The following is a 123,552-nucleotide window of genomic DNA, read 5'->3' as shown; positions in this document are numbered from 1 at the left end:
AGGTACGTTTCCTTCGATGTTACCTTGCTCTCATTGTAAAAGTACCTTTGCGGTCATTGAGCCAGAGACCGGTTAAAGCAAGAACATATCTGAGAAGCTGGTCACGGTATTCAGATGAGATGACAAACTTCAGATAATAAAGGATAGGCCTACTAAAATGTGAGTTGATTTTAAAAAAAAGACACAATAAAAGAACAATAGGAAAAAATGCTGACAGATTGATAAAATATCCTTGACTAAATGTCTATTAAATCTCTTGAAGCAAACTCCTTATTGTAAAATTCCTGACGAGGTGTGGACCATTATCTTGCGCTCTCTGCGTTGCACCTGTGTTCAGTGAGTGATTTTGGCTGTATTTAAACTGTCTGCAGGACAGCTCACTTGCACCTGCAGGTGGTTATACATCGTTAGAAACTGGGTGAATCGAGCCCTGAATGCTGTTTGGCTGACAGCCTTCGTATATCAGATCGTATACCACGCGTATGACAAAACATTTATTTTTACTGCTCTAATTACGTTGGTAACCAGTTTATAGTAGCAATATACCACAGGCTAAGGGCTGTACGCACGTTGCTTCGTGCATAAGAACAGCCCTTAGACGTGGTATGTTGGCCATATACCACACCCCCTCGAGACTTATGGCTTGAATATGTTTTGAATGAAAAGGTTGGACATTTCTCAAAATGGGTGTGTTAGAAAGGCAACTTGTGTATTCATTTCTTAACAACTAAGAGGAGAACAATTCAAATTAATTCACTCACCACTCTACAAAACTGAAGTTGTAATACAGTATCAGTCAAAAGTTTGGACACACCTACTCATACCAGGGTTTTTCTTTATTTTTACTATTTTCTACATTGTAGAATAATAGTGAAGACATCAATACTATGAAATAACACCTATGGAATCATGTAGTAACCAAACAAGTATTAAACAAATCAAAATATATTTTATATTTGAGATTCTTCAAAGTAGCCACCCATTGCCTTGATGACGGCTTTGCACACTCTTGGCATTCTCTCAACCAGCTTCACCTGTAACGTTTTTCCAACGGTCTTGAAGGAGGTCCCACATATGCTGAGCACTTGTTGGCTGCTTTTCCTTCACTCTGCGGTCCAACTGATCCCAAACCATCTCAATTGGGTTGAGGTCGGTGGATTGTGGAGGCCACGTCATCTGATGCAGCACATAGTCTGAACTATTACATTCATTTTCTTAATAAACGTAACTTTTTCTAACCCATATGACATTCAAACCGAGGGATTTTGATCCTCATTTTGACACAAAATCTAACCCAGTTTAAATTATTCCAATGCAGATTGTAGGCTTACATGATGGACTTGATTAACATTTCAGGATTGCCACATTTGATGCAATTTATTGGAGATAAGCGTTACATGTACGGTAGGCCTACAGCTGTTAGAATATTCTAGCCAGGTTTACAATACTAAATACATCCAGTTTCTGTTTACATACCTGTGTACAGGTTTATAAAATGGGACAGCTTAACGAGGCTTAGTGATACACACCTAAAAGATCACGTTAGTCTGTGAGGGAACTGAGGTCCTTTTCTTCCACTATTTGTATGAGTTTGTATGAGGGGTACAAGGAAATAGCTGTTCATAAGGCCAGTCCTGAGATGGGAAAAAGATAATTCTCCTATAACGTTCCTCGGTCTTGGAACGACCTGCAAAAGACCTTAAAACTGGAGGGTTGTTTTTAGTGTATTGTTCTCCTGTATGTTATTTTGTACTTTATATCAAATCAAATCAAATGTATTTATATAGCCCTTCTTACATCAGCTGATATCTCAAAGTGCTGTACAGAAACCCAGCCTAAAACCCCAAACAGCAAGCAATGCAGGTGTAGAAGCACAAAAGGGGTCCTATATGCTGAATACTTCCTGTTGACCTCTTGCCAGGTATCCCTCGCAAAAGAGGATTCTAAACTCAAGGGTCTTTTGGTTAAATAAATAATCAAATATGTGGTAAAAATGACTGCCGGAGAAAGGGGCAGTACACACAAACATTTGAAATATACTTGATTTTATTGACAAAAAGTGAGTCATCTATTGATTCGAGACAATTACCATATCATATGGCATAGTTCACTTTATGTACTTAGTCTACCTGTAAACTTGCACAGCACAACCAATTAAAATAATGTTTAAAATGATGTACATGGGTGCATTTCGACAAAAGGACGTTTATTTTTAGCACTCAAAGACCATACGTTGCACCACAGAACTAGAATGGGATTCTATCCTAAAAAAAACAGCAGGATAACTACAATACTTAAAACAGGCCTCTAATTTCTTATCATGTTACTTGGATACTGTCATCTCATCACAGGTTTGAGGCTGTAACCTTACAATCAATGAATGCAAGGCTACTCACTGTGTCAGGGAAGGTCATACTAGGTAAAACACAATAAGTGGTTAAAATTGTTTCCAGGTCACTTATTTTGCAGGTCATTTTGAATTATTGGGACTATCTGAACAATGGGGATTTAAAGTGATGGATCATTTCAGCCAGTAGTTTTGAAAGTGGAGCCCACGAACCAAAAGGGGTCCTCGTCCATTTCATAAAATACGTTACGCCCTGCAAAAAACTTGAATTCCCAGATCCATAAGAGAAGCCAGCTTAGTGAGGGTCTGTGGTATATTTACACATCTGTGGAGGAGGAGAGTGCTGTCCATTGTCATTCTATTGGGTTAAGGTCGCCATCTAGTGGACTAAGTAACACATATAACACACGACAAGTGACAAGTTGCGGTAAGATCTGTAAAAATGAATATCCGCCTATGTTAAGTTTATGTTCCCTTGTCTGTGTAATTCCTTTTTTGTATTTCCCCTTTTTCATAAATGCACTGTTTCAAAACGATCTGTGACACTGTTTACCTTCTTACTCATCGGGCCAGTTTCCCAGACAAATTATGCTCATTTTGGACTAGAATTGAGGATTTTCATTGAGAAGCCCCATTGAGAAGGCATTTTAGTCCAGGAAAGTATCTTCTCTGCAGTTGCAGACTAGCTGAGTAAGTTTAACTACCTGGTGTAAGAGTGATATAACGTCATGTAAAATGATCAGTACAACAAAAAGTCCCTTTGTGGTAGAGTGATTACAAACTCTGCCTTAAAACAGATATGTGACTGTACACATGCGGACTGTCTTGGCATGTATTAGAGGTGACTCCCTCTTAGCACAGGCCCCAGGACTGCTGTTGTCAAACCAGTCCGATATCATTCCTGCGTCAGGCACAGCACACAGTGCCCTGGGCCAAACAGCCTGCTGCCTATGTTTAACTAACACCCAATGATGGGAATGTTTGCTTTTTATCTCTCTCTACCTGCATACCAGCATTCAGGGTGCCAATGCAGCTTAAATCACTATACAGGCAAATGTATTTTTATTTAACTAGTCAAGTCAGTTAATAACAATTCTTATTTACAATGACGGCCTTCCCCAGCCAAACCCTAACGATGCTGGGCCAATTCTGCGCCGACCTATAGAACTCCCAATCAGATGTGATACAGCCTGGAATCGAACCAGGGTCTGTAGTGATGCCTCTAGCACTGAGATGCAGTGGCTTAAACCGCTGCGCCACTCGGGAGCCCAAATAATATGTTTCCGATCCACCACTTTTAGTGAGGGGGTAGCCGAAATGAGATTATACTGACTGTCAAATGGTTTTTGCAAATGGAAATCATAACATCAATGACAAATGTTTATTAGTCAAAGTCGTCGCCGTTTTTAATCTTGTCCTCATGCAGAAACCAAAAGGTGTGGCACCATACAACCACACCAGCTTTAGTTTAATGTAAAGGAACGTGACAACAGATTCAGAGAGAACTCTCAAGCCAACCAAATCAGAGAAAAGGGGATGGGGGACTCACCTGGAACATGTTACTCAAATTCCATAATCTTTCCCTCCTTTCTTATCAACTGAAAAAAATAATAACTTCATAATTTAGCATGACACCTAATATTTCGACTGACACTTCATGGTATACTGCATGAGATGAAATACTACAATGAAATAAGTCATGAATCTTTCTTCGTAGCCTACACATGAGGTTTCAGCTAGACATGGACAAACATTGACAAAATGGCACTTAATTGCAGAATAGTAGAAACAAGGTAAACAATGCATTATGTGTCAATGGTAATTGATAACCATAACGTTTGAAGGGGAAATAGCAGACTAGGGAGAACTAATAACTAATTTCACACATTTTGAGGCAACACTCAAAGGCTGGTTTAATTAGGTACAGAGGTGCTTGTCTGCCTTGACACATCCTATGCCTTTGACCACCCTTACCTGAAGATGTGCCCAAGGCCTATTAACTCAAGTTAAGAAAGACCTGTAAAAGGCATGAATTAAAGGAATGGCATTTGGAATGGCAAATTCCTTTGGTAAAAAAAAGATATTTTTGGTCTCGCCGTCAACAATACAAGCGCCATCCCCTTACAAAAACAGATTACAGTCAGAGTGAAGTATAACGCAAATACTGCGTCCAAAATACGTTTTTTTTACTGCAGCAATTTTGGTGTATAACTGCAGTACACTGCATGTATTCTGCAACTACTGCGTCAAAAAATAAAACCGCCACAGTCGACTGCAGTTACTGCACTTTCAAAACTCAATTGAAAAAGTGTCCGGGGTGACTGTTTTGAGTTGGCTGTCCTCTCCAATGATGAATGCGCGAAAGTTGCGCTGATTCAACTGGGCGTGTGTCTTTTCCCATGTCTCAACAAGGCATTGTTCTAGTTTCGGCACGGCTGCATTTACTTTCAATTCTCACGGAAGACAAGCCATACAATGAGTGACTGCTCTTCATAAACATTGTCGCTGCCTAGTTGACATTTACATGATTATTTAAACGGAACATTTGACCACACCGACGCCACGGCAGGTGAGTTAGCCCTACGCACACCTTGAACTCTCGGCATGTCCTATTGTATTCACTGCCGTACGTCGTGTTCCTTGACCATTTTCGTTCACTAGCCTGTGTATTCCTAGTGTTCTAATAGTAATTCCAAGTGTATGACTCTGATTTAAAAAGTTTAATCGGCACAGGTAAACCTTTTTGCGGGCCAACACCTGAATAACCTGTCACTAACCTACACATGACTGAAACAATGGCTCCTTCAAAAACGCTAAACTGTCGTAAAATCCTTAATATATGTAACTGGTATAGTCATTGCATTGGTAATGCCACATGGAATTACTTATTGCTTCAAGATAACGTTTATACCGTAGGCCTACATGTATTTGATAATCGCAATGAACCATGATATTGTTGTATTGCAAAGGTGGCAACCACAATGCATGATAAGGCATGCACTAATGATACAAATATCCACCTAGGACTGTAATAAATGTACAACTGTAGTTTACCTCTATCACAGAGTAATTTCCAAGTGTTACAAGTTGCCCACACAGCTAGAAACCTTGCCTGAGATGTGCCAAACAGATTTCAGTCATTGTTTCTGGTAGTGTGTGTAGCAGGTACGTCAACAGGTGTCAAGGCCTCCGTTTTTAAGTTGGAGATTGGAGACAAAGTCCTAATAACCTGACGAGTTTGAGTGTGATTGGGCCGGTTACCCGGACCCAGAATAAACCTAGTTCTAGACTAAAAAGCATTGTCAATGGAGAATGTTTTAACCCATGACTAGGCTTAATCTGTGTCTGGGAAATGGCCTTTACTGCGTTTAAGACTCATACATACTGTTGTAGCCAGGGGGCAGTGGTGTGTCTCAATCACATTTTTAAAAAACCTTGACAACATACCGTGTGCAGTCTCAGTGGGAGAATCTCAATTGCATACACTACACATCCTCTCCCCATCTCCTTCTCAAAACCCATTGGAGGGGTAAGGTGAGACGGACCTCTGTCTTCCTCATCCAATGGGTTTTGAGGAGCCGAGGAGAGAGGACGCGAGAAGTACACAATTGACATTCTCCCACAGACTGCCCACGGTAGGTTGTCAAGGGTTTGTTTCTCCCCCAGATGTTGCAACATGCAAGCAAACCATCAGTACAGGATCATCTCAATTGCGTACTCCTCGTGTCCTCTCCTCGCTTCCTTCTCAAAACCCATTGGGTTAGAAAGCCGGAGGTCCCTCCCCTCTGACCTTCTCTTCTAATGGGTTTTGATAAGGAGGTGAGGAGAGAGGACGCGAAGAGTACGCAATTGAGAAAATTCCAATGTCTGGTATGTTGGTGAACCAGCTCTACTGAAGCGCTCAACCCTCCTTCCTCATTAAACTCACAGGGAAGAGCTAAATGGGTGAATGTACTTTCCCTGATGACCGCAACCCAGCATGACTCACTTTTTTATATTTGATCAAATTGCTATGAACTCATCGCAAGGTTGCTCCTCTCAACGTTATCATGAAAACCAAATGAGTACGTAAATACAACTTGAAACAGATTTTAGGCTATTTGATTTGTTAATCTGGAGATGGACAATGATAGTTTTTAGCAAAAAATGTATTTTGCTGACAATTTGTTGTAGGATACTGCGGCAAAACATTAAGGACACCTGCGCTTTCCTTGACATAGATTGTGTGCCATTCAGAGGGTGAAATATTTAAGTGCCTTTGAACAGGGTATGGTAGTAGGCGTACCGGTTTGTGGCAAGAACTGCCACGCTGCTGGGGTTTTCCCCACACTCAACAGTTTCCTGTGTGTATCAAAAATGGTCCACCACCCAAAGAACATCCATCCAACTTGACCACTCTGGGAAGCATTTCAGTCAACATGGGCCAGCATTCCCGTGGCGCGCTTGACACCTTGTCGAGTTCACGCCCCGTAAAAAAATGTAGGCTGTTCTGAAGAAAAAAGGAGGGGGTGAAACTCAATATTAGGAAGATGTCCTTAATTTTTTGTGTACACTTTTCTTCTGCATTATCATGAACATTGAAGAAAAAAAAGTGAGCAAATTTCACCATTCAAACAAGGAAAAAATGTGCTCATTTTTTTTTGTCATTTCAATCCATAATGATTTGAGAACCATTTTACCTCCGTGCCCAACAAGACTTCGTATATGCAAACAGTCGCAGGCCTAACAGTGAAAACAGGTTACACTTGTAACCAACTGGAGATACTCATTTGGTACAGTTGCCTTGTAATGCAAATACTGATCAGGAGTCAAGCGTGTCATTACTGGTAAATATCTCGCAACAGCTTAGTTAGAACAAACACAAGTGTGAACAGAGATTACAATTAGACTAGGCCTACATAAAACGTGGCTTTGTAACATTTGCCACTTTCTTTTCACCTGGTCGGCGTCACGGGATTATGAGGGGCGCATTAAGCGGGGCACAACGTTGCGGAGTGTTCAGATAGCGTTATGTTATTTAGAGCAAACGGAATCTTTTATTCAACGTTTGCCTAGTGAACGTGACCGAGGTCTTAACGTGTAGGCTAGAAGATGGAATTGGCCTTGGATAGTACTGTGTGTTGGAGACAGCCTTCCTCTATTCCACAATGTGGTGCAGGCAAAACCAGGGCATCAACAGAATGTTGCAATAAGTGTATACATGTCCTCTCTCTACAGGTTAAGTGGGGAATCCCACCCAGACCAACCCATTTTCCCCTGACAAGAGACTGAAAATATGGAATGTAGCCTTAGAGAGTATGGTTGACTTTACACTGACATATGTCATACTTATGCGTTGATTGTCAACTCTCCTGCAATACGATTTTCCAGTCACGTCTCGTACAATATCTGTAACTCACTGAATAAATACTGTAAGCAAATTCCTAGGAGTCTGAATCTTGATTGATTCTTTTCGAGGGGAGGTACAGTAATAGCACCCACATGCGCCTCGAAATATTGAGGCTAGTTGGGGCCACACACAAACCATTCACTTGTGCGCCTTGCATCATGTTTTAGTCTTGATAGAAATGTGATATAGAACCCGGGCCTGGAGTTAGAATTACAAGTGACGCCACAGAATTGGACATGCAGATATTGTTTTGAAATGGTAAAAGCAAAACCTTTATTCAGTTCATGATACAAAACAATCTCAGTTACAGTAAGCGCCAAAACACGTCGTAGTCTTTCTGATTTGTAGACCGACCACATACAGGCCCTGGATCGCGAAACAGTTCAAACGTTACTCGATTTCAGTTCGTTTTGCACTCGCAGCATATAGCACAAATCGGTATACAGCAAAGCACCAATATGCACTCGCTATCGGTTCAGATAATGTACGTGTTGTAATTTGATATCCAATATGTCCACAAGGTATAATCAGACGAAAGGGTATATACACATCCCTTAGTTCTGGGAGTTTTACGCCGATCCTCCTCCACTGTCATGAACTTAAAGAGTAGAGATAGCCCCGTTTATCTACAAGTCCCTGACAATAATCATTCTTATGGCACAAATCTCATCCCAGAACATTTTACACCTCAACATGTCTTGATGCGTACAGAAGAGTCTCGGGGCAGATGAAACCAACTTGGGACAAAGCACGCCAACACCATCGGACTTGGATAAAGAAACTCAAGTCAATGGGGGGAAAATCTAAAATACGACAGGATCATAATTAAACATTGAATGGTTTTCAAACTGGGAACAGTGTCTGATTACTCTTTCCACCTGTGCAATAAACAATTATTAGAACATGTACGTGTCCCAAATGGCACACATTTCCCCCCCCCCCCAGAGCACTATGGGTCCTGGTCAAAAGTAGTGCACCACATAGGGAATAGGGTGCAATTTGGGAGGCGCTCTATATCCAAAAGTCCCTATAGTCTCCTGTAACCCCTTTGATACATGTATGACGTCTGATAAGTGTGTTCTCTATTCCCACTGCCCACTATTGTGATCTTTTATTTCAATATGAAAAGAAAATGACTCAACTGGCCACGGAGCAGTAAACCCTTCCACACAGCTGTTCGAGTCGATAGGTCCCTTTGAGTAGAATGAAATCCCGTTCTCACTTTCCCTGTTAATTCTGTGGATGACAAACTTCCCTCCACACTCTCATGCATGTCTACCCTGGGAATGTTTACTCATGTTACACACACACAGGAAGTGACACAACCCTCTCAGTCAGAGAGTGGTATGGGTGGGTGTGTGTGAGAGAGGGAGAGACAGAATGCATTTTATTATGGAATGTACAGAAAACAAGATTTTGCAACAGAAAATGTTTTGCAACAAAAATCAAGAGTTTCTATTTCTACGAATTCAGTTAGGTCCCTCCTTGTTTTGTCCCAAGTGAATATAGCCCTGCCAAGACCACAATTTTGTGTTTGGCACAGAGGTGCAATATATGCATTCAATTCTTACTGGTCCACTTGTCTTAGTTAGCGCTGAGAGCATGTAAACAGATGAGACTATCAAATACTGATGGAACATACAACCAAATATATTAGGGCAATATTTAAAACAGCATTTTGTTCATCCTCAAAACAAAATGGATGGAGTTCAGTGGCTTGGGCTCTTGTTGACTAACGGAGTATCAGAGTTTCGCAGAGAGGATAGAAATTCAGCCCACGAGAGAGAGCACAGTCAGTAAGCATGCACATAAAACACTTAACCGTGGCAGTATGTCCCATAAAACCCCACGTCCACCTCCCAAGTCTTTATTCCACTTGGGAAATGCACCAGCCCCTTAGAAAGACACAGGAAAAATACACGCAGATGGAAACAGCTTACAGCCAGCAACAAGTCAGAAGTCCACATACGATCACCATCCGCTTCTGGACTGGAAAGCATTAAAACACAAAGCCAAAGACCCAGCATCCTGATATAGTAGGTTCTCTTTTTTCCCCCTGTGAATAAAATGCTAAAAATGTGTCTTTCAAAAGGAGTATTATATGCAGCGCAGCACGTATGACTGGGCCTGTCATGTTGTTCATCCTAGGTGGATGGGAGAACTGGGAGTGCAAAAAGCTGCGCCGCCGACATTTTGCCTCAAACAAGCTTCCGCAGCCATCTTGGCTCAAAGACGTACAGTGGCGGCCATTTCGGCTCCAAATACAGGCACATCCCATAGACAGCGATAGATAGACGGAGATTGCACAGTTATACAGTATATCCAGCAAAGGCTTGATTCACCATGATGGGCATGATCCACAGACGGACGGAAACACCAGAAAACGACAACTACAGCAAAACAAACGATTTCATATCACCCCCCCCCCCATCTTCATCATCAACAGTTAAAAGCCAGCAGGAGGATAAATGTCACAAGGCATCTCCTTTGAGTCGTCTTGGCTGTTGCGCCAATTAAAAGAAGAGAAAAGGGAAAGATAAAAGCGTGTAGGTTTCAGCCGCATGCTTCCCGAACTCCCAGACCAACTGGACATGCTGGAGAATCGCACCGCCAACGACTAGGTGACATTGTCCCAAGGCTCTCGGTCAATAAAAAGTGATGGGAGTTTTTACAAATACAGCAACGACGAGTTAAAAAAAAAAAAAATAGGAACAACAAAGTCACGGATGGATAACTTAGGGAGCCTGGGTCACTGCCTGTAATAGGTACCTGGAAGAGACAAAGAAACAGCAGACATAAGCTTAGACTTTTTATTGCAACCACAACTGTGTGTGTGTGTGTGTGTGTACACGGTAGAGAATCCAAAACAGTGGGAGATCTCCATTCAGCGCATGTCAACAACGTGATATGCTGGACAGTTGGCTCCATTGGAAAGATGCTAAATCTGTACTAAAACGATCACGTGACGATTGGAGTCCTTATTGAACCAGTCTAACGCTGCACTCAATGTACACGCTGATCTAGTCAGGTAATGTAAGCTAAGGCCCAAAACACAGCCGGGGGCCTCCAGTAGCTGGACTGACCTTTGTAAGCAGCCTCAGGTCTGGCTGGAGTGCGGGAAGAGTAGTGGCTCTCTGAGTAGCTGTAGCTGGTCTCCACATTCTCATAGTCATGTGGAAGAGGTTGAAGAGGTCTGAGAGACGAGAGAGAAAGAACAAATCATGTTGTAAGGGCATTATATTGGTGTAAAAATAGTTTCTAATGTAACAAGGGGTGTATTAATGTTGTAATAATAATAATAATAATAGGTGTTGTAAGGGGTGGGGTAGATCAGCTTTAATAATATATATATATATATATATACACTGCTCAACAAAATAAAGGGAACACTAAAATAACACATCCTAGATCTGAATGAATGAAATAATCTTATTAAATACTTTTTTCTTTAGATAGTTGAATGTGCTGACAACAAAATCACACACAAATAATCAATGGAAATTCAATTTATCAACCCATGGAGGTCTGGATTTGGAGTCACACTCAAAATTAAAGTGGAAAACCACACTACAGGCTGATCCAACTTTGATGTAATGTCCTTAAAACAAGTCAAAATGAGGCTCAGTAGTGTGTGTGGCCTCCACGTGCCTGTATGGCCTCCCTACAACGCCTGGGCATGCTCCTGATGAGGTGACGGATGGTCTCCTGAGGGATCTCCTCCCAGACCTGGACTAAAGCATCCGCCAACTCCTGGACAGTCTGTGGTGCAACGTGGCGTTGGTGGATGGAGCGAGACATGATGTCCCAGATGTGCTCAATTGGATTCAGGTCTGGGGAACGGGCGGGCCAGTCCATAGCATCAATGCCTTCCTCTTGCAGGAACTGCTGACACACTCCAGCCACATGAGGTCTAGCATTGTTTTGCATTAGGAGGAACCCAGGGCCAACCGCACCAGCATATGGTCTCACAAGGGGTCTGAGGATCTCATCTCGGTACCTAATGGCAGTCAGGCTACCTCTGGCGAGTACAAAGAAATGCCACCCCACACCATGACTGACCCACCGTGTGGCCAGGGCAATATGTATATACATACACACAGTACCAGTCAATTTGGACACACCTACTCATTCAAGGGTTTTTCTTTATTTTTACTATTTTCTACATTGTAGAAGAATAGTGAAGAAATCAAAACTATGAAATAACACATATGGAATCATATATTAACCAAAAAAGTGTTCAACAAATCAAAATGTATTTTCAAGTTGTTTTAAGATTCTTCAAAGTAGCTACCCTTTGCCTTGATGACAGCTTTGCACACTCTTGGCATTCTCTCAACCAGCTTCATGAGGTAGTCACCTGGAATGCATTTCAATAAACAGGTGCGCCTTGTTAAAGTTAATTTGTGGAATAAATGCGTTTGAGCCAATCAGTTGTTGTGACAAGGTAGGTGTAGTATACAGAAGATAGCCCTATTTGGTAAAAGACCAAGTCCATATTATGGCAAGAAGAGCTCAAATAAGCAAAGAGAAACGACAGTCCATCATTACTTTAAAACATGAAGGTCAGTCAATATGTAAAATTCCAAAAACTGACATTTTCATAAAGTGCAGTCGCAAAAACCATCAAGCTCTATGATGAAACTGGCTCTCATGAAGACAGCCACAGGATAGGAAGACCCAGAGGAAAAGGATAAGTTCAGAGTAACCAGCCTCAGAAATTGCAGCCCAAATACATGCTCCAGAGTTCAAGTAACAGACACATCTCAACATCAAATTGTTCAGAGGAGAATGCGTGAAACGGGCCTTCATGGTCGAATAGCGGCAAAGAAACCACTACTAAAATGAAACCAATAAGAAGAAGAAACTTGCTCAGGCCAAGAAACACGAGCAATGGACATTAGATCAGTGGAAATCTGTCTTTGGTCTGATGAGTTTGCGCTTAGTGGGACTATCATTTGTTTTTCAACAGGACAATGACTCAAAACACACCTCCAGGTTGTGTAAGGGCTATTTAACCAAGGAGAGTGATGGAGTGCTGCATCGGATGACCTGGCCTCCACAATCACCCAACCTCAACCCAATTGAGATGGTTTGGGATGAGTAGGACCGCAGTTTAGGAAAAGCAGCCAACAAGTGCTCAGCATATGTGGGAACTCCTTCAAGACTGTTGGAAAAGTATTCCTCTGGTTGATTGATAGAATGAAAGTGTGCAAAGCTGTCAAAGTAAAGGGTGGCTACTTTGAAGAATCTAAAATCTACATAGTTTTGACATCTTCACTATTATTCTACAATGTAGAAAATAGTAAAAATAAAGAACCCTTGAATGAGTAAGCGTCCACACTTTTGACTTGCACTCTATCTATGCATGCATATATTTTTTGTAAACATATAAACTCCTTTTTCAGGACCCTGTCTTTCACAGATAATTCATAAAAATCAAAATAACTTCACAGATCTTCATTGTAAAGGGTTTAAACATGCTTGTTCAAAGACCCATAAACAATTAATGAACATGCACCTGTGGAATGGTCGTTAAGACACTAACAGCTTAGACGGTAGGCAATTAAGGTCACAGTTATGAAAACTTAGGATACTAAAGAGGCCTTTCTACTGACTCTGAAAAACACCAAAAGAAAGATGCCCAGAGTCCCTGCTCATCTACGTGAACGTGCCTTAGGCATGCTGCAAGGAGGCATGAGAACTGCAGATGTGGCCAGGGCAATAAATTGCAATGTCCGTACTGTGAGACGCCTAAGACAGCGCTATAGGGAGACAGGACGGACAGCTGATCGTCCTCGCAGTGGCAGACCACGTCTAACAACACCTGCACAGGATCCGTACATCACACCTGCGGGACAGGTACAGAATGGCAAAAACAACTGCCCGAGTTACACCAGGAACGCACAATCCCTCCATCAGTGCTCAGACAGTCCGCGAGAGGCTGGACTGAGGGTTTGTAGGCCTGTTGTAAGGCAGGTCCTCACCAGACAGGTCCTCACGAGACATCACCGACAACAACGTCGCCTAGGGGTACAAACCCACCGTCGCTGGACCAGACAGGACTGGCAAAAAGTGCTCTTCACTGACGAGTCGCGGTTTTGTCTCACCAGGTGTAATGTCGGATTCGCGTTTATCGTCAAAGGAATGAGCATTACACCGAGGCCTGTACTCTGGAGCGGGATCGATTTGGAGGTGGAGGGTCCGTCATGGTCTGGGGCAGTGTGTCACAGCATCATCGGACTGAGCTTGTTGTCATTGCAGGCAATCTCAACGCTGTGCGTTACAGGGAAGACATCCTCCTCCCTCATGTGGTACCCTTCCTGCAGGCTCATCCTGACATGACCCTCCAGCATGACAATGCCACCAGCCATACTGCTCGTTCTGTACGTGATTTCCTGCAAGACAGGAATGTCAGTGTTCTGCCATGGCCAGCGAAGAGCCTGGATCTCAATCCCATTGAGCACGTCTGGGACCTGTTGGATCGGAGGGTGAGGGCTAGGGCCAGGGCCATTCCCCCGAAAAATGTCTGGGAACTTGCAGGTGCCTTGGTAGACTAGTGGGGTAACATCTCACAGCAAGAACTGGCAAATCTGGTGCAGTCCATGAGGAGGAGATGCACTGCACTACTTAATGCAGCTGGTGGCCACACCAGATACTGACTGTTACTTTTGATTTTGACCCCCCTTTGTTCCGGGACACATTATTCCATTTCTGTTAGTCACATGTCTGTGGAACTTGTTCAGTTTGTCTCAGTTGTTGAATATTATGTTCAGACAAATATTTACACGTTAAGTTTTCTGAAAATAAACGCAGTTGACAGTGAGGACGTTTCTTCTTTTTTACTGTGTTTACACATATCGCTGCTACAACGTTGTAATAAGGTGTTCTACATTGTTGTAGCTAATAGAGTGAGACAAATACCTGGCAGGCTTTTGGTGGTTCCTGGGCCTCTGGTATTCCTCCTCTCGGGACCTGGGACGCACTACCTCCTCTGAGTTTGGCTGGAACACACATACAGGAAAACAGTATCTGTGGTCTGGAATCCATTATCAACAAGTTGACAAAAAACAGGCACCCTAAACTGTGCCAATACACCGTGGTTCTCTTACTACAGCACTCCTATGTCAAAACCAGATCATAATCAGCACAACAGTTAAAATGCATGCATCCATACATTACAGTATGGAACACATACCGTCTTGATGACTATCAAAATACTGTACATGTAGTGCTAAAGTCATAAAGTGTTATTAATCATAAAGTCATCTCGTCCAGAAAAAAAAAACGATGCGAAGAAGTCCAGTCACCTTGAAGTCTCCTCCCTCTGGCCGCCTCCTCTCTTCCGGCCTCATCCCCCTCTCTTCCGGCCTCATCCCCTGCTTCTCCTTCTCCCTGGACTTCTTGTACTCCTTCTTCTCCTGCTCCATCAGCAGCCGGGCTATCTCCTGACAGCACCAATACAACCTGGTTTACTATACAGCTCTAGTACAAAAACAGACGCACTCCTTGTCCCAATGAATTTGAGAGCGGTAACATTTCTCCAGCCCCATCCCTCAGCGGTTTAGCTAAACAAGTGGCTTGGTACCCACTGTTTTTCCAATCCCAGATTGAACTTTTCAGGCACATACTGTAGCGTTGCTTCATATGTTATCTAGCAGTATACACCGATAGGTGCTATAACCCATGATGTGGTGAAATGTGATAACCCCAGGTTAAAACTGACCAAAGAGAATAAATGGACCAGGGTTATCATTTATTTAACAAAGGCAAACCACTGTCACACTCAATAGCTGGCTTTTATTGATGAGCTGAAAGTCGATACTTCAGTGACCGTGAGAGACAGGGCAAGACAGTGAGAGTAAATGAGAGAGAGAGACAAACAGCCAAGAGAAAGTGAGCGAGAGAGAGAGAGATTTGGAGTGACACGTCAGTCTGTAAAGACAGAAGTTTCCAGACCGAGAGAAGCGGCCACATCCTTACCTCATCCTGAGCCACTTGGGCTGCGCGCTTGTCCATCTTGCTCGCCTGGAACCCGAAAAAGAAAAAAACCCAATTAGAAGCCAAGTTTGAGTCACACACCCCTCCTCGGTACTGAACATTATTATCCCTAGGCATCATCATGACAACATAGGAGGCGACTACTGATGTCTACTGAATGTAGACTCCGCTGTTCACACTGGTCAGGATATCGCCAATACATAGATTCTGTTGTTAAATTGACAAATGAACCCCCCAAAAAACACAGCACAATGACGCTGCTGTAACTAAATGCATGTAAAAAAATAAAAAATGGGGGTAACTGAATGACGAGAGGGAGTATTACAGTACGGTTGTGACATCGATGATCTCGTAATAAAAGGGTGTTTAAAAAAAACAAAAAAAAAAAAACAGTCCTCTCACCTTGACCTCCTCCTCCTGTAGTCTCCGGGCCACCTCCATGTCCAGGATCTCCTGCTCCCTCAGGTCCAGCTTGGCGATGCCCTGGGTGGCCTCGCCCAGCCCGTACTCCCCTCCTACCACCACTGCGCCGCGACCCCCCGGTCCTCCTTGCACGATACGACCTGCAGGGGGCGCCACATGCAAGTTAATACAGATGTATGTCGAGTTGATGATATAAAACCACAGTATCCCCAACTCTGATTCCTCCAGGGCTGTAGTGCAGTGTCTACTAGATTAAGTCAATGCCATTTTAATTTATGGTCCGAGACACTAGATAGGCGTTTGGGCAAATCGATGCCGGTACTTGGATCAGTTGTGGAGAGTAGGGCTATAAACACTGCACACCGGCGGAAGCCCTTGAGGACTAGAATTAGAAGGTTCATGACAGAAATGTAATGTATACAAGCTGACAAATAATGGAATCATGTGTTCTACACAGTACATTTCTATCTGGACCATCTGTCATGTTGCGTTTCCCGATGTAACTGGATCCATTGAGCTCAAATCACAACTAGATTCAGCCATCAACACCAGCAGCTGATTCACATCAGAGGTATTGTGAATCAGAGATTTTTATTGTGAACTACAGTGAAATCGTCACCATAAGGATAATCAGATACGGGAAGGAGTGAAACCCGCCACACCAAGGAGAGGAAGAAGATGATGAAGAGGAAGATAAGTGTATGATTAGTAATTATTGTGTTAGGGAGCCAAAACCATCCCCAGCAGCTCCCAGCAATGGGCCAATCAAGGCTGCACATGCACACACCACACACAGTTGACCATGGGCCCGGCGCTGCGCCGTACCTGGCTCCCTGGGAGCGGGGTGCGTGTAGGAGCGCTCCGTGCCCATGCTAGGCCCCTCCCCAGGGTCCCTGTAACCTCTCCTCTCCCCCCTCATCACGCCGGGCCTCCTTCTGGCCTCCTTCTCACACAGCTCACTGGGGCCAGAGTGGAGCCTGGCCACGGGCCCCCACTCCCCCTCATCCCCAGGGCCCTCCTCCCCACCAACAGTCCAGGCCCGGCTGTGGCTGCTGGGTATGGGCTCGTAATAGTCTTCATCAAGACCTCGCTCCCTGCTCTTGGTTCTCTCTCGGCGTCTGTCTTTTTCTCTGTGTTTGTCTCGGCTGTTCTCTTGGTCTTGCGATCGCTGCCCATGTCTCTGTCCATCTCGCGATCTCTCCTCGTGTCTCGGGGTGTTTCTCTCCCTCTCCTCGTCTCTCCTGAGTTCTCTTTGCCGGTCTTTCTCCCACTCCAGCTCTCTTTCTCTCTCCCAGGCCTCGTCTCTCTCCACAGGGTTGTGGGACTGCGGCCGGGCGGGCCTCTCCTTCCTCCTCACCACCCGCTCTCCCTCATCCCCTCTTTCCTCTCTGTGTCTCCTGGGCTCACGGCTGTCTGGGTCGAAGGTGGACTGGGACCCCTGGGGGTCTCGGCCCCTCTGGCCCCCCTTCCCTCTACTTCTACCCTCGGTGGGGTGATGGTAGTCTGGGTAACTGCCCCCATGTTTCCCCCTGCTATTGGAGAGGTGGTCCTCGGGGTATGGGTCTCCATGCTTGCCCCTACTACCCCCTCCCCTATTCTCTAAATGGTGCTCGAGGGATCTGGAACGCCCGCTGGTGCTAGGCTCCACAGAGTCATATAGGGGGTATCTGGTCCTGCTAGGCTCAAAAGAAACGTACTCGGGGGAGAGGTCGCGTCGTGAGCCCGGGGTAAGGGGATGCGACTCAGGGGAGTGGGAGTTCGAACCAGGTCGCCTGGGTTTGTCATCCAGGTCCAGAGGGGCTCGGATGGCTGGGTTGAGGGAGGGGATGAGGGGTCGATGTGGAAGGAAGACATGGATGGATGGAACAAGACAATGGCAGATGTGAGCAAAACTGGGTTTGTTAGTGAACACACAGGGTTAGTTAAGTCACAGCACCTGCATGTAAGGACAGCGAGGGTTCATCATGGACAATGTTTAAATGTTGAGCCATGGATATTTCGGCAAACTTAAGTTTGATAATGAAATGGGTGCCATTTTGGCTCCAAATATTCCCAGACAAATCGGATCCGAGTTAGAAACGCGGAGCGGGATGTTATTATCATGGGAAGTTTGAAGCCAACATGGAGGGCTAGTTAGCCGATCCCTGTACATCTATAGCAGAGCTAAAACAAAGCTACTGCTCCAAGTACCTCAGGCAGGGAGAAGGGATGACATGCGGGCATTCATGTTATGACAATCAGTGAGTGACATCCACGAGAAAGTAATGGAACAATATGGACATAGTATAGTAATACGGGGCATTTGTTCAGACAAACCTTTTGGAGTGTGTCGTACCGAAGAGATGCAAATCAATGGCTTCGTATTGAACTGTGGTCGGAGGCACTTGAAATTGAAGAGTCAAAACTATATATATTTTTTAAAAAGCTATAAAAATAATAAAATCAGCCGATTATTGGGGGGGGGGGGGGGGGTGGGTCATCTGATTTGAAAAAATATCTAAATCAAATTCATGCTTGGTTCATAGAACCAGTAGCCGCTAGATGAGGTCGTACCAAACAGATCGGTGTCTGTTTTCTTCCTACACGTGGCTATCTTTCGAACATTTAAGCTACAAAATATTAGAACCCCATCACTGAAATAGAAAGACTGTTTCCCCTCAGGCTGCGCAGGAGAGCACGGACAAGACCAGGCACAGAAATCAGACGGGGGGAGGGAAAAGAACATCAACGATGCTGTTCTTTTCTACACGGAATATCATACAAAATGATTGTCTGATGATCTTCTTCCCTTTCTGATGCATTTCAGTCACTTCAAACCATACTTCCTTCAGATTGAAAAACTGTCAAACGTACTGTCAGACTGATTTGTAATGGACAGTCATACACCCCCCCCCCCCCCAAATTAAAAAAGATTACATCACTTTTTATATGGTGGGGTTCGCCAGCCAAAAAAAGCCTGTCAGCTGAATGGAATGTCGGTCATCCTGCAGCTGTTTGGTGAAGCTAATATCGTCAATTGAAACAACTGTTTGTTTAACTTTTGAAATAAGAGCGAGGCGAGGTAATATAGAAACCTACGTTAACACATTTAAAGTTCTAATGTTTCCTTAAAATGACACTGAAGTGAAGTCATCGTTGAAAAAAGTTTCACCCTCAACCCGGGCTGCTCTCCAACGCTAGCTTGAGGATCTAGCCTGCTTTTCTGTCACAGTCATCTGCCGAAGATGTATTAGCCAACTAAGTCGGTACTGAGTATCCGGAAAGAGGTGAGCAATTGTCATGCTCTAAAACGCAACATTTTGGAAATTATTCTCCCTAGCCTATTTCTGTGGCTTAATTAAAAAAATGGAGGCAAAGCCTGGATCTCGCCTTCCTTCCTTCCTCTGTCTCCTCTCCCTCTCTTCCCACTTCTCTCCCCTCTCTTTCCAATGGCTTATCTGCGTAGAAGAGGCTGAGCATTAAACCAACCGTTTCTCTCCTGATTTGGAGGATTAAGACAAACACGGCAGCGCCCCCTCCTTTCCTCACTTCCTGAGAGGGGCAGCCAATCACACGACCCGCCAGAGATAAGACATGGCAGAGTGTGTGTGTGTGTGTGTGTATGGACATTTGAGATTTAAAATGCTCAGCCAGACAGCATGTACACACACAGGGGTAGTACTGTATGTGAGGCTTTCGTTCTTGGCCCATACTCGCAAAGCATCTCAGAGCAGGAGTGCTGATCTAGGATCAGGTCTCCCTCCTCTCCATGTAATCTTATTCATTGTAATCTAAAATCGGAAAAAAAGATCAGCACGGCAACTCTCAGACGGTTTGTGGATACACAAAAATGCCTTTCACTAGGAAAGTAGACAGCATAACATTCCTGACGGCAGTGACCTTCCCTTCAACCCTGTTCATGTCAACACAGAGACGGAGGGATAACCTGTGTGTGTGTGTGTGTGTGTCGTCCACACCTAACCTACATACTGCTCAACCTACCTACATGTAACCACAGCCTTAGCTTGTGTAGATTAGTACGAAATCCCTGACTATTCTCTCTCTTTTTTTTAAGAAAGTCACTTTGAAGAGAAGATTTAATCCAATCGTTAGGCGAAATAGAGAGCGGTCCTGGGCAAATATTCCTCCTCGTCTTCTGTCTGAATAAAAGGCGCTAGGTGGGGCTGGGCCTGCAGGAAACATCAGCCTACCGGGCCCCACTGTGAGCTGGGTTTTACGGGGCGTTGAAGAACATTAAAGAAACCAATTAAAAATACCCCCTGCACACACACACGGCCTGCTCATCAACACACACACACACAAACACACACACACACACACACACGTGCATCTAGCTGTGAGGCCTGAAAGAGCTTCCACCACTAAGGCCACCGTGAATAAGGTAAAATGCCCAAATCCCACCAACACTTCCCAATGAGACATTAAAATGATTAACGACAAATGTCACCCACTATGAAAAAAAAACCACTATGAAAGAAACATTAACTGCCAAAAAGACCCTTCAAGTTCCTTGTTTATTCTGACAGTAGGCAAGCTTCTAACTGTTTAAAATTGAGCCTTAAATCGCTGCAGTCAAAGCTGCTCTCGCAGCCCTGCAAAGCACCGTCTCAGCTCATTTTAAACAGCAAAACCAAGAGAGAGAGAAAGCGAGCGATGACAAACGACTCCTTTTTACCTCGGTACCCGCGCAGTACGCACCCTCAAGGTCAACTATGAAACAGCCCTCCTAAATCCTCCTCCTAAAAATCAACCCTACAGTAGTAACTCGCACACCTCTCCAAACACACCTCGTGCATCTCCATCCCTGACCAAGAACACACTCACTGTATGACCTTTCCAATCCACCCCTCGCCATAAATGACCCACCCTGACACACACGCACGTGTGAACGACTGCGTGTGCGCACGTACCCCAGCCACTCCTCCCCCCCCCAACCATATCCGTCCCTCCAACAACAGAGGAATAGAATCCTAGATCCCCGAGACAGACAGGGGGGCGCTCTACCCACCTCCTTTATCCTCGTAGTACTCCTCCTCAAAGTTGGCCTCGAGCTGCTTCTGTCGCTTCCTCTCCTCCTTCATCTCCTTCTCCTGCAGCTTACGAGCGATGGCCTGGAAAGGCGCGCGCGCACACAAATAAAATCAGACACCTTCAAAACTGCTGACACCTCGCTTGTTATTTTTGTCCTGGATTTCTCTCACAGTTGAGCTGCTTTTCACTGAGGATTACAATTGAAAGGAGAGGGGTTTTAAGAAGCAGCCTATGAGGAATCAGTAGTATGGCCCTGTACATGCACAGTGCCAGTCAGACCTGGATTAAAATACAGGCCTATTTGAAACGATGGGCAGGGTGACATTTTGGGACTATTCTATTGGTTCCATTGAACCAGGTAAGCTAAATCAAGCACATATTAAGTATTTCAAATGACTCAAAATAGTATTTGAACCCAGGTCGGGTGCCAATAGGGCAATAATGAGGTCGCCATTAGGCTTGACATGCTTTACTAACAGTAAAGTGGAATAAACAACTATAGGGTCTAACACCAGCAGTGGATTTGAATAGGCCAATCCGGTGACCCGCCTGTGGTGACCCGCCTGTGGTGACCCGTCGATACTACAGTAGTGGTAGGGTGGAGGAGGTACACCCATGTTGATTGGGTGCAGGTCGACGTTTCCCCTAGACCCTGATCTTGGGTCAGTTTAGCATTTTCCCCACTAACGGTTAATGGTTAGGATAGGGGAAAGCTGATCCTAGATCTGTACCTAGGGACACTTCACCCCAGAGCTGTTGAATGGGTGTGGTGTCACTTACCGCATCCTTCTCCTCCTGCTTGCGCTGCTGCTCCGCCTGTCGGACCAATTCCTCCTGTATCTCCTGGGCAATCTCATTGTCGCTGCGCTCACTAGGTAGGTGTGTGTGTGTGTGTGTGTGTGTGTGTGTGTGTGTGTGTGTGTGTGTGTGTGTGTGTGTGTGTGTGTGTGTCGGGGGTTAAGGAGACAAAACATTAGAAGCAAATACAGAACAGTCAACTACCCTAAAACCTGTACCCTGCCCAAAGTTCTTGTATGGATAGTAGTGCTATTTGTATCTTATCCACACTACCCCACTCCATAACACTAGTGGCAATAACAAGGGCTTTCACAGAACACAAGGACGCTAGTGCTTCTATATCTGCATTGCTTGCTATCTGGGGTTTTAGGCTGGGTTTCTGTATAAGCACTGACATTTGCGGATGTAAAACATTTTTAAAAAACAGCCTTTATAAAACAATTGATTTGATTGACTAATCAAGCGCGAACTCGATACCGTCTCTCCGTTTCAGTCTTCCTCCTTTCGGTCTGTTCAGGATTACGAAAGACAAGATTTATCCCGTGTAAATAAAGTTGTGATGAGACGTCCTATCACACTGTAGCGGCGACAGCTAGGCTAACACAGTCGGGCTGTGATAGTTGATGCGTTGAACATGTAGCCGTGTTGGCTCAGGGTGCCAGGGCAGACGACAACGGGTCAGAGATCAGGCAGACGGGACGTCTCGCTAGCGATCTGTCACGCATATGGCCTCCACTTCATTGACCTGCGTGCGTGTCGTCAACTGACCGATTCAGGAGCACAGCATCTGTGAGACTCCGGCTGATCATACCCGAGCTGACTGTGATTATTAGCGAGAATATGCCAGTATGCAAATCTGTAGGCTTTTTTCTTTTCTGTTTTATAATGCCTGCTCCCTTTGAAAAACTGTGGAGATTGCCAATAACAGTATGCGTGCATTACCAAAATTAACAGACTTCCATTTTTAATTTCAGAAAACGCCTCCTATTTGAATTTCGGGTAACCTGCTTGAAATGCACATATTGGAAATAGATGCTATGAATTACACTGCCACGGTGGCAGCCGGGCTGCGGGCCAAAGACAATGGTATTACCAGCACCTGTGGCGTGCTCTCCCCAGATCGCCCTCTCGAAGCCAGCAGGGACGTTGAAAGGCTATCCCCTCACACACCCACAGCTAGCCGTGTGGCTAAAGGAGCTAAGCGAGACAATAGGGCTGGGAATTGCCAGGGACTTCACTATACGATATTATTGCGATACTTAGATGCCGCTATGATATGTATTGCGATTCTATATGCATTGTGATTCGATGTTCCAAACATAATTGCTCACCATATGTCTGCTACAGGAGGGACAAGAGAGCCATGAGAACTCGTTTTGATTTGTTATGGAAATAAAAAGTGCTGACATCAAAATTGTCTCCCTGTTTAAAAAGAAGTAACTATGAAAGAAAAATACTAGTTTTGGTGCAGGTACAGCCAACTAGCGCAAAAAAAATATCATATGTAACTATCGATTTTTATCCCACATCACTACAAAACAGCCTACATGAAAAAAGTTGGGGGAGGGGGGAGAGAGAGAGAGGGACAGACAGACACACTGGGCAAGGGCAGAGAAGATGGCAGCAGGAGCTCCCAGCATGCCAAGCAGCATTATCCGGGCTGTATGGGCGGCAGAGCATCTGGCCTCTCTCTTGGGGGTGCTGCTCTGCTGCTAGCAAGAAAGGCTCACTTTGGAGCACAACTTTCACTGCGGCGTGAGCCAGCATATTTGGCGAAAAAAAACAAAAAAAGTGGAACACTTTCTTCCACATCTGACATTATGTGGCAGGGTGTTTGTTTAGCATAATGTAAACGGTGTGTATAATACACTATGTGTGACTCATACAGACCTGTGGCGTCTATGACTTTAGGGTTAATGTGTGGGTTAGATCATGGTTCTCTAGGAGTGTTTCTAGAACCTTCGGTTAGGTTAAGATGGCAGTAGTGAACTAAATGTTTGTGGATGTGAGTGTGTTTTCCTACATTTAAACACGGCAGCAGACATTTGGGTGTCATTGTCGTAGTAGAGTCTGTGGTAGAACGATAGAAAATTAAGCAATAAGGCCCAAGGGGGTGTGGGATATTTAACATTTACATTTTAGTCATTTAGCAGACGCTCTTATCCAGAGCGACTTACAGTAGTGAATACATACATTTTGTTTTTGTACCGGCCCCCCGTGGGAATCGAACCCACAACCCTGGCGTTGCACACACCATGCTGGCGTTGCAAACACCATGCTCTACCAACTGAGCCACAGCGAAGTGCTTTAAACAGTAAAGCACGAGGTGGTGTTGTATATGGCCAATATACCACAGCTAAGGGCTGTTCTTAGGAACAACGCAGTGGTGCTTGATTGCTATATAAACTGGTTACCAATGTAATTAGAGGTAAAAATAATATTTGATCACACTGGTGGTATGCGGTCTGATATACAGTGCATTAGGAAAGTTCAGACCCCTTCCCCTTTTCCACATTTTGTGACGTTACAGCCTTATTCTAAAATGGGTTAAAGAAAAACATTTCCTCATCAATCTACACACAATACCCCATAATGACAAAGTGCATTTTTTTATTGTTGAAATTTTAGGAAATGTATTAAAAATAAAAAACAGATACCTTATTTAAACAAATATTCAGACTCTTTGTTATGAGACTCGAAATTGAGCTCAGGGTGCATCCTGTTTCCATTGATCATCCTTGAGATGTTTCTACAACTTGACTGGAGTCCACCTGTGGTAAATTCAATTGATTGGACATGATTTGGAAAAACACACACCTGTCTATATCAGGTCTCACAGTTGACAGTGCATGTAGGGGCACAATTCAAGCCATGAGGTTAAAGGAATTGTCTGTAGACCTTAGGACATCCATCTCTGCAGCACTCCACCAATCAGGCCTCTATGGTAGAGTGGCCAGACAGAAGCCACTCCTCAGGAAAAAGGTACGACAGCCAACTTGGACTTTGCCAAAAGGCACCTAAAGGACTCTGACCATGAGAAACAAGATTCTCTGGTCTGATTAAACCAAGATTGAACTCTTTGGCCTGAATACCAAGCATAGAAGAAACATGGCACCATCCCTACGGTGAAGCATGGTGGTGGCAGCATCATACTGTGGGGATGTTTTTCAGCAGCAGGGACTAGAAGACTAGTCAGGATCGAGGGAAAGATGAACAGAGCAAAGTACAGCAAGATCTTTGACGAAAACCTGGTTCACCTTCCAACAGGACAACGACCCTAAGCACACAGCCAAGAAAATGCAGGTGTGGCTTCGGGACAAGTCTCAGAATGTCCTAGAATGGCCCAACCAGAGCCCAGACAAACCCGATCGAACATCTCTGGAGAGACCTGAAAATAGCTGTGCAGCGACGCTCCCCATCCAACCTGACAGAGCTTGAGGATCTGCAGAGATGAAAATACAAGTGTGCCAAGCGTCATACCCAAGAAGACTCGAGGCTGTAATCGCTGACAAAGGTGCTTCAATAAAGTACAGGTTCTGAATACTTATGTAAATGTGACCAGTTTTAATTTTTTTATATACATTTACAAAAAAATCTAAAAACCTGTTTTTGCTTTGTCATTAGATTGTGTGTAGATTGATGAGGGGGAAAAATGTAAGCCATTTTAGAATAATGCTGTAACGTAACAATGTGGAAAAAGTCAAAAGGTCTGAATATTTTCCGAATGCATGGTATACCACAGCTTTCAGCCAATCAGCATCCAAGACCCAAACTACCCGGTTTATAACAGTATCTGTGTCACTCACATGTCCCGGTGTTGTCTCTTGGCCTTGGCTTGGGCCCTCCGGTCCTCCTCCTCCTGCAGCTGCTTGGCCAACGCTACGTCCTGCTGCACCAGACGGCTCTTGTGGACGTTGGATGCCAAGTGGCTCTCGACTGCAAGGACAAAAATCAACAAACACCATGCTCAGAAGTAGTACACAATCAAGGCATGAACATCAATCGCTCTCACAAGCTGCCTCCCAAACAGCACCCTCTTAGGACTCTGGTCAAAAGTAGTGCACTATGTAGGGAGTAAGGTGCCATTTGAGACAGTCAGTTTATCTGGCCAAACCGCAACGCTGAGGAACAAGATGGACGACGTCAATCAGAACCCTCACGTTTGTTTTGGTGCCTTTTAAAACCGCAGGACTGGGACGCAAGTACTTGGAGTTGAGGGTGTTTATTTAGCAAAACAGTTTGAACATACATTTTGAAAAGCAGAATGGCTGTTTAGAGTTCATTCTGTGGGTGAGACGAGAGGGAAAAAACAAACGCGTTGGCCCTGAAGTTACAGGGCCTGACTCACTGAGCTTGGCTATGACGAACTTGCCCACTTTTGATCAACTTGATGAGGAGCTGCCAATTCCAAGGCTGAGTGGCTGCACGTGACGAGACAGGGCTGTGGACTCGAACAGGGCAGGCTCTAAATCCTCGTTGCCGACGCACTCCCAGCCCGAAACGCGTGAAGGAGTGTCGCTCACTCCCTTGCTACTCATTCAGCTCCACTGGACTGGCTATTCATCCGCTCGTAGGCTTCACGTGAAAAAGACCAAATCACGCCACTATTTACTAGAGGCTGCATGAAGTTGCTGCGGTGAGATGACAAGATGGGAAGCAGTGTATCACAGAGAAATAGACTGACATCGATTTTTAGGACAATGCTGATCGATTGTGTGGTGGGTTTACAGTGCCTCAATTTTTTTAGGGCAAACATACGACATCAGAGAACAAAATATATTGTGACGTTCAATGCAATTTTTTCCCCCCGGGGGAAAACTACAGTTTGCCGTTATCTTGAATTTCTAAAGAACACAGGATCAAAGTTTCTTGTTAACTCAACTTGAAAAAAGATATCCTCCTAATCAGTGGGCAACAATCTGGTCTAAGACACTACAACTAGCTTCAGTCTATACATAGCGTAGCCGGGGGAAATTAAGTTTCTGTATGGACTACTTCTACCAGTTCTCTGTGGCTGGCATCCAAGAGGACCAGACAGCATTGGACAATGACAAAGAAGGCATGGGACAGTGATGCTGGACAATGAAAAGGGGAGTAATTCAGAGGCATAACAAAGCTTAGTTTTATAGGACTAATGTGATGGAGAGAAATGTCAGGCCTAGCCAGCCCATCTGGCTTCTGCCTGGGTTAAGAGGCATGACGGATGCTTTTTGAACGCAGCCTATTTATTATCTCCACCCGAGGCCATTCATGTCTTTTGGTGCAGGACGGTTCTACCAGGGTTTTAAAGCAGTAGGCCCTATATCCTACCGTGACAGCCATGCACTCAGCAGTTATTCTGTTGAGTGAACCAAGCCTTGCGTGCAACAATCCCTCCTCGAGGCCTTCCGAGTCAAAATAACCCGTTATTTGAGTTCCTCTCGCAGCAAATGCAAATATGCCAAATGTTTTGGTTAAGCAGAGCTGGTCGTCAGGCAGTAGCCATCTGTTGGTTAGAGTGAGGATGACACTGTGCAATGTGGGGGACAGCCAGGCTGTGTAAGAGTAATTCCCAGTGACCTCCAGGACAAAGGCCATGCAGACTGACTGGCTGCTAAAACCAGAACTGGTGCTGTGGCAGAGGGGACCCGCTCTGTCATGACACACTATAGCAGTCTAGGGTAGAAGACTAATACAAGGACAGACCCAAACAGAACCCATAGGCTCTTCACATCGAGGTATGGATGGATAACGGATCTCCTATCATCCAGTGTAGAATTTCTCTTCCAAGATAAAGTTTGTGTTGAAAAGCCATGGATTTTTAGCAACTTTACAGATTGAAAGACATTCTGGCTAGAGTGCTACATTCTGTCCTCCTTGGGCACTGGGAAAGCAATTGGCTCCCAACTAAATAGTCAGAGGTCCAGACCCATAGATCTTACAATCTCCCTGGACTTTTCGTGTGAGTAGTTATGGCTGAGGGATAGAGCTGGGACGATAAACCAAAAATTATTGACACCAACCCAACAGATCACTCGTCGCAGGCATTTTGCTGATATCGTTCATTACAATAATCTATAGTCAAGAAATGTTAAGTTTGAAATTAAATAAAAGTTTGCTAATGTGTGTGATTGTTAAAACGGGACAATGGACGGCTACAACCATCGTCGTCGTAGTAGTTTAAACAGGGCCGGTCCTGGCCGTACTGTCACTCTAAGCAAGACCAAAAATTGCCTGCCCCTACAAAATGGCGTTGAAAAGACGTCTAAAATATGTATTTTTCCAGACGTTGAAGCTAGGTTCAATTTAGGTTCTGAACGAAAAAGGTGAAAATGCGTATTTTCTGGATGTTCAGAATACGTATTTTCTGGACGTTTTAATTAAGCTCATTTTCTGTTCTGAATGAAAGTTGAAAATATGTAATTTATAGATGTCCATGTTTGGGCCAAATCAAGGCTGGTCCAGACCGGACAAAACATGAACCAAAAATAATATGTCTATGACTGTTCCAGATTTGGTCTGGAAATCAAGGCTGGTCCCGATTGCACCAAAAAAATAAGGCCAGTCCAGATAAGACCCCAAAAGATGTCCAAAAAGGCATCAGCATCGGTCCGTGATTACTGAGGTATAGCCTACAGCAGGGATAGGCAACTCCAGTCCTCGGGGGCCGGAGTGGTGTCACTTTTCCCCAGATGTGTTAGCTGGGGCAAATATGTGACACCAATCAGGCCCGAGAGGGCTGGAGTTGCCCTACAGTGTCGCCTGAAATGTAATTTTAGGAATGCCCATCTGTGGTAGGCGTACCATTTGTATTTTTTTTTTTAAACACACACACACACACACACACACACAACTACCGATCCGGACAAAAAAAAAAAAAAAACATTGCCTACGGACCATGCTTACTGGGGTGTAGACTACCTTGTCAGCCTGTTATGGAATTTCATGAATGCCCATCCATATTAAGCCCACTGTTTGTAAAACAGGCCGTTGTAAATGGCTTTATTAGTCCTGATCCCTGTGACTAATCAATTTGGCGGAATGTCAGCTACCCAACTTCATCAGGAGTTATCCTGTGCCTATTTGTAATGCGTTCGTTTACATAGCGGAAAATGCAGAAGTATTTTCTTTTTCGCTATGATCAGCTTATAAAACATCTACAGATAAACTGATCATGACAATTTAGCCCACGGGATGAAACGCATGGACAGCAGTTTTGAGTAGCCTGGCTGTCCATTCCATATTGTCCATTTTACTTTGACCTGTCCTGTTTTTAGGATATGTTGCTTTGTTAACAGGACAGCTCATTTTTTGTTGTTGATTGAGCACCATTTAGGTTAGGCTATTTGATCTGAGAAACCTGCATGACGTAAAAAGTGTCCGTCTCATTACATTGTCATACATTTTATGTCCAGCCTGTAGAGGCTACAGAAAAGGCCACATACTCTTTCTACCATATACTATATCTGCTACCATGTACTATATCTGCGGCCGACTAATCCTGCCTAATGAGCGGGCCGGCCAGGAGTTTAAACGATATGTTTTCAACTGAGGTGCACATTGTTATAAACTTATCGTTCTATTTATCGTTATCAATTCAGGCAATTTATCACAATATGGATTTGTCTATATTTCCCAGCTCTACTCTGAGGGATACGAGGGCTGTAATCCCTGGCCATCTGGGGGATAATGTTTATTTGTGTAAGTAAATAGGAAGTAGTAGTTATGTCTGGCCTGGACTTTAATCTATTCTGGGAAGGGTGACTTTTTGACCTCGGGGCCTAAGGAATACTGGGAGGCAGCCAATGACAGTGCTTACAGTACGATAGAAACCTAGGCTTTGAGAGAAACTGTGTGAAAAGGGGCGTCACCGAAAGATAAACGACACATTCACAACCTAATTATGATTAGACACACACGGACAAGTACACACCCACGGGCAGACACAAAGAAACCGAAATGGCAAAGATGACACATTCATCGAAAAATCACAAACACGCAGGCAAGAATTTGCCTAATCCAGAGACAAACACCACAGACACAGGTTTCTCAGGACAAATTGTAGAACCTATGAGATTCAGATTGTTTAATAGTCACATGTACAGGGTTGCAGGTGTGATTGCAGGGTAGAGTGAAAATCTTAGGCTTCAAGCTCCAACATGCAGGACTAAGTGAAATATAATAATGAAAATGATAATAAAAACAAATATAAAATAGCACTATATACAGTGCATTCGGAAAGTATTCAGACCCCTTGACTTTTTCTACATTGTTACGTTACAGCCTTACTATAAAATGGATTAAAATCCGCCCCCCAATCTACACACAATACCCCATAATGACCAAGTGAAAACAGGTTTTTAGAAATGTTTGCAAATTTATAAAACCGAAATAATTTATTTACATCAGTATTCAGACCCTTTGATATGAGACTCGAAATTGAGGTCAGGTGCATCCTGTTTCCATTGATCGTCCTTGAGATGTTTCTAGAACTTGGAGTCCACCTGTGGTAAATTCAATTGATTGGACGTGATTTGGAAAGGCACACACCTGTCTATACGAGGTCCCACAGTTGACAGTGCATTTCAGAGCAGAAACCAAGCAATGAGGTCGAAAGAACTGTCCGTAGAGCTCCGAGACAGGATTGTGTCGAGGAACAGATCTGGGGAAGGGTACCAAAAAATGTCTGCAGCATTGAAGGTCCCCAAGAACACAGTGGCCATTACTCTTAAAATGGAAGAAGTTTGGAACCACCAAGACTCTTCCTAGAGCTGGCTGCCTGGCCAAACTGAGCAATCGGAGGAGAAGAGTCTTTGTTAAGGAGGTGACCAAGAACACTATGGTCACTGACAGAGCTGGGAGACTAGTCAGGATTGAGGCAAAGATGAACGGAGCAAAGTACAGAGAGATCCTTGATGAAAACCTGCTCCAGAGTGCGCAGGACCTCAGACTGGAGCGAAGGTTCACCTTCCAACGGGGCAACAACCCTAAGCACACAGCCAACACAATGCAGGAGTGGCTTTGGGACAAGTCTCAATGTCCTCAAGTGGCCCAGCCAGAGCCCGGACTTGAACCCGATCTAGTATCTCTAGAGAAACCTGAAAATAGCTGTGCAGGGACGCTCCCCATACAACCTGACAGAGCTTGAGAGGATCTGCAGAGAAGAATGGGAGAAACTCCCCAAATACAGGTGTGCCAAGCTTGTAGCGTCATACCAAAGAAGACTCGAGGAGCAGGAGAAAGAATGTCCATAGGGGGAGTAGAGGTGGGGATGGGGGGGGGGGTGCAGCAGGAGAAAGAATGTCCATAGGGGGAGTAGAGGTGGGGGGGTGCAGCAGGAGAAAGAATGTCCATAGGGGGAGTAGAGGTGGGGATGGGGGGGGGTGTGCAGCAGGAGAAAGAATGTCCATAGGGGGAATAGCAGGTAAAATAGGTGAGAGTTGACGGTGTGTGTGTGTGTTTTGGGGGGAGGGGTGGGATGTCCGTGGTGGGGGAATGTCCATAGGGGGAGTAGCAGGGGGAGAAGGTTAGCCCAATGATCTGAGGGTAGAAACTATTGGCCAGTCTTTCAGTTTTTGCCATGATGCTCCTGCACTGTCCGCATCGGAGTGATAGAAGCGGATGAGACGTTCCCCCCCCGACGATATCACAATCCCTGCTAATCTGATTGTGCTGGCCTAACGTCCACCCAGACTAGACTGTGTTGTTCTACAGTAGATGGGCATTAATGTGATCCAGACACAGTGTGCAAACATCAAGCCCGCTAACACCCACCAAAGCCCCAAAGTGCTATTGTTGTGGTTGCAGCCTAGCAGGAGTCCTGCAGTCCTGCCTAGCCTGCTGGGTGAAGCACACTCAGTGGCTAGGCTTGTGTTTTATGGCTGCTTACTGCCTGCTTCCACTGACGCTGCAGTTTACGCTGTCAGACGTGACAGATTTTCTGAGGGAAAACTCTTGTGGATTCATTTAGACCTTTCTAAATATTTGGAAAAATGTTCGATAGTCTGTATTCTCGTAAAGAAGACAAAAAATGGGAGCTTGGAATACTTTATATAAAATATGCTGCAAAAGGAAGCTCAAAGTGCTTTTTCTAGACCGGAGGGGCCGTTTGCATGAAATAGTTGCGGCTATTATGGACAATATATTGCAAATGGCTTTGACGTAAATGAGACTTCAATGTGCATGAAGCCGACTGTCTGCATCCAGACTTAAAGTAAAATAATGCCCTGAACAGATCCCAGCCCAAAACACTCAGCCTTTACTTGACACATTCGAAAATAGGGGTCTGTTCTCTGTTGCACTGAGAGCGCTGCTTTGGGACAAGCTGAAACCATAAAGGGATGGGAGGGAGAAGCGGATGTCCAGGTCAGCCTGAAATGTAGTGGTAGTATACTTACTTTCCTGCTCCTGGAGGTTATGGGCCAGGCAGTGGTCCTCCAGCACAGCAAAGTCTCGACACACTGTAGACAGAGAGACAGGAAGACATGGTTAGGGAGCTCTTCTGAAGGTTTAAAAATCAGTCAACTTAAAAAAAAAAAAAAATACGTTTGTAGTGAAAATAGACAATACATTCCTGCTGCAAAAAAAGTTATTGTTTTGCGATACAGCTGAAGGACTTAAGGAAAAACGCACCAAAGGGCATTTTGAAAAACTGTTTTTGGTGACGTTGTGTGACACAGAACAGTGTTCTGTGTTACGAGACATTGTGCCCGCCTACACATGATGTTCTACTACAACAAGCACTGAACAGTCGCCCCAGTCAAGGGCAGGACACTTGAACAGAGCACGCAAAGACTAAACAAGCTCCCACAGTTTAACCTTAAGCTAATCGGATGGAGGCTATTGTGACTAAACTACAGCATCAGATGGAGCAGTGGCAAGGCCATTGGAGTGATCACACAACACCCACTGAGAGGAAGTCCATGTCTGCTTTGTGGTCAAAAAGGATGGTTGCGGCACTACGAGCCTTATCTGCCTGATGTCTGTTCAGAGCTAAAAAAAAAAAAGACAGAAGAAGAAGCTAAACTAGACCGTCTCAAGCAGGGCCCCTGAAAGACAAGTGGTCTGTAAATAAAGAGAACAGAGAACAGCATGAACTATAACTGTGGTTGAGCAAGCGGCGGCACCAAGATTTTGGTTTGAGTCAACAACAGCTTAGCTCATTTTGAAATATGCTCCGCACATCCCTTTTCTGGGCCGTATAGCCTAAGCTTGCTGTGGTAAATCAACGTATTTAAAAAATATATATATATATTTTTTTTTACAATACATCAAAATACAGAAAAACGCACGGGAAAACCAGTAACAACTTATCAAATCTTCTAAGAACATGAAAGTCACCAGTAGCGAGACGCTAATAGGCTCACCTCCAATGCACAGCAGCATGGCAAAGTCAAAAGTGTCTGCTATGCTGAACCTTCCTAGATGTCACTCAGTCAGAATAGCAATGCTCTTTATTGGCAGTATCTGGCATACATTGAGCCACTTCCGCACAAGCTTTTGCTGAGGACACGCAAACAGTTTAATGAGCTTATGGGGAAGAGGAGGGAAGCAGCAGCTTCCAAACAAATAGTCAGCGGAAAGGTTAACAAAAAAAAAAATTCGGACCGTCAGACTGAGGCAAAGCAGTTGTGAAACGGCAAAGTGCTACAGTTTAAGGCAAATCAGATCGAGAACAAGAAGAATCACAGGGGTAGAAATGACAGAGAGAGTGGAACTAATGGAGGAAATCTGGGGCTGCGTCCCGAATTGCACCGTACTCCCTATATAATGCACTACTTTTATATATATGTTCGTATTATTTTTTTAAAACAGGGCCCATAGGGCTCTGGTCAATAGTAGTACACTAGGTAGGAAGACGATCAACTAGATTCAGCTGCAGGACGATTTTTTTTTCTTGAGCCGATGGTCAGGGGACCGGAACATATTTACAAGTAATTTGTAGACTGCAAATTGACCCAAACATACAGTGCCTTCGGGAAGTATTCTGACCCCTTGACTTTTTCCACATTGTTACATTACTGCCTTATTCTAAAACTGATTAAGAAAAATAATAAGAATCCCTCAATCTACACACAATACCCCATAATGACAAAGCACAAAGTTTAGAAATGTTTGCTAATTTATTAATCACTTTTATATAAGTATTCGGTACTTTGGTGAAGCACCTTTAGCAGCGCAAAGTCTTCTTGGGTATGACGCGACAAGCTTGGCACACCTGTATTTGGGGAGTTTCTCCCATTCTGCTCTGCAGATCCTCTCAAGCATCTGTCAGATTGGATGGGGAGCTTCGCTACACAGCTATTTTCAGGTCTCTCCAGAGATGTTCGATCGGGTTCAAGTCCGGGCTCTGGCTGGACCACAAGGACATTCTGAGACTTGTCCCAAAGCCACTCCTGCGTTGTCTTGGCTGTGTGCTTAGTGTCGCTGTCCTGTTGGATGAACCTTTGCCCCAGTCTGAGGTCCTGAGTGCTCTGGAGCAGGTTTTCATCAAGGATCGCTGTACTTTGCTCCGTTCATCTTTCCCTCGATCCTGACTAGTATCCCAGTCGCTGCCACTGAAAAACATCCCCACAGCATGATGCTGCCACCACCATGCTTCACTGTAGGGATGGTGCCAGGTTTCCTCCAGATGTGACGCTTGGCATTCAGGCCAACCAGTTCAATCTTGGTTTCATTAGACCAGATAATCTCGTTTCTCATGGTCAGAGTCCTTTAGGTGCCTTTGGGCAAACTCCAAGCGGGCTGTCATGTGCCTTTTATTGAGGAGTGGCTTCCGTCTGGCCACTACCATAAGGCCTAATTGGTGGAGTGCTGCAGAGATGGGCGTCGTTCTGGAAGGTTCTCCCATCTCCAGAGGAACTCTGGAGCTCTGTCAGAATGACAATAAAAGGCACATCACCTCCCTGACCAAGGTCCTTCTCCACCGATTGCTCAGTTTGGCTCTAGGAAGAGTCTTGGTGTTTCCAAACTTCTTCCATTTAAGAATGAAAAAGGCCACTGTATTCTCGGGGACCTCCAATGTTGCAAACATTTTTTAAGTACCCTTCCCCAGATCTGTGCCTCGACAAAATCCTGTCTCGGAGCTCTACGAACAATTCCTTCAACCCTCACGGCTTGGTTTTCGCTCTGACATGCGTATAGCGCTCATAGCCTATAGCACGCTAACACCCCTGGGAATTAGCGAATTAGCTGCTCGAGCATCAAAAGGACAGTTGGAAAGAAGGAGATGTAGAAATGTTATTTAAAAAAACAGACTATGATAGCAAAACAATTGCTTATAAATCATTAGTAAACACTCCCGTTATTAGGTCAAGTTTATCTACGTGAAAAGAAAGGTCTACATTCATTTTAGGATAAAAAAATATTTTAAATGGTTTTGACGGCTATTTTACATTGTCATGACGGTCTTCATCCATAACCGTCAGTTACACGGTTATTCAATTACCGTCACAGCCCTATTAAAATTACTTGGAGCTGATTTTCTGGTTTAAGTCTTATGTCCAACATAGCATTTAAGGGAGGGGACAAATAAAATTCTGCACACGGGCCGCCAGTTGAGGAACCCTGATGTAGGGAATAATAGGGCCCCATTTGAGACACATCCTAAATGTCTGACAGATGGATGTGTTTGGGAGACATGCATAGTTAGCATATTTTTCCCTTGTGCATGACTTGAACAAGAATTTAACTAACAGTCCTCATGCAAGTTAGCAGTAATGCAGATATGATATTCATATGATTACCATCATTATTTTAATCATTGAGTGGGGGGGAATCAGACAGATTACGTAGGCTAACCTTAATCCCGAAAAGTCTGTCCTAGCAAACAAACAAACAAACCATAATAGGCATTAGGCCTACTGAACGGCCAATTAACTACAGGGAACAACGTTCTAATCACTTTCATACACCTGTGTGCACCAGCCATCGCAATCAGTTGACATTCAACAAGCAAATGATGACTCAAAACAGACATGCTAATATCTTTTTGCATTTAACTCCATGAGTCCAATAGACCTGTACAGAGCCTTGCTACCGTAGGGTCTGTTTTGATCTAGAACATTCTCAGGGTGAGCACAGCAAAATGTTTGCTGAGGAACACTCACATGTGTTTCATAAGCTGGGTAAACTGTACTTAAGCCCCTTCTGTTTATCTGTGGTGGACATCTTTTCTCCCTGCACTGTGACTATGTTACAGGATACAAGTAAGCTGTGATTAGAAATGTGTAATTAACCATGTCCCCCATCTGCTACTGGCAGTGGGTGGCTGACGTCTAGCCTAATTTTATCACCAGATCATCAGATGTTTTCTACACCGAAATGTGCAGAAGTTGCACATCTAGCAGCACAGGCCTAGTTTTGAAAGCAACTGTGTGGGCTAACTGAGGATGTAAATAAATTCTTATTTTCCCCGTGAATATGAATCCTTGTCATTTCTAAACCGAGAGATTAACGAATGGCTGGAACCATCGCCGATGATCATAATGAATCACTTGGATGGTGCTATGGAGACAGCCGCAGAGCAGTGGAACGGCACGTTCTCCCATCATGCACTTTTCTAGACCAGCATCTCAAATATTCCATGGAGTTGGATTGGAGCAGCTGTTTCGCACACGCAGGAAGAGTTGGTTACACTTCTCCGATCCGATTGAAAGCATACAGAGGAACAGGAAACGTGCGTGAGATATCCAAACCGGGATCTGTCCAGTGTCCACACATATATCAACAGCTGTAACGTACTATTGTTTTAGGGAAGAGGTGCTTTCTGATTTCTCCACCACTCAATTTCTGAATAACATTTAGGCCATTTTGAGGAAACATTGATTGTGAGGAAAGGGACATTTGTTTGGGATTGTTTTGCACACTGACATGGAATATTTCTGTCAACACACCACTATTAAAATAAATGTTTTGCTCCATGAAGTAATTCAACAATGTGTATGCTGCCATCTTGTCTAGGCTAGTGTTTACCTGGGACCTTCGGACGTCCCTACCCTAAAACCTAACCCAGTGGTATTCAAAGTCGGGGTCATGAGCTCGAGAAGGGTTGCGGGGGAACAAAAAAAAATTAAGAGAACAGATTGTATGAGACAACATACAACATTTGAGAAAGACTTTAAAAAATATATATTATGAATAAATGTATTTACTGGCTTCTTTTCATTAAAAAAAAGGGGTCCCCAGAAATTCTGGTAGAAAACAAAATGGGGCCCTCGCTGAAAAAGTTTGAATAGCACTGCCCTAACCCTCAACCATAATCCTTTTTTAAAAATTTAAAAATGTCAACTTCAACAGATGTGATGTCAGAGTTGGGATGTCCCAAGGATCCCATTTAGACATGTCCATCTTCTCCATCTCAAATCTTCTTATTGACAGACAGGTGGGATTTAGGTATATATACACAGTACCAGTCAAAAGTTTGGACACACCTACTCATTCAAGGGTTTTTCTTTATTTTTTTATATTTTTCTACATTGTAGAATAATAGTGAACACATTAAAACTATGAAATAACACCTATCGAATCATGTAGTAACCAAAAAGTGTTTAACAAATCAAAATATATTTTAGATTTTTCAAAGTAGCCACCCTTCGCCTTGATGACAGCTTTGCGCACTCTTGGCATTCTCTCAACCAGCCTCACCTGGAATGTTTTTACAACAGTCTTGGAGTTCCCACATATGCTGAACACTTGTTCACTGCTTTTCCTTCACTCTGCGGTCCAACTCATCCCAAACCATCTCAATTGGGTTGAGGTCAGGTGATTGTGGAGGCCAGGTCATCTGATGCAGCACTCCACTCTCCTTGGTCAAATAGCCCTTACACAGCCTGGAAGTGTGTTGGGTCATTGTCCTGTTGAAAAACAAATGATAGTCCCACTAAGCGCAAACCAGATGGGATGGCGTATTGCTGTAGAATGCTGTGGTAGCCATGCTGGTTAAGTATGCCTTTAATTCTAAATAAAATCACTGAGTGTCACCATCAAAGCACCCCCACACCTCCTCCTCCATGCTTCATGGTGGGAAATACACATGCAGAGATCATCCGTTCACCTACTCTGCGTCTCACAAAGACACGGCGGTTGGAACCAAAAATATCAAATTTGGAATCATCAGACAAAAGGACAGATTTCCACCTGCCTAATGTCCATTCATTGCTCACATTTCTTGGCCCAAGCAAGTCTCTTCTTATTGGTGTCCTTTAGTAGTGGTTTCTTTGCAGCATTTTGACCATGAAGGCCTGATTCACGTCTCCTCTGAACAGTTGATGTTGAGATGTGTCTGTTACTTGACCCCTGAAGCATTTATTTGGGCTGCAATTTCTGATGCTGGTAACTCTAATGAACTTATCCTCTGCAGTAGAGGTAACTCTGGGTCTTCCTTTCCTGTGGCGGTCCTCATGAGAGCCAGTTTCATCATAGCGCTTGACGGTGTTTGCAACTGCACTTGAAGAAACTTTGTAATGGTGAGAGGTTAGCATGTCTGGGGGGGGTATGATATTTGTGGGTCTGTAACTTTCGCACTCATTATTCATGATTAATTAACTCAGAATTATCATGGTAGCATCCACATTAATGTAGAAGTGTTTAGAAACATTCTATTCTTAGACTCCAAAATTATAATACATTATTTACCATTCATTTCTACTGGGCACAAAATAATCTGAAACAACTAAAACAAACACAAATTCATCCACCAAGTTTGTAGTCACAAGCTTAATGTAGTCATTGCGTGCTAGGAATATGTGACCAAATACTTAACTTGTTTATACATGTGTGAATTTGTCCCAATACTTTTGGTCCCCTAAAAATCGGTTCATCCGATATGGATGAAAATACACTCAAATTAAAGCCGAGTCTGCACTTTAACTTCACAGTCCTTGTATCATTTAAAATCCAAAGTGCTGGAGTACAGAGCCACAACAAAAATAATGTGTCACCGTCCAAAAACTGAGCTCACATTCACACAGTTTATTAGGTACACCCATCTGGTACCGGGTCGGACCCCCCTTTGCCTCCAGAACAGCTACAGATATGCTGTAATGTTCAAACGTTGCTCAATAGGTATCAAGGGACCTAACGTGTGCCAGGAAAACATTCCCCACACGTTGACACCACACAGGATGGGGCCATGGACTCACGCTGCTTACTCTACTTCCTGACTCTGCCATTAGCATGACGCAACAGGAACTGGAATTCGTCAGACCAGGCAATGTTTTTCCACTCCTCAATTGTCCAGTGTTGGTGATAGCGGGCCCACTGGAGCTGCTTGTTTTTAGCTGATAGGAGTGGAACCTCGTGTGGTTGTCTGCTGCAACAGCCCAACCGTGACAAGGACAAACAAGTTATGCGTTCCAAGATGCTGTTCTGCACCCCACTGTTGTACTGCGAGTTATTTGCCTGTGTGGCCCACCTGTTATTTGCCTGTGTGGCCCACCTCATTTTGCACATTCTAACGTTCAACCGAACAGTAACTGAATGCCTCGATGCCTGCTTTATATAGCAAGCCACGGCCACTCGACTTACGGTCTGTAGGAGCAAACCATTTGTGTAAACTGGCCACTGAGTGTATATCAATGTAGAGCTAATGTAACCGTGATTGACCACACACTGCAGCACAGTAGGTGGCGGCATGTACCTTAAACATTTGTTTGCGGACAGCCACCATAGAAGAAAAAAAAGACAAAGGTGGGTCCACCCCAAACGCTGCATGTCATGATGACACTCATCTATCTACTCTAGATCAATGAGAGAATATTTGAAATAGATAAGAGGACACATTGTTGTATTTGCTACTTAACGGAGAGAAGAAAATCTCGATTAAAAAAAGTAAAATAAATCTATATTTTATTAACAGAACATTTTCGAAATTCAAACGAACCACCTGCAACTGGACATATGCATTTTAGAAGATACGTGTTTGGCCAAATCGTGAATGAAGACACTATCGCCAAGTTAATAAGGTTGGTCGAAAATTGTCATCGCTACACCCAACCTAACGGAGCGTCACATTAGCCCGCGTTACAATCTGCTAGCTAGGTTGGTTGCCAGACAGGCAGCTAAAAGCTCACGCTAACAAACGTGTGATACCTACAGTAGCTTTATAAATCATTCCGGATTCACGTTTAAAAAAAAATGCACCAGGCTAGCTAGCAAATACAATACAACGAACGTTAGCTAGTTACACTGGCACACATGATTTGAACAGTAACATTACTGATGTTATGAGGGTGAGTTCACCCTCGTAACATCAGGTACAGTACTAGTCCTGTGAACGAGGTACTGTAACGTTACCTGGTTAACAAAACAAACGGATGCACGCACTTGACACCTGAAATGTTGAAAACAACCAACTGTCACAAATAGGTCTAAACATGAGGCCAGTTCTACACATGAACGTTGAATAGATAACGTTCGCTAGCAAACGTTACCTTCTTTTACTCCGGGCAGTTTCTTTTGATCGATGGGAAATTCAGCCATGTCGTCAGCGACGTGTCAAAGCCGTTCACGTTGAATTATGCTTCCGCGATGTGCCGAAGGTTACCAGAGCAGAGTCTGATTGTTTGTTGTCATAAAAACGATTGATGATTCAGGTACTAACATTACGGGTGTCCCTTTTTGATTATTGTCGGCACTGTAGCTAGCTAGCCGCTTCGCCAGTCAGATTGTGTGAGCAACCCGCCCTCTTCCTCCGTTCTGCAGCTGTGGGTTTGATTAGCGAGCTAGCTAGCTGAGGGAAGAAAAAAAAAGAGCCCAGCTACGGATAGCAGGCGGGCCATATCATTCACTGTTCAATATGGAAGGAATGAAAGAGTATAGAGGAGATATTGCGTTCGCGCAACACACACACACACACACACACCAAATTACACAAGCATAACCACTATTAAATCCCTGGCTGTATATCAGGCGTAAAAGTAATGCGGTACGGGTAAAACGTAAGCCTATCACAATTATTAGAACATGCCCAAAAAAACTATAGGTTATAACACCATTATTTAACGTTGCTGCATGAAAAATGTGCGAATTGACAGGAAACCTGGTGGAATATGCTCCAAATTGTTATGGTTTGAGGAGAACAATTACATTTTGTCAAGGCTGATCATTGAATGTATTTATTTAACTAGGCAAGTGGTTTAAAGAACACATTCTTATTTACCATGACTGCCTGCCAAAAGGCAAAAGGCCTTCTGTGGGATGGGGGCTGGGATTAACAATAAAAGACATACACCACAACACTACATAAAGATAGACCTAAGACAACAACACAGCATGGTAGCATCACCACATGACAACAGCATGGTAGAAGCACAACATGGTAGCAGCCACAAAACATGGTACAAACATTATTGGACACAGACAACAGCACAATGGCAAGAAGGTAGAGACAACAATACATCACGTGAAGCAGCCACAACTGTCAGTAAGAGTTTCCATGATTGAGTCTTTGAATGAAGAGATGAGATAAAACTGTCCAGTTTGAGTGTTTTTTTGCAGCTTGTTCCAGTCGCTAGCTACAGCGAATTGAAAAGAGGAGCAACCCAGGGATGTGTTTGCTTTGGGGACCTTTGACAGAATGTGACTGGCAGAACGGGTGTTGTATGTGGAGGATGAGAGCTACAATAGGTATCTCAGATAGAGGAAGTGAGGCCTAAGAGGGTTTTATAAATAAGCATCAACCAGTGGGTCTTGCGACGGGAATACAGAGATGACCAGTTTACAGAGAAGCTCCAGACAAGGGAGGATGAGTGGCCCAGACCGAGGCGTGCGTGGTAGCTAAACGCATCCATTTAGGCTACAAGTGTAGGCCTAATAACAATCGCATAATGTTATTTTTTTGTGGGGTTGCCTGTTTTGCATGTTATTTTCGCATAAATACGTGTCACATATCAGTTTGCAAACAATGTAAAAAAAAAAAAAGTATAAAAATCAACGAGTTAATAAAGCTGCATACAAACATGGTCTCTTTTTTGCTTAGGACAGCTTTATGTAGGTCCTAACAGTTTGTGGGCACAGTTTGTCACCGTTATAGTGCAATTAATGTATTGTTTAGTGTTGTAGTGGCTTTGCTGGAATGCATATAAACATTTTTTTGGGGAGTTTGCCCCACAAAGATTTACATACTAATATCGCCACTGCATAGGCGACTTGTCCATAAGACTAGGGGAAGATAAGTTTTCCCTAAAGTAAATTATATTACACTGAACAAAAAATATAAACGCCACCTCTAAAGTGTTGGTCCCATGTTTCATGAGCTGAAATAAAAGATCCCAAAAATGTTGCATACGCACAAAAAGCTTATTTCTCAAATATTGTTGTTTATATCCCTGTTAGTGAGCATTTCTCCTTTGCCAAGATAATCTATCCACCTGACAGATGTGGCATATCAAGAAGTTGATTAAACTATAATCATTACACAGGTGTGCCTTGTGCTGGGGACAATAAAAGGTCACTCGAAAATGTGCAGTTTTGTCACACAACACAATGCCACAGATGTCTCACGTTTTTAGGGCGGGTGCAATTGGCAATCTGACTGCAGGAGTGTCCACCAGAGCTGTTGCCAGATAATTGAATGTTCATTTCTCTACCATAAGCCGCCTTAGTAGAATTTGTCAGTTCGTCCAACCGGCTTCACAACCGCAGACAAACGTGTAACCACGCCAGCCGAGAACCTCCACATCTGGCGTCTTTTGCAGGATCGTCTGAGACCAGCCACCCGGACAGCTGTTGAATCTGTGGGTTTGCACAACCGTCTCAGGGAAAGCTCATCTGCCGCCATTAGGTTTCAGAGGTGGAAACTTTCAGTGGGAACTAATGGGAATATATGGGAATTAAATGAAATATATGCAAATTAATATTAATACCATTTAAATGTTGATGTTTTTTTGCATTGGATATCTTCACTGTCCATGCAATGGCACCTGCTCTTGGTTTCAGGAGTTTAAGGCTGCATACCACTCTCTCCCAAAATACCAGGAGGATCCTCTTGATGGGGCTGTCCATATCGGCAGACTGTGATATGGCCATTTCTTGGAGAGACTCCTTCCCCTCCAGGAGACTGTCAAACATAATGACAACACCACCCCAACGGGTGTTGCTGGGCAGCTTCAATGTGGTGCTCTTATTCTTCTCACTTTGCTTGGTGAGGTAGATTGCTGCTATAACTTGATGACCCTTCACATACCTAACCATTTCCTTGGCTCTCTTGTAGTGTATCCATTGTTTTCAGTGCCATGATGTCCTTGAAGAGCCTATTCAATGCATGAGCAGCACTGCCAATGGGTGTGATGTGAGGGTAGGACTCCTACACTTTAGACCAAGCAGCCTTAATGTTCACAGCATTGTCTGTCACCAGTGCAAATAACTTCTGTGGTCCAAGGTCATTGATGCCTGCCTTCAGCTCATCTGCAATGTAGAGACCGGTGTGTCTGTTGTCCCTTGTGTCTGTGCTCTTGTAGAAAACTGGTTGAGGGGTGGAAATGATGTAGTTAATTATTCCTTGCCCAGGAACATTCAACCACCCATCAGAGATGATTGCAAAACTATCTGCTTTCTCTATGATTTGCTTGACCTTCACTTGAACTCTGCATCCAGCAAATTAGTAGATAAAGCATGTCTGGTTGGAGGGATGTATGCTGGGCGAAGCACATTCAGAAATCTCTTCCGATACACATTGCCTGTGAGCATCAGATGTGAACCAGTTGCATACATAGCTCGAGCAAGACATTCATCATCATTTCTCTGACTACGTTCCTCCATTGAGTCAAAAAAACTTCTGATTGCAGGAGGACCATGAGCTGTTGCTATCGATAAGGTGTCTGATTCATAATTTTCACTTCGAATAGAAGTAGAGGGAATTTTGACAGAGGTTGCTTGTTGTGAGCGCTGAGGGAACTTTATGCACTTGGCCAGATGATTCTGCATCTTTGTTGCATTCTTCACATATGATTTGCCACATTATTTGCAAATGTACACAGCTTTTCCTTCTACATTAGCTGCAGTAAAATGTCTCCACACATCAGATAGTGCCCGTGGCATTTTCCTGTAAAGATTAGAACAAAATGTGTAAAAAAAACAACAAATACAATTCCATGTACAGATAAATAGTTAAGCAGTTAGATTAAACAACTCCTTTGTAAGATACATGTTTTAAAATTAAACATGTATGGAAACAGGTGAATTAACACTCCTCAGTTAGCAGGCTCAAGCAAGCTAAAACCCACATGGTAGCAAAAACTAACTAGCAGAAATTGTTAACAAGTTAGAAATGATTTAAACACACTTTGCTGTAGGCTACTATTTACTAGTTAACAAAAAAAACATGTATGTCATAACACATTTATTCACCCCAACCAGTATTGTAATCAGAACTTACCAGAAAGCATGTAGTCCTTGGCTCAGACAGTGTAGTAGTGTGGGTTCAATAGCATCTCATTAGTGTGCAAGATCTTGAGAATCAGCTGTACATGTGATGGAAGTGTGCACTGCACATGTGATAGAAGACTGCACTGTGCATGTGTAGTAGAGTGATGTTGTTCCCCTAGATTATGCACCAAGTTGCACACAAGGACAGTTCAAGTTGGCCAGGTCAAGAGGGGATGTTAATAAGTTAATAACAATAATAATAATTCAATGTGTTTTCTTTATTTAATTACAGCAGCATAGTTAATGTTATTTTTCGGTGTACAAACATTTTTTGATATCTATATTGTAAATACACCTAATTGTAAAAGTTTGTATATTTTGGTTTGGTCCATCACGGGTTATCCGTACTTACGTACCCTTTTATCGTTCTCTTTGGCCGGACCTTCAACTAGCAAGGTGCCCGAGAGCTGTGACTGCACCGAGGGCTAACATATTGTGTGTTGTCTCTTCGTGTGCAGGTCGAATAAACATGATTCAACCATCAGAATTCCAGTTGTGGCAGTGTCCTAAATAAAAGTACACAACGCAGAACGAACCACGCTACACATGCAGAGGGTTGCAATTCCATTGAATTGGGGATAGTTTAACCAAAATATGCCACAAGACCTAGAATTGCCTCATGTGTATCCCACAAAAAAGGTTCACTGTTATAAGCTCACTTTGTTTGATGAATTTAAGCAAAATTCCCCAAATTCCCAGGCTTAACTTCCCATGCAAAATTTCCGGAAAGTTTCCGATCCTTTGCAACCCTAGTCGCCATCACCTTCATCTGCCGCCATCACCTCATGTTTCAGCATGATATTGCACGGCTCCATGTCACAAGGACCTGTACACAATTCCTGGAAGCTGAAAATGATTCCATGGCCTGCATACTCACCAGACATGTCACCCATTGAGCATGTTTGGGAGGCTCTGGATTGACGTGTATGACGGCATGTTCCAGTTTCTGCCAATATCCAGAAACTTCGCACAGCCATTGAAGACGAGTGGGACAACAATCCACAGGCCACAGTTAACAGCCTGATCAACTCTATGCGAAGGAGATGTGTCGCGCTGCATGAGGCAAATGGTCACACCAGATACTGATTGGTTTTCTGATCCATGCCCCTACTTTTTAAAAAAGGTATCTGTGACCAACAGACGCATTCAGTGGCAAGAAAAAGTATGTGAACCCTTTGGAAATACCTGGATTTCTTTATAAAATGGTCATCAAATTTGATCTGACCTTCATCTAGGTCACAATAGACAAACACAATCTGCTTAAACTAATAATACAAACAATTTATACGTTTTCATGTTTTTATTGAACACACCGTATTAACATTCACAGTGCAGGGTGGAAAAGGTATGTGAACCCTTGGATTTAATAACTGAATGACCCTCCTTTGGCAGCAATAACCTCAACCAAACTTTTTCTGTAGTTGCGGATCAGACCTGCACAATGGTCAGGAGGAATCTTGGACCATTCCTCTTTACAAAATTATTTCAGTTAAGCAATATTCTGGGGATGTCTGGTGTGAACTGCTCTCTTGAGGTTATGCCACAGCATCTCAATTGGGTTGAGGTCAGGACTGACTGGGCCACTCCAGAAGGTGTATGTTCTTCTGTTGAAGCCATTCTGTTGTTGATTTTACTTCTGTGTTTTAGCTCATTGTCCTGTTGCATCACCCAACTTCTGTTGAGCTTCAATTGGCGGACAGATAGCCTAACATTTTCCTGCAAAATGTCTTGATAAACTTGGGAATTCATTTCTCCGTCGACGATAGCAAGCTGTCCAGGCTCTGAGGCAGCAAAGCAGCCCCAAACCATGATGCTCCTTCCACCATACTTTACAGTTTAGATGAGGTTTTGATATTGGTGTGCTGTGCCTTTTTTTCTCCACACATAGTGTTGTGTGTTCCTTCCAAACAACTCAACTGTAGGTTAATCTGTTCACAGAATATTTTGCCAGTAGCGCTGTGGAACATCCAGGTGCACTTTTGCAAACTTCAGACGTGCAGCAATGTTTTTTTGGACAGCAGTGGCTTCTTCCGTGGTGTCCTCCCATGAACACCATTCTTGTTTACTGTTTTACGTATCGTAGAGTCGTCAACAGAGATGTTAGCATGTTCCAGAGATTTCTGTAAGTCTTTAGCTGACACTCTAGGATTCTTCTTAACTTCATTGAGCGTTCTGCGCTGTGCTCTTGCAGTCATCTTTGCAGGACGGCCACTCCTAGGGAGAGTAGCAACAGTGCTGTACTTTCTCCATTTATAGATAATTTGTCTTACCATGGACTGATGAACATCAAGGCTTTAAGAGATACTTTTGTAACCCTTTCCAGCTTTATGCAAGTCAACAATTATTCATCTTAGGTCTTCTGAGATCTCTTTTGTTCGAGGCATGGTTCACATCAGGAAATGCTACTTGTGAATAGCAAACTCAAATTTTATAGGGCAAGGTAGCTCTAACCAACATCTCCAATCTCGTCTCATTGATTGGGCTCCAGGTTAGCTGACTCCCGACTCCAATTAGCTTTTGGAGAAGTCATCACATCCGGCCGTGATTGTGAGTCCCATAAGGTGGCGTACAATTGGCCCAGCGTCGTCCGGGTTTGGCCGGGGTAGGCTGTCATTGTAAATAAGAATTTGTTGACTTGCCTAGTTAAATAAAGGTTCAATAAAACATTTAAAAAATACAATAATTTGTGTTTTGTTAGTTTAAGAACACTATGTTTGTCTATTGTTGTGACTTAGATAAAGATCAGATCAAATTTGATAACCAATTTATGCAGAAATCCATGTAATTCCAAAGTGTTCACATACTTTTTTTACCACTGTATCTGTATTCCCAATCATGTGAAATCCATAGATTAGGGCATCATTTATTTATTTCAATTGACGGATTTCCTAATATGAATTGTAACTCAGTAAATTCTTTGAAATTGTTGCATGTTGTGTTTTATATTAAGTGTACATTACTTACAAAGAGGCAGCCGCAGAGATGAACAGCGCATGGGTTCTGAAAGTAGGCCATTTCGAGGCCTATAATTCATTTAAACAGACTTCATTTTAATTTGACTTTAGGCTACTAACAACAAGAGGGCTTAGTGTTGGAGCCTATTGATACCTATTCAAGAAATAAGAGATAGGCCTACCTGTTTGACAGACTCAATTATATTCTACTATCCATAGATTTTGTCAGCCAATTCCTTCAGTTACCATGCACTCCTTAAATATCTCAGTGTCTGTAAAGGGCTTGTTGTGCTAGGTTAAAACTAGGGCTTGAATTGAGAGGGTGAGGGATTTGTGGCTTTTGTTAAAGAAAATGGCTAAAAGCATAGCTTAAGATTTAGATTTTTTTTATGGACCTGATTATACACTGCTCAAAAAAATAAAGGGAACACTAAAATAACACATCCTAGATCTGAATGAATGAAATTATCTTATTAAATACTTTCTTCTTTACATAGTTGAATGTGCTGACAACAAAATCACACAAAAATAATCAATGGAAATCCAATTTATCAACCCATGGTCTGGATTTGGAGTCACACTCAAAATTAAAGTGGAAAACCACACTACAGGCTGATCCAACTTTGATGTAATGTCCTTAAAACAAGTCAAAATGAGGCTCAGTAGTGTGTGTGGCCTCCACGTGCCTGTATGACCTCCCTACAACGCCTAGGCATGCTCCTGATGAGGTGGCGGATGGTCTCCTGAGGGATCTCCTCCCAGACCTGGACTAAAGCATCCGCCAACTCCTGGACAGTCTGTGGTGCAATGTGGCGTTGGCTGATGGAGCGAGACATGATGTCCCAGATGTGCTCAATTGGATTCAGGTCTGGGGAACGGGCGGGCCAGTCCATAGCATCAATGCCTTCCTCTTGCAGGAACTGCTGACACACTCCAGCCACATGAGGTCTAGCATTGTCTTGCATTAGGAGGAACCCAGGCCGCACCAGCATATGGTCTCACAAGGGGTCTGAGGATCTTATCTCGGTACCTAATGGCAGTCAGGCTACCTCTGGCGAGCACATGGAGGGCTGTGCGGCCCCCCAAAGAAATGCCACCCCACACCATGACTGACCCACCGCCAAACCGGTCATGCTGGAGGATGTTGCAGGCAGCAGAACGTTCTCCACGGCATCTCCAGACTCTGTCACGTCTGTCACATGTGCTCAGTGTGAACCTGCTTTCATCTGTGAAGAGCACAGGGCGCCAGTGGCGAATTTGCCAATCTTGGTGTTCTCTGGCAAATGCCAAACGTCCTGCACGGTGTTGGGCTGTAAGCACAACCCCCACCTGTGGACGTCGGGCCCTCATACCACCCTCATGGAGTCTGTTTCTGACCGTTTGAGCAGACACATGCACATTTGTGGCCTGCTGGAGGTCATTTTGGAGGGCTCTGGCAGTTCTCCTCCTTGCACAAAGGCAGAGGTAGCGGTCCTACTGCTGGGTTGTTGCCCTCCTACGGCCCCCTCCACGTCTCCTGATGTACTGGCCTGTCTCCTGGTAGCGCCTCCATGCTCTGGACACTACGCTGACAGACACAGCAAACCTTCTTGCCACAGCTCGCATTGATGTGCCATCCTGGATGAGCTGCACTACCTGAGCCACTTGTGTGGGTTGTAGACTCCGTCTCATGCTACCACTAGAGTGAAAGCACCACCAGCATTCAAAAGTGACCAAAACATCAGCCAGGAAGCATAGGAACTGAGAAGTGGTCTGTGGTCACCACCTGCAGAACCACTCCTTTATTGGGGGTGTCTTGCTAATTGCCTATAATTTCCACCTGTTGTCTATTCCATTTGCACAACAGCATGTGAAATTTATTGTCAATCAGTGTTGCTTCCTAAGTGGACAGTTTGATTTCACAGAAGTGTGATTGACTTGGAGTTACATTGTCTTGTTTAAGTGTTCCCTTTATTTTTTAGAGCAGTGTATAAAGCAATCTAAAATGATGATTTATTCCGCAATGGTAGAATCAAGCTGTAAAATGCCAGGGAAAAACGTGACTCCGATGCATATTGGATATCTTTGGTTTGTCTTTATGACATTCAGAGGCAGCGCTACAACCTTTCAAAGCCGACGAGACAAAAAAATGTACTTTGCTTGGGAACTAATGTGTGATTCTGTCACTATCAATTGATGTTCAACATTTGTTTGTAAAAAAAAATGTTACCCCCTTTTTCTCCCCAGTTTCGATCTTGTCTCATTGCTGCAACTCCCCAACGGGCATGGGAGGTGAAGGCCGAGTCATGCGTCCTCCGAAACATGATCCACCAAACCGCGCTTCTTTTCACCCGCCCGCTTAACCCGGAAGCCAGCCGCACCACTGTGTCGGAGGAAACACCGTTCAACTGACGACGGAGGTCAGCCTGCAGGCACCCGGCCAGCCACAAGGAGTCACTAGAGTGCGATGAGCCTTGGACCATGTTAGTTTGTTGGTGATGTGGACAACAAGGAACTTGAAGCTCTCAACCTGCTCCACTGCAGCCCCGTCGATGAGAATGGGGGCGTGCTCGATCCTCTTTTTCCTGAGGTCCACAATCATCTCCGTTGTCTTGATCATGTTAAGGGAGAGGTTGTTGTCCTGGCACCACATGGCCAGGTCTCTGACCTCCTCCCTATAGGCTGTCTTGTCGTTGTCGGTGATCAGGTCTACCACCGTTGTGTCGTCGGCAAACTTAATGATGGTGTTGGAGTCGTGCCTGGCCGTGCAGTCATGAGTGAACAGGGAGTACAGGAGGGGGCTGAGCACGCACCCCTGAGGGGCCCCTGTGTTGAGGATCAGCGTGGCGGATGTGTTGTTACCTACCCTTACCACCTGAGGGCGGCCAGTCAGGAAGTCCGGGATCCAGTTGCAGAGGGAGGTGTTTAGTCCCTGTGTCCTTAGCTTATTGATGAGCTTTGAGGGCACTATGGTGTTGAACGCTGAGCTGTAGTCAATGAATAGCATTCTCACACAGGTGTTCCTTTTGTCCAGCTGGGAAAGGGCAGTGTGGAGTGCACTAGAGATTGCATCATCTGTGGATCTGTTGGGGCGGGCATGCAAATTGGAGTGGGTCTAGGGTTTCTGGGGTAATGGTGTTGTTGTGAGCCATGACCAGCTTTTCAAAGCACTTCATGGCTACAGACGTGAGTGCTACGGGTCGGTAGTCATTTAGGCAGGTTACCTTAGTGTTCTTGGGCACAGGGACTATGGTGGTCTGCTTAAAAGGTGTTGGTATTACAGACTCGGACAGGGAGAGGTTGAAAATGTCAGTGAAGACATTTGCCAGTTGGTCAGCGCATGCTCACAGTACACATCCTGGTAATCCATCTGGCCCTGTGGCCTTGTGAATGTTTACCTCGAAGCGAGCATAGAAGTTTAGCTCATCTGGTAGGCTTGTGTCACTTGGCAGCTCTCGGCTGTGCTTCTCTTTGTAGTCTGTAATGGTTTGCAAGCCCTGCCACATCCGACAAGCGTCAAAGCCGGTGTAGTACGATTCGATCTTAGTCCTGTATTGTAGCTTTGCCTGTTTGATGGTTCGTCAAAGGGCATTTCGGGATTTCTTATAAGCTTCCGGGTTAGAGTCCCGCTCCTTGAAAGCGGCAGCTCTAGCCTTTAGCTCAGTGTGGATGTTGCTTTGTAATCCATGGCTTCTGGTTGGGGTATGTATGTACGGTCACTGTGGAGACAACGTCATCGATGCACTTATTGATGAAGCCAATGACTGATGTGGTGTACTCCTTAATGCCATCGGAGGAATCCCAGAACATATTCCAGTCTGTGCTAGCAAAACAGTTCTGTAGCTTAGCATCTGCTTCATTTACCTTTTTTTCCCCAGAACATATTCCAGTCTGTGCTAGCAAAACAGTTCTGTAGCTTAGCATCTGCTTCATTTAACTTTTTTTTAAATTGATTTATACCTGTGTTCTTATACACTTATACCTGTGTTCTCTGTTTGTCTGTTGCCAGTTCGTTTTGTTTCGTCAAGCCTACCAGTGTTTCTTCCCGTGCTCCTGTCTGTCCTTAGTTCCTGTTTTCTAGCTTTCCCGGTTTTGACCATTCTGCCTGCCCTGACCCTGAGCCTAACTGTCGTTCTGTATCTTGCAATACCACCCTGGATTACTGACCTCTGCCTGCCCTGACCTTGAACCTGCCTGCCGTTCTGTAGCTTTCGAACTCTGCTCTGGACTACTGACCTCTGCCTGCCCTTGACCTGTTGTTTGCCTGCCCCCTGTTTGAGTAATACACTTTTGTTACTTCGAAACTATCTGCATCTGGGTCTTTCCCTGAGCCTTGGCAGTCTTAACATATTGATGTTGGTTGTTCCTCCTAAAAAAGCACAAGAAAGAGGATTTCTACACCCACCATCTCAGATTGTTCTGAAACCGTTTCTGTTGTTCGAAACAGATAAGATTAGCATTCCTGCAACATATTTTTTTCAGAAATATAATTGAATCTCTGAGAATTGAAGCTAATTGATGGCACCCATACGCTGCTGCTACTCTGTTTATTATGTATCCTGATTGCCTAGTCACTTTAACCCCTACCTACATGTACATATTACCCCAACTACCTCGTACCCTTGCACATTGACTCGGTACCGGTACTCTTGTATATAGCCTCGTTATTGTTATTTTATTAATAAAGTATTTCTTTTTTTTCTTTGCTAATCTTTTCTTCCTTTTTACTCTGCATTGTTGGGAAAGGGAGGTAAAGTCTACGGTAAAGTCCACACCTGTTGTATTTGGCGCATGTGACAAAAAAAATAAAATTGTATTTGAGTTCAAAAATGGATTGTCAAATAACTTCTTATCACAATAGAAGGAAACAAATGATTCCCTATAGATGTACTACTTCAAGGATATCAGATATGGCTTTCATCAGAGCAATCTGTCAGGACATAACACCATCTGCTTTGACAGTTGACACTATTATAGAACTTCATTTATTGAATGATTCCAAAAGTACACCATACAGCCAGAGGTACAGACAGTGTCTAGGAACGTTTTGCTCTGCAATGTGAGTCATGCCTGGAGATCCATCAAGTTATTGACTATATTTTCCACAAGAGGACCAGACTGTTTCACAAGATGCAATATATCCTTGATGTTACAAGGTTAATTCACTGTGACTCACTCAACCAGGTTCTCTAAATCCTCAAGCCCCGAAATCCGTATTATAAGGATATGTGACGTTTATTTGGGATGAGAGGCACAACTAGACATCAATAACTTCCTCAGAGGAAGACAAAGGTGTCAATGAAAACAGCACTCAAGAAGCTTTATGACAGAAACAGGCCAATCAAAATGGGTGCCAGTCACTTCATTTAACTAAAACTGCCATACATAAACACAGCAGCCATTATACTGACAGAGTTGTGAGCCGTGATTTCCGGCTACAACAGCTGGGGTCACGTGGTTTGACCTCGGTGATGGATGTTCAATCAGCCCCACATTGGTGCCGATGCTCAGACCTGGAGCCAAGATTGAAGAGCTCATCTCTGGGCATGGTGCACTTTATAGGGACAGAATCAATTCACTTCTCCCCCTCTTCTCCCCGTCCAAGATTCTCCCTCTATATTCTTAAGGAAGTAATTCATGTAAAAGAAAAGGACTGAAAGTGCCAAGAACATCTGACTGCCGTCTCCCGTAAATAACAGGTGATAGACGACTTTCTCACTCTGCTGGCTTTGTATCTGTCGTGTTGATGAAGAGCCGCTGGCCACGGATCCAGATCGTCATATTTCTGTCAGCCGCTACATGGTCCCTCTTGCAAAGGACGGTGGTCCATTGACGAAAGCCATGGTGACTACCTATTGATTGAGTGCACTGGGGGGGGCTGACTGCCCCCCCCCCTCCTCCTTCCACATCAGGATAAAAGGATAAAAGTATAGCTGGGATGGACCAAAGGCAGTGGATTGCTGGGGCAGGTTGAGAACGAGTTGATACTACAGTAAGCACTTCTTTGGGACCGTTGCTTCGTTGACATGGACAGTTTTGTCTCTGTGAACTACTGGCTGGGACTGCTAGCTTTTCTGCTTCTACAAGGGGTAGTCAGTGTGGAGGGAAGAAGCATCTTCAACCCTGGTGAGTCTGCTGGTTTGGTGAATGAATATGTACTAGCTGCTGGCCTATTTGAGGCATAGACTACCTAAAGATGTAGGCAGTCTGAGGACGCTGGTTACAACTATGGGTTCATTCCCAGCTGTTTGCATGCATTGTCAGTTGTTATACTGTGAGCATGCAAAAGCATATGAATAATTATTTTGTTGGTATTCTATGGCAAAGTCATTTTGTGTTCGCTTGGCAATTCAATTGTGTTCGTCTAACAATACTGCTAATACTACACTGTGAATGTGGCTCAGTTTAAAGGGGATATTGTGTAATTATATATATTTATGTACACTAGGTGCTTTTGAAGTTGTTTACAGTAAATCAGAGGTACTGCCGTTTTTTTCCCACATATTCAGGAAACCATGTATATCCCCAAAGAGGAGACACAGATGCCCAGAACAAGATTCTAGCGTTGTTACTACATAGAAGCTTAGAACCTATTGAAAGAAATGATGCTTTAGGTAAGGTTTTTCACAGTATATCACACACACACACACACACACACACACTAATACAGTGTTTGTCAATGTAAAAAATATAAGGATGTGTATATATAATATTACATGGACTGTTTCTCAGGTTTGCCGTTTGTGCTAACACATTTTGTTCTTCTCTGCAGGTTTAGAGTTTGCCAACAAGCTAGCGGAGTTGAAGGAGGTAGGTCATTCAAGTGTTTTGTACACACGGAGTGCAACAGTTTAAGCACTTGGTGTGTTCTGTGCAGTCATATGTTTCCTCCAGCTGAGAAGGCGGCATGCTTTATAAGCAATGTTTATGAGATGAACAGGTAAACATGGTTCTCCTTGACTGAGACACTGTTCATTCTGTGGAAAATTCCCCTGGGATTTAGCCTTTACATCAAGCAAATCTACCTATTGTCTGACGGAGTTAAAATGAGAGCTCTAGCAGCATAATCTCTCATGGCCTTGGATAGTGATGACCTTACCTGAGAGCAGGTACCTTCCATAAAGACCGACACAGGGATCCTTTGGCCGTCTGTAACCGCTGTTGTTCTCTCCTTACAGATAGAGGCTTTGAAGGAGGACTTAGAGCTGGAAAGGGAGCTCTCGTCAAACACACTAGCAGAGGACAAGTCCATACCGAGGAAAAGGGTTGAGCGTAAGTTTCTTATTGCTTATTGTCGGCGATGGCACTGATGTCATAGTCATAACACATTTTATTTACTATAGTGGTCTTCATTTTACAACAAAATGATATTCCTCCTTGTAATAGAGCAAGAGACTGAACAATATTTTCTCTGTGTCCACAGCCTGTTTCTGGAAGTACTGTGTATGACAGCCTAAGGGAGAGAAGAACCTCCGAGTCCTCCTGCATTGCCCTAACACTCCAAAGACTCAACACGCTCACAGACATCAACACAACTCACCCATTACCAAATGTTTAAAGGTTGTAACATAACTAATATACAAATACTATAATGTACTCATCACTGTGCTGTAACCTCTGTGCTGATGTCGCAATATCGGGCGTCTACAGGTATTTATAATAGATTCAATGACTGTTGGGTCTAAATCAGGGTGGGCATACGTGACATTTTATTTGTGTTGGATTGCATAATTACCTTGTAGTGTATAATTACCTCAAACGACTGAAAGGACTTGATCGCCAGTTCTGTATTGGATGTAATGTTTCAGATGCTTCTCTACAGGACTCCAACTTTTGAGATGACAAGGAGTTCTCAGCATTTCTCCAAGAATGGAAAGTATTGTTGTCACAACCTAACATATTAGTCTGCTGAGAAAGGACTTGGTCCATGTTTCCACACCCAGAGTAACTGTCCTTTTCTCAATGTGTTGACTTTGTCTTCCTCTAGTGGTTAATGGGTGCAGTGACGCAATTCATGTACTTTCCATTGTCAAATATCAGTATTGCTTTGATGAAATATCAGTATTGCTTTGATGACTGTGTTACCGTTTCCTTCATTTAATAAATAATATATTATCATGCTAGCTTGTGTCTTGGCTACCAGTGATTATGTCACTCCGGGAATAGATAAATAAATGGTTAGATCAATCCCTGAATTGTAAGTCACTCTGGATAAGAGCGTCTGCTAAATGACAAAAAAATGTAAATGTAAGGACCAGGTCTGTTTTGGAAATGTTTGTCTCTCTTTAGGCTATATCTTTTGCCTGAATGAAACACCTTTACCACTCAGTCGCAAAGACAAAATCTGGCAATAATCGTGTCCAGTATGAGAGTGAGAAAGTCCATTGAGGTACACACGCCTTATAAGTACATTTTTTGTGGGGGGGGGTACCTGCATAGCCTCAAAACATGGTGAAAACTATCATTTTGATATCGTGGATGGTCAGTCCTCGCACCCATAGCTCTGTCTACAGATGTAGGATCTTAATTTGAGCCAGTTTGAGCCAGGGCAGGAAAATCCTCATGAGCAAAAGAGTGACCAAATTAAGATCCTACATCTGTATGAATTTGAGAGTGGTTACATTTCTCTAACTCCATCCCTCAGTTTTTTACCGAGACTGGGGTGGGGAGGACACTTTGTTGTCTCAACTGCTGATTACCACCATAAAAACAGTATTATCTACACATTGTTCTGTAAATAATACATATTATTTAGGCTATTCAATCTTGCACCAAAAATGCATTGTTTTAATTATATTTTACCAGTTTTATTTTAGTCGTGGTGAAACTATGCAATTTACAGTTCTACAATTTTGGCTCAGCTGAGAATTATTGCTCTGCCCATGACTTTGTTTTTCTGCCATGTTCTCTGCCTCTCTTCCCTCATTGTCACTGTGGTGGTGCATTTGGGAGCCGAGTCATTGGCTAGGTCTGAACATTGGGCAGTTGCACCGATGATAGGGCTCTCTGAATCCTACAGAGAGATAGATGGGAGTGGAGGGACATCTGAGAAACCAGTAAGGCTGTGCAATCAGCTACCCTGTGAGAAACCCACAATGGAATATCGGAGAGAAACGTGTGGCTATGAAGCACCACTGACTTACCTGAAGCGGTAGAATTGTAGATCTGACTACAACAGGATAGGGTGAATTATTCATCACTCATGGCCTAATCAAAACCAAAAAAACGCAGACAAACAGCTAAGCTCGCAACCATACACAAATGCACGCAAGCACACCAAAATAGAACAGAGAAAACCATTTAAACCTACTACATAAGAATGTTACAGGGAACAGGGAGCAGCAGCATTGGCAACCATCCAGTCTATAACTGATATATTGTAATGTGGGTCTTATCTCCCCACGTTCAGCGGCCTGTTGACCGGAACACGGGCTTGCATATGGTGTGCGCATCCTGCTAAGATAAATAATACGGAAATGGAGACGCATCCTATCAAGCCTCTCAATTACCAGGCATATAAGGAACAACAGCAACACAACAAGAACAAGTCTGCTGTGGTGCGTCTCGTTTGAAAGGTAGGCAGAATTCATTGCATCAGTCTACTACTACATTCCTTTTTCTGTGTATTGTAAAGTACAGAAACTCTAGTACTGTATATTGCTTATTTGTTTGGTTGAATAAAGATGAAAAAATACCTTAAGTTCATAAACGTATCATTCTTGTGCAGTTTATATTTATAGGCTACATTGAGGATTTTATGTAATTATTTTAGGCTATCTGGCATTAGTGCGTAAGCCGAAGCTTCAGGGCCTAACTGTACAGGCGCCAAATAGCTTACACGCCAATCGCCAAATGCTTTTGGGAACAGGCAAAAAAAAGGACAATGACGAGTTAAATTCAATAAGAGAAAAGCTGCGAAATGGAGAGTTGAAGATAAAGAGAAGGGAGGGCCTGAAAAGTAATGTTTGGGAAAGAATTGGTGAAATGGTAAAAAAAGAGGATGATTGATGATTGTGAGGTGCTATAGAAATTCAACAGTCACAAGATGTCACGCCAAGGGAACTGTAGCCTACTGTTCAGACGGGTTGAACTGAAACTGAAATCTATAACCTCTGTGGGAGCAAAATTCACGACTATGATTACATTTCCATTATTAGCAGTTTCTAGACTGCCCACTTTGAAGTGCTGAGACAGAATGGCTATATAAGGAATGGAACATATATGACCAGGGCCCAGCCACCATTATAACCTAGACAGCTGTCAGATGTGGGCATTAAGAAGCAAGAACTGAGACGGAAAGATAATGGTGGAGAAAGGTCAAGGGAAGTTATTTTCATAGAGAGGGAGGGGATTCTATACCTTATGCAAAGACGGAACACTATAAAGGCAGGGCTCTGTGATAAGAGAATTCAGCTGTTCCATGGAATTGCTCGGCTCTGTTACTTTGTAATAAAGTCTAACTGAATCTACAGGTTCCGGTATCTGTGCAAATATTTGACTCAATATTTTCCACAACACCTCTCACATAGCCATAATATTAACTCCTGCAGAATTAAGCACTTCTTGCAGTAAAATTATACACCAAATGTTGGCTAAATTTTGACTCGGGAATAGGAGTGGAGAAATCTTTCCTTCAGCATCTTGAGAGAATGTGAATAAGCAGTTAGATAGCACCTCTACAGACAGTATCTTTATCAGCATCATAAAAACCGATAGTATTTCAACCACATAAAATATGCTTCCAAGCCAAACTGAAATCTTATCAGAAAAATGTTGGGTCGTTTTCACAGCTTTCTATTTCCTCACAACCGGTCAAACTGAAGTTATTTTTTTTTCACAGAACATATTTTTCATATTTTTTTTATACAGCTGACCCACGCACCACTAATAGGGGCAACCAAGCAATGTTTTCTTTTTTTTTTTTTAATGGCCAAATCAACTCAAAACGGCTCAATATTTGGTTTGATGTTACTTAAAAGTAATATGGCCTTTTAAAAAAATAATAACGTTGCTTGACTACAAAACAGTTGATTCTGGCCCATAGACTACTTTCAAGGTGAGGAACCATCTAACAAGAAGTTGGAAAATACTGAGCTTCACCTTTAATCTAGCAACTTGTCATATACAGTACTAGCCTAATACTGATGATCAGTAGATTTTGACCTTAACACATTTCTCCCTTCAATAGGCACCATGTGGAGTGTATTACTCTTTCTCCTGGTCCAGCCTTTGCTCACCGACAGCATGGTCTGCCCTAGCAGCTGCATGTGCAACCTAGAGGGGGCCGTCAAATGTGTGGGAAACATCAGGGACGTGCCCAAAGGCATGCCCGCCAACATGTACCTACTTCAGCTGAATGGCACCAACATGAAGGTTCTGAACGAACAGAGTCTGGCCATGTTGCCCCTTATGCTGCGTTTAAGCATCAGCCACAGCCCCCTGGACACCATCCACCCTGAGGCCTTCCATGTGGCCCCGCAGCTCCTCTCCATCAAGCTGTCATCCAACGCCCTCTCTAGCCTCCCTTCCCGGGTGTTCAGCCCCTTGGTCAGCCTGGAGCAGCTGCATCTGGATGACAATCATCTGGAGTCCATCGCTCCCGTGTTGTTTGAGGGTCTGGCCAACCTGAACGAATTGGACGTCAGTAACAACGCCATCGCTCACCTCGCCCCCAATGTTTTCCACGGACTGAGTAGCCTGCGCTATCTCAACCTGGGGAGAAACTCCCTGCAGCAACTGCCCCCCACCTTGTTCCACTCATTGACACGGCTGCAGTTCCTCATGCTCTACAACAACAAGCTAGAGCAGCTGGAGGTAGGCGCCTTCGATGAGCTGGCCAACCTCCTGGAGCTCAAACTGCACAGCAACCAAATCGCCCACATCCCCCCCGAGGTGTTCTGGGCCCTAGGCAACCTCATGACCCTCACCATGTCCTCCAACCAGCTCCAGGGTGTCCCGAATGAAAGCTTCTACCACCTTCCCAAACTCACCAAGCTCACCATCTACAAAAACCCTCTGCTGTCACTGCCTGATAAGTTGATGGGCCACATGCCCAGGATGAAGGAATTCTACCTGTATGCCACCAATCTCAACACCGTGCCCTGGAGCCTGTTTGCCAACATGAGCGGGATGGAGAGGCTCTTCCTGCACCTCAACAACAAGCTGAGGGAGCTGCCCCCTGACCTCTTTTGCTGCCTTCCCAACCTCCAGAGTCTTTCCCTCAAGTCCAACGACATCCAGGATCTACATCCAGATATCTTCTCCAAGCTGGCCAATATGAACACTCTGCTCCTGAAAGACAACAAGCTCCGCTCCCTTTCTGAGGACATATTTAAGGGCAACCCCAGTTTGGCCAGCATCGAGCTGAAGAACAACCAGCTGCGGACCCTTCCAGGGGAGGTCTTCTCTACTGCAGGGGGTGTAAGGGTTGTTACTCTGAGTGGCAACCCATGGGACTGCAGATGTGGCATCAGAGACATTGCAAGTTGGATAAAGCTTAATGAAGGCGTGGTTAGTGATTGGACAGATGTGATATGTCGTAATCCGCACCCTCTACTTCTCCGCCCACTTGGTTCCCTACTCGACGAAGAGTTTACGTGTGACTTTACCACACCCTCGAGCAGCCGCACCACCCACACTTCGATTGAACTCATCCATGTCGTTTCCAATACAGCTCTTGAGGAGATAGAGGCTGTAGAATTCACACCCACAACTACTGCACCCGAGGCTCCATCAACCCAACAAACAGAAAATCCTACTGAGAGTGTCAGGTTCACCACATCTGGGTTTAGGCGCACAACAGATGCTACACCGACCGCCGACATTCTCGACATTCTTGACGACGACTATATATTCAAGCCTATGGGCACCGAATCGCTTCCCGTCCATGTCCTATCACCGCCCTTCCACGACAGGGTGGTGTTTGAGAACGGGCTCGAGTTTGTGCACAACAACCGCCTAAAGGGCTGGGTTTACCTGTGGACGCTGCCACCCAATGGGACTTACGTTGGGTTCCTCATGGCTCTCCATATCCTTCTAGTGGCCACAGGCATGGCCCTGATTCTGGCTGCCATTTACGGGATGTACCGTCTCCACCAGGCCATGGAAGACCTAGGAGCAATACTCACAAACAGGAAACACACCATCATATCAGAGAGGAAGCAGAAAGACCAAGATAAACTGTAGTCTCACCAAATGCGAAGATACAGTACAGTATGTGTCGAGAGTATCGTTGTGGCGAAACAGTTTGTAAAAGAATAGTGGAACAAAACCTTGGAAATCTGTCAATGTAAAGCACGAGCTAACGTTGTCTGCATTGTGTGAAGTTCTTTAGTATTAGAAGAGTGTAACTGACGATTTCTTCATTAGGCATATCTCGTTTCCTCCCAGTAGTAGGAGCTTTGAACAACAGGAACAAAGAATGATCCTCTCAGGGGGAGAGGACAGTCACAACATTGGTCCAAAGAGCCAGACCATTATAGAGTTAGGCTAACTCTTTTTGACTATTATTGTGAAGATAACTGATGTTGGTATTTATGACTACACGGACCTAGCGAATAATTTCTCAATTTTATTGGGTGAATCATATGTCCACTAAGCAGTGGGTAAAATTCACTACTGGAGTACAAGCTAATCAACCTTGTATTACTCCTAGGTCAAAACATATGCTTAAATTAATGGCCATATGGTGACAGTATGCATTCTTTCAGCGATACAAAGATTGGCAACATCTAACCAGTGGAAAATAACGTTGTCATGGCTTATTAGTTAGACAGAAATGTGCCAGTTGATAGAGGTCATACTGTTTCTGCAGCTGGGGAAAGTAAGCCTAACCGCATTAATAAAAATGTCCTGATGTCATAAAATTATCTTATTCCTGCCTTTCCTACTAGCAGCTATGAGTGATCCTAATATGCCTGTATATTACACACACACACACACACACACACACACACACACACACACACACACACACACACACACACACACACACACACACACACACACACACACACACACACACACACACACACAAAAAAAAAATGTAAGTGAGGTACTGATATCTTACTATTTAACTGCTCAGAGACATCTTGGTAGGCCGACAGGTGTGAATTATGAAAATTAGGTGACTTTTGGATGACCCCCACACATCACAAGACCAATTGTAGTCATTTAAATGTATTAACACATTGAAAAAAGCAGAAACAAGGTATCACTTAAGGGGACATAAGCTTCATGTATTGTAGGTGAGCTGATGCTTTTCTTTTGACTCACGGGACACTGCAGACAGATACGATGAGGCTCCTATCTCAGTCCTAAAATGGGAAGCTCAAGTACACCATTTCTCAATATCATAGTGTAGTAAGACATTTTTCGATTTGGAAATGTTCATTGCAATGTTTCCTTCCAAAACAAAAACAAGCATCCACATGAAAAACTGTTTAAGGCATTGGCATTAATTTATCACCATGTACAAAGTTGCCTATCAAACATTTGTTTTATTCCATTACCCTTGTGTTGGTAGAATATTCTCATGTAGGCTATTTGAGAACAACACTGTTAAAATAGAAAGACTCAAAACACCATCATTGTGTAGTGAAACCATGAAAAGTAGTTCACCTAAGCTGAGATCTGGTGTTTGGAGGGTGTTTGAATGGAAACCCAATGCCAGTGTTATAATACGGTGAATGTATTTGAAAACGGAATGGAGATTCAGAAAGTGGTTCTTCAATTTGAATATTGGTGTTAAGATAGTCTTGTGAAAACCATTTCTGGTGTTTCAGTGCATGTAAAAGGCAGCATCTAAACACAAAAAGCATGTTTTGGCAGACTGTCTCTCATACAATGAAATGGTTTTGAAATGACAATGGTTTATAGCGTAAATATTGATTGGGGATGATTTTATTTGAGTTAAAAATGTTAAGAAAATACTGTGAATTGAATACTTTCCCTAGGGTAGACATTGGCACTAATTATAGGCTACTGTTGCCAGGCCCATTGTGAGATTATAATAATGTTACAAATCAAAATGACAACTCTTTATGTTGACAAAACATTGTCTTAGTCCACTCAGTCAGTCCTCAGGACTAAACTGTTGTGCTGAACCACCCTTCTTATACTGAGCACATCGGGCCCGATTCAGACTTGCGATAGACTTAACATGGACTCAATAAAATATGGATTTCACTCAAAAATGTTAAAGTCCATGTTAAATCAACGTATCTTTATTTTTTCTGTGCTTTGTTTAGAAAGATTGGCAACAGGAGACTGATTAAGTAGTGAATTTTACCCACTCAACCACACAGCCACGTACCGTGTGAAGAACTTGGGCCCCCATATTAGAATGTTTAGATTAAAGGCAAAATTTGAACTTTAGACATTGTGCTGCTTTACTGTTTAAAATTCCTCCAGTCTGGGGCATGGAGGTGAAGAGAGGGCATTCGTGTCTGGTGTGCCCTCTAAGCAAACTCTACGGTCAAGTATAAAAGCAGGCAAGTATGCGGGCACCTCCCCTTTATTCAGGTCTTTCACGAACTCATACAGGAAAGAGCACAACAAACGCTGAGGTGAAACTCTCCAAAATAATCCAAGAAAGTATGTGTCAATAACAATGTGAGTACAAAACGTTATTACATTGAAGAAAGAAACAGAAAAGTAATTCACTCAACAAGAACTAGCCAGCAGATCTGACCCACTAGCTTACAGCTAGTGATGTTACGTTTGATACCGGAGCTCCAAGGTATGCGTCGAAATCGCTAAGCAGCTAACCTCGAAGACGTCTGCCAAAGCGTGTATGACTTTATCAGCAGTACGTCATCAATGACCTCTGAAGCTTTGTTTGATCACGTGCTTTGTCAAACCGTGTGTTGCAAAACGCAAGATCCCACTGATCACGCCGTTGTTCCTGTGCCTTTTCCAATAACAAGCTGATTTCAAACACTGACCTCTACTGGACACCGTACATACAAATACAGTTAGGATTTTGTAGAAAAAGTTTCACCCAACTTAGCAGATAGACGAGGGAACTATGTAACAGTCATGGACGTGAGGGTTCGGGTCGAATCCTGTCGAAGGCACACTATTTAGAAAATGATTCTTTCTGCACTGTTGCTCAAATTTGTTTTATATAGTATAGTATAAGCTTCTGTCTTATAATGCCATATTCAGTTTTTGCAAAATAGTCAAGCATGATGTAAGATGTGGACCTAGTATTCCAACTGATTAGGTTACTAAAGCCAACGACATACCGCTGTGCCACGATGCTATAATGAAAACAATGGGGGACAAAAATATCTCTGTTAATCACACACTGCTATTTATTGCTGACCAGCAGATGTCACTAATGTGCATTGTGAACCTAATAAAGCTCTGTGTAATTAACAGTATTTCGGCACAATTTGGTGAAAGCGCCGAAGCCTTAAGAAAGCCTCGGTTTCCCATCACTACTTATAGCTGCACTAGGGTCAGACAGGCTTCCTGTGTAGATTAAGACACCCCGGAGCTGGCGCGAGATATGGCTCGGAAAACACACCTCAATTCAGGGATGAGAAATGTGTTGTATTCCGAATTGTCCTCTTATCCCAACTGTTACACCGAAAAGATTGAAAACTGTTATTTTTATCCTCATGCTAGCTAGCAGTAGCCACAGCAGCCATTGTGGAATGGCATGTCGCATTGAACAACAAAGGAGCTGATTTGTTGACACTAAATGGCTGCTGTTGCTTCTGCTACCTAATATTAGGACGAAAAGGACTGTTTTCTGGAAAAACTAGCATTCGTTAAATCTTCTATGCGTAACAGTTGGGATAATGGGACAATTTGGAGTACAAGGCATTTCTCACCCCTGGATTGAGGTACGTTTTCCGAGCAATATCACGCTGGCTCCTCAGTGTCTTAATCTACACAGGAAGTCTGTCCGACTCCAGTGCAGCTGTAAGCATGCGGGTCGGATCTGCTGGCTAAACAAGGACATTTGTTTTGAGTAGCATTTCGGCTGCTAATGGTTGCTGTATGCTTTTAGTTCAAGTCAAACAGACATTTTTATTCATTGGTTCGTTTTCTTAATGCTACATTGTAGTTAATGGACACGTCATGCAGATGTTTTTATGCAAACGAAGGCCTGTTTTTTGCTTGCCAACTATTTTTTGGGTTTGGCTTGCCTACTAGCTTTATATATTGTTTGATGCCTGCACCACATGCTATATGTTACACTAAATAACCACTGCCAATTTAGCCTGCTCTAGCCTGCCTCACCACATGTTACTGCATCCCACTTTTGACATTCATATTGTTCTGTTGTTGCTATATTTACATAGCTTCATTAATGTATTTGCATTTTGCATGCTGCTATTGATGTTTAATAAATGTATATTCGTATAGCAATTTATGAATATTATAGCAGTTAATAACTTCATTATGCACTATCATTACTGCTTGTTATTAGTATTTGCCTGTAGAAAAACATACAGGCTGGCCATACCTAACCAAAGCAATCAAGACAAGGATCACAGACTAATGCCATCTGACCTGTCAATCATATCGTTAAACTCAACTGTACTGTGATTCAATACATCTGAACAACCTTCCATGTACCGTCATCTGAATATAAAGACTCAGGTCAAACACATTAGCATAATGGATGACTGGTGTATCGCATTGAGCCCTGGGCTGAAGTTTTGTATTAGTAGTCATTGCCTGTATTTTTGTCCATGAATCTGAAATATAATGCCATATTTCCCTTGATTTAGAAGAATATGATTAATACCTTACAGATCTTTGAACTATCTTAATCAATATAAAAATGTAAAAGACCTGTTAATGTTTTGTCGTCATTTGATGATTTGCAAAGAAAAGATAAAGCATTTGAAACTTCAAAATCATGTCTTGGAAAATGTATTTTGTACTCATGAATTATCCTGGACAAACGTATTCATTTGTATTATCACAAAACTATATTCTCTCGTATCATTTCTTTGAGCATAATACCGTACATTTGACCTTTTTGGAATTTCCAAGGATGAGTTTATTATATAACAGCAGGGAACATACAATAAGAGGAGGTACTTCCATTTACAGTATATGGAAATGACAGAAGAAGGGATGTAATTCTGCACTAAACAGGACTCGAAACACCATAAGTGCGCCCAGTCTCTTGCAATGTGTAGCCCAACTCTTGATTAAATGATGTTACATCACTCCATGTCATGTTTCAGAACACCTTAAATCTGCCCCATAGACCCTTACACCCATGTGTTTCAAAACTCCAGCAAAGTTAAGGTTTCGTCTCTTTAATGTTGGTGGCAGCTTAGTTGCCACTAGTTTTAGTGTTACAAAACACTTCATTTTAACAGTGTGTAAGTACAAATAGAATTTAAGTCCCTAAAAGGGTTATAAAACCTGAAAAGTACAAACACAAAATACTTTGGAAAATGAATGACAAATTCCAAGTGATTGTTTTATATTCTAACAATGAACAAAAGAGAATGAATTGCTGAATAGCAGCCAAGTTCATCACTATGGCGACCGGTGATTAAGCCTTTCCAGTACATTGAACTCACATAACAGTGGGCAGAGATCACACTATTCACATCACTGACACACACTCAAATAGTTCACATCAAAACACAGGACAGGAAATAGCAACACCGGGTTTTTACCCATAGTCTTTACCATAGTCATAAGTCACGAGAACTGTGCCTTAAAAACAGCCATCATAGGTTAGGGTCCGAGTTTGATTCGTCAGAATACTTTCAGTGAATTGAAGCCATTGTAAACTGGCCAATCCAAACATTTCAATTCACAAAAGGGTATCCCCCCAAAATTGTCTGTGCACAGCATTTTAGCAGTAGCCAAAAATGGGACCAAAATTAGGCTAGCACTAATGATAATGTATCAGGACCTACACAAACGTCTGTCTGTGTAAACCTTGCACAACCCATTACCTACATACGTTGGCCTATTGCTCTTCTTGACTAATACAACTTCCCTGCAAAAACACCCTGTACAAAAGACAAGGACCCGCCCTTTATTTTGCATGTCCCTTAATGGTAATCAGCTACATCTGTATTTTGACCATGCTGGTCACATTAAGTATATGTTCTCGCTGCTGCTGGGCTGAGATATACGTTAACTCCACCCTTGCTATCTTGTTTAGGGTGGGGGTAGCAGTGCCCTTGGTCTGCGTAGGAGTCGTAAAACAGATGGATTTCCCCTTTATAGCAACAGAGAGGAATGTTCATCCGAATAATAAGTTAACAGACAACTTTTCTTTAGGTCTAATTGAGAGCAGATGATTGCCACTTTACCTCTACTGAGCTAAAATGTTTTTTTTTTCTGCAGTTGATTGAAGTTTCTTTGGAATCTTGGAATAGAAGTGAATACCCTTGGCTCTCCATCATAAGTTAGTTATCATCTGAATGGTTTGATCCCTAGTGCTGTATGCCTCTGAGCCATGCATGAGAACCCCAGCCCCTCCCCTTCCACCTCCATGATCAGGCTGCTGGTCATCAGCGCATTGGGCAGCCCCTCCACCCCGACTAAAAGCCCACTGTCAGCATGTCAGCGCCTAACACACGCCGACTTACTCATGCACAACTACAAAGTCCCGTGCACACATACAGTATATCCCCCCTCCACTACATGCATGTCACAATTCCACACATGGAGACATTCAAACACGCTCAAAGGCACGCACATTCATGCAAGTAGTCCCAAGCACAACCTTACACAAATCCAGTCCTTTTACAGAAAGGGTGGGGCTTTCCCCCTCACACAATCCACCCACCATACTTCCCAAAAAATGTGTGTGTATGTGAGAAAGAGAAACAGACAGAGCAAAAGGCGGTGCAAGCGAGCTTCAGTAAACGACCTGAAAGTTTCAAGGGCACAGGGGGAAAAGATCGATTGAGGATGATGAACGTGATGACAAAGAGCTGGACAATGTGAGGATGTGTGGTTCTGGAAGAAACAGGAATCTCTAATTAATTCATATCTGACATTTCCAAAGAGGGAGCACAGTGACAAGAGAGGATAAAAGATAGCAGACACTCCCCACCAACTCATTTCTCCGTTCACTCAACTGCCAAGTACTGTACAAGGTAAGCTCCGCTCTTCCATATAACCTACAGCATCTTGTTTTACAATAGTTAGCAGGGCACTGGTTGACCTGGAGATTCCGAATCTTATTTATGCTGTTGAAATGGCTTTTTTGCTCATATGAGAAAGAGATGGTCAAAACTGTAATTATTATTAAAACAAATTCTTATTAAGTGAGGTCGTCTACTTTATTGTGAAGTTTTAATTGTCCAAGCAAGACAAAAACTATAATGATTATAAAGTAGACAACTGTAGGAGCATGGTTTTTTGAAACTATGATTTAACCGTATTATTTGGTCTTACTGTGTGCAAATTATGTGGAGAAGAACAGAAATGTGCTTTGAAGAGGGCAAAAACGCTCCTCTTTCAACTCTTAACCCATTTTTTTCAGGATTCATTGCAAAAAATCATCTCATGTAATTTTATATTAGCTTTTTTATATTGTTAGTCTATGCAATTCTCCCCATATACCCACCCTCTAATTTCCTGGATATATATTTTGTGACTGGCAAAGTGCTGATGCTTAAGTCCAGGAAATGGGGAGAGAAAAAAAAAATCACAGCAATTAATGGTGAACTGGAAATGTTTTACAATGTAAAATGTTCCAGCCCAGTCCAGACTGTGGTTTGGTGAGACTGGGACTGATTATATCAGAGAGGAGACAGTTTAAATGTAAGCGGCCACTCAAATAGGGACCTTATGAATTTGTATTTTGCTGAGGAGTCAGAAGAGGCATGTTTGCCAATGGTGCTGTTCAGTCATATCGGCTATGTCTTCACTCCCAACAGCAATAGGATAACATTCAACTACAATTTCCTGAGAGGAAACATCTGAGTAAGTAACTATTCTGTAATTACAGTGCATTAGGAAAGTATTCAGACCCCTTGGCTTTTTCCACATTTTGTTATGTTAGCCTAATATGGATTAAATTGTTTTTCCCCCCTCATCAATCTACACACAATCCCCCATAATGACAAAAAGGACATTTCTTTACAAATTTGCAAAAAAACAACAAAAACGTAAATATTGCATTTACATAAGAATTGAGACCCTTTACTCAGTACATTGTTGAAGCACTTTTGGCAATGAATACAGCCTCGAGTCTTCTTGGGTATGACGCTACAAGCTTGGCACACCTGTATTTGGCGAGTTTCTCCCATTCTTAACTGCATATCCTCTCAAGCTCTGTCAGGTTGGATGGGAGTGTTGCTGCACAGCTAATTTCAGGTCTCTCCAGAGGATATTCGATCGGGTTCAAGTCCGGGCTCTGGCTGGGCCACTCAAGGACATTCAGAGACTTGTCCCGAAGCCACTCCTGCATTGTGTTGGCTGTGTGCTTAGGGTTGTTGTCCTGTTGGAAGGTGAACCTTTGCCCCAGTCTGAGGTCCTGAGCTCTCTGGAGCGGTTTTTAATCAAGGTTCTCTGTACTTTTATCCGATCATCGTTCCCTAGATCCTGACTAGTCTCCCACTGAAAAACATACCCACAACATGATGCTGCCACCACCATGCTTCACCGTAGGGATGGTGCCAGGTTTCCTCCAGGTGTGACGCTTGGCATTCAGGCCAAAGAGTTCAATCTTGGTTTCATCAGACAAGAGAATCTTGTTTCTCATGGTCTGAGAGTGTTTTTAGGTGCCTTTTGGCAAATTCCAAGCAGGATGTAATGTGCCTTTTACTAATGAGTGGCTTCTGTCTAGCCAATCTACCATAAAGGCCTAATTGGTGGAGTGCTGCAGAGATGGAAGGTTATCCCATCTGGAAGGTTATCCCATCTCCACAGAGGAACTCTGGAGCTCTTTCAGAGTGACCATCGGGTTCTTGGTCACCTCCCTGACCAAGGCTCTTCTACCTGATTGCTCAGTTTGGCCGGGCAGCCAGCTCTAGGAAGTCTTGGTGGTTCCAAACTTCTTCCGGTTAAGAATGGAGACCACTGTGTTCTTGGGGACCTTCAATGCTGCAGAAACATTTTGGTACCCTTCCCCAGATCTGTGCCTCGACACAATCCTGTCTCGGAGCTCTACGGACAATTCCTTCGACCTCATGGCTTGGTTTTTCCTCTGACATGCACTGTCAACTGTGGTACCTTTCATAGACAGGTGTGTGCCTTTCCAACTCATGTCTAATCAATTTAATTTACCACAGGTGGACACCAATCAAGTTGTAGAAACATCTCAAGGATGACGAATGATAACAGGATGCACCTGAGCTCAATTTCAGGTCTCATAGCAAAGGGTCTGAATACTTATGTAAAGAAATAAATAATAATATACATATATACATATACACACAGTTGAAATCAGAAGTTTACATACACCTGAGCCAAATTCATTTAAACTCAGTTTTTCACAATTCCTGACATTTAATCCAAGTAAATATTCCCTGTCTTAGGTCACTTAGGATCACCACTTTATTTTAAGAATTTGAAATGTCAGAATAATAGTAGAGAGAATAATGTATTTAATATTTTATTTCTTTCATTACATTCCCAGTGGATCAGAAGTTTACATACACTCAATTAGTATTTGGTAGTGTTGGCTTTAAATTGTTTAACTTGGGACAAACGTTTCGGGTAGCCTTCCACAAGCTAGGTGAATTTTGGCCCATTCCTCCTGACAGAGCTTTCTATAGGATTGAGGTCAGGGCTTTGAGATGGCCACTCCAATACCTTTACTTTGTTGTACTTAAACCATTTGCCACAACTTTGGAAGTATGCTTGGGGTCATTGTCCATTTGGAAGACCCATTTGCGACCAAGCTTTAACTTCCTGACTGATGTCTTGAGATGTTGCTTTAATATATCCACGTAATTTCTGCCTCATGATGCCATCTATTTTTTGAAGTGCACCATCCCTCCTGCAGCAAAGCACCCCCACAACATGATGCTGCCACCCCTGTGCTTCATGGTTGGGATGGTGTTCTTTGACTTGCAAGCCTCCCCCTTTTTCCTCCAAACATAACAATGGTCATTATGAACAAACAGTTGTATTTTTGTTTCATCAGACCAGAGGACATTTCTCCAAAAATGATCTTTGTCCCCATGTGCAGTTGCAAACCGTAGTCTGGCTTTTTTATGGCGGTTTTGAAGCCGTGGCATCTTCGTTGCTGAGCGGCCTTTCAGGTTATGTCGATATAGGACAAATTTTACTGTGGATATAGATACTTTTGTACCTGTTTCCTCCAGCATCTTCACAAGGTCCTTTGCTGTTGTTCTGGGATTGACTTGCACTTTTTGCACCAAAGTACGTTCATCTCTAGGAGACAGAACGCGTCTCCTTCCTGAGCGGTATGACGGCTGCGTGGTCCTATGGTATTTATACTTGCGTACTATTGTTTGTACAGATGAACGTGATACCTTCAGGCGTTTGGAAATTGCTCCCAAGGATGAACCAGACTTGTGGAGGTCTACAATTTTTTTTCTGAGGTCTTGGCTGATTTATTTTGATTTCCCCATGATGTCAAGCAAAGAGGCACTGAGTTTGAAGGTAAGCCTTGAAATACATCCACAGGTACACCTCCAATTGACTCAAAATGATGTCAATTAGCCCATCAGAAGCTTCTAAAGCCATGACATGATTTTCTGGAATTGTACAAGCTGTTTAAAGGCACAGTCAACTTAGTGTATGTAAACTTCTGACCCACTGGAATTGTGATACAGTGAATTATAAATTAATCTGGTAGTAAACAATTGTTGGAAAAATTACTTGTGTGATTCACAATGTAGATGTCCTAACCGACTTGCCAGTTTGTTAACAAGAAATTTGTGGAGTGGTTGAAAAACTAGTTTTAACAACTCCAACATAAGTGTATGTAAACTTCCGACTTCAACTGTACAGTATATATATATATATATAAAACCAGTCAAAAGCTTGGACACACCAACTCATTCAAGGGTTTTTCTTTATTTTTACAGTTTTCTACATTGTAGAATAATAGTGAAGACATCAAAATGTATTTTATTTTTGAGATTCTTCAAAGTAGCCACCCTTTGCCTTGATGACAGCTTTGCACACTCTTGGCATTCCCTCAACCAGCTTCATGAGCTAGTCACCTGGAATACATTTCAATAAAAAGGGGTGCCTTGTTAAAAGGTAATTTGTGGAATTTCTTTCCTTCTCAACGTGTTTTAGCCAATCAGTTGTGTTGTTACAAGGTAGGGGTGGTATACAGAAGATAGCCCTATTTGGTAAAATACAAATTCCATATGATGGCAAGAACAGCTTAAATAAGCAAAGAGAAACGACAGTCCATAATCTGCAACTTTGAAAGTTTGTTTATGTGCATTCAAAAAACCATCAAGCGCTATGATGAAACTAGCTCTCATGAGGACCGCCACAGGAAAGGAAGACCCAGAGTTACCTCTGCTGCAGAGGATAAGTTCAGTGGAGTTAAATTTAACTCAGATTGCAGCCCACATTTGTTCTATATTTAACCTTTATTTAACTAGGCAAGTTAGTTACGAACAAATTCTTATTTACAATGACGGCCTACCAAAAGGCAAAAGGCCTCCTGCGGGGACGGGGGCCTGGGATTAAAAATAAAAAATACAATATAGGACAAAACACACATCACAACAAGAGAGACAAAACAACACTATATAAAGAGAAACCGAAGACAACACAGCATGGTAGCAACACAACATAACAACAACATGGTAGCAGCACAAAACATGGTACAAACATTATTTGGCACAGACAACAGCACAAAAGGCAAGAAGGTAGAGACAACAATGCATCACAAAGCAGCCACAACTGTCAATAAGTGTCCATGATTGAGTGTTTGAATGAAGAAATAAATGCTTCACAGAGTTCATCAACTGTTCAGAGGAGACTGCATGAATCAGGCCTTCGTGGTTGAATTGCTGCAAAGAAACCACTACTAAAGGACACCAATAAGAAGAGGAGACTTGCTTGGGCCAAGAAACACGAGCAATAGACATTAGACCGGTGGAAATCTGTCCTTTTGTCTGATGAGTCCAAATGAGAGATTTTTGGTTCCAACCACCGTATCTTTGTGAGACAGAGAAGGTGAACGGATGATCTCCGCATGTGTAGTTCCCACCATGAAGCATGGAGGAGGAGGTGTGATGGTGTGGGGGTTCTTTGCTGGTGACACTGTCGTTGATTTATTTAGAATAAGGCACACTTAACCAGCATGGCTACCACAGCATTCTGCAGCCATACGCCATCCCATCTGATTTGCGCTTAGTGGAACTATCATTTGTTTTTCAACAGGACAATGACTCAACACACCTCCAGGCTATGTAAGGGTTATTTGACCAAGAAGGAGAGTGATGGAGTGCTGCATCAGATGACCTGGCCTCCGCAATCACCCAACCTCAACCCAATTGAGATTGTTTGGGATGAGTTGGACTGCAGAGTGAAGGAAAAGCAGCCAACAAGTGCATATGTGGGAACTCCTGCAAGACTATTGGAAAAGCATTCCAGGTGAAGCTGGTTGAGAGAATGCCAAGAGTGTGCAAAGTTGTCATCAAGGCAAAAGGTGGCTACTTTGAAGAATCTCAAATATTTTATGATTTGTTTAACACTTTTTTGGTTACTACATGATTCCATATGTGTTATTTCATAGTTTTGATGTCTTCACTATTATTATACAATGTGGAAAATAGTAAAAATAAAGAAAAACCCTTGAATGAGAAGGTATCCGAACTTTTGACTGGTACTGTATATTTGCAGAAATTTCTAAAAACCTGTTTTCGCTTTGTCATTATGGAGTACTGGGTGTAGATTGATGAGGGGGTAAAAACTATTTTAGAATAAAGCTGTAACATAACAAAATGTCGAAAAAGTCAAGGGGTCTGAATACTTTCCAAAAGCACTATATATTGCTGCTATAGTCAATACTGACCTATTTGGACTACCAATAACATTTTAAATGCGATGGTTGTCATGTATCCACAGGGGAGCAGCGTGTTGCACACACACCCACAGGTTGCTATGGTTATGATGAGCAACATACAACATAACGCAAAAATTATTCAAACCTAATCCAAATGGTATGATACCAATATTTTGATAAGAAACTGGAACTAGGCTATGTTATTTCTACTTTATAGAGAGAAACTCAAAGCAAATAGGCTACATACTGACTGAACACAAAATCTACTGAAATGGGTAACATCTGGGAAACTCCAGGAACGGTTTTATGTTCCTACTTCTTTGATGTAAAAATAAAACCCAATTCCTCTGTGGCTGTGTTCAATGGAAGGACAAACACGCTGGTCTTTGAAACACTCCATCTGCACTTTAAAATAACATTCCGCTGCCATTTGACTTTAATAACGGACCAGGGTCTATATGGAGAGAGAACCAAACCGACAATAATATTCGTTGAGCTCTGTTATTTGCTGCTTCCTCTGCCATTACTAACAGTCCAAACAGTCCACAGTCCCAGAATGCTGCAGTCACCCTGTATGCTAATGCTGTGGCTATCCTCCTCCTAGAACACTTGTGGTGGTGAATTAAGTCACGCTTAAAAGTATTATATTTTATGTTGAATTTTGCACTTATTATACTGGTACTTCGAAACTTTGATTCAATTACTACACTCTTTCAGCGCCTTCAGAAAGGATTCACGCCTCTTGACTTATTCCACATTTTGTTGTTACAACCTGAATTCAAAATGGATTGAAAAAAAGAATGTTTCTCACCCATCTAAACACAATACCCCATAATGACAAAGTGAACATTTTGTTTTTATACGTTTTAGCTCATTTATTGAAAATGAAATACTCTACATGACCAAAAGTATGTGGACACCTGCTCGTCGAACATCTCATTCCAAAATCATGGGCATTAACATGGAGTTGGTCCCCCCTTTGCTGCTATAACAGTCTCCACTCTTCTGAGAAGGCTTTCCACTAGATGTTGGAACATTGCTGCAGGGACTTGTTTCCATTCAGCCACAAGAGCATTAGTGAGGTTAGTCACTGTTGTTGCGTTATTAGGTCTGCCTCGCAGTCGGCGTTCCAGTGAATCCCAAAGGTGTTCGATGGAGTTGAGGTCAGGGCTCTGTGCAGGCAAGTCAAGTTCTTCCACATCGATCTCGACAAACCATTTCTGTATGGACCTCGCTTTGTGCACAGGGGCATTGTCATGCTGAAACAGGAAAGAGCCTTCCCCAAACTGTTGCCACAAAGTTGGAAGCACAGAATAGTCTAGAATGTAATTGTACGCTGTAGCGTTAAGATTTCCCTTCACTGGAACTAAGGCGCCTAGTCCGAACTATGAAAAACAGCCCCAGACCATTATTCCTCCTCCACCAAACTTCACAGTTGCCACTATGCATTTGGGCAGGTAGCGTTCTCCTGGCATCCGCCAAACCCAGATTCGTCCGTCGGACTGCCAGATGGTGAAGCGTGATTCATCACTCCAGAGAACGTGTTTTCACTGCTCCATAGTCGAATGGCAGCAAGCTTTACACCACTCCAGCCGATGCTTGGCTTTGCGCATGGTGATCTTAGGCTTGTGTGCGGCTGTTCGGCCATGGAAACCCATTTCATGAAGCTCCCAACGAACAGTTCTTGTGCTGATGCTGCTTCCAGAGGCAGTTTGGAATTCGAGTGTCGCAACTGAGGAGAGACAATTTTTACGTGCTACGCGCTTCAGCACTCAGAGGTTGCCGTTCTTTGAGCAAATTCGTGGCTGAGCTGTTGTTGCTCCTAGACATTTCCATTTCACAATAACAGCACTTACCATTGACCGGAGCAGCTATTGCAGGGCAGAAATTTGAATAACTTACTAGTTGCAAAGCTGGCATCCTATGACGATGCTTCATTGAAAGTCACTCAGCTCTTCAGCAAGGCCATTCTACAGCCAATTTTTGTTTATGGAGATCACATGGCTGTGTGCTTGATTTTATACACCTGTCAGCAAGGGGTGTGGCTGAAATAGCCTAAGCCACTAATTTGAAGGGGTGTCCACATACTTTTGTATATATAGTGTATCGAATTTACATAAATATTCACGCCACTGAGTCAATATATGACTCACAGTGATTACGTCTCTAAGAGCTGTGCACACCTAGAATATATAATATTTGCACATTATTCTTTAAAAAAAATTCAAGCTCTGTCAAGTTGGTTGTTGATTATTATATAGACAGGTCCCACAGTTGTTCTTATTAAGTCCAATCAATTGAATTTACCACAGGTGGACTCCAATCAAGTTATAGAAACATGTGAAGGATGATCAATGGAAATATGATGCACCTGAGCTCCATTTTGGAGTCTCATAGCAAAGGGTCTTTAGTAAATAAGGTAATGCTGTTTGGTATTTTTTTTAAATTTGCCCAAAATTCTAAAAACCTGTTTTTGCTTTGTCATCAATGAGAAGAAAAAAATAATAATCATTTAGAATAAGGCTGTAATGTAACAAAATGTGGAAAAAGTTAAGGGGTCTGAAAACTTTCCGAAGGCACTGTATACTGTAATTGTTAATGATGGTTACAGAGATGTAGTCATGTAGTCATTCAAAAATGTATGTAGTCATACATGTAGTCATTCAAAAAATTGCACACAAAGTGAGTCCATGCAACTTATAATGTGATTTGTTAAACACATTTTTACTCATTAACTTATTTAGTCTTGCCATAACAAAGGAGTTGAATACTTATTGACTCAAGACATTTCAGCTTTTCATTCTTAATTAATTTGTAAACATTTCTAAAAATAATAATTCCACTTTGACATTATGGGGTATTGTATGTCGGCCAGTGACACAAAATCTCAATTTAATCCATTTTAAATTCATGCTGTAACACAACAAAATGTGGAAAAATTCAAGGGGTGTGAATACTTTCTGAAGGCACTGTAGAAAAAAGGGTTCCAAAAGGCTTCTGCAGCTGTCCCCATAGGATAACTGTTTTTGGTTCCAGGGAAAACTATTATGGGTTCCATGTAGAACCCTCTGTGGAAAGGCTTCTACGTGGAATCAAAAGGGTTATACCTGGAACCAAAAGGGGTTCTTGAAAGGGTTATCTTATGGGGACAGCCGAAGAAGCCTTTTTGGTTCTAGATAACACCTTTTTTTGTAAGAGAGTAACATGTCATAAGTGCACAGGTTTTTTCTCACAATACTTGGTTATTTCACCTTCCTTCAGCTTACTTGAAGTATTTACTGTGAGTAGCTCTGGATAGGAGTGTTTGCTAAACTGACAAAAAAATATATTTGTAAAAAATGTAGGCCGTAGCCTTCCATGCCAGACCTTTAAGCTGGTGTTAGGCTGGTGTTAGGCTGGTGAACTAGTACGTCTGTTCAGATTGTACTGAGTGTAGGAATAATTTGGTAAGAATGTCAGGTGAGAAATTAGTCTTTCTAACTTTAGACTCTGGGAGTTTCCTAGAATTAGCCTAGCCATTGTGGATCCAATCAAAGAAAAAAATCACATGAAAACAAAAACGTCACATTCGTGCAGTATTTTCGGTTTACCCTCATTTGAACAGAAAGTTGTTCATTTTTGCTACTATTAAGTTAACAGTCCCATTAAGCCATTAACTTAACGATTAAGTACTATTAAGTCAACAGATGGACTGATTCCAGTACTTAACGGGAGATGCTAAATGTAGCCTATTTAATGGTCTATTTAGCTCGCACCCTCCCATGCGTGTTATATCCACATGATCCCAATTTAACAAGACACAATTTAAAGAATTGATGATGCAGCCGTATTTGTCTTATATATTTTTAACCTCACTTGAATTTGATTTATTAGGTCTTATTTTAATGTGGATTTTTTTTATGCAGTGTCGCACATATTGCTTTATAATCTTGACATGTTGTTTGGGTGTGCATGGCATCGAATAAAGCTACCCAATGGGCACAGACGTGAATTCAACGTCTATTCCAGGTTGGTTTAATGTCATTTCATTGAAATGACGTGGAAACCATGTTGATTCAACCAGTTTGTGCCCAGTGGGTAACCACTCTTTTGATCTTTTCTAGGAGCATCAATGGATCTGCCAATCGACCTCCTCATCTTTCTCCTCCTCCTTGCCATCAGTGGAGTTCTTGGAGCGTGCCCAGATGGATGCCAGTGCAAAGACAACAAAATCCTTTGCCATGGCAGGTCAATCACAGAGTTTCCCTCCTCAGTGCCTGGTTCCACTACCACCTTCTACATCTCCAACACCAACATCACCGCTCTCAAACCTGATGACTTGGCTGGTTTTGCCGAGGCCCTTGGCATCTTTGTGGTCAAAGACACTGGGATCAGAGAAGTATTCCCTGGCACCTTTGACCTCACCCGTAACTTGGGTGCCCTGGGCTTCACCGGCACTGAGCTGAATGACCTGCCTGAGGCCTTGTTTCTAAATCTGGTGAAGCTGGAATCTCTGACTCTGAGCGGCAACAAGCTCCTGGTGCTTCGCCCCGCCTGGCTTTACTCCCTCGCTGCTCTGAGGACCCTGGACTTCAGCAAGAACCTCATCACGTCTGTACCAGAGAAGGCCTTTCGCTCTGTCACTCAGCTGGAGCATCTCACCCTGGCCAGGAACGGCATCAACCAACTCTACAGGGACACCTTCAGGGGCCTGAGCAAGATCAAATCCCTGCGTCTGAACCGGAACACTCTTAGGGCGATCCCTGCTGGAGCGTTTGATGACCTGGTAAGCTTGGAGGAGCTTTCTCTACAGGATAATGCCATCACTCATCTCCCTGCTAACCTGTTCTCCCAGCTGCAGAGCCTAAAGAAGCTTTATCTCTCCAGCAACCGGCTGACTTCCCTCCCAGAGGGGATTCTCCTCAACCTCCCTAACCTGGCCCAGATCTCCCTGTATGAGAACGAGCTCCAGAGTCTGTCCCCAGGAGTGTTCGGCCCCATGGCCGTGAGGGAGCTGTGGCTGTATGACAACCGGCTGACCCACCTGGAGGAACACACCTTCAGCAACCTGACCCAGCTGCGTCTGCTGGTACTGAGCCGGAACCAGATCAGCTCTGTGTCTCCCGGGGCCTTCAGTGGGCTGGCAGAGCTGGGGGAAGTGTCCCTACACACCAACCTCCTCACCAGCCTGCAGGAAGGCACCTTCCAGGGGCTGCATAAGCTGGTAAACATCTCCCTGGAGAACAACTACATCCACTCCCTTCCTGCCAGGCTTCTCCATGGCCACTCCCACCTTGGCCAACTGGACCTCCACAACAACTCCCTCCTCAACCTGCCCTCAGAGCTCCTCAGCACCCTCACGGTGGCCAATGAGGTGCTGCTCGCTGAAAATCCCTGGAAGTGTGACCAGGACATCGTGCCACTGCGGGACTGGCTGACACGGAACCCCACCAAGGCTAACCTCAGTACTGTGGTGTGCCTCACGCCCTCTGTCTTAAGCGGTGACAGCATAGCCGAACTGACTGACGAGGAGCTGATGCTGTCCACTACGAACGCCGTCCCTGATACCACCCCGACAGAGAAGAGAAGGAAGCCCCACACCCCCGCTCCCAAGAGGAGCACCCCCTCCCCTGCTGCAGAGGCCACGCCCACCCAGGAGCAGGGGGAGGACACCAGCAGTGGGCAGGGGAACGGAGAGGGCGTGTCCAGGAACACGCAGATCATTATCATCGCGGTGGTCTGCACCGCCATCATCACCAGTCTCATCGTCTGCTGCGTCTGCTGGAGGAGGAACAACAGAGGCAGCCGCAACCTTGGCCGCAGGAACAAAAACAACTCGGTCATCTAGACTGGCCCAGAGGCCTGAGAACCACATAGGAGGTGTACTGTACAGTTATGCTGAGCATGCCAGGGCAAACATCCTGATGCAGTTTCTCCCAAACATCTTAGCACAGGAACCCATCGTGTCTCTATCATGTCTCTTCAAGAACTCATGACCAAGGACAGACTAGCTGGGGCCTGAGCCTTGGGGAACTCTACTTTGATCGAATAAGTTATTCTGATTGGGATCCCATAATATTAGAATTAAGCCATTTTGCAAGTCCCTCTTCAGCAAGCTTTCTGAGGTTTGAACAATATTTTGCACAAATAACCAAAAAAGAACATCTCATAAACCAACAATAATCATCTGGAAATTGCATGGATGATATGCACAAAATGCCTTTCATCTTTTGTTCGATACTGGTAAAAAAGTTGAACGTATACAATTGAAGTCGGAAGTCACCATACACGTGGGTTGGAGTCATTAAAACTCGTTTTTCAACCACTCCACAAATTTCTATTTAACAAGCTATAGTTTTGGCAAGTCGGTTAGGACATCTATCACAATTCCAGTGGGTCAGAAGTTTACATACACTAAGTTGACTGTGCCTTTAAACAGCTTGGAAAATTCCAGAAAATCATGTCATGGCTTTAGAAGCTTCTGATAGACTAATTGACATCATTTGAGTCAATTGGAGGTGTACCTGTGGATGTATTTCAAGGCCTACCTTCAAACTCAGTGCCTCTTTGCTCAACATCATGGGGAAATCAAAAGAAATCAGAAATTTTTTAGACCTCCACAAGTCTGGTTCATCCTTGGGAGCAATTTCCAAACGCCTGAAGGTATCACGTTCATCTGTACAAACAATAGTACGCAAGTAGAAACACCATAGGACCATGCAGCCGTGATAACGCTCAGAAAGGAGACACGTTCTGTCTCCTAGAGATGAACGTACTTTGGTGTGAAAAGTGCAAATCAATCCTAGAACAACAGCAAAGGACCCTGTGAAGATGCTGGAGGAAACAGGTACAAAACTATCTATATCCACAGTGAAACGAGTCCTATATCGACATAACCTGAAAGGCCGCTCAGCAAGGAAGAAGCCACTGCTCCAAAACCGCCATAAAAAGCCAGACTACGGTTTGCAACTCCACATGGGGACAAAGATCGGACTTTTTGGAGAAATTTCCTCTGGTCTGATGAAACAAAAATAGAACTGTTTGGCCATAATGACCATCGTTATGTTTGGAGGAAAAGGGGGAGGCTTGCAAGCCGAAGAACACCATCCCAACCATGAAGCACGGGGGTGGCAGCATCATGTTGTGGGGTGCTTTGCTGCAGGAGGGATGGTGCACTTCACAAAATAGATGGCATCATGAGGGAGGAAAATGATGTGGATATATTGAAGCAACATCTCAAGACATCAGTCAGGAAGTTAAATCTTGGTCGCAAATGGGTCTTTCAAATGGACAATGACCCCAAGCATACTTCCAAAGTTGTGGCAAAATGGCTTAAGGACAACAAAGTCAAAGTATTGGAGTGGCCATCTCAAAGCCCTGACCTCGATCCTATAGAAAACTTGTGGGCAGAACTGAAAAAGCGTGTGCGAGCAAGCCTGACTCAGTTACACCAGCTCTGTCAGGAGGAATGGGCCAAAATTCACCCAACTTATTGTGGGAAGCTTGTAGAAGGCTACCCAAAATGTTTGACCCAAGTTAAACAATTTAAAGGCAATGCTACCAAATACTAATTGAGTGTATGTAAACTTCTGACCCACTGGGAATATGGTGAAAGAAATAAAAGCTGAAATAAATCTTTCTCTCTACTATTATTCTGACATTTCACATTCTTAAAATAAAGTAGTGATCCTAACTGACCTAAAACAGGGAATTTTTGCTTGGATTAAATGTCAAGAATTGTGAAAAACTGAGTTTAAATATATTTGGCTAAGGTGTATGTAAACTTCCGACTTCAACTGTATACTGAACAAATGTAATGTTCAGCATAGTCTTACCACACACCTGCTGTTTTTTTAGAAGCTCTTTTTTATGATTTACTGACTGGAATTAGGCTACTTACTGTGTCATTTTTATATAGCGTAATCAGATAGAGGCTGGTTTCATCTACTTGCAAATGATTATGCTCCACACACAAATGAAGTAAAATGATTGACTGTTATATTAAATAAATACACTACATAGTAGTGATATTCTGAAACGCTCAAGAGACAAGTGTTCATTGTGTGGCACTGTGTGATAAAGAGTTATTATCTTTCCACAACAACAATGTTTTGAACTGATGTGGGGGATTCCCGTCTTCTTCGGCCCATTGTATTTGGTCCAGTTGTATACCAAAAACACTTGTTCCTCGGGGTAAACATTGATGTTTTAAGCCTGACTATTTGAATGAGAAGTTTTCACACTAGTCAAATGTGGTATGCACTCTGAGTAGGCTATACAAAAAAAAGATTGAGGATCATGTTTATGCCAATGGTTTGTGATGGGGTTGGGAGGGTATCAGATGAAAAACTCTGCCATGACCTTGGCACCCAGTGTTCGTGTGTGGGGGAGATTCTGACTTTATCCTTGGTACATTCCATGTGTCTAACGCAGATTGATGGTATAGGCCTACACTTAGCATTGAAATGTAAACCACCCATCTAACTGAACACACTTAACAAGATAGAGAATAGATAGAGTTTTGTTGATGCTGAGAATGGGATGTATATCTTTTTAAATAACATTCTTAGAACATTCTCTGAACATAACTAAAGTGTTCTTGTGTTTTTTGTAGAACAATTTCTTTACGTTCTGAGAACGGAATGAATGTTTTAAACAAAATTCTTAGAACGTTACTAAACTTTTATTGTGGTTTTATGGAAAGCTTTCTTAAAACCCTTTACACTCGTAGGAATTGGCCTAAATGGATAGGGATAAATTGAAATGTTTCTTACAGAAGAAACATGAAAAGTATTGAGGAACTAGAGCAAGCAGACTTGTAGCTGTTTTGTTTGGAACACAACCGTGCATCCCCGCCATTACACAATTACTGTTGTTGTTTACGCAATCCAAAAACGGCCCATTTATAAATCGCAATCTGGGTCAGGTTGGCATCATTTGAAAGCTTGTTCTGTTGCCAACTAGCTAAGCTATAAAATACGATATTACAGTGATAGTCTTTCACAATGCAATTTGGGGAAACATCCAAATTTTGGTGCGCATAGAAAGGAGTCACGAGTGCAGTGTTGTAGTACTCGAGAACGGTTGCAGACCTACAAAAAATGATTGCTGTTTTGAAAAAGTGCAGTAACTGCAGTCAACGGTGGTATTTTGGACGCAGTATTTGCAGCATACTACAGTTATCCTTCACTATAACTGCAGTTATACTGCAGTGTACGTTACAGCCTTATTCTAAAATAGATTAAATAAAAACATTTCCTCATCAATCTACACACAATACCCAATAATAACAAAGCAAAAACAGGTTCTTAGAAATGTTGGTAAATGTATTAAAGAAGTAAAACCGAAATATCTCATTTACATAAGTATTCAGAACCTTTGCTGTGAGACTCGAAATTGAGCTCAGGTGCATCCTGTTTCCAGATGTTTCTACAACTTGATTGGAGACCACCTGTGGTAAATTAAATTGATTGGACATGATTTGGAAAGGCACACACCTGTCTATATAAGGTCCCACAGTTGACAGTACATGTCAGAGCAAAAACCAAGGCATGAGGTCGAAGGAAATGTCTGTTGAGCGCCAAGACAGGATTGTGTCGAGGCACAGATCTGGGGAAGGGTACCAAAATATTTGTGCAGCATTGCAGGTTCCCAAGAACACAGTGGCCTCCATCATTCTTAATTGGAAGAAGTTTGGAACCACCAAGACTCCGGTGTTATCCTCTTTGATAACACCTGCTGCAGCAGCTGCAAACCAGCCAACAAAAGTTAGCTAGCTAGACCATGGGGAAAACTACTGCTCGTTATTGCGCAGTGACCTGTTGGCCTTCAAGAAGTTTTTGTAAAAAACGGTCCCACCCATTAAGTCAAAATCTGATTGGTTGATTCCACTGTCACTCCAAAATGTTGCCCTAATACAGTTGAGCTACAGGACTGTTTTGCTAGCACAGACTGTAATATGTTCCGAGGCTCTTCCGATGGCATTGTGGAGTACACCACATCAGTCATGGGCTTCATCAATAAGTGTATCAATGATGTCGTCCCCACAGTGACCGTGCGTACATACCCCAACCAGAAGCCATGGATTACAGGCAACATCCACACTGAGATAAAGGCTAGAGCTGCCGCTTTCAAGGAGTGGGACTCTAATCCGGAAGCTTATAAGAAATCCCGCTATGCCCTCCGACGAACCATCAAACAGGCAAAGTGTCAATACAGGACTAAGATCTAATCGGTCTACACCGGCTCCGACACTCGTTGGAATTTTGTTTTAAGCAGACCACCATAGTTCCTGTGCCCAAGAACACTAAGGTAATCTGCCTAAATGACTACCGACCCATAGCACTCACTTCTGTAGCCATGAAGTGCTTTGAAAGTCATGGCTCACATCAACCCATTATCCCAGAAGCCCTAGACCTACTCCAATTTGCACACCGCCCTAACAGATCCACAGATGATGCAATCTCTATTGCACTCCACACTGCCCTTTCCCACCTATACAGAAGGAACACCTATGTGAGACTGCTATTCATTGACTACAGCTCAGCGTTCAACACCATAGTGCCCTCAAAGCTCATCAATAAGCTAAGGACCCTGGGACTAAACACCTCCCTCTGCAACTGGACCCTGGACTTCCTGACGGGGTGCCCCCAGGTGGTTAGGGGAGGTAACAACACATTCACCAAGCTGACCCTCAACACAGGGGCCCCTCAGGGGTGCGTGCTCAGTCCCCTTCTATACTCCCTGTTCACTCATGACTGCACGGCCAGGCACGACTCCAACACCATCATTAAGTTTGCAGATGACACAACAGTGGTAGGCCTTATCACCGACAACGACGAGACAGCCTATAGGGACGAGGTCAGAGACCTGGCCATGTGGTGCCAGGACAACAACCTCTCCCTCAATGTGATCAAGACAATGGAGATGATTGTGGACTACAGGAAAAGGAGGACCGAGCACGCCCCCATTCTCATCGACGGGGCTGTAGTGGAGCAGGTTGAGAGCTTCAAGTTCCTAACATGGTCCAAGCACATCAAGACAGTCGTGAAGAGGGCATGACAAAACCTATTCCCCCTCAGGAGACTGAAAAGATTTGGCATGGGTCCTCAGATCTTCAAAAGGTTCTACAGCTGCACCATCGAGAGCATCCTGACTGGTTGCATCACTGCTTGGTATGGCAACTGCTCGGCCTCCGACCGCAAGGCACTACAGAGGGTAGTGCGTACGGCTCAGTACATCGCTGGGGCCAAGCTTCCTGCCATCCAGAACCTCTATACCAGGCGATGTCAGAGGAAGACTCCAGCCACCCTAGTCATAGACGGTTCTCTCTGCTACCGCACGGAAAGTGGTACCGGAGCACCAAGTCTAGGTCCAAGAGGCTTCTAAACAGCTTCTACCCCCAAGCCATAAGACTGCTGAACATCTAATCAAATGGCTACCCAGACTATTTGCATCTGTTTTACACCGCTGCTACTCTCTGTTATTATCTATGCATAGTCACTTTAATAACTCTACCTACATGTACATATTACCTCAACTAACCCGGACCCCCAAAGACCAGCAACGAAAACTGAAGAGATTAAATCGGAACGTCATTGAAAATAATAATATAATTATTATTATAATTATTTTAGAAATCTTTAGCCCTTCTCTGAAGGCGTAGAAGGCCCATTGTTCCCCACTGTGTTTGGGTTAGTAATAATTTGTAGTGTCTCTATTTTACCTCAGCATGCATTTTTAACTATTCTGAATGTCTTAAGAATCCATATGTTATTCTGAAATTTGAACACAGAAATTACTTGAAATTGTGATCTCTTATTATGGTGGTTAGTTGACAAAATGACAATCATGGTCTTGAATTGGACTCGCATTTTTCTGGTCTCCATCTTGATTCGGCCTCGGACCCCTTGTCTCCCTCCTCGCCTCGGTCTTGACTCGGTCTCGCCCCCCCTTCCAGTCTTGGTCTAAACTCAGACTTGATTTGCTCTGGTCTTGGTCTTGAATCGGTCTTGCTTTAGGTGGCCTCGAACACAACACTGCATGTGTCACGCCTGCTCCCGCTCTTCCCCCCCTGGCGCTCGAGGGCGCCAGGCTCCCCAGCATTACGCACTCCTGCCACCATCATTACGAACACCTGCCTTCCCCCGTCACGCACAACAGCGATTATTGGACTCACCTGGACTCAATCACCTCTGTCATTACTTCCCCCATATCTGTCTGTTCGCCCGCTCTGTTCCTGGCCTCAGCATTGATTGTCATATGTCCTTGTATACCCGTGTGCTGACGCTGTTTCTGTCTTGTTTCATGTCTGTTCCTAATTAAATGTTTGACTCACCGTACCTGCTTCTCTACTTCAGCATCGGTCCTTACACCATGAGTGCATTCAGGTGTGTGTGCCGTGGCAAATTTTCTTCACAGTAGACAAACACAGGCTCATTCTGTTCATAATAACCCGGGTATAATGCCATGTCATCTTGTAACTGGACATTAAACATAGTGATCATAAACATTGGTGTTTGGCTTGCTTGTATGACATCAAAACAGTATTTATTATAATCCTCAATGTCTCATATTTCAAAATGCATAGAGTCCACTTAAATTACAGCAATATCCTCACTCAGTCAATAAAACATTTGCAAAGTGGTCCAATTAGTGGGAGGGATGGGGGCAACTTCTGTACTTTTTGAAGTGATTTGTTTGACAATCAGGTGAAAGCATCATGACTGGTTGTATTCATGCCACCTTCAAAGGTAATTCATTTTTACTGTTAAATGAAGTCCATTACTAGGACCATAAACAAATTTCTTGCACGATAAGTCACGGAGTAATTCGTACTCTGTGTATAGCATGTTACTGTACAGCCACTGCGTTACAATTTAAACGTTTATCAGTGCCCAAATCTGCCATTCTCAACCCATATACGGGTACGAGTGTAAAGGGCTAATGTACTTGGAACAATTTGAGAACATGACTTTAAATAGAATGTTATGCTGAAGTACTGAAATTCCCATAGAATACAGTTTTTCTTAACGTTAATTTGAGAACATTCCCAATGTCAAAACAGTTGGAGAATGTTCCTAAAACATTACCAAAATTAAATGTAATCATGTTTGAACTTTTAGGAAACATTCTGTTTAAAGTAATGAAATAAATCATGTTTTTGCACATGTTCCTTAAATATGCTGAACATGTTCCAAAGCCAAGCAACTATCCTGCACCATTCCCAGAACATTGTAGGAAGGTAGTACTCAAAATAACCATAGGACAATCACACTCTCACCAAGCTCTAAGAAACATATGGTTCTCAGAACGGCATCTGGCTGCCTAGCAACTCAGACTGACGTAGTTAGACCACTGAGATATAAAAGAACTTGGACGCAGTCTCCAGATGTCCGTCGTCGCATAAGCCAATTCATGGACCATCTATATCCGGGTTGCATCCGGTTTACACGGCTCAATTTCACATGCGAACTAGCACTCAGTGCGCATAGGGAGCAGCGACGACGCCATCACGTCATCCAAAAAGCATGGAAAACATTGGATCAATATAACATTTTAATATCGGCCTCAGCTACAATTATTAGAATAATTAAATGGATGTTTCGTGCACAAAGGTGATGACTAACGTGTCTTATTGGACATTTTTAAATCTGACTTCTCTATGTGGCCGTCTATGGAAATTGTCTTTCTGGGCCAGACATCAGTTAAAATGCATTACCGAAGTCAAAAGGTGGGAGCAGTCGTAACTGTGCTTCTAGACCGGAACCCTGGCCTCTTGAGCAGTTCGCTAACTAAACTAAACTCAGCAAAATAAGAAACGTCCCTTTTTCAGGACCCTGTCTTTCAAAGATAATTTGTAAAAATCCAAATAACTTCACAGATCTTCATTGTAAAGGGTGTAAACACTGTTTCCCATGCTTGTTCAATGACCCATAAACAATTAATGAACATGCACCTGTGGAACGGTCGTTAAGACACTAACAGCTTACAGACGGTAGGCAATTAAGGTCACAGTTATGAAACTTAGGACACTAAAGAGGCATTTCTACTGACTCTGAAAAACACCAAAAGAAAGATGTCCAGGGTCCCTGCTCATCTGCGTGAATGTGCCTTAGGCATGCTGCAAGGAGGCATGAGGACTGCAGATGTGGCCAGGGCAATAAATTGCAATGTCTGTACTGTGAGACGCCTAAGACAGCGCTACAGGGAGACAGGATGGACAGCTGATCGTCCTTGCAGTGGCAGACCACGTGTACAACACCTGCACAGGATCGGTACATCCAAACATCACACCTGCGGGACAGATACAGGATGGCAACAACAACTGCCCGAGTTACACCAGGAACGCACAATCCCTCCAGAAGTGCTCAGACAGTCCACAATAGGCTGAGAGAGGCTGGACTGAGGGCTTGTAGGCCTGTTGTAAGGCAGGTCCTCACCAGACATCACCGGCAACAACGTTGCCTATGGGCACAAACCCACCATCGCTGGACCAGACAGGACTGGCAAAAAGTGCTCTTCACTGACGAGTCGCGGTTTTGTCTCACCAGGGGTGATGGTCGGATTCGCGTTTATCGTCGAAGGAATGAGCGTTACACCGAGGCCTGTACTCTGGAGCAGGATCAATTTGGAGGTGGAGGGTCCGTCATGGTCTGGGGCGGTGTGTCACAGCATCATCGGACTGAGCTTGTTGTCATTGCAGGCAATCTCAACGCTGTGCGTTACAGGGGAGACATCCTCCTCCCTCATATGGTACCCTTCCTGACATGACCCTCCAGCATGACAATGCCACCAGCCATACTGCTCGTTCTGTGCGTGATTTCCTGCAAGATAGGAATGTCAGTGTTCTGCCATGGCCAGCGACGAGTCCGGTTCACAATCCCATTGAGCACATCTGGGACCTGTTTGATATGAGGGTGAGGGCTAGGGCCATTCCCCCCAGAAATGTCTGGGAACTTGCAGGTGCCTTGGTGGAAGAGTGGGGTAACATCTCACAGCAATAACTGGGAAATCTGGTGCAGTCCATGAAGAGGAGATGCACTGCAGTACTTAATGCAGCTGCTGGCCACACAGATACTGACTGTTACTTTGGATTTTGACCCCCTCTTTGTTCAGGGACACATTATTCCATTTCTGTTAGTCACATGTCTGTGGAACATGTTCAGTTTATGTCTCAGTTGTTGAATCTTGTTATGTTCATACAAATATTTACACATGTTAAGTTCGCTGAAAATAAACGCAGTTGACAGTGAGAGGACGTTTCTTTTTTGCTGAGTTTAGCAAGCTGAACAGAAAATATATAAGCTAACTTGCACTCTCTAGCTTGTAATTTGTATGTGTTTAGGAGTGAAGCTAATATTGAGCAAGCAAGCAAATGAAAATACTCTTAAAAATTGCTATGAAGTCAACAAACTCACCCCCTGACGGAGAGTTAAGTCTGCTACCTTGTTGACTTTAAACTTCAAAGCTGTTGTCCATGAAACTTCAGCTTGCTGGGAGTTGGGTGAAATTCCCAAATCAAATTCCTTTAGTGTACGAGAGCAGTCACCTGTGAGTGGCGGGAATGTCGTACAGTCTCTGTAGTAGGCTAGCACCAGAGAGTAAATCATTTTGTACTATCACCAGCTGGCATTTCATGAGAGATACCAACAAATTGGTAAGCTAATAATTATAATGATTATATGTCAGTATACCGATAATATATACAGTACAGTATAGGCTACATGAAATTGTTTGAAATGAATAGGCCCAAATCATTAGTGTTTATTATGGAGAAAGATATAGGCCATATTCTTTTTCTGCCTACATTGGCCCTATGAAGACATTTCTCACTTAACAAAATTGATGGATTGAATAATAACATTATCATATCGTAGCCTACAAACACACAACACATTTGAATATTGAATAGAATCTAGCGATTCACATAGTAAAATGTATAATGTGTTAGCAGCAATAAAACAATATTTATGTTGGGAAAATTGTGAAACTGAATGTTTGACCAGAGCTGGAATCTACTGGATTCAATTAACGCAGTGCCCCACATTGTAGTACTTTGGAGGGTAAGAGAGGTGTAGAGTGGTGCGACTAAGTGGTGATGAAGGACACATGAGGCTAAATTCAAACAGGCAAGATACAGGCCGTAAACAATTAAACCAACACACAATTATACACAATTGCGAAAGGATGGACTTAGACTCTTTTCAGTTTGAGGTTTAGGGGCTTTAAATCTTGAAAAATACACATTTATTATTTTTTTTCAAATGAAGGGTTTAAGCTTTCAGTGAACTTTCTGCAGGTAAAGACATCACCACCTAAAGGCTGCTTTCCTAAATAAAGTAAACAAACTCTACTACTACTTCATAAACTTGCTAGTTCATGAAGAAAATATGTCAATTCGTCATCATTCATTCTCTGAACCAATCTGCTACACTTAGAGAGGATGGACATGTCCCCTGCTGCGTGTGACTTTCTGGAGCGGTACCATACAAAATGGTGCATTGTTCAGATCAGACCAGTGACCTTTGACACAGTGCTACTGTATTCTGCATCCCATAGTGCGTTCTGGAACTCCCTGAATCACTGATCGTGGCGTAACCAACCAAAGAACGCATACACATTTCAACTGGAAGTTAACATGACAAAACAGAAACCATAGCTCCTGTAATTGAACCTACTGTATATGGACACATACTGTGTAATAGCCTAATTGATTATTAGAAAATAAGAATAAAGAATACAGTACTAAAGCATACATAACACCACTGCCATTAGATTCAGAGTTCGAGTATAGCCCCCAATGTGTGATCTATGGGCTCACAGCTCTGTTCCTTCTTATCTCTGACAGCAGAGGGTTCTCTAGCCACGCCCCATGTTGCCTCCGGTAGGCACCTAGCACACTGGTAGCCTGCTGTGGGAGTTCAATCAAAGATAGGCGAGATCAGGTGAGACCCTTCCAGCCAATGAGAGGGCAGATACGTGTGTGAACAACAGGCACAACGCCGACATAAAGTTGTTTTATTCAAAAGTTGCCAAAATGCCACGTACATCCACTTACATCAGAGCATTCGTAAAAACCGAAGCATTACGAAATTTCTATTCGATCAAATAAGCCTCACATAGCAAATTAGCAATTACATTTTATAATGACGAAATTTGTCACTCTCTCATTGACCTCCATACAATAAAAAGATATACACTCCCAGTCAAAAATGTTGGAACACCTACTCATTCAAGGGTTTTTCTTTATATTTACTATTTTCTACATTGTAGAATAATAGTGAAGACATCCAAACTATGACATAACACATATGGAATCATGTAGTAACCAAAAATAGTGTTCAACAAATCAAAATATATTTTATATTTGAGGTTCTTTGCCTTGATGACAGCTTTGCACACTCTTTGCATTCTCTCAACCATCTTCATAAGGAATGCTTTTCCAACAGTCTTGAAGGAGTTCCCACATATGCTGAGCACTTGTTGGCTGCTTGTCCTTCACTCTGCGGTCCGACTCATCCCAAACCATATCAATTTGGTTGAGGTCAGGGGATTGTGGAGGCCAGGTCATCTGATGCAGCACTCCATCACTCTCCTTCTTGGTGAAATAGCTTTTACACCGCCTGGAGGAGTGTTTTGGGTCAAACTGTGGAAAAACAAATGATAGCCCAAACCAGCTGGCTGCAATTTCTGAGGCTGGTAACTCTAATGAACGTATCCTCTGCAGCAGAGTTAACTCTGGGTCTTCCATTCCTGTGGCGGTCCTCATGAGAGCCAGTTTCATCATAGCGCTTGATGGTTTTTGCAACTGTACTTGAAGAAACTTTCTTGAAATGTTCCGTATTGACTGACCTTCATGTCTTACAGTGATGATGGACTGTCGTTTCTATTTGCTTATTTGAGCTGTTCTTGCCATAATTTGGACTTTGTCTTTTACCAAATAGGGCTATATTCTGTATACCCCCGTACCTGGTCACAACACAACTGATTGGCTCAAATGCATTAAGAAGGAAAGAAATTCCACAAATTAACTTTTAAGAAGGCACACCTGTTAATTGAAATGCAGTCTAGGTGACTACCTCATGAAGCTGGTTGAGAGAATGCCAAGAGTGTGCAAAGCTGTCATCAAGGCAAAGGGTGGCTATTTGAAGAATCTCAAATATAAAATATATTTTTATTTGTTTAACACTTTTTTGGTCACTACATGATTCCATATATATTTTTTAATAGTTTTGATGTCTTCACTATTATTCTACAATGTAGAAAATAGTAAAAATAAAGAAAAACCCTTGAAACTTTTGACCGGTAGTGTATATATATATTCTTGGACATATTTTAGGCAGAGTAAACCCTCTCCAAAACTGTGCGTTTGCCTGACTCTCTCCATAAATGTCCTGATCGCCTCTCTCAGTTATAAGCCTCAAGACAAGAGGAAATAATCAGGCTTAGCTGTTTTCTTTTATGTTGGATGTCATTTAAATGACTTAGCATTAAATGGCTCCAGTGTATACTGTCTTGCTCTTGCTCTGCTTAGCGCTTAGCGTTTTGCTGCAGGTATCACTTTAGAGATCCCTTTTATTTTTGAATCAATACAGCTTTTGAATATATCAAGTTCATTTCAATATCAAAACGAAATATTTCCATAAAAAGCTATATATATTTTCAGGAAAAATGGCTAGAGGGCACATAATCTGTCTTCTGCCTTTGCGGTTTGGGTATTAGTCTCAGTCCTGTGAGAAGGAGACTGACTGCCCCAAAGAGAACCAGGATGTTGATGGCAAGGATGTAACACAGATCCCGTTAACTCTGAAAGCAGGTGCCACAGAGGTATTCTTTGTGGACAGTCAAATCACTGTCATCACAAAGGGGGCCTTCACCACCAACCCCCAGCTGGAATAGGAGGAGTTTGTAGTCTGGACATAGGATTGTTTGATGGCCTTAAGAAACCGAGAGAACTCCAGTTACACATAAACGAGATTGACACCATCGAGGAGGGATGTTTGATGACCTTGAAAACTTTCAGATCCTCCATCTGGCCAAAAAACACCTACGTTCGGTGGCCTCTGCCCTGTTCTCAAAGCTGCACAAACTGCAGGGACTGAGACTCTATGACAACCAGTTGACCGCCGTTCCGGGCGGGATATTAGGAAGTCTATCTAAATATGAAGGAGATCACTCTACACGGTAACAATATCACCGCAATACCACCCAAATTGTTCCTGCATACATGTAAAGACAAATTAAACAAGAAACTTTCGGGCAATAATCTTTTGACTGAACTGTCTCTGAGATGTTTGTGGGCTTTCCTCTGCTTAAAACATTGACACAACAGGAAAATAAACTTGCAAGTCTACCTCCTGTCCTCTTTGGAGAGATGCCCAAACTGTCTGAGTTGAGTCTCACTCAAAACAGTCTTACAAGACTTACACAGGGCGTATTGAGTCCTCTTAAAAAACTCACAAAGCTAGATCTGTCTATAAAAAAAATCCAACATGTCTGAAGCATCTTTCGAAAGTCTTGAGAAGCTAAAATAACTTAGGGAGTGAACATTATTTATAATAAGTTACATGGAGAAAAGAAGACCTATCTGAAATGATACCTTCAGCAAAATATATTCAACCTAAACCCTCACTGAACCCTTGAAAAAAAGTGACCCTCCCCTATACCCAAAATAATAACTCAAACATAAAGTGAATAGCAGAGAACATCCTTACCGTTTACCCTCACTTTTTGGACAGACCAGAGCATTAGATATGCCGTTCTTCCTCCTGTAAGCATTACAGGGCACCTCAGGAATTTTGTGGGCCAGAAGGTTGTGGGTTCCCCCTACCACTGTGGACAAGAGTAGGGCTGGAAAGATCTACGTCATAGTAAAAGCACTGCATGAATCTATCATTGTATTTGCAGGTCTGACAAAAAATTGCCTTTTATAAACATTTCATGCAATTCTACATAATTTTACAAAATTACAGGCTAAGAATGGACAGAGAGGCCTGTGTGTCTTATCATATTACAGTTGACCAGGGTAGGGGTAGCCAGGTGGAAAAAATGGCCAGCCGTAGAGAAATGCTTATTGAAATTCACAATTATAGTGGATTTATCAGTGGTAACAGTGTTTCCTAGCCTCAGAGCAGTGGGCAGCTGGGAGGAGGTGCTCTTATTCTCCATGGACTTTACAGTGTTCTAGAACTTTTTTGAGTTAGTACTACAGGATGCAAATTTCTGTTTGAAAAAGCTAGCCTTAGCTTTTCTAACTGCCTGTGTATATTTGTTCCTAACTTCCCTGAAAAGTTGCATATCACGGGGGCTATTCGATGCTAACGCAGAACGCCACAGGATGTTTTTGTGCTGGTCAAGGGCAGACAGGTCTGGAGTGAACCAAGGACTATATATTTTCCTAGTTCTACATTTTTTGAGTGGGGCATGCTTATTTAAGATGGTGAGGAAGGCACTTTTAAAGAATAGCCAGGCATCATCTACTGACGGGATGAGGTCAATGTCATTCCAGGATACCCCGGCCAGGTCGATTAGAAAGGCCTGCTCGCAGAAGTGTTTTAGGGAGCGTTTGACAGTGATGAGGGGTGGTCGTTTGGTTGCTGAGATCTTGATTGAAAACAGCAGAGGTGTATTTGGAGGGCGAGTTAGTTAGGATGACATCTATGAGGGTGCCCGTGTTTACGGATTTGGGGTTGTACCTGGTAGGTTCATTGATAATTTGTGTGAGATTGAGGGCATCAAGCTTAGATTGTAGGATGGCCGGGGTGTTAAGCATGTCCCTGTTTAGGTCACCTAGTAGCACGAGCTTAGAAGATAGATGGGGGGCAATCAATTCACATATGGTATCGAGGGCACAGCTGGGGGCAGAGGGAGGTCTATAGCAAGCGGAAACAGTGAGAGACTTGTTTCTGGAAAGGTGAATTTTTAGAAGTAGAAGCTCGAATTGTTTGGGTACAGACTTGAATAGTAATACTGAACTCTGCAGGCTATCTTTGCAGTAGATTGCAACACCGCCCCCTTTGGCAGTTATATTTTGGCGGAAAATGTTATAGTTAGCGATGGAGATTTCAGGGTTTTTGGTGGTTTTCCTAAGCCAGGATTCAGACACGGCTAAGACATCCGGGTTGGCAGAGGGAGCTAAAGCAGTGAGTAAAACAAACTTAGGGAGTAGGATTCTAATGTTAACATGCATGAAACCAAGGCTTTGTCTGTTACAGAAGTCAACAAATGAGAGCACCTGGGGAGTGGGAGTGGAGCTAGGCACTGCAGGACCTGGATTAACCTCCACATCACCAGAGGAACAGAGGAGAAGTAGGATAAGGGTACGACTAAAGGCTATTCGAACTGGCCGTCTAGCACGTTCGGAACAGAGAGTAAAAGGAGCAGGTTCCTGGGCACGATAGCATAGATTCAAGAATTTGTGTACAGACAAAGGTAAGGTAGGATGTGAGTACATTGGAGGTAAACCTAGGCATTGAGTAATGATGAGAGAGATATAGTCTCTAGAGACGTTTAAACCAGGTGACGTCATCGCATATGTAGGAGGTGGAACAACATGTTGGTTAAGGCATATTGAGCAGGGCTAGAGGCTCTACAGTGAAATAAGACAGTAATCACTAACCAGGACAGTAATGGACGAGGCATATTGATATTAGAGAGAGGCATGCGTAGCCAAGTGAACATCCAGTGAGTGGTTGGCCTGACTGGGGACACGGCGATTCAGACAGTTAGCGGGCCGATGCTAACAAGCTAACAGTTAGTAGGCCGGGGCTAAACAAGGCAGCAGTTAGCAGACCGGGGCTGGCAAGCTAGCAGTTAGCAGACCGGGATAGCAAGCAAGCAGTTGGCAGACCGGGGCTAGCAGTTAGCAGACCGGGGCAAGCAAGCTAGCAGTTAACAGACCGGGGCTAGCAAGTTAGCCTTTGGGGACGTCGCGATGGGGGTAAGTCTGTTTTTGCCTCTTCGTGCGGTGACGTCGATAGACCAGTCGTGGAATTAGTACGGTTCCAAGTAGCTCTAGGTAGCTAGTAGGCCGCGGTTAGCAGACTGGGCCTTCAGCGGACGTCGCGCCTAAGGGGCCTGTTGGAATCCTCGAGCAGATTATGTCGGTATTCCAGTCGTAGAGGATCGGCGGGGTTCCATGCCCCAGTAGAAGGGTCCGGATATTGTAGCCCAGGAGTGGGCTTCAGTGGTAGCACAGAAGCCCTGGCCAGGCTAGCTTCAGGTTAATTGGTGCTTGCTGGAAACGCTAGCCAGGAGTAGTCACCCGGGATTGCGGTTAGCTAGTTGCAAAGATCCAGGCGAAAATGTTAAGAGTTTGCGGTAGGAATCCGGGGATATGAGGGGAAAAAAATTAAAATAATAATAGGTCCATTATGCTCTGGTTTGAGTCACGTTGTTCGAACTGGTGAGCGCTTTCCGAGCTAAAGGTTAGCTGATGATCGCTAGCAATGGTTTGCTGACTGATAGCTGGTAGGTAGTTAGCTGGCTAGCTTCAGTTGAGGGATTCCAGATCCGAAGTAAATAGAAAAACCCAGATCCACACCACATTGGGTGAGGCGGGTTGCAGGAGAGTATTTAGAAGTTGAGGTTTAGGAAAATATTTTAAAAAGATATGCGAAGAAAAAGATGTAAAAAGATATATACAAGGGACACGACAGGACAAAAACAAAGACGTCTGACTGCTACGCCATCTTGGATTCGTGATGGATTCTATTCAATTATATTAGTAGGTATCAAAGTTGACCTCCGGTCCTCCTCATCTTCACACTCTCCTTCTCAAACCTAACAGAATATACAGTGCATTCGGCAAAGTATTCAGAGCCCCTGACTTTTTCCATATTTTGTTAATTAAGTTACAGCTTTATTCTAAAATTGATTAAATAGTTTTTTTGCAAATTCTCCCATTCTTCTTTGCAGATCCTCTCAAGTTCTGTCAGGTTGGATGGGGAGCGTCACTGCACAGCTATTTTCAGGTCTCTCCAGAGTCCGGGCTTTGGCTCTTGTGATGTGTTGGCTGTGTGCTTAGGGTCATTGTCCTGTTGGAAGGTGAACCTTCGCCCCAGTCTGAGATCCTGAGCGCTCCGGAGCAGGTTTTCATCAAGGATCTCTCTGTACTTTACTCTGTTCATCTTTCCCTCGATCCTGAGTAGTCTCCCAGTCCCTGCCGTGGAAAAACAGGCCTACCCCGGTTTGGCTGGGGTAGGCCGTCATTGTAAAAAATAATTTGTTCATAACTGACTTGCCAGGTTAAATAAAAAAAGAAGCACTCAGAAGCCGACATTGTTAGCATTAGCATTCTCATAGACTTTGAATGGTGGGTTAGCTAGTTAGCTTTGTGCCACAACAGATTGCAAATATCCTAATGTTATCTACATAAAACTTTTACAGTTGAAGTCAGAAATTTACATGCACCTTAGCCAAATACATTTAAACTCAGTTTTTCACAATTCCTGACATTTAATCCTAGTAAAAATTCCCTACCATAGGTCAGTTAGGATCACCACTTTATTTTAATAATGTGAAATGTCAGAATAATAGTAGAGAGAATGATTTATTTAATCTTTTATTTCTTTCATCACACTCCCAGTGGATCAGAAGTACATACACTCAATTAGTATTTGGTAGCATTGCCTTTAAATTGTTTAACTTGGGTCCAACATTTCAGGTAGCCTTCCACAAGCTTACCACAATAAGTTGGGTGAATTTTGGCCCATTCCTCCTGACAGAGCTGGTGTAACTGAGTCAGGTATGTAAGGCCTCCTTGCTCGCACACACTTTTTCAGTTCTGCCCACAAATTCTCTATAGGATTGAGGTCAGGGCTTTGTGATGGCCACTCCAATACCTTGACTTTGTTGTCCTTAAGCCATTTTGCCACAACTTTGGAAGTATGCTTGGGGTCATTGTCCATTTGGAAGACCCATTTGCGACCAAGCTTTAATTTCCTGATTGATGTCTTGAGATGTTGCTTCAATATATCCACATAATTTTCCTCCCTCATGATGCCATCTATTTTGTGAAGTGCACCAGTCCCTCCTGCAGCAAAGCACCCGCACAACATGATGCTGCCATCCCCATGCTTCACAGAACGCATCTCCTTCCTGAGCGGTATGACGGCTGCATGGTCCCATGGTGTTCATACTTGCGTACTATTGTTTGTACAGATGAACGTGATACCTTCAGGCATTTGGAAATTGCTCCCAAAGATGAACCAGACTTGTGGAGGTCTAAAAAAAAAAAATCTGGGGCTGATTTCTTTTGATTTTCCCATGATGTCAAGCAAAGAGGCACTGAGTTTGAAGGTAAGCCTTGAAATACATCCACAGGTACACCTCCAATTGACTCAAATGATGTCAATTAGCCTATCAGAAGCTTCTAAAGCCGCCATGACATCATTTTCTGAAATTTTCCACGCTGTTTGAAGGCACAGTCATCTTAGCGTATGTAAACTTCTGACCCACTGGAATTGTGATACAGTGAATTATAAGTGAAATAATCTGTCTTTAAACAATTGTTGGAAAAATTACTTGTGTCATGCACAAAGTAGATATCCTAACCGACTTACCAAAACTATAGTTTGTTAACAAGAAATTTGTGGAGTGGTTGAAAAATGAGTTTTAATGACTTCAACCTAAATGTATGTAAACTTCCGACTTCAACTGTAGGCACCGTTTCTGTCTTTTGACATTGATAGTCTGTGTCTAACAACATTGCCAGTTCAAGCATTGACTTTTGATTTAAAAGGTATACAGCCTGTATGGATAACAACCATTAGATACAGTCTAATATGCTAACTACCATTCAAAGTCTATGAGAATGCTAATGCTAACATTGTCGGCTTCCGAGTGCTTATACTATGTGTAAACAAATGTTTAGATTTTTTTCAATAATTTTCCTCAACCTAGAATTAACATAGCTTTCAAATTCTGTCCACGTCATTTATTAGTTTTGACAAATATAGTTCATATTTAACTATGTTTGTGAATGGGCCGGAAAGAGGAATGAATCACGTTTGATCAGGAACTGGGTCAGTCACAAGGTGATAGGAGTATCAGGCCTATATTTCCTTCATAACGTTTCATCTTAAATGGCAAAGTAATATGTGCCATTTACAATATCTTTGTTAGACTAGAATCGATTAAAAAAATATATATAGTTATATTCTATAACTCAATCACGATTGGCTTAATTTAGTTACATATTTCAAATATGGACAGTGCAGGGATATCTTTCCCGATAATGATAAGAAATGACCATACTTTGTAAGACAAGTTGTGATTTAATTTAGAAACAACATTTTTATTTGAGTAGGCTAAACCAACACGTGTAGGGTAAATTGCCGCAGTACATTTGCTTTGGTAAACAAGGAAATATTCTATTTAAATTGTACACAATAATTTTCCAATAGTTAAATCTATCCTTGGTCGGCCAAAAAAATATCTGGTTTAATTTATACAGATGATAATACCTATCGGAGGGCGAAAATATCTTCAAAGATGTTGACAGCAAGCAGGACAAAAAAATGAACACTGACATCAGCTTTAGGGAGCAGTAGTTTGGTGGCCAATGACAGTTGAAATTGAGATCAGGTGTGCAGGTGATTTTAGCATATATTGATGGTTTAACGAGAGATCACCTCGTGTTAGTACACTGGCCAACGCTGGTTGCAATAGGCCCAATGTGTTTACTCATGACTACAAAGTTATTTCATGTACTTTTTTTTGCTACGATGTGCCGTACTGAACATGAGTCCATGAGTGAAAACGTCATGTTGCTGTTGACACAGGATCCATCTGACACAGGGAAACTGAGCAGTCACACCGCCTGATTCTAAACCCTGGATAGAGGGAGTGTGCAGTTTTGTAGGTTCGTCATCAGCGGAGACGGTGTGGATTGACAGAGTACCGGTCGGCCAGTCCAGATACACTCCTACTCTGTCGGAGCGTGAGGCGTTGACACGTACAGACGTTTCCTCATGATTGTGCCAGGAAATGTACCAGTCATCAAAGCAGTCCAGACTCCAGGACTTGTCATTGTCTCCAGGAACCATAAGTCATTAATTAATCATCTCCTGCTGGTTCCTTTATATGTTACTCCTAGAACAGCTTCTCTCCCACTCTACTCTGCCTCCCAGTAACAGCGCCCAGTCAGACCCTCTCTACATAGCACCTGTGCATAGCCCTCAAATCTTTCTGGGTGATCATGATACTGGTGTTGCACTTTTAGACACGTTGCCTTTCTGTTCTCCTCAGACAGGACACAGTGTGTACAAATGAATCATCATTCACATTCTCATTCACCCACTCACAGAATGTTAAATGTGCCTACAGTGAGGTCCAAAAGTATTTGGACAGTGACAATTGTTGTTGTTGTTCTGCTCTGTACCCCAGCATTTTGGATTTGAAATTATACAATGATAATGCAGTTGAAGTGCAGACTGTCAGCTTTTATTTTAGGGTATTTTCGTCCATATTGGGTGAACCGTTTAGAAATTACAGCACTTTTTGTACATAGTCCCCCCCATTTTAGGAACCAAAAGTGTTTGGACAAATTTCCTTATATGTGTATTAAAGTAGTCAAAAGTGTAATATTTGGTCCCATATTCCTAGCATGCAATGACTACATCAAGCTTGTGACTACAAACTTGTTGGATGCATTTGCTGTTTGCTTTGGTTGTGTTTCAGATTATTTTGTGCCCAAAAGAAATTCACGCTAAATAATGCATCGTGTCATTTTGGACTAATTTATATTGTAAATAAGAATAAAATATGTTTCTGAACACTTCCTACATTAACGTGGCTGCTACCATGATTACAGATAATCCTGAATGAATCGTGAATAATGATGAGTGAGAAAGTGCACTTTAACCTCACAGTCATTGTATCATTTCAAAACAACAAAAAACACATCATTGTCCAAATGCTTTTGGACCTCACTGTAATTAAAGGACATTTAAGACTTGTTGAATAATAATGATAATGCAACATTGTATGGCCATGTAAAATACACACACACACACACACACACACACACACACACACACACACACACACACACACACACACACACACACACACACACACACACAAACAAACATAATGGCAGTCGGTGGGTAGCCCTGATCTCTGCTTCTGTATAAAGAAAGCTTGTAATTGATGTGACCAAGTAAGTCATGAACGTGGTCTCTGACTTTGAATCAAGAGTTAATAACAACAGACTTATTCTTCAAAGCAATCAACACTCACATTTTTTTAAACCCAGGTTTGACCATGCAATCTCCACCATAGTCGTGAGAAGTAGGGGTGCTGAGGGTGCTGCAGCACCCCCTGAAAAACCGGGAAAAAAGAAGTTTTCCCCCCTACAAAAGTAATGCACTGGGCTTTACTAGTCCTGTATTAGCTGTCTGTAGCACAGACAAAAACACAATTCTACCCCTCCCCCATCCAGCGGCTATGTTCTCCATCATATTCCACACTGTAGAGAAAAATAGAGGACAGACAGTCATTGAGCACTACACACGAGACGCGTGCACGTGCACACACACCCGGTCAGCATATAACATTGTCCAGGTGATGGTAAGAATGTTTGGGTTACAGTAAATGATGAGAAATAACCTGATAACTCAGAACCATGTCTGATATGAAGATGGATCGACATCAAACCCTCTACATACCCTCTATATCTCCAGTGTGGATCCTCTAAAGTGGAGAGCAGTCAGACACCTGTGTCTCCTGGGTGATTACAGCTCAGGTCCAGCTCTCTCAGGTGTGAGGGGTTTGGCTTCAGAGCTGAGGCCAGAGAAGCACAGCCTTCCTCTGTGACTACACAACCTGCATTTAACATGATTTGAGAACAACCCCCCCTCCCCCAAGACTTTCAGTAATAGCATCCAGAAGCAATGGCTTTATCTACTGTCAGTCAAAAGACACACGGTAAGACGTCAGATTTAGATTGCATTGGCTATATTGATATTTGTAAAAAGTGATCATTTGTGACCCCGTTGTGGGTCACTACTTCACAGGAGAGCCGTTTGAACGTAAACATATATTTTTTTTAAATCAAAATGCGGTTTTTTTGGCATAAATGCCTTCTGGAACATGTGAACTTTCATATGCCTTAGTAACAAACTTGTATGGCATCTGTAAATACGAATAAAATTGTTAAATTACGAGCCTAGTTGGTTTAGCCACAGAAAAAGACAGCAACCTTCCCTCTTGCCATGATTGGCTGAGAAAACTAGTGGGCTGGACATGCTGAGAGATGAGTTTGGATTGGTCTGCCATATAGCACACTTCTGTCTATTTGAACTGGTCAGTCTGTGTTGGTAATCCTGTCTAACGCAGCTTTTAATTTTTTTATCGTGTAGTGGAGCTGCATAAGTGTTGCTCTCCACTTTCTGGAGGACAGAGTTTTGAAATCAGTGGAATTCGAGTATGATAACTAAGGAGATGGAGAAAACATATCCCAGAGATAAAACACATCATAGGCCATATCCCTGGATCATTTCTACTGAAGATTTACTGGCTACATGTACTTATTAACGTCCTGTTTGAGGAAGACTGTCACTAACTAAAATTAAGTAACTTTAGATTTCACTAGTAATCCCTTAATCCAGGTAATCACTCTAATTAACATTTATCCTTTACTCTCTCTAACAGTATACATATATTGCTCTATGTATTCATGCTTCTCTTAGACTAGCAACACAGTAACTTACAGGTTTATTTTCGGAAACATTTACCGTGTCTGTTCTCTCCGTTTTAAACATGACGCTCTCCTCAGTCTTCTCAAAATGTATCCGGAGATTTGAGATGTATGTAGAGGAACATTCCTTTTCCACATCCCTCCCACATGTGACATGCCAAACCTGTACTGCTTCATTCCCTGCGTGATAACAATATTTTTAACCATCCCCATGCAGGCACGTGTAGTGAGCACTTTCATTGTCATCTGATGTAATGCACATAATATCTATTGAATATCTCTACACTATAAAACATGACAAAAATTGTTTTCTTTATACACAGTTGAAGATACTCTATATTTTTCTAAACCGAAATACATTTTCTTCCTGTAAGCCACAGTCATGGTAGTAAGGTCTGTCTGCATTTTCTAATCAAATCAAATAAAATTTTATTGGTCACATACCCATGGTTAGCAGATGTTATTGCGAGCGTAGTGAAATGCTTATGTTTCTAGATCCGACAGTGTAGCAGTATCTAACAGGTAGTATCTAACAATTCCACAACAAAACCTAATATCTAACAAATTCCACCACAAAACCTAATACACACAATCTAGTAAAGGAATGGGATAAGAATATATAAGTATAAAATATATGGATGAGCAGTGACAGAGCGGCTAAGATGCAATAGATAGTAAGAGTAGATAGTTAAGGATACAGTATACAGTATATTCTGTACATAAGAGATGAGTAATGTGAGATATGTAAACATTCTTAAAGTGGCATTATTAAAGTGACTAGTGTTCCATTCATTAAAGTGGCCAATGATATCAAGTGTGTAGGTAGGCAGCTGCCTCTCTGTGCTAGTGGTGGCTGTTTAACAATCTGATGGCCTTGAGATAGAAGCTGTTTTTCAATCTCTCTGTCCCAGCTTTGATGCACCTGTACTGAACAGGCAGTGGCTTGGGTGGTTATTGTCCTTGATGATTTTTTTTGCCTTCCTGTGACATTGTGTGTTACAGGTGTCCTGGAGGGCACATAGTTTTCCCCCGGTGATGCGTTGTGCAGACCGCACCACCCTCTGGAGAGCCCTGCAGTTGTGGGCGGTGCAGTTGCCGTACCAGGTGGTTGCCGTACCATACAGCCTGACAGGATGCTCTCAATTGTGCACCTGTAAAAGTTAGTGAGGGTTTTTGGTGACAAGCCACATTTTTTCAGCCTCCTGAGGTTGAAGATGCGCTGTTGCGTCTTCTTCACCACACTGTCTGTGTGCTTGGACCATTTCATTTTGTCTGTGATGTGTACGCCGAGGAACTTAAAACTTTCCACCTTCTCCACTGCTGTACCGTCGATGTGGATAGGGGGGTGCTCCCTCTGCTGTTTCCTGAAATCCACGATCATCTCTTTTGTTTTGCTGACATTGAGTGATAAGTTATTTTCCTGACACCACACTCCGAGGGCCCTCACCTCCTCCCTGTCTCGTCGTATTTTTCTTGTCCCGATGGGATAGAGCAGTGTGCAGTGTGATGGCGATTGCATCGTCTGTGGACCTATTGGGGCAGTAACCAAATTGGAGTGGGTCTAGGGTGACAGTTAGGGTGGAGGTGATATGATCCTTGACTAGTTTCTCAAAGCACTTCATGATGACAGAAGTGAGTGCTATGGGGCGATAGTCATTTAGTTCAGTTACCTTAGCTTTCTTGGGAACAGGAACAATGGTGGCCATCTTGAAGCATGTGGGGACAGCAGTCTCTGATAGGGATTTATTGAATATGTCCGTAAACACACCAGCCAGCTGTCTACGCATGCTCTGAGGACGTGGCTAGGGATGCCGTCTGGGCCGGCAGCCTTGCGAGGGTTAACACGTTTAAATGTTTTACTCACATCGGCCACGGAGAAGGCGAGGCCACAGTCTTTGGTAGCAGGCCACGTCGGTGGCACTGTATTGTCCTCAAAGTGCGCAAAGAAGTTGTTTAATTTGTCTGGAAGCAAGACGTCGATGTCCGAAACGGGGCTGGTTTTCTTTTTGTAATCCGTGAATGTCTGTAGACCCTGCCACATATGTCTCCTGTTTGAACCGTTGAATTGCGACTCCACTTTGTCTATGTACTGACGCTTTACTTGTTTGATTGCCTTACGGAGGAAATAACTACACTGTTTGTATTCAGCCATGTTTCCAGTCTCTTTGCCATGATTAAATGCACGGTATCTGGTTAGGGAAGGTTTTAATAGCCACAGTGGGTACAACATCTCCTATACACTTCCTTATAAACTCGCTCACAGAGTCAGCGTATACGTCAATGTTATTGTCTGAGGCTACCCGGAACATATCCCAGTCCACGTGATCGAAGCAATCATGAAGCTTAGACTCATTGGTCAGACCAGCATTGGATAGACCTAAGCACGGGTGCTTCCTGTTTTAGTTTCTGCTTATAGGAGGAGAGCAACAAGATGGAGTCATGGACGGATTTGCCAAAAGGAGGGCGGGGGAGGGCCTTGTATGCATTGTGGAAGTTAGAGTAGCAATGGTCGAGCGTGTTACTCGCTCGTGTACTGCAATCGATATGCTGATAGAATTTAGGTAGCTTTGTTCTGAAATTATCTTTGTTAAAATCCCCAGCTACAATAAATGTAGTCTCAGGATATATGATTTCCAGTTTGCATAAAGTCAAGTGAAGTTCCTTGATGGCCTTCTTGGTATCCACTTGCGGGGGGATATACACAACTGTGACGATAACCAAGGAGATTTCTCTTGGTAGATAATACGGTTGGTATCTGATTTTGAGGAATTCTAGGTCAGGTGAACAAAAGGGCTTGAGTTCTTGTATGTTGTTACAATTACACCATGGGTCGTTAATCATGAAACATACACCCCCACCCTTCTTCTTACCGGAGAGATGTTTATTCCTGTCGGTGCGATGCACTGAAAATCCCGTTGGCTGTTCAGACTCAGACATCATGTCCCCAACTAGCCATGTTTCCGTGAAACAGAGTATGCTACAATCCCGGATATCTCTTTGGAAAGCAACTCTTGCCCTATTTCGTTGACTTTGTTAACTAGGGACTGGACATTATTAAAGTAATGAGAGTAATATACTCATAAGCAGTGGGTGCATACGAAGCCTCACTAGAAGACCACTCCGGCACCCTCTCCTCCGGCAGCGTTGTTTTGGGTCAGCCTCTGGAATCAGTTCAAATGCCCTGGGAGGTGCAGACAAAGGATCCGCTTTGGGAAAGTCGTATTCCTGGTCGTAATGCTGGTTGTGCTGGTAAGTTGACGTCGCTCTGATATCCAATAGGTCTTCCCGGCTGTATGTAATAACACATAAGGTTTTCTGGGATAACAATGTAAGAAATAATACATAAAAAAAACAAAATACTGCACAGTTTCCTAAGGACTAGAAACGAAGCTGCCATCTCAACACTAAAAGAGCATTAGATGGTGTATTTGGACCATTGTTTTATATATCCACACAACTAACAAACCTTACACATAACAAATAAATCTGTGTCAGCTCCCTGCGGATTCTGGAAGTTGTCACAGTGGCACAGCTGGCATCCACATGGCACATCTGTAGCACGTTACACACAACTTTATCCTCTAGCTATAAACTTTCCCCGGGAAACATTACATGGAAACATCTGCTTAGATGGTTTGCATGTCTGCAATATACTTCAGAAAAACACATATAAGTACTGAGACATTCCTAATATGTACACCAGTATGTGGCATGCAATGTCATTCCTCATCAGCAGGTGGAGCCAGAGATTCATGAGAGGTGGTTCATGGGACAATGAATGGGAAAACTCAGCATGCTGATACCGCACTGTATTTATGTAATCTGAAGTAGACCAATAATCCGACTCATTACAGTTGTGTATAGGGGATGCCTCAGAAAGACATTTGTTCAAAGCACAGATGTAGAATGAAAAGACTGGTTCAGTTCTCAAATGAAATCAGTTCACTGAGCACTTGTAACGACATGGATAAAGTAGTGAAGAAACTGTATAGCACAAAAACATGACAGTGTTTGGAACCTTTCAATCACACAGGCTGGGGAATCATCAAGCACTAAGGTACTTGAGTAGAACTCCTGAGAAGGGCTGCGTGTTGGCGGTGACCCAGGTCAGTGCCCGGGCATGGCCCTGGAGGGAGGGCGTCTGCTAGCCAACCGCTAAACACCTCAATTAAGCCTTTTATGACGAGCTTAGCTAGCAGCTAGCACAGGTGCAGGACAGGAAGCCAGCCTCATTAACCAAGGAAGAAGAAGAGGGGGGCATGGGCCAGCGGTGAGGCCACTGTCGTCACATGTTATTGGAGGGCTGAATGATGCCATTGTCCTTGCTCACAGAGAGGGAGAAGGGGGAGAAAGTGGAGGGGAGAGTTGACCAGTCTTAACCTCTTGCACGGTAGAGCTGCGACTCTCTCAAGAACTCTTCAAAGCTCTTCAAAGTGCCTGGGGCTGTCAGCTGTGTGGCTGACAGGGCCCAGGTCACATCATCCCAAATGGCACCCTATTCCCTATTTAGGGCACTACTTTTGACCAGGGCTCTGGTCAAAAGTAGTCGCTATACAGGGAATGCTGTGCCATTTGGGACGTAGCCAGGGCGATTATTCTCCACTATATCTCAGCTGTTCCATGCTCATTAAAGGCTGCATCCTGACTTTATATGAATAAAATACAACTTGTAGGTGCAGCTACAATGTATGAATTATTTAATTCAAGTTATTCATACATATATCCAGTTTCAGTCCAAGCACTGTGGTATATGGAGAAGTACTGTCAGTATCAAGGTGAAGGTGTAACTGATTACATATAGGCCTAATCCATTACATGTAACTGATTACAAAAAAATGTAACTGTAATCCGTTATGTTACCAGCAAAAATATTGTAATCAGATTACAGATACATAAAAAACAAGGATGATTTTAAATTCAGAAAGGGATGTTTGCGAAAAAATACTTTGACACCTTTCTGTTTTCTCGATGACATTCAAATCAGTTTAAGTTTGTTCCGCCTGAGCGAGTCTGACCACAAGTCAGAGACCACTATGATGACACACCAAATGCGTTTGATGGTTTGTGGGAAATGTGCAGGAATAGTGCAAGCTATGTCATCCAATTGTCCGACTGCTGTCGGCATCAAAGATTATACGACCAACTTGAATAAACACTTGGAGGTAAGGACGACAGCACTGGTGTAGACTATGAGCGATATGGATATCACTTAGACTTATTATTGGTATCTACTGTAGCAATTGTGTGAATCACACTGCTGCTCTCTCAATTATTTGCACTTTACGAATTGTGGTTGTTGTAGATGGCTGTTCACAAATCAATCATTGTTTATGCAACCCGTGGACAGCCAGTGCAAAATGCGCTCTTGCAACAGCTGCATAGATCTGATCCCAGCCTATAGACTAAAGGTTTGAGGGAGTTCCTCCCTTGTAAACTTCTCCATGGTATTGTGCTCCACACATACTGTCAAAAAACAAGTTTAATTTAAGGAGACCACGAGTAGGGCTTTTATTTCTCAATCTAATTCATGCTGATTTAAAAAAAAATACAATTCATAGGCCTAACGGACACGTGCTTAAACTCGCACACTTTTGATAGACTTTAGTAGCTGCAAATGATCAAGATATCAAACTTGTCACCCATAGAGATTCAATTAAGTTAATGAAGTATTCTGATTCCTAATTCTATGGTGCCACCAACAAAAATGTAAACAATAGGCCTATAGCAAATGCAGCACATGGAATTCATTTTTTCCGTCATGCAAATAGCACTTTTCGGTACTGCTCAATGCAGAGCAGCATTTCCTTTTCAACCATGTTTTCAACTAATGACAGGAAACGTGACAGACTTTGGTTTTTAATGTAAATACAGTGTCTTCAGAAAGTATTCACATCCCCTGACTTTTTCCACATGCTGTTGTGTTACAGGGTGGGATTAAAATGGATTTATGGATAATGGATAATTCCACTTTGGCATTATGGGGTATTGTGTGTTGATCAGTGACACAAAATCTTGATTTAATCCATTTAAAATTCAGGCTGTAACACAGGAAAATGTGGAATATGGCAAGGGGTGTGAATACTTTCTGAAGGCACTAATCATTTAGCCTAATCGTTTTACTATCCGTATTGAAGTAGTAACCAATGGGTTAGAAGCCTACATCACCCATAAAGTAAAATGCAACATCCATTCATAGCCATCTATGTAAACTCTAACATTGATTTATCTTGCAATAGATATCGTTCAATTGGTAACATTAATTTGTTTCTTCTTCGAATGCCTCTTAAGGGGAAAGTAATCTAAAATTAACTGAAAGTAATCAGATTATGTTACTGAGTTTGGGTAATCTAAAGGTTACATTACTGATAAACATTTTGGACAGGTAACTAGTAACTGTAGTTTCCATTTAGAAAGTAACCTACCCAACCCTGGTCAGTGCTGTATTAAATAATCAAATAACTTAAAGCTGGAATCCTTAATGGTCAAACTGCCACCTCCGTTTGCGATATTACAACAACAAAGAAGTTACTGCAAACAATGAACACTGGTTGGTCCCTCGGACATCATCGAACACAGGATAGAACAGCAGCATATGTACTGCTGCTGCTCACGATTCCTCAACAAAACAAAAAACAATAACGGCCGTGAGGCGGACAATGGCACTGCTTCCCCTACTGCGGATTCCATCTTTAATGGTAAGGTCAAAGATTACAAGCAGAGGTATGCACATTTAGTAGGCTGTATCTTTCCATTCTCTTGATTTTATGGAAAGGCTTTCTGACATTATAGTATAGAATAGCCATTAGATGGCAGGATTAGATCATCCTTTCAGACTGAACGCTTACATTCGCTTAATACACACACTCAATACAAATGGCTTTGTAAAATGTGTATACGCATATCTCATAGACCTTCTGGATCAAATCATGTTATATCTAATATAAAGCATAATCATTATTGATGCTGTATGTGTTGAGTTTGTCAAGTGTTGTAAAATATGGACCCAAATACTTATGTTCCTCCTATTTCATTATTCAATTCAGCCTAAATACCACTGACATACTGTCCCCGTTCCCATTCTTTCCGCTAGGCGGTGCTGTCTTCCAATGACAACCAACAGAGTTGGCGAGATACAGTTTCTCCTGTCCGTTTTCAGTTACCACTGCTATGTCAAAGATGCAATCAGCTCAATTAGAGGAAACACTATAGACCCATAGACATGTACAAATATCAATAGACATGACACCACCATAGCACAGCTATAACTCAGCTCCATCTGAGTACATCTGCCAGAAGGCCATCAGGAGAAGCTGGATGTAAAGAGCGGATTGCTATGTTTATAAAAGCCATTCACGTTTCAGCAAAGATCATTTGCATTCCAATCACCGAACGTTTCTATAAATGCCGACACCCATTCCACGTTCTTTGCAGCCAAATGACACGTACGGCAGAATGGCATGTATGGCCATTCTGTTTGGAAAATGATTTCCATATATCTTTATGGGCCTTGAGTGTTCATGCCTGAAGATGATGACCAAGATGATATATCACAGATTGAAAATGTCATGGCTCTGTGTCCTAAATGGCACCCTATTACCTGTGCAGTGCACTACGTTTAACCAGGGCCCATAGGGCCCTGGTTAAACGTAGTGCACTACGTAGGGAATAGGGTGCCACTCGGAACGCAGGCGTGGCTGTGTGTCACTGCCATGTTCTCCATCTGTAAGGGTTTAGAGTGATGGGGATGGTTCCGTTGTTGATTTGTGCAATGATCGTCCCAAATGAAGCCAACCACACAGACGTCAGAAGCATCCCCAAAGAGGACGCATCCCAGTTTCACAGTCTACTCAGTGCCTCCCCTCGCACGTCAACAGTCAAAACCAGCACATACCCGGAATGCTTGGGAAACTCAATGCAGATTTGAAAGATGCACTGACTCAACCGCACTTGCTCGGATTAAATCACACACCCGCAACTTCATGCTACCACGTCCACACACTTGGATGGGTGCAAACAATCCCACATGTACACGGACATGCATTCACTCCCACACGCGCACACGCATACTGCATCTGCCACTAAAGATCCATCAAAAAGATTAGGCTAAATGATTAGTTCGCGATAATCTAACTGCTCTGTTCTTTGAGTGAAGGGACTAAAGTAGCTGAAACCGTGTGCTTACGAGTTACGTTCTAGGTATGGAGAACCTAAACAAATACAAGTGTTCTCAAAGGAGCCGGCTTCTTTTCCTCCTTCCGTCTCTCTAGGGTTGAGGAGTTGACAAAGGCAAACAAAATAAGGCACAGTAAGCAACTTTTCCGGCCCAGCGGCCCTGGACACAGCATGTAGCCTGGAGAAAGAGGGGTGGAGGGGGGACAGAGTCAGTCGTAGAAGAGGGGGGACACACAGATGGTAACACCTTGAATACGTCAGACTAAACCCACAGTGTGGCTCGGGTCAAAGGGCACCGGAGTCGACAAGCGCCACAAACCTGAATGGAAGCCCAATTGTAGCCCCAATTGAAACAAGAGAACAGACAAACAAGCCTTATTTGGACTATAGTGAAAATCCACATGTAAATAACACCCAGTAGAAATAACTCTTACTGGCATGTTAAAGGGAGAGTTAACCTAAAATACAAAATGACATATTACGTTCCGCATTCTGTAAGCAGACTATGGATAAAGTAAGACAGCAACCCGTGGCTAAGGAAATCAATATGTCATTTTGTACTTATTCCTTTAACTTTGGTGGAGTTGCTTGGAGCTTTAGAAGGGTTTTATAACAGGTTTATCAAGAACTAAGAAATAAGACTTTCTAGTGTCATTTCCAAGGTTCATTCTGTAAATGGCATTGCTGATCAAAAGTCCCGCACCCAACCCTTGCGTCTTGGCGAATGTAACTGTTGGGTGTTTTGTTTTGCGTCTTGATCGAAGTACCCTCCACTGAATAACAGTACATCCACAGGTGGTACATATTCATTACAACCTTACAGTATATCATTCTGTGTGACCTCCGTGGACAATCCAATGAGATACTGATGGGATACTCCCCCCCCCCCTTGTCATTTGCTGGGCGTGAATTACCCTTCGGGGACACTAAAGATCTATTGAATTCAATTAGATTGAATTGACATTTAATTGAAAATCCTGGTATTGAAATGTCTGGCACAGTAAAATAAAACCATGTAGATGTGTCTCTATGATAGATCTACATGACAATTTGGGGTAGAGTTGTAGCCATGGAGATGTCCTCGTTTAGCAGTGTATGTACGTGTAGTTCCTCGTTACCAACATTCAATGGATCAAAAGTGATTAGACCTTCGGCTGCAAAGGAAAAGCTGCAGTTTTACGATGCAAATCACAAACACAAAAAAAGGGGGGGTTTGATATGCAAAGCTGGGATTCATTAATGGAATTATCTCCTGAGTCGGAGCTGGAGGCGTGGAGCCACATGCAGAATAGGTTCTGTGTCCGAAATTGCACCTTAATCCCTTTACAGTGCTCTACTTTTAACCAGGGCTCAAACAGCCATTTGGGACTTATAGTCTGAGCCTTTTAGAATCAGCCCCAGTCAGTACAATCACCAATCTGACCAACAGAGTACTCTGACCGGGACCCATGTTAATAAAGCGTCTCAGAATGCTGTTCTAGGATCAGGTCATCCCTGGCCATGTGTTCTTATTCATTATGATCTAAAAGGCTAAACTGATCGTAGATCAGCACTCCTATTCTGATACTCTGATCAGGTATTCTCAACCAGACAGTCAATGAGCCCACTTTAAAATAATACACGTTGATGATCAGAAATAGTCTAACCAACATTCTGAAATGACTTTTTCAGTTGGCAATGTAAATTAACATTCTGAAAAGAGAGTTTTAAAGTAGCCATGCAAGGTTTGATGAGTCATGACGATGAGTAGCAACAGATAGGGTTTTAGCCTCGAAACCTTTGTTATATCTTCCTATTTCCCATACACACTCAACACCAACGGTTGGAAAGAGAGAGAATCTATGAAGCAAGGGCCCGGGCCTGCTAATTAACCAATTACTAGCACTAATTGCTGGTCTCCTGAGGAGAGGTTAAGGAGTGGGATCAGGTCCTCCCTGGGTGCCGCTGGCTGGCTGTCTGCCACCGTTTCATCCATCCTGGGGCCTAATCAAGTTATCATATCAACAAATCTCTCATCAGGGGCCCCGCGCCTGACACTCCCAGAAAGAGACCCAGAGGGAGATGACAAATTTCCAGCAGCAGGACACTGGAGCTAGCCTGCCAGGCTGGATGAAAGGTACCTGCAGCCCCCGGTTAAGCTCCCGTTGGGAGGACACTCACGCTGGGCAACACGGCCACAACTCTACCCCTTTGCTCTGGAGGTTGGGGGGGGGGGGGGGGTTAGTATAGGAATGTAGGAATCAATGAGGAATAGAAGGAGGACATTTTTTTTGTGGGACACACAATGCCTAGGGAGAGAACACAATGCGGTGGCCATGCAGAGTTTGGAGGGGCGCAGGGGGGAACCCCTGTGGCTGTGAGAGGGAACTGGGGGGGGTCAGGGTTTTAAGGGCCGTGTGGCCCCTGACTGGGAGGAGGTTAATGTACTGTTAATCTGGGGTCAGGGACGCGCCTCGGACCCTCATACATCACTCACTGACAGCAGCAGCACTCACAGATGACCATACCAAATCCTCTGTCATAAATTCTTGGCGGCTGCATGAATGAAGCTCTCTCATCTCTCGCTCTCACTGACCAACTCTACTTGATGGCTTTCATTCTCAGAAAAGAGCCTTTGCACGTGCACATTCTAGCTGAGGTGAACAAAAAAACAGCAGATTGATCAAAATTCGATACTTGCGGAATACATCGAAGTGGTTGGGTAATGCCAATGGCTTCCAGCAAGTGTGAACGAGTGAGAACAAGAATGAAACGAGCTTGAAAAGGAGCATGTCTGTGCAAGACAAGCTATATCGAGTCAAGACAATAAAATAACTCTTCGTTTGTTGTGTTAAAACATGAAGTTAAACCCAACTAAACTTAAAGTGCTAGATAGAACTGCAAGGTGATTCATCGAGTAATTCATGATTGAGAACGTTTTGTTATCTCACTCTGTAAAGGAAAGGTGATGAGTCCGGTGTCGAGAGAGAGAGAGAGAGAGAGAGAGAGAGAGAGAGAGAGATAGATAGATAGATAGATAGATAGATAGATAGATAGATAGATAGATAGATAGATAGATAGATAGATAGATAGATAGATAGATAGATAGATAGATAGATAGATAGATAAGAGTGTGTGTGTGTGCGTGCGTGCGGGTGCGCGTGTGTGTGTGGTGAAATGTTCCATGGAGGCCGATTCCACATTTCTGCGTGGTCAAAGAAAAGTGTGTGTTTGTGTTTCTCTTGCTGACGGTGCATGCAGGCGTGAGACTGAAAATTCCCAGGAGGCACAGGGCTGTGATAAGGAGAAAGATCAGGGCGATGAGGTGGGTTTTTGGCTTAATGCATATCCAAATGTTTGACGTGGTCTTGCACCACACCATCCTAGACCCTCCATTCCCCTTCACACACACACACACACACACACACACCCTTCACATGATTCACACACACCCATATCAACAATGGAACTTATCCAGATACCATCAGAGTTTTTGTATTTTTTTTCAGCTGGAGAAAAGATTTTTATCATGAAAAGTGCTGAGGTATGGACTTCTTCTGTGCTTAGCAACAAGCCTCTGACCTCACCACTCGTTACTGCCTCTTACGGGCCCATTAATTGAATTACCTATTCATCGAAAAGTAGAGACTGCACGGAATTAGCCTCTCCCGCTCTGCTACCTCTTAATGTTAAGAGCCCCCCTTTATGCCTTCTTGACTGCTCTCTATTGAGCCTCCCTCTCTCCTCCCTGGGAGTGGAGTGTTGCGGAGGGCAGGGCAGGTATGGAGCAGCCCAGAGGGGGGCTGACCTCTGGCCCTCACTCTGGAGAGGGACTCAGGCCCCATCCAGCCATCACAATGCAGGCAGGACGCAGTCCTCCGCGGCTGCCTGCTGATCCCTACAATGAGGCCCTTTGGCTGGGGCGCTGTGGGCAGAAAGACCCCCTGGAGCTCCAGCCGCCATCCGGAGGTCTTTCACTGCTCTCCCCTATTTCGGCCAGGGCCAAGGGGGGAGGGGGGGGGTTCACACGGAAAGAGAGGGAAACTCTCTTTATGAAATAATGAAGGAAATACAAGAGGGACAATGGTCTTTTAGAGGGGCATCTTAACCCGCAACAAACACTGTCAACATCTGTGGTGGTGGATGACACAATGTCCGCTCCGAGAGAAAAAAAAGCCTTTCCTTCTGGGCAGTCAAAGGGAAAAGGCTACAGTGTTTGTTTTTTGTTTTTGTTTATGAGAGGGGATTTGGTCGAGTCTTTGGCCCGTCTCTTTCAGCGGCAGTTGAACCGCACCGTGATGCTCCATGGACGACTTTGTCTCACTCGAGAGCCGGAGCTGATGAAGTGAAGTGAAGCTCGGAGAGCGGAAGCTTTCTTCCCGTGCCTCTCCCCTTTCGGAAGGGGCGAAACAGATTATTGTCATACACATCTAGTAAAACGCACCAAAGTCTCTGGGGGAGTGTGGCAGGGTGGAGATAGTGCGGGATGATGTGTGTGTCTGGGTGTGGGGGTTGTGCAAGGACACATGGTGTGCGTGTGTTGAGTCTGTGTGTGTGTGGGGCGGCCACACGCTAGCCCAGACGTGTGGGAGTGTAATAGCTTTTCAGGGGGGAGAGACGGTCGGTCACAGTCCCTCTCTTTCTCTCCGTCTCTCTCCGTCTCTCTCTCTCTCTCTCTCTATTGTGTGGTCACCCCTCAGCCATGCTAATGCTAACCTACAGTACTGTAGTGACGTAAAGGCCCTCTTCATCTCCCCCCACCTCAACGTGAAAGGGACAATTGACTGTGCCGCGGTAGGCTGCAGCCTCATCCCACTCAACCCAATTTATCAGTTGCCGCCAATTGGGCCTAAGTGAGAGCTTATGGGGATCCAGGTGCTTCTCATTAATTCTGCTTTGTTGTGGAGGGGAGGATAGGGGAGGAAGTGCGTGTCCTTGTCCCAACATGTCTGTCTGTAGGGGTTATATGATGCCGCCACACGCTGACTGGCACAGCAAACCTGTCATGACGCGGTTCCATTTTGCTTTTTACACCAAGCAACAAATGGGTTTCTGCTGTTTTTTACTGGGAGGAACTTCCTTGGTGGTCAGTCAGATCTGGAAGGTTGTGTGAGAGACCACAATGCCTATTCCACCCATGCTCTACCAAGGTTTTCCAGCACACAGCTTTGACCTACTACAGTAGCTAAGGGAGGAAGCCTTTTAGGTACTAGCTAAAGAAAAAACACAGAGAAGTCTCTCGGAGTCCTGTGGTCACCTGAGTGGAGTTTAGTAGTCTGCTGAGTGTCTCGCCCCTCAATTCCTTCTCTCCCTCTCAGACACACATGGACAGGCAGACGGATGGAGTAACGGACGGACAGACAGACAGGCAAACAGAGGGACTTAATCTCTACAAGCAGTGCGGACAGTTCCTGTGACATGGGGGATAACCACTCCAACACTCCAAAACATTGAAAGGCTCGTCAAAGAAATCAGCCTCTTTGAGCGGCATTAGCCCTCGGCCCCCTGAGTAGTGGATGCCTGCGCGGCTTTAGCATGCCACTGAACCAGGCAGTAATGTTCATTACCCCAACCCGAGGGAGAGGACAGGGGGGAACACCTTTGTTCACCCGGGAGAGCCCGGGCAGCATTAGGGATGACTGACCTGTAGCTAATGGCGCTGGGTGAGAGAACGAGCGGAGATGAGGGAGAGATGGAAGGGAGACGGGGGGAGATGAGAGGGGTGCCCTCCAAATGATAATCTCTTGTATTCCTCCCCCCATGGTGCTCCTCATTTACACCCCCTCATTGGCGCCTAAGCTCCTTATCGCCCAAATTACAATTATTGCAGGAGAATCCCATACACCCCTCTGCTCCCACACGTCCCCCATCCACCCCCTGGAGAGGTAGGCCCGCTCTGGGAAGCACTTGCTGATGAAGTGCCTTTAATACGCATATAATCAATGTTTCATTGCGCATCAACTGCTTTTCATTAAAGCAGTTACTCACTTGTTTTTTTTTTATTGTGTTCTTCTTTGGAGGAGTAAAAAAAAAGAAGAGGAAAACGAATCCCTTTCTCTGCACGACGACGTGACGACTCCCCCCCCCATTCAATTAACCCCAAGGAATTCTGGGTATATGGATGAACATGCACCCACACCGCAGTGTGCCTTTAACGACACACAATAAAAGCATGGTCAATGTCTCCGTGCTAATGTAATACGTGGGTTTAGGGAAGACGGAGTCACTTCAAAACACAAATTTGGTGGTCATGATGGTTGTTTTAACGGTGGACCGTTAAATGCCATCTAGCGTTGAAGAGAAACTATAAATCCAGCAGTTGTTCCTAAATCATTTTATATGCCACAACAAACAGGAACAGAATGCCCAAGGCTCGAAAACAAACCAACATCTTTCTCTTTCTTTCTTTCTCTCTCTCTCTCTTTCTCTCTCTTGCCTTTCTTTTTCCTCTCAGGACTTCCATATCATGCGTTCACATCAGTGCTCATTTCGTCAACAAAAATAGTGACTAAAATATTTGTCAAATAGCTATTTTTCAGTGGCAATTGATGATACTATAGCCGACTAAATAGACCCGGAAAAAAGTATAACTAAACTAAAATGATTTTTCATTTAAGTTGACCACAACGAAATTATCTCTGTGACTAAAATCAAACTACTAAGTGGACTGGACAAAAGTTTCTGGAGAGATTAAAAGCTTTTCAGTGATAAGCACAATTAATATTAGCAGCACAGAAGCGCAGGGCAGTTCCGTTCAGCAGTAGTAAGGACGAGCTACAGCCGGCACACAGCCGACATCAGCTGGTGAGCTGCAGGGGAGAAAGTGATGAGTATGGGCAGACTGGCAGACAGGGTTTGCTCTGGCTTCCGGCTCCGCCTCCGATTATACACATCGCGCAGGCGACTCTCTTGCTTCCCCGTAGCTAACCAGTCACCACCAGCCTTCTAGTTAGCTACCATTTGCCTGGGTAAGAAACACAAGCTGCCTTAAAAAATGTTAAACAATAGCTGCAAGGCAAACGCTGCATTCCATTGGAAATAAATGTACTTCTGGTGTACCAAAACACAATGACGCCGTAGGTGTGACCTAGCATAAAACTAGTCTAGTTGCGGACCGGACCGTTAACCATTTGTTTAGGCTACACCTTGCTCAGTCACGTTACTTCCTTAGCTAGCTATAGCTAACAACCTGCAACTGCGTTCAGAAGGACGCAACGTTTTTGAACGTTCAGATTAAACATGCCTCTCTGATATGTTAAAGGAATAATGTCGCTGTATTCGTGGAATTTCTATCTGCAATATTCTAGAGCGTTTTGTAACTGAATGATGCCCTGGTTACATTACCAGTCGCCTATATGCAAACATTTGGTGGCACAGAAAGAAAGGAAAAGGGATAGGAAACAATCTACTGCAAAGATAGCCTGCTGTCACGTCCTGACCAGTGAAAAGGGTCATTTGCCATAGTAGAATGGTCAGGGCGTGGCAGGGGGGTTGTTTTGTGTGTTTTGGGGTTTGTTGTTTCTAGGGGAATTTGTTCTAGTTTTCTATTTCTATGTTTTGTTTTCCATGTTTGGCCGAGTGTGGTTTCCAATCAGAGGCAGGTGTCTTTTGTTGTCTCTGATTGGAGGCCATACTTAGGCAGCCTGTTTTCCTTTGGGTTTTATGGGTGGTTATTTTCCGTTTAGTTGTTGTACCTGACGGAACTGTTGAGTGTTTGTTATTTTGTTGTTTGAAGTGCATTCATTAAAATCTAAAGATGGCACTATCCACGCTGCGCCTTGGTCTATTCAATACGAAAGTTGTGACACTTGCAGAGTTCTGTATTACTATCCAAGTCTGTACCCAAACAATTCGAGCTTCTACTTCTAAAAATTCACCTTTCAAGAAACAAGTCTCTCACTGTTGCCGCTTGCTATAGACCTCCCTCTGTCCCCAGCTGTGCCCTCGATACCATATGTGAATTATCTTCTGAGCTCGTGCTACTAGATGACCTAAACTGGGACATGCTTAACACCCCGGCCATCTTACAATCTAAGCTTGATGCCCTCAATCTCACACAAATTATCAATGAACCTACCAGGTACAACCCCAAATCCGTAAACACGGGCACCCTCATAGATGTCATCCTAACTAACTTGCCCACCAAATACACCTCTGCTGTTTTAAATCAAGATCTCAGCGATCACTGCCTCATTGCCTGCATCCGTAATGGGTCTGTGACCAAACAACCACCCCTCATCACTGTCAAACGCTCCCTAAAACACTTCTGCGAGCAGGCCTTTCTAATCGACCTGGCCGGGGTATCCTGGAATGACATTGACCTCATCCCGTCAGCAGATGATGCCTGGCTATTCTCGAAAAGTGCCTTCCTCACCATCTTAAATAAGCATGCCCCACTCAAAAAATGTAGAACTAGGAATAGATATAGTCCTTGGTTCACTCCAGACCTGTCTGCCCTTGACCAGCACAAAAACATCCTGTGGCGTTCTGCATTAGCATCGAATAGCCCCCGTGATTTGCAACTTTTCAGGGAAGTTAGGAACAAATATACACAGGCAGTTAGAAAAGCTAAGGCTAGCTTTTTCAAACAGAAATTTGCATCCTGTAGTACTAACTCAAAAAAGTTCTGGGACACTGTAAAGTCCATGGAGAATAAGAGCACCTCCTCCCAGCTGCCCACTGCTCTGAGGCTAGGAAACACTGTTACCACTGATAAATCCACTATAATTGAGAATTTCAATAAGCATTTCTCTACGGCTGGCCATGCTTTCCACCTGGCTACCCCTACCCTGGTCAACTGCCCGGCACCCTCCACAGCAACCCGCCAAAGCCCCCACCATTTCTCCTTCACCCAAATCCAGATAGCTGATGTTCTGAAAGAGCTGCAAAATCTGGACCCATACAAATCAGCCGGGCTAGACAATCTGGACACTCTCTTTCTAAAATGATCTGCCGAAATTGTTGCAACCCCTATTACTAGCCTGTTCAACATCTCTTTCGTATCGTCTGAGATTCCCAAAAATTGGAAAGTTGCCGCGGTCATCCCCCTCTTCAAAGGGGGTGACACTCTAGACCCAAACTGCGACAGACCTATATCTATCCTACCCTGTCTTTCTAAGGTCTTCGAAAGCCAAGTTAACAAACAGATTACCGACCATTTCGAATCCCACCGTACCTTCTCCGCTATGCAATCTGGTTTCAGAGCTGGTCGTGGGTGCACCTCAGCCACGCTCAAGGTCCTAAACGACATCATAACCGCCATCGATAAGAGACATTACTGTGCAGCCATATTCATCGACCTGGCCAAGGCTTTCAACTCTGTCAATCATCACATTCTTATTGGCAGACTCGACAGCCTTGGTTTCTCAAATGATTGCCTCGCCTGGTTTACCAACTACTTCTCTGATAGAGTTCAGTGTGTCAAATCAGAGGGCCTGTTGTCCGGACCTCTGGCAGTCTCTATGGGTGTGCCACAGGGTTCAATTCTCGGGCCGACTCTCTTCTCTGTATACATCAATGATATTGCTCTTGCTGCTGGTGATTCTCTGATCCACCTCTACGCAGACGACACCATTCTGTATACTTCTGGCCCCTCTTTGAACACTGTGTTAACTAACCTCCAGACGAGCTTCAATACCATACAACTCTCTTTCCGTGGCCTGCAACTGCTCTTAAACGCAAGTAAAACTAAATGCATGCTATTCAATCGATCACTGCCCTCACCTGCTCGCCCGTCCAGCATCACTTCTCTGGACGGCTCTGACTTAGAATACGTGGACAACTACCTGGGTGTCTGGTTAGACTGTAAACTCTCCTTCCAGACTCACATTAAGCATCTCCAATCCAAAATTAAATCTAGAATCGGCTTCCTATATCGCAACAAAGCATCCTTCACTCATGCTGGCAAACATACCCTCGTAAAACTGACCATCCTACCGATCCTCGACTTCGGTGATGTCATCTATAAAATAGCCTCCAACACTCTACTCAACAAACTGGATGCAGTCTATCACAGTGCCATCCGTTTTGTCACCAAAGCCCCATACACTACCCACCATTGCGACCTGTACGCTCTCGTTGGTTGGCCCTCGCTTCATACTCATCGCCAAACCCACTGGCTACAGGTTATCTACAAGTCTCTGCTAGGTAAAGCCCCGCCTTATCTTAGCTCACTGGTCACCATAGCAGCACCCACTCGTAGCACGCGCTCCAGCAGGTATATCTCACTGGTCACCCCCAAAGCCAATTCCTCCTTTGGTCGTCTTTCCTTCCAGTTCTCTGTTGCCAATGACTGGAACGAACCGCAAAAATCTCTGAAGCTGGAGACTCAGAACAGCTCACAGATCACTGCACCTGTACATAGCCCATCTGTAAACAGCTCATCTATCTACCTACCTCATCCCCATACTGTATTTATTTATTTATCTTGCTCCTTTGCACCCCAGTATCTCTACTTGCACATTCATCTTCTGCACATCTACCATTCCAGTGTTTAATTGCTATATTGTAATTACTTTGCCACCATGGCCTATTTATTGCCTTAACTTACCTCATTTGCACTCACTGTATATAGACTTTTTATTTTATTTTGTTCTACTGTATTATTGACTGTATGTTTTGTTTATTCCATGTGTAACTCTGTGTTGTTGTATGTGTCGAATTGCTATGCTTTATCTTGGCCAGGTCGCAGTTGCAAATGAGAACTTGTTCTCAACTTGCCTACCTGGTTAAATAAAGGTGAAATAAATAAATAAATATTGATTAAATTCCTCTTGCCACTACACTATAGCTGACTGGGTAAAACACTTTATTTTGAGATAATGTGGACCCAGTGACTCACACTTGAGCACTTGGACCACGACTCAAGCACTGGGACTCGGACATCAGCCATAGGGACTCGTGACTCGACAATTGGTGATTCGGACTTGGACTCGGACTCGAGCACAGGGGACTTGGGACTCAATTCGGTCTCGAGGTTTAGTGACTCGACTACATCACTGGGCGAACAGTCATTAGGTCCCCGTCCGTTCTACTTTTGGACACCTGTGTGGCTGCGGGCCGGCGTCTGTGGAACATGATAACAATGGCAATGACGCCAAACGAAGGACAGAGGTGCAATCCATACTACTTTGCCAATACTTTGCGGCACCATCTGGTGATTGTGCTACTCTCTCGCTCTCTCTCTCTCTGCCCTTGTGAGTGTCTGTTTGTTTTCTATGTAATGTGTCATATCTATGTCGGCTGATTTAGGAATTTACATGGCCAGATAATTCTTATATATTCTTATATACACTGAGTATACCAAACATTGTGAACAGCACCCCCTCCTCAGAACAGCCTCTATTCGATGGGGACTGGACTCTACATGGTGTCGAAATGGTTCCGCTCGGATGCTGGCCCATGTTGGCTCCAATGCTTCCCACAGTTGTGTCAAGTTGGCTGCACTGACTGCAGCTAGCTTACACCTGGCCCAGCTATTAGCACTAAAGCTGCAGCACTGTCAGAGGCCAATAAAGAAGCTCGCAGGCGTCCACATTTCTTCCTCTCCTTGTATCTCCAACGAAGCCTCTAAAATCACTTAAAAGCATCCTCCATTATTTGGCATCTTACCTCAGACTGGTTTAAAGACATAAGCACACACACACACACTCTCTCTCTCTCTCTAACACACAGACACACACAGACAAGAATGCACACACGCAAACACACACAGACACACACACACCCTCTCCCACATACACACCCCTCAGGTGAGAGGGAAACAAAAACAAACAGAGATTTTTTTCTTCTTCGCCGAGCGGTTCTCACACTCGAACGATGGGGGGGGGGGTGAGTGTTTGAGGAAGTGCAGCGCATGCTTATCTGGCTCAGGATCAGCATTAGCCAGGTTTGCTCATTGTCAGCATTGTGAGGGTGAGAGAGCCTTTGTGCTGCTGGCTCCCACTGGTTCCCACTGTACGGCCTGCTTGCCTGCGTGAATGCCTGGCTGCCTGCCTGTCTGCCTGCCTGGCTGCCTGGCTGCCTGCCTGTCTGAGCTGGAGGAGTGCCTGAGAACCTGCCTGAACGGCGGCTCCGTGTGTGCTCCATCGACAAGCACATGTCAACATGAGGAAGATGGACTGCCTCCGAGTAAGGCGCCCATTGAGCGCGAGTGAGTGAGGGGGTGAGCGAGTGAGGGAGTATGTGTGTTTTTGGGGTTGGGGGGGGGGAGTCTAGTGTATTGTGTGTGTATCGTGTGTGTGCTGTCTGTGTGCTTGCGTTGTCTAGAGAGCCATACAGCCTTGGGTTTCTATGGCACCCTAGTTGGGAGCAGAGTTAACAGCTCATTAACACCAATTCATTATGGGCTGTTTCTCCCTCCCTTGTGAAGCTAGCTATGCATTAGGAGAGGCAGAGCAGGCCCTTCAGACACCGCGTAAATCACTGGGCCCTTCCACACAAGACTCACTCAGAGGGGATGTGAGAGGCTGAGGCCCAGCCAACTAGCCTCCCAGTGAGAAATAGGAAACCTGCGTCCAGCCAACCTGCCTGACCCCCACACATGAAATCTATGTGAAATCCTACCTGTGTGTGTGCTTGTGTGTTGAGTGAAAGCACAACGGCACAGCTGCTTTAGAGGGTGGGGTGAGGTAGGGGAGGGGGTTGGAGGTTACTGGGGGCACAGGGTAGCGAGGTGTGCGTCTGGCAGACCCGGGCTTCTCCCCACCCCATGATTTGCTGCCCTTTTCACCACCTACACGGTGCTAACACAAGCATGGCCTCGGGAGTAGGAGAGGGGGAGGGACACAGGGGTTAGAAGGGCTTTCAGTGGAGATGCTGTAGGTACGTGCTCTTGCAGTCATTTACTGTACATACGGCTAAGTGCCCCTGCCCTGTCAAGCACAGAAGAAATACGGAGGACTTTGTCAGTGTACAAAAACGATGTTTGGTGGGTTCTTCACATGCCTTTGTTGTGACACGGAATTCCTGGAGAGGCTGTCAGTAAGTGCGGGGTCAAAGGTCAGGCAACATTGCCCCCTGGGAGGACAGGGCCCAGCGGGAACTGTCACCAAAGATGGTGGATAAATGAAGATGTCCTACTCAGGCCATTTGCCATTGGGAAAAATGGTTAGTTCCGGTCTGCTTAACGGGGTGGCTCTCCCATAGGCACCAATGCATTAGCAGCTGGGTTTGGCTTAATTCATTGACTGTACATAAACCAGAAAAAATGAGGGAGTGGGATGTCTCGCTTCCTCTTCCATCTCTGCCGCCACATCTGACCCTCTTTGTTACGTCCTGACCATAGAAAGCTATTATTTTCTATGGTAGAGTAAGTCAGGGCGTGACAGGGGTTTTTGTGTAGTTTATATTTTCTATGTTGTGTGGTTCTAGTTTCTGTTTTTCTATGTTGTTGTTTTTTTGGGATGATCTCCAATTAGAGGCAGCTGGTCATCGTTGTCTCTAATT

At 43.5% G+C, this 123,552-nt stretch overlaps 3 protein-coding genes and 1 long non-coding RNA gene across 6 annotated transcripts; 3 read left to right on the top strand and 1 right to left on the bottom strand.

Annotated features, from left to right (window-relative positions):
* The first annotated feature begins 3,479 nt into the window (after positions 1-3,479).
* Positions 3,480-7,776, top strand: LOC115157985 (uncharacterized). Its single transcript, XR_003868595.1, has 2 exons — positions 3,480-4,916; positions 7,565-7,776. It is a non-coding gene; the product is annotated as an uncharacterized LOC115157985 (long non-coding RNA).
* A 205-nt stretch (positions 7,777-7,981) lies between these two features.
* On the bottom strand, positions 7,982-40,687 carry ccdc50a (coiled-coil domain containing 50a). 3 transcript variants are annotated; one of them, XM_029706405.1, is made up of 12 exons: positions 40,397-40,687; positions 32,363-32,425; positions 25,793-25,922; positions 21,969-22,059; positions 21,166-21,268; positions 16,983-17,966; positions 16,137-16,297; positions 15,717-15,761; positions 15,044-15,181; positions 14,658-14,737; positions 10,820-10,929; positions 7,982-10,505 (listed from the first exon to the last, which is right to left on the bottom strand). In XM_029706405.1, exons 1-12 carry the CDS (start codon positions 40,443-40,445, stop codon positions 10,486-10,488), a joined length of 1,974 nt encoding a protein of 657 aa, XP_029562265.1. In that variant the 5' UTR covers positions 40,446-40,687; the 3' UTR covers positions 7,982-10,485. The 3 variants fall into 3 exon arrangements, with proteins under 3 accessions (XP_029562265.1, XP_029562264.1, XP_029562266.1); XM_029706404.1 differs by lacking the exon at positions 7,982-10,505 and having other exon boundaries at positions 10,533-10,929; XM_029706406.1 differs by lacking the exons at positions 7,982-10,505; positions 16,983-17,966 and having other exon boundaries at positions 10,533-10,929.
* Positions 40,688-53,309: 12,622 nt separating this feature from the next.
* Positions 53,310-55,446, top strand: uts2d (urotensin 2 domain containing). The gene is made up of 5 exons (XM_029708404.1): positions 53,310-53,449; positions 53,833-53,937; positions 54,096-54,133; positions 54,502-54,595; positions 54,747-55,446. The coding sequence occupies exons 1-5, from the start codon at positions 53,350-53,352 to the stop codon at positions 54,770-54,772; spliced, it is 363 nt and encodes a 120-aa protein (XP_029564264.1). The 5' UTR covers positions 53,310-53,349; the 3' UTR covers positions 54,773-55,446.
* Positions 55,447-56,737: 1,291 nt separating this feature from the next.
* LOC115158940 (uncharacterized) lies at positions 56,738-79,519 on the top strand. Its single transcript, XM_029708381.1, has 5 exons — positions 56,738-56,898; positions 58,512-60,504; positions 66,818-66,923; positions 68,212-68,251; positions 77,378-79,519. Exons 2-5 carry the CDS (start codon positions 58,517-58,519, stop codon positions 79,099-79,101), a joined length of 3,858 nt encoding a protein of 1,285 aa, XP_029564241.1. The 5' UTR covers positions 56,738-56,898; positions 58,512-58,516; the 3' UTR covers positions 79,102-79,519.
* Positions 79,520-123,552: the final 44,033 nt, after the last annotated feature.

The sequence above is a fragment of the Salmo trutta genome, chromosome 22 (assembly GCF_901001165.1).
Source record: "Salmo trutta chromosome 22, fSalTru1.1, whole genome shotgun sequence".
NCBI lineage: Eukaryota > Metazoa > Chordata > Actinopteri > Salmoniformes > Salmonidae > Salmo > Salmo trutta.
The sequence above is the reverse complement of the archived record's forward strand: the minus strand, read 5'-3'. Positions and strand labels throughout refer to the sequence as shown.

Excerpts from the sequence above, each read along its gene's own strand:
- ccdc50a (XM_029706404.1), bottom strand. The coding sequence starts at position 40,445 with ATGGCTGAATTTCCCATCGATCAAAAGAAACTGCCCGGAGTAAAAGAA. Across the intron at positions 21,269-21,968 it reads AGCAGGAGGAGAAGGATGCG|GCCATCGCTCGTAAGCTGCA; the intron begins GTAAGTGACACC and ends GCGCCTTTCCAG. Across the intron at positions 10,930-14,657 it reads AACCACCAAAAGCCTGCCAG|ACCTCTTCAACCTCTTCCAC; the intron begins GTATTTGTCTCA and ends CTCGTCTCTCAG.
- uts2d (XM_029708404.1), top strand. The coding sequence starts at position 53,350 with ATGGACAGTTTTGTCTCTGTGAACTACTGGCTGGGACTGCTAGCTTTT. Across the intron at positions 53,450-53,832 it reads AAGAAGCATCTTCAACCCTG|GAAACCATGTATATCCCCAA; the intron begins GTGAGTCTGCTG and ends CCACATATTCAG. Across the intron at positions 54,596-54,746 it reads ACCGAGGAAAAGGGTTGAGC|CCTGTTTCTGGAAGTACTGT; the intron begins GTAAGTTTCTTA and ends CTGTGTCCACAG.
- LOC115158940 (XM_029708381.1), top strand. The coding sequence starts at position 58,517 with ATGTGGAGTGTATTACTCTTTCTCCTGGTCCAGCCTTTGCTCACCGAC. Across the intron at positions 60,505-66,817 it reads CAGAAAGACCAAGATAAACT|GCTGCTGGTCATCAGCGCAT; the intron begins GTAGTCTCACCA and ends CTCCATGATCAG. Across the intron at positions 68,252-77,377 it reads TCCTGAGAGGAAACATCTGA|GAGCATCAATGGATCTGCCA; the intron begins GTAAGTAACTAT and ends GATCTTTTCTAG.